Source organism: Eucyclogobius newberryi, unplaced genomic scaffold (assembly GCF_026437365.1).
Source record: "Eucyclogobius newberryi isolate DKJ021-1_F unplaced genomic scaffold, fEucNew1.0.hap1 SCAF_1, whole genome shotgun sequence".
NCBI lineage: Eukaryota > Metazoa > Chordata > Actinopteri > Gobiiformes > Gobiidae > Eucyclogobius > Eucyclogobius newberryi.
In genome coordinates, this window is record NW_027315723.1 from 39,983,772 (window position 1) to 40,127,950 (window position 144,179).

General features: G+C 41.3%; 7 protein-coding genes across 10 annotated transcripts in view; 4 read left to right on the top strand and 3 right to left on the bottom strand.

Moving 5' to 3' along the window:
- Positions 1–13,549: 13,549 nt before the first annotated feature.
- On the bottom strand, positions 13,550–27,800 carry cpsf2 (cleavage and polyadenylation specific factor 2). The gene is made up of 15 exons (XM_072446290.1): positions 27,661–27,800; positions 26,615–26,780; positions 26,374–26,533; positions 25,864–25,969; positions 25,659–25,788; positions 25,472–25,587; positions 25,077–25,264; positions 24,136–24,426; positions 22,849–22,949; positions 21,528–21,731; positions 21,145–21,300; positions 18,520–18,742; positions 17,047–17,370; positions 15,380–15,514; positions 13,550–13,744 (listed from the first exon to the last, which is right to left on the bottom strand). Exons 2-15 carry the CDS (start codon positions 26,761–26,763, stop codon positions 13,652–13,654), a joined length of 2,376 nt encoding a protein of 791 aa, XP_072302391.1. The 5' UTR covers positions 26,764–26,780; positions 27,661–27,800; the 3' UTR covers positions 13,550–13,651.
- A 5,899-nt stretch (positions 27,801–33,699) lies between these two features.
- On the top strand, positions 33,700–35,343 carry LOC140360867 (NADH dehydrogenase [ubiquinone] 1 beta subcomplex subunit 1). The gene is made up of 3 exons (XM_072446317.1): positions 33,700–33,795; positions 34,109–34,253; positions 35,205–35,343. The coding sequence occupies exons 2-3, from the start codon at positions 34,114–34,116 to the stop codon at positions 35,239–35,241; spliced, it is 177 nt and encodes a 58-aa protein (XP_072302418.1). The 5' UTR covers positions 33,700–33,795; positions 34,109–34,113; the 3' UTR covers positions 35,242–35,343.
- A 29-nt stretch (positions 35,344–35,372) lies between these two features.
- On the bottom strand, positions 35,373–43,580 carry riox1 (ribosomal oxygenase 1). Its single transcript, XM_072446303.1, has 15 exons — positions 43,448–43,580; positions 43,154–43,303; positions 41,999–42,135; positions 41,243–41,342; positions 41,056–41,169; positions 40,184–40,290; positions 39,997–40,104; positions 39,490–39,524; positions 38,796–38,974; positions 38,602–38,706; positions 37,821–37,962; positions 37,498–37,618; positions 35,961–36,060; positions 35,809–35,895; positions 35,373–35,719 (listed from the first exon to the last, which is right to left on the bottom strand). Exons 1-15 carry the CDS (start codon positions 43,532–43,534, stop codon positions 35,645–35,647), a joined length of 1,647 nt encoding a protein of 548 aa, XP_072302404.1. The 5' UTR covers positions 43,535–43,580; the 3' UTR covers positions 35,373–35,644.
- A 1,392-nt stretch (positions 43,581–44,972) lies between these two features.
- On the top strand, positions 44,973–82,893 carry extl3 (exostosin-like glycosyltransferase 3). The gene is made up of 7 exons (XM_072446326.1): positions 44,973–45,181; positions 71,123–73,306; positions 73,488–73,830; positions 74,562–74,689; positions 76,912–77,056; positions 77,534–77,662; positions 79,601–82,893. The coding sequence occupies exons 2-7, from the start codon at positions 71,514–71,516 to the stop codon at positions 79,808–79,810; spliced, it is 2,748 nt and encodes a 915-aa protein (XP_072302427.1). The 5' UTR covers positions 44,973–45,181; positions 71,123–71,513; the 3' UTR covers positions 79,811–82,893.
- A 3,276-nt stretch (positions 82,894–86,169) lies between these two features.
- Positions 86,170–108,613, bottom strand: syt14b (synaptotagmin XIVb). 3 transcript variants are annotated; one of them, XM_072446338.1, is made up of 10 exons: positions 108,559–108,613; positions 105,472–105,519; positions 100,380–100,532; positions 97,189–97,326; positions 96,098–96,363; positions 93,288–93,458; positions 92,741–93,007; positions 91,536–91,716; positions 87,349–87,405; positions 86,170–86,508 (listed from the first exon to the last, which is right to left on the bottom strand). In XM_072446338.1, the coding sequence occupies exons 1-10, from the start codon at positions 108,569–108,571 to the stop codon at positions 86,192–86,194; spliced, it is 1,611 nt and encodes a 536-aa protein (XP_072302439.1). In that variant the 5' UTR covers positions 108,572–108,613; the 3' UTR covers positions 86,170–86,191. The 3 variants fall into 3 exon arrangements, with proteins under 3 accessions (XP_072302439.1, XP_072302447.1, XP_072302456.1); XM_072446346.1 differs by lacking the exon at positions 87,349–87,405; XM_072446355.1 differs by lacking the exons at positions 105,472–105,519; positions 108,559–108,613 and adding an exon at positions 98,529–99,415 and having other exon boundaries at positions 97,189–97,317; positions 100,380–100,528.
- Positions 108,614–113,902: 5,289 nt separating this feature from the next.
- Positions 113,903–120,662, top strand: nt5c1bb (5'-nucleotidase, cytosolic IB b). Its single transcript, XM_072446367.1, has 6 exons — positions 113,903–114,039; positions 114,365–114,532; positions 116,520–116,649; positions 117,460–117,582; positions 117,793–117,980; positions 118,391–120,662. Exons 1-6 carry the CDS (start codon positions 113,926–113,928, stop codon positions 118,754–118,756), a joined length of 1,089 nt encoding a protein of 362 aa, XP_072302468.1. The 5' UTR covers positions 113,903–113,925; the 3' UTR covers positions 118,757–120,662.
- Positions 120,663–139,079: 18,417 nt separating this feature from the next.
- The window catches only part of LOC140360910 (brain-enriched guanylate kinase-associated protein), a 56,489-nt gene continuing 51,389 nt past the window's right edge, over positions 139,080–144,179 (top strand). Inside the window, exon 1 of one of the 2 annotated variants that reach the window (XM_072446389.1) lies at positions 139,080–139,347. In XM_072446389.1, the coding sequence (XP_072302490.1) occupies positions 139,325–139,347 (23 nt within the window). In that variant the 5' untranslated portion in view covers positions 139,080–139,324. The remainder of the gene's footprint in view (positions 139,348–144,179) is intronic. The other variant, XM_072446380.1, reaches the window with a different exon arrangement.

The following is a 144,179-nucleotide window of genomic DNA, read 5'->3' on the forward strand; positions in this document are numbered from 1 at the left end:
CCAATGAAAGAGAAGGGATAAAATATACGCAGGATTGTAGCCACGGTCTTTTCCATCCATTGTTCTGCATTCACTCTCACAAACACACTCTCATTCATAGTACGCGTGGACACTGGAGGCCAGGTGTTGATAGTTTGCACTGTCACCACACTGCAGCACCTATTATTCCCAACGGTCTCTCATCCCGGTACAAACCAGGGCCAACTCTGCTTTGCTTCAGAGATTAAACAAGACCAGGCATTTTTTAAGGTGGTATGGCTAGAGAGAGAGAAGAAGAGGGCTGGGGTCCGAAAGGGCTGGGGTAACTCACACAAAAAAAGTACATTTCATCTACAAGAACACATTTACAGTTCCATTATTGCACAATCAATTCAGCCACACAATAAAAGAACATTTGTAGCAAGTGAAGAAAACCATAACAACATTTCAAAGATTGCTAATGTTTTTTTTGGTAACTATTAAATTGCTGACTAATCTCCAACAATACCGACCACTACTTAGTCAAGTAAAACCCTAACCCACCATAAACAGCATCAGATTCAAGCAAGTCTCACAGGACAAACAACTGTTGCATTTAAGAAGCAGACACTCCCAACACATGCTGATTTTAGAACGAACATATGCAATCTACATGACAGCGCGTGTAAAGCCAGACGTTCAGTCAAAGAATTATTAAAATAGCGGCTGCACTTAAAAGAAAGCAGACAGCTGTCTCTACACTCGCCTGGCTCAAGTCATTTAAGCAACGCACATGGCTCTGTTTGTTTTTGCTTCCTTCACAAAGAGCCACAAAATAATTATATACATCCATAATATCCTCGCGTATGCAGCACATTTTCCTGTTTTGGTGTTTGGGTTGTTTTAACACAGTTACACTTATACTTTTTATTGGGGAAAAGAGAGAAATATGTAAGATATCTGTACATAAAATGAAAAAAACTATTGTTTGGAAACATTTGGAATAGAGCTTACCGGTAAGGGCTATTCCAAGGTACTGGAGAGGAGAATCCGACTGATAGTCGAACCTCGGATTCAGGAGGCGCAGAGTGGTTTTCGTCCCGGTCGTGGAACACTGGACCAGCTCTATACCCTCCATCGGGTGCTCGAGGGTTCATGGGAGTTTGCCCAACCAGTCCACATGTGCTTTGTGGATCTGGAGAAGGCTCTCAGCAGGAGCTGTGTTCACATTGCCGGCAGTAAGTCAGACCTGTTCCCAGTGCATGTTGGACTCCGCCAGGGCTGCCCTTTGTCACCGGTTCTGTTCATTGTTTTTATGGACAGAATTTCTAGGCGCAGTCAGAGGTCGGAGGGTGTATCTCTGCTGTTTTCAGACAATGTTGTCCTGATGGCTCCATCAAACCCGGACCTGCAACATGCACTGGGACGGTTTGCACATCTCCAGGTGGGTGGGGAGTCCTTTCCCCAAGTGGAGGAGTTCAAATATCTCAGGCTCCAGGATGGAGCGTGAGATCGACAGGCGGATCGGTGCAGCGGCTGCAGTGATGCGACGCTGCGTTGGACTGTTGTGGTAAAGAAGGAGCTGAGTCGAAAGACAAAGCTCTCTATTTACCGGTCGGTCTACGTTCCTGCCCTCACCTATGGTCATGAGCTTTGGGTAATGACTTAAAGGACAAGATCGCGGATACAAGCGATCGAAATGAGTATCCTCCGTCAGGTGGCTGGGCGCTCCCTTAGAGATAGGGCGAGGAGCTCGGCCACACGGGGGGAGCTCGGAGTAGAGCCACTATCATAATTTTATCTTCATTTACATGTAGCTGAGTAGTTTTCATTGGCCAAACTCACCTTGATTTTTCTCATTTAGAGATTTTCTGTGGTTACTCTATAATTCTCTTTTGAAATCATGAAATTATCCGTCCAATTTAATTTTGGCCTCTGTTCCATTCAAAAGGTCTAAGGGTCTAAGTGGCTCAAAAGAACAAAAGCCAGGCCATAATATTAGTCATTATATATTAATGAAAGACAAGCATTTGTAAAGATATTCTTTGTCACTTTCTCTCACTGTCAGCTCTTGCACTCTGAGGGAATCCAAGCACACATGGGAACCAGCACGGACGCCCATGTCTGTCCTCTTTGACATGTGCCCTGTCAGCAGAACACTCTCTGCTGTTCTCTCTTCCCCCTCCTCTATTTTTGCTTTCCTGTTTCTCTCCGCTTCTCTCTTCTCTTTTCCTCTCCCTCTCTTCTCAGCTCATCACACAGGCCTTCCTTATCAGTAGTGACACATTCAACACCGCCTTGCGAGAGAGAACAGCAATGCTCCAAAGCAGCTGAGTTAAGACCACACGTTCTGCCAAATATATTTTATAAATGTTTTTGCCTTTTAATAAAATAATGTTTCACAAACTGTATGCACCAACTGTATGCAATTCTAATCAGGCTAAAAACAATAGTAGTTGGCCTAAAACTGATTCAGCAATATGAAGTTAATTTCATTAACCTATGAAGTTTATTTCATTAACTTCATAGGCATTAGTTTGATCAAAAATATGAACGGACTTTAAAAACACAAAGGAGCCATCGCAAGGTAGAATCAAGAGTTTTAAGCTGTAGATTCAACATTTTGAAAAATGTTGAATGTTAAATGAAAGTGGTGTCAACATGTGGTAATTCTTGAAGCACAATATTTTCTGTGCTGCTGCTGCTGCAAAAAAAAAAGAAAAGAAAAAAAACATAAATAACTTGTTAGCATGTACTTCTTACTTTCCACTAGAGCTAGCAGAGGGAGCATTGGATACCTAATTCAAGCATTCAATAGCAATGTTTATTTTAGGTTATCAAACATGAAGCGCCAACACAAGCTGTCTAAACTATTTCTGAATAAAGCATTGTTTCCCCTTCAGTTCCACCTCTAAATGTGATCTGTGAAAATGTTTTTGCCTGTAGTTGTTCGTAAAGTGGGACTAAAAACAGAAGTGGTGTGAGAGTGACTGGTATTCAGAGAACAGTGGGCCAGTGTGACTAAGCAGGAAAAGCCTTGTGTAATGCAGTTAGGAGCCACAGGCTGTGGGCTCAGGCATGGGACAACTATGGCCTATTTGTCTTCTAGATAGAGATATACGGTGTATTGCTCCAAAAAATGATTATATTGTGTCATATTTTTCCGTTTACCTAGTTTGTGTTGGATCAATACATTTTAATAGACAAAATATAAATTGAAAAAGAGTGATATAATTTATTTTGTGCTAGCAGCTATCATGATATATATTTCAGCCCTATTTACTCTACTTAGCAACACTTTCCCCCAGGAAAAACCATGAAAGTGCTTTTGCTGCTACCACAGCGTTGTGGATTCAATTCTAGTCCTCGATTGTTTGCTAAACGTCTCTGCCATTTCACACTACAACTGTCGAATAAAGCATTCTAGGTCAGACAATTCCTAAACAAAAAATGTATGAAATGTTCTGAAACACAAATCAATCACAGATCAATCTCAAATCTTAAAGGAATAATAGAAGATTTTTGGCGAGCAATATGAGTCTCTTTTCCTTGTGGCGTGGACAGCCGAGTAGTTCTTCTCCCACATGTCAATCATTCCCTGCGTGCTACTGCTCACCTGCAGCCTCGTTCCCAGCACATCCGCATGTTTCCCTGGCTGCGCATGCGTGGTTGATATGCCGGTGTGTGTTTAACGAATTCCTTCAATGTACAGTAAAAAAATGATGATAGAGAAAGACTGTGTTCGAGCTCAGAAAAGACGAAAATCTGCGGAGACGAAAGATCCGTCGTGCTAATAAACAAACGCACGTGTAGCAGCGGGGCTGTAGCGTGCTTCCGCACGAGGTTTGATGGTCGCCAGCCTCAATGAAACAACAGGAGGATGGGGGGTGAGTGTGGCGAGTGTGGGCATGTGCATGCGCATTTTTAGGGACTGACAGTCGCTTGAGTTCTCAAATCGGCAAAAAATCCTCTATTATTTCTTTAAGATTAAAGATATATTATGTTCAAGCATAATATACTATGCTTTAACATCAGTGGATAATTGTTTTATATTTTACAAATAAGTACAAATATTGCTCAATTTTTATTTAATTTAGATTTTCTACCGCTTGTTCTTGTCAGGGGTCACGGGTGACTTTGGGCCTTAGGCAGGTTCACACTGGACAAGGCCCAGCTCATCGCAGGGTTATGCAGTATTAACAATATTCATCCAAAACAACTTGATAAAAGTATATAGTCATAGTGCATGTCATCATGCGCTTCGGAATCCTGTGTGTATTACTGTTTTAAAAATGAATAAATCTGAATACTTAGTGAGTGCAGATCAGTAAGCGTGTCTGGGAGGTCAAAGAAAACTGGGAAACTCAGAGCATTGATTTGCATAATATGTGCCCTTTAAGTGTGTGCTGCACGTGCTTTGTGGCCCTGTCCTGCACATTCAGTACTTAATATTATAGAACAACAGAGCCAATCTGATATCCATTTGGAAAGTGACAAGGAGCTTCCATTTTTAGCTCTGAATGTGGGGTGAGGGTCAGGGATTTGTGAGCCTTATGCCGCCGCATTGCTGGAATAGAGTTGGATTTCGCGGAATTTTGTCCTCGCTCTCTTTCTCGCATTCTCTCTCTGGGTAATACCTATGTCATTGGCATTAAGTGGTCTGCTTATGAGGAGACCGGGGGAGCCAGGGGGATTATAGTCATTCACCCATCCCCACTCACAATGCAGCACATGAGAATGCATTATGACCTTTGTCATGTTTTCTAGAGTGAGATTTAAGAATTGTGACTTTTTGGGAAAATATGCAAACTTTTACAACAAAGAATTTGAATGGTTTATAAGCTAAACCCCAAAGCAGAGTTACGAGAGCAAGGCAGGTTTAACAGTTTATTTTACAAAAGTTAAAATGGCAGGCAGTGGAGGCAAGGAGCATGCCGACTTAGCTGCAGTACAGAGCAGGAAGGAGATGACACTGGGAGCTGGATGGCACTGGGAGCTGGATGACACTGGGAGCTGGATGACACTGGGAGCTGGATGACACTGGGAGCTGGATGAGCTGGATGACACTGGGAGCTGGATGACACTGGGAGCTGGATGAGCTGGATGACACTGGGAGCTGGATGAGCTGGATGACACTGGGAGCTGGATGACACTGGGAGCTGGATGAGCTGGATGACACTGGGAGCTGGATGAGCTGGATGACACTGGGAGCTGGATGACACTAGGAGCTGGATGAGCTGGATGACACTGGGAGCTGGATGAGCTGGATGACACTGGGAGCTGGATGACACTAGGAGCTGGATGAGCTGGATGACACTGGGAGCTGGATGACACTGGGAGCTGGATGAGCTGGATGACACAGGGAGCTGGATGAGCTGGATGACACTGGGAGTTGGATGACACTGGGAGCTGGACGAGCTGGATGACACTAGGAGCTGGATGAGCTGGATGACACTGGGAGCTGGATGACACTGGGAGCTGGATGAGCTGGATGACACTGGGAGCTGGATGAGCTGGATGACACAGGGAGCTGGATGAGCTGGATGACACTGGGAGCTGGATGAGCTGGATGACACTGGGAGCTGGATGACACTGGGAGCTGGATGAGCTGGATGACACAGGGAGCTGGATGAGCTGGATGACACTGGGAGCTGGATGAGCTGGATGACACTGGGAGCTGGATGAGCTGGATGACACTGGGAGCTGGATGAGCTGGATGACACTGGGAGCTGGATGACACTAGGAGCTGGATGAGCTGGATGACACTGGGAGCTGGAAGAGCTGGATGACACTGGGAGCTGGATGACACTAGGAGCTGGATGAGCTGGATGACACTGGGAGCTGGATGACACTGGGAGCTGGATGAGCTGGATGACACTGGGAGCTGGATGACACTGGGAGCTGGATGAGCTGGATGACACTGGGAGCTGGATGACACTGTGAGCTGGATGAGCTGGATGACACAGGGAGCTGGATGAGCTGGATGACACTGGGAGTTGGATGACACTGGGAGCTGGACGAGCTGGATGACACTAGGAGCTGGATGAGCTGGATGACACTGGGAGCTGGATGACACTGGGAGCTGGATGAGCTGGATGACACTGGGAGCTGGATGAGCTGGATGACACAGGGAGCTGGATGAGCTGGATGACACTGGGAGCTGGAGGGGCTGGATGAGCTGGATGACACTGGGAGCTGGATGAGCTGGATGACACTGGGAGCTGGATGAGCTGGATGACACTGGGAGCTGGATGACACTGGGAGCTGGATGAGCTGGATGACACAGGGAGCTGGATGAGCTGGATGACACTGGGAGCTGGATGAGCTGGATGACACTGGGAGCTGGATGAGCTGGATGACACTGGGAGCTGGATGACACTGGGAGCTGGATGAGCTGAATGACACTGGGAGGTGGATGAGCTGGATGACTCTGGGAGCTGGATGAGCTGGATGACACTGGGAGGTGGATGAGCTGGATGACTCTGGGAGCTGGATGAGCTGGATGACTCTGGGAGCTGGATGAGCTGGATGACTGGGAGCTGGATGAGCTGGATGACTCTGGGAGCTGGATGAGCTGGATGACTCTGGGAGCTGGATGAGCTGGATGACACTGGGAGTTGGATGACACTGGGAGTTGGATGACACTGGGAGTTGGATGACACTGGGAGTTGGATGACACTGGGAGTTGGATGACACTGGGAGCTGGATGACACTGGGAGCTAAGATAAGATAAGATAAGATATTCCTTTATTGTCCCACATGGGGAAATTTCATTGGTGCAACGCAGGTATATACAGAGGTAGATCCAGAAGAACAGATCACTTATAGGAAGTCTGAAAAACACTTTCAGTAGAAGATCTCCTATAAATAAAAACTCCCATAGACAAATAAATAAATACATAAATACCATTGCATGTGATCACGACAGTAATTGCACATGAATATGTGTCACGACGGCACATAGATTGCACATGAATTTCACAGCAATTGCACATGAATTGCACATGAATTCCAACAGCAATTGCACATATGACAGAATTGCACATCAGTATTAGGTTAGGTCAGTATTGCGAGTGTTCAGTACTAACAGTTTTTGTTATAAAGTCTGACAGCAGCAGGAAGGAAAGACCTACGGAATTACTAGAGTGAGACACATAAAGGACCTGGACATACAAAGAGCAGCAAGTAAAGAGATTTCCAAAAATGAGTTAAGTACAAAAATAGAAAAAGCTTCAGTTGTAGTCATCTGGACTCAGTTTGAAAAAATAGACGTTTCGACTCTCATCCAAGAGTCATTGTCAATAACAGAATTTAGGTCGAGAACTCCGATATTAATACTGTTCTGTGGTAAGACCCGCCCATTGGGAGGGGGGCTCCTCCCAATTATTGACAATGACTCTTGGATGAGAGTCGAAACGTCTATTTTTTCAAACTGAGTCCAGATGACTACAACTGAAGCTTTTTCTACTATGGAACACGCCTGGACAAATGAGGGATTACACCGACTTAAGTACAAAAGAGCAAAATTTCAGGCAGCACTACAAAATGTGACGGAATGATCTGGCAAAGTGGTGGTGCTATATACATAGCTTCACGTGACGTCACAACATCCGGGTCACTTGTCCCTCGCCATTTAGCGAGGGGGAAACAACACCTTGACTACCAAGTAAATTAGCTGCGATCTCGGACACTAAAACAGTACTGATGTCAAAAAGTTGCTCAGTTTTTGGATGTTCAAATCATGCTTGGCAAGAAGAAGAGGTTTCCTTCTACAAGATACCAGCAGTAAAAGGTCAAATACAAACTCTGTGTCTAAAAGCGATCAAACATGAAGATGGCAAGACATGGAGCCCAAAATCAAAGTTAGTTCATGTAGGCCTAGTTAGCATAATTATTGTTTATTATCAAACTAGATGTACTTTCTCTGCTGACACTAGCTCATGATGCTACCTCATTTAAAATTTCAACACTCAAGATTGAGAAGAAAACATTTATATAGCTATGTGCCTACCTCGAAAAATATGTGGGCATCAAGACTAATTTCTCATACGCTCTTTGGTGTAGACGCCGGGAGATTTGGCCTGTAGGATCGTTTGGCAACGAACCTTCTGGTATCTTGTAAGGACAACATTTTAGCTCAGCGTGTGATATCTTCAGCTCATAACAATGCTTTTCTGATGGCTCCAAATGCTCTGCATAACCGTATGACACGCGGTAGTCAAGGTGATGTTTCCCCCTCGCAAAATGACGGCGCGTGTTACTAGGTCAAGTGACCCCGATGATGACGTCAGCGTGAAGACATGTATACTGCAGGTGGAGGAATGATGAAGTGCAGCTCGTCTGCAGCCTTCTGAGAAGCTCCCTGCCACACCCCCGCCATGCCCTCTCCCACACACAAGCTCTGCTGAAACATGAGGGGGAGAGAGAATGCACTAAACTAAACCATAAAATAGTATTTGGAAAACAAGTGTCACTGTCACGTCAGCTTGTGGTAACCCATAAAGTCTTATTAAAGTCCACACTTTCACCAACCATTCTGATCATTGCCGTGTTCACTAAATGTCATTAAATCAGTTAAAAGATTTCACCAAGATTTCCCAGTTTGACAAGTATGATCAAGTTTATAATTTTACTCCCTTATGGGCCATCGGGAACGAATCATAGTGTGGAGGGTATGGGAGAAAGCAACTTTTTCCCTTTATTTAGACATTTCCTGCTTAATTATTTGTATTTTTAGCACAAACATGCATAACAGGTACAAATCTTCCAGTTACTCGTGACTAAGTCTTGTTCTCAAGATCTGGAGATGGGAACCTGGCTCTGCACTGCTCTTAACAGGTTACCCCAGTGTCAAATTAAGGGTCAAATGCTGAGGCCAAAAAAACATAAAAGTATACCATAATGTTTGAATAGGGACAGATCAGGCTCATTAATGTCCCCTCCTCTCTGAGCCCAGCCTCCAGGGGACAGTGTGTCAGCGCTGTCACTGGGGGGCGCCTGCCTGCGCACACTCCAGGCTTAGCAGCTCGTTACATTAAAACAGGGGCTTCTGTGACAGACTCTGCATTATGAGCACATAAGAGGATTAGCTGATGGACATTTCTTTCGTCTACTCTCAATTATCAAAATGAAAAGCCGAGAGAGAGAACTGTTCAGAGACTGGCATGGGTAATGTGGAATTTAACCCCCAACCCCTCCTCTACCCTTTTGCTGGTCTGTTACAGGTCAATGAAGTTCACACGGGGGAGAAAATAACATACAAGTTTTGTGTGTGTGCGTGGCACGGATTAAAATGAAGCATTTAAATTTTAATGTTTCTAAAGTGCAAAATGTATGTTACGCAATGGTACAAAACTGGAAGCACGGCAGACAGCTGTTAGCTTGTTCAAGCATAAGGAATGACATCCTTTATATATAGACTTCCGTATATATCACCTAGCATTATTGCCTGTATATTAGTCAATATTTATATTTTTAATCTAGTACACAATGCTATGAGAAAGGTGGCGACTGGAAACAGTTCAGTGATTAACTGACATCAGTGCCTTTGATTTTAAGTCTTTATGACAAAAATAAACAACTGGCAGTGGCCATTCCCAAAGACACACTCATGGCGAGGCATCTAAGCCCACACTGTACTCCTCTGTAGAACAGCTCGCCGGAGGACCTCAGGGCCAGAGAGAACGTTTCGGTTTTAAGAGCATGCTCAAGTCCGCTTTTTTACCCTATGACTTTTGACTAATTATTTGATGTTGTATTAGCTTTTGTCCATCGATTTTAGGATAACTACTTTATATAAATTTATGCTCTAGTTTTGTTGATACTATCCCTACTATCCCTCTGTCAGGGATCTGCAAACTTGTCTTACTATCAATTGCCACATTGCAGTTTTAATATTAGGCTATACTGTATAAACCATTCATTCATATGCAATTCAAAATGTTATCAAATTATCACACAAACGCTCCCAATTAGTTCTGGAAAGGTAAAAAATAAATAAATCTTAATTCAAACATGAAATCAACAAGCTTTTGTTTAGAACATTTGGAACAAACTTAAGTACATTCCTGCATTCTGGTGATTTTTGGTGCTATTTTGCTGATTTATTCCCTATATTGTTTTCCTCATAATGTATTCATAAAACTCATTTATTTCATTCTGTTTTAGTTTAAACTTAACATCAGATGAAAAATAATCTTATTCTGAGGTGAACCCTGCGCTTTAGCTGCTTCTTCTCATGTTGATGAACTTGTATTTAATGCTTTCTCTGGCCTTTTCACAATAAGACTCTATCAGCAGCCACAATACGGACATTTACTTATTTTGAAAGGGCCCCAAGAAGTGTTTGGCTGCTGTTAGCGGAACTTTGACAACCCTCCACGCCGTAACAAGAGCTTGTTTCACCTCGGCTTTGGACTCATCAAAGACATAACTGCACGGCACATATTGAACAAGCAGTTCATGATAAAAGGACAGTGAGAAAGACAATACAATAGGCCAGCCAACAGCGCAATAGAACTCAAGGACCAGGGCGTGCCTCTCCTCCAATCCTAAAGTGCACAGTGCTCCATATTAACACTCCGCTTGGTGCCAGCGTGCACGCAAACAAGGCAGAGACCCCAAAACCTGCAGTGTGCAAAGAGGCTGAATGAACATGTCACAGGAGCCGATGTAAATCATCTGTTCCGAGCAGTAGGAGCAAGAGCACAGCGCAGCTACACATCATATTATTTGTCCGACCATTTTGCTTCACATGCCACTCAAAATTCCTATGCGTGCCTATCGTGGCAATAAACAGTTCATATTAATTTAACATTTTTAAAAGAAACAGCCATGAAACAGTGATATGAGACGCCACTCAAAATAATGTGATGTTTCTTTATTGGCCCCCTCACTCTGTGGGCCCTCGGACGCGGCCTAAGTGAGCCCTTGTGTTAGCACGGCCCTGCCTGCAGTGGCGTGTGTCTGGTGAAGTGTGACTGAAGCTCCAGTAGAAATGGTTTTGTTTTGGTGTTTTATAACCGTGTATCTCTGCTCACAGCTGTCCGTGCTCTGGAAGTCTCTGAGGATTCACACCACGCTTCAGGCATAATGAACCGCGACCAGGATCCACCTCTGCAAACAGACCACAGAACCTTTACCTCCATCTGCGCCCTGCATTCCCACCACCCATCACTGACTAATAGATCTGTTACACTCTGCTGGGGTATGACCGAGTGCCAATGAAAGATAAGCATGTCACATACAATGGTCAAATAGTGAGTGTATTTAAAACAGTAGTGCACTGGTAATGAACAGAGTTCATTACCAGTGCACTACTCAGTCGAGTGCATGGACTATTGTCGTTGTCATACATTTAACCCAATTGTACAACTCAAATGATATGCATCTTCTTGTGATAGGAAGGGCAACTGGTACAGAAAACAAATAAAATAGGAAATCAGAATAATGACAGTTTTCATCATCAAAATATCTGATAAAATAAATTCTAAATTAAAAATGTGCACTGTGTAATTTTTCTATTGAATGGTCTGCCACGTGCTTGTCTGTCCCATGAATAATTTTTTTGCATGGAATGTTCCCCGGTATAGCATTCAGCTGTTAAATCTTGCATTTATTCAATGACGGATGTTTTTGTTGTTGCTGTAAAAAACCTTGGAAAAACATACATTCCTAAGATTATGCTAGTCTCTTAGGAGATGTACAGTATAAGGTTAATACCATACTGTGGAACATGTCAGGCAAGGCAATAACATGCAGTAAAGCATGTTATTGCAGGCGGCAAACCCTCTACCTGAAAAGCTACGGAGTGTACCTTTAATGTCTCTTTATGAAAACTCTATCGTAAACAGTAATTTAAGGTTTATCAAGTAAATTTATGGTGTTTTTTCCCCCAGTTAATGTTCTATTGGTTTCACGTTACAGAGACTAGTTTCACGTTGACAAAATGCATAATATAATAGACATAATTGGAAGATAATTATGATTCCTTGATATTTTGATTAATTGTTCTCTTTAAAGAACATTAAGATAAGATATTCCTTTATTGTCCACACATGGGGAAATTTCGTTGTTGCAACGCAGGAAGATACAGAGGAAAAGGACAGATAACTCTTAAAAGAAGAACTCGTATAAACAAAAACTCCTATAGACAAAACCTCTCATTTCCTAATAAGGAATGGAGAGGGAAAATAAAGATAAAATAAAATAATAAAATAAAAACAACTAGCGTAAGACAAGATAATGCTAATAATAATGGTAAAAAAATTGAGTCCTTAAGCACAAAACGTATCCACACAAAACGTATCAAAGTAACTCTAGTTTTTTTCTCTTTATTAACCTGAGCATTTTTCTACACTTACACCCCAATCCACCGATCCAACAGGGCACTGCCAACTCGACAATATCCTTCAATGTGCCCGTAAAATATAAGAAAACAACGACTCAGGCATTTCAGTTTCAACCCAACAAATGTATATTTTTCCATTCGCTCCCTTAAAACATAGAGGTTAATCCGCATCAGCAGTGGCGTTGTGCATTATCCAGGTTATCATTGCAGGGACATCATCATAAACAGAGCAGTACAGATGTGATCCTGGCGTGGAAGTAGGTCTCCACCTGCTGTTCCTGCAGTAAGAGCTGACCGGCGAGGGCTTTTCCTTTGCTGCATGCAACATTTGAGTGTGCAAAACAGAGTAAGGTTGCACAGTGTATAACTGTGTTTGTAATTGTATTGTTCTCAGTGGGATCTGGAGTGGAGTGTGCTTGTTCTCCCCGTGTCTTCATTCGTAGCTGTCCTACTTAAACCTAAAATATGTAAAATGGCTTCAGATGTAGATGTTTCTGACTATGAAGTTGGCTCAAGAGCAGGAGAATGTGATATGTACATATGTTGACGGGTAATAATTAATCAAACAGATGGAGGGGCTGCTAAAAACATAATTGTTCCTGTTCTAGGGTCTTGCCTCAAGTATACAGCTCAACAGTTGTAACTTTATCTATTTCTTCTGAAAATACCATGCAATAATAGAGAAAAGTGGCCTGTAGTACGGAATGTGAAAACCACCCACTATTTAAAAGTTTGAGTACAAGATTATTGCACTTGGTTCGATAATGTACATTGTAAAAATGCATATGGTGAGACATATAGAAATTGGTTATACTGTTGTGCAGGACATTTTTCATTCATGTTTAGAGGTAAAGTTCCTTATTTACAGAACAATGACCTCATAATGAAGACTAACTCCAAAAGATGACAACGGAACTTACAAATATATACAATTCTATTACCATATAGTTGTTATCCAGTCCAAGAGTCCAGAATTTCTGCAGCATTATTGTGTTCATGCTATACCGAACTTTAATTATTATTTTTTGATTTCAGATTTTTTGTATACAGAGCAGGTCATTTGGTATGTTTCTGCTTGAAAATGGATGTAAATTACAGCCAATTTTGACATAAAATACAATACTATTTAAACAATTCTCACAACTACAGAACAGAGGAAATGGTTATTTTATATGTAATTTAAAAATGCTGTGATTTTCATCTAGTTTATTAGTGAAAAACAAACAATCAAAGCAAGCTACATTTGTGAAAAAGAAATGTATTATTTAATGACAGCAATTGACACTTTTGTCACATGGGGGCAGTGTTAGGGGCCTGTACAGTTCAGTCTGTGGTGAGCCTGATCTATACCACTGCATACTGCTGGTACAAGAGCTCCCGGATCTTATAGTAGTCATCACAGAGGCAGCCCTCCAGCCCGATACGTCCGGCCTCCGTCTGACAAAAGAGGACAAACACAAGAGATGTGAAAAGGTATTTTTAAATACCGTATTTTTCGGACTATAAATTGCACCTTTTTTCATAGTTTTGGCCGGGGTGCGACTTATACTTATATTTATATACTTATACTCCGGAGCGACGTATATGCGATATTATTTGTTATTTTCACACTTGCCAACAGCATTTCATACTCCAGTGCAACTTTTTTTTTTTTCTTCTCCAATATGCATTTTTTGGCTGGTGCAACTTATAGGCCGGAAAATACAGTATATGTTTTTGATGAGGGAACAATGTTTAACAAGCTTAACATCTCAAGAAAGTGCATTTGGCATAATATGTGTCCTATAAATGGTGCAACCTTTCAGATGGAGGTTTCACCACCCGTTTGTCTCCAGTGAAATTTTGCTTTGAAAGGCCGTTCGAGACAACTGCTGTTGTGATTTCGGGTGTTACAAAAACAAATGTAATTGAATGAATTTGAAAAGGAATGTTACAAAGTATTGCATTAAACACATCGATCGAGCTTTTAGTAAATGACATGTTTGCAAAAAAGAATACACAATGGACCTATAATGTGGCAGTTAATATTGGTCTGTCCTCTCAAAGGTTGATGCTCCAGGACATGTTTAAAATCAACTGTGACATAACATTGAATTGACGAGGAAATATTCCAGATCTGATCAACATCAGGAGGAGGGTAACTGATCTCTACTGCTGATAGATGTGTTTGGCCAACATGGCCCCCACCTTTGGCTCACACACAGGGTTGTTTAACTGTTGTGTTTCAAAGCAGTTTCTCAGTTTGCACAAGCACTCTGCCAGCGGCTCCTCTCGTCTTTCTGGGTTAGCTCTATTTTAAGTTCTTCTCAATTATGCAGTTTGTTTGTAGGCAGATTTGGAAATCGTCATATTTAATAAGTGCAGTTGCACTACCTCTGAAAAGAGATTCTAAAAATGCCACTAGGTTAATATCCAACACAGACGATGGAAATTCTTGTGATTTATGTTGTTTTTTGTTAGACTGGACAATATTTACATTTTAGAATACACAAGGGTTATTTCTGTATTAGACCTGAAATCATTATTTGGACAGAAGCTGTACAAAATAAATAAGATCAGGACAAAACTTGGCTCCTACAAGTGTGAACACATCCCAAGATGCCAGCCAAATGGATATCATGCTATGATTAAGCTTTCTACCACCTTCATTACAAAATGGTTTGGATCTTTTTTTTCTTTTTTATCTGCACATATATAATTGTTTCATCTTCTCTGTTCTTCTCAGTGCTCATATCCCACTGGCAAATCATAAAGCTCCAAATCCAGCTTTCATAGTCTTCAAAAGTACACTATGTAAGTTCTACCTCCTGCTTTTCTCCATTCAAATTGTCTTGCTTTGCTTAGAATGTTCCACTGTATGACATTTAACTTGTATAACTTTATGGAGTCAAGAAGGTGAGGCCACCAGCCCAAGCTCAAGGGTCTTATTTATAAAACTTTACATGGAATTCTGACTAAAAGTGGATGGACTGACAAAAAAAAAAAAAACCAGACTGTGGTACATAAAGTCGTATTTTTCACAAATCACAACCGTCCATGAGATTTCACATTTTCGTACAGAACCGCGCTCACCCTGCGGACTGCCACCAGGTTGTTGCACACCAGCACTCCTCCCACAAACTCCGCCTGGATCCCCTCTTTCAGGAGCACCTGTTTGAAGTCGTAGAGGCGCGGCTCGTTGATGAAAACAGACTCGTGCCCTGGGATCTGTTGGGAAAGAAAAACGCTCTGTACTGTTATGAGGGAGAGGGAAGCGACTCACTTTGCAACATGGCCTACTTAGCTCAGAACAGAATCTCATTTATTTCAGTGGCAGAGCGATCAGTGGTGGAGCTTCAAGCCAGAGTTATAAATGGTCAGGAATGTTGTTTGAAGGATGCCTCGGCTGTTGTTGAGCCTGAAGAGCAAACCCATGATCTAAAACTACATTTTACATTCTACATTTTATTTATTCATTTTCGTTTATGGTAATTTATTGTTATGTTTTATACTTTCTGGCGAATTATTTGGAATTTGAACATGATGTATCAGGTTCAGTGAATTGTTTTCGAAAAGTTTTTTTTTAAGGCTTTGCCATAAATCTGGGTTAAAATTCATGCACCAGCATTCAAGTGTTGTATTAGGCATGAATCCAATTGTCTTGTATCCATCTTTTTGCTCCTCCACTGCACCGCTGCACCACAAGTGACACGGAGACAACATATAAACAAAATTAATGTTCTGTCATTTCTTCTTCTGTTTTTGTGCCTTTCTGTGGCAGCATCACAGCGCCACACTCAGGCCTGATACATGTATTACAGTGGATTCAGGCGTTTTGAGTGATCATGTGGACGCACAGAACCAGTGCCATATTTAAAGGTGCCATAACATGCTTTTTTCACGTTTCGTAGTCTATCCTAAGTGTATAATTGATAATAATAAGTGTTGTGCAACACCCATAACATAATAGTTAAGAAATATCACCCAGACCTTGGATCCCCTCACCAACCCGGAAATGCAAACGGCTTGGTTTGATATTCGCCCCCACCCTTGCGAAGAGCGATCTGGCTCCCCCGCCCAACCCGTGACGTAGTCTCAGAGCGCGTGTGTGCCCCGCCCACCCGTGACGTAGCCCCACAGATAATGACGCATGCTTGCCCTTATGACGCGGTCTTGCCCCACCGCCCGTCAGTTTGGAGATTCGAGGAAAGGAGATAGTCTGTAATATAGCTAAACACTGCGGGAATCAATCAAAAAAACACTCTGGGTACATATATGAAGCACAAATAGCAATGTAAGAAGGTTAAAAGCTCTGAAAAGTCGATTTTGCATGTTATGGGACCTTTAAGCAATTTGTTTTTGAAACAATAGCCGTTTGTCTTTCATTTCCATTTTGTACAATGACCGTTAGATGTAGATTATGACCGAATATCAGAGATGGACAATATTTCATCCTCAAGATATCAAAATGCTTGTTTTTAAGTTGAGCAAAAACTGTAAATGGAAAATTGTCTAAAAAATACCAACATCTGATTTTTAAAAATGATAATAAACTGGGTAGCTTGGAAAATGGTGCATGGAGTGATACACCTTACTAGTTTGTGATCTATGAACATTTACTTTTAACAAAACATTACGCAATTATAGTTTAAATTTGTCTATCACTCATCACTATACAATCTAAACACTAAAATACTTGAAGTAAATAGTCCTTTTCAGATAATCAATAGATATTCATGCACATCTCTCCTCCACCTCACCTCATGTGGCGGCAGCGGCTCCAGAGTGGGGATGACGTCGCTCTCCTCTGAAAAGTCCTTCTCCTCCTCTCCAAATAGGTTCATCTTCATGGCGCGTTGGGCTGCGGCCGCTGTGGCGCTCAAATCCACGTCCGGTTCGGAGGTCATCGTGTCCATGGCTTGCTCCGCCTCCTCGGGTGGCTCCTCTCCAGCCCCCTCCTCGTGCAAAACCCCAGTGTCCACCTTGATCACGCGCATGTCCAGTACTCCATCGATCCAGGCCAGCTCTGTGTCCTTGGCCTTACAGAAGTGCAGCGAGCTCACCAGAGAGTCCTTTAGTCGCACCTACAGCGTGGTAAAAGGAGACATACGGTAAGTATTACACATGTAACAGGATTGGAAAGTATGGTCAAATCTATCTGCACAGACCATGTAAATGTCATTTACAATGGTAGATGTGACACAGTTGAAAAAAAAAAGCATGAAAACTAGTGACTGCGCATAAAAAGGTGTGTGGTGTGTCCATTACTCTGAAAACACAGAACAAACTGTTGGAGCTGTTGGTTTCTCTGCTCCACACACAAGTTTAACCCGTGCATGCTGGGTATTAAACTTGTAACATTCAAGAGCCTGTTCTGACCAGGATTTAAACCCTAATCTTCAGTGTGCAGGTCCAAAGCCAAACCCATTACACCACCAGAGCAAGGAGAAGACTTACCTGTGCAGTCTGGTGACACCTGCTGGTTTCTCTGTATATAATCTGCTCACACTATCAGTTTAAGTAGTATCAGCTGTGAAGGACACAGCATGCTGTATAAAAATGTGTTCTGACAATGTTGTAAAAACATTCTAGTTATAAATGTTCTGAAGGAGTGAAACAGCAAAAGCAAAGCGCCATCTGCTGGTTGCATGTATAAACTCAGAACTGCAGAATCGGGGCTCCTCCAGGGGGAGCTAAAAGTAATAGATCCTCCAGTGCAAACGCAAAGAGGTTGAATGGTCATTTTCAGTCAAACGGTTGAGCAACTAGTGACTGTCACTCAATAAGCCGATGAACACAATAGAGGACCAACAAATGTTTTTGGAACACCCTTATTACACTCAATTTAGTGATTGTTCTCCATGGTAATTTTAGAAATGCAAGCAGAAGATGATGTGAATGAACTGAAAAAATATGTAATAAGTGCAACAGTATTAGAAAAATCTTATAGTATATTTGAATAATATACATTTGTATTCAGCTTTTTCAGAGCAGACAGGTGAAAATAACTTTGACTTTCAATGACAGAAACATATTTTTATGGCTATAATAAAAAATCTGCAGTTAACAGCTGGGTCTCAGGGACATTCTGTATCATTCATTGGCTTTGCATTGGTATTTGAACCTTTCTCAAACTAAATGAAATGGATGAAAATGATTTTGTAACCCCAGACAAATTTCAGAATGTGTCATTCTCGAACAGTATTTGCGGGTGAAAGGATTATGTATATGACCTGGTAGATGTGCGTCTCGCTGGTGGCGTCGATGGTCTCCTGCAGCTTGGGCGTGTAGACTTTGAGGTCCTTACTGAAGGCCCTGCAGGACTGAGCCAGGTCCAGACTGGCCTCAGGAGAGCCGTGCACGATCACCAGCTGACGAGGCTTCATCTGGTTTATGATCTTCTTTATGGAGTCACCATCAGAGCGGCCCTCGTAGTCTATGTACGACACTCTCGCCCTGAAGGGGAAGGGACAGAGGAGTGCCTTTTAATGACGTACAATATTACTTCATATTATATGCAGACAGTCATTTTTTATTGATTGGGAAAGTGCACATGGGTTCCTGTGTCAGGCAGTAATAAACCCCCTAAAAGTGTGTCAATCTCCCAACTCCCAAAAGGCACAATCCTCCAACAAATGTTAGTCTTTGGAGCTGTGAAATTAATCAAAATACTAAACATGAATACTCCATCGCTCCATTCAATCAAAACAGTATGTAATAAAAAAAAACTATGGCATTTTGTTGTGAAAGATGTGTTGGATCTGTCCCTCAAAACCTGGAGCAAATCCACGACAGCTTTTAACAAGTCACAAAAAAATATTAGGAGTAAGCTTTTTTTGCTTCAGTTATGTTGCTGTCTTTGTTCTTTAAAGGACACATATTATGAATTCAAAAGAGTTTTTTTTAAGTTATCTGTTCTTTGTTGTTTACTTCTGTACCTACTTTGTATTGCAACACTGGAATTTACCCATTGTAGAGCTGGGTTGAAATAATCGATTTTCCGATTTTTAATCGATTCGCATATTAATGACCGATTATTCGTACGTCCAAAGATCGATCTTTAAAAACAAAAAATTAAATTAAAATTCTTTTATACATTTACCTCAGTGAACTTCAATCTACCTTCAAGAAAGATAATTCAGGACTCCTGGATTATCTTTCTTGAAGGTAGATTGACCCTTAACCTTTTCATCAGTCTTCCAGCCATCAGTAACTACCAATACTTGTAAGATTTGCTGTTTAATATTGATTTAATACTAGTTTTAATATGTTGCTTCTCTACACAGTCATGAAGTGAAGGAAACGGTTCAAATATATTTTTCATTTTTAATAACATTAACCCCCGGATCGAATCGAAATCGGATCGAATCGGAAATCAGATCGAAATCGGAGCGAATCGGATGGGATCTGAGAAATCGGAAAAAATCGATTTTGAAACGTAAAAATCGGAATCGAATCGATTCTTGAAATTTGAATGGAAACCCAGCTCTAACCCATTGTGGGACAAATAAAGGCTTATCTTATCTTAAACATGCTCTTGAGTATCTTAAGTTTAGCATCACATGTTTTCAAACAAACATATATATATCTATCCATAACAACCAATATTACACTTGGATCTCTGCTGTTTCTTCAGGGACTAACTGAGTTTTGATACCATCTACTGGCGAAGGGAATTACACACAGTTTAAGATAAACATCTATGTTTTCAAGCATTTCAAGGTCTCTCACTTCCGAGTCTTAGCACGCAGTTGTACTGATCGTGATTAGAAGGGAGAAATTCACAAACAAGTCTGGCGATTATTTATGGACTTAAAAAACAGGTGGGAATATTCTCAGAGTCATAGATCGAGGAAACAACAGTGTTTTTGACGCTCTGAGGGAAAGGACTTCATGGTCGTTTTGTATGAGTCTGTAAATCCCAAATTATAATTACAATTAACAAAATATGACTATGATTATTTTTTATAGTTGACTAGTTACTGTTAGTAGATTAATTGTTACAAGATTAACTTTTAAAGTACATACAGGCTGCGAAATAGACAGGGGCCCGGGGCCCGCAAGCAGTTGAATCTCCGGCAGGCCAGCGGTTTGAAATAGGAGGGGCCCCGCCATGCCCCTCCTCGAAAAAAATCGAGATTTAACTAGTAATTTGGCTATATTCGGGGCATTTTCATCGCTTAAGTTTCGTTTTGACAGACATGCCCACTTCGCACGTCTTCTCGCTTCTCATTGGCCGAACGGTGCGCGCTGCGTTCGTGTTGCGTTCACGTGTCCTCGGAAATGCTCGGTCTAATTTTCGGGGCAATACATATATGTTAGTAGTTTATTTTGTAGGACGTGATTTCATATATTCCACAAGATCTCCTTGTGTCAAATGCTGTAAACAGTATTAATTTGTATATAAGAAACATGATTATATTGAATCAAACAGTTTTAAAGATCATGATCTCTGGTTTATACGATTCAGTATTTGTGCTCTTCCTTCATATCAAATAACATATAAAAGTACTTTAAATTGTTTTACATGCTAATAACCAGGTTTAAAACAACACATTTATCTTGTTCTTATGACGCCGCGATGCCACGCCCCTGAAATTGCTTGGGGGCCCCTAACTTTGAAAATCTATTTCTCAGCCTGACATTCACAATAATATATATATATATATATATATATATATATATATATATATATATATATATATATCCAAATAATAGGGGCCAGAATCATTGTGATTCTAATGCTTTGTATAATCAGCCCTTTTAGCAATTTTCATGATGTATACATTGTTTTATACAAGAAAAACATACTCAAAAAATAAACTTTGAGCAGCGTATTCCATTCCAGCAGCACTGACCTGATCTCCAGGTTTTCGATGCTGGAGACACATTTGGTGGGAACCACTGACAGGTCTTGGTCCATGGGCTCCTTGTTCCCGTTTGTCAGACCGGATTCCAGTTTGATCTTCTCCTCTTCATTTGTCTGTAGTTCTGGAACAAGGAAGTCTTCTAGTCTGCAACAGGAGCAAGTTTGGAAGAGGAGTTACCTAAATGTCTTTTCATATCAAACTAAACCAGACTTAAATGTGTTTAATTAACATCTGCTGGATCTTTATAGTCTCAGGAAACACAATGTTTTAAAGTAAATGATGAAAATTACAAAAAAATCACACATTTGAACTTAATTTCGATCTGTCCAGTTATTCTAAATCTGTTCCGTATTACGTCGTGTTATTAGTACCTGATGACCTCTCCGTACTCGTCCCACTTGAGCCGGTCCTCGTGCATGGGGAACATGGGGTAGGACTTCTTGGCCTGTTTGAAGAAGCTCCCTTTGCGGCTGCCCTCGCTCTTCATCATCAGGTCGTGGTGTTTGCTCTTCACCACGGCCGGCTGCTCCAGGTCATCGTCCATGTCGCTCTCGTCGCTCGAGTCCATGTCCACTCTGAAAACACATTGAACAGTCACATTGAACGGTTCTAGTGAGTGAAAGAGCAAGTTGCACTTCTTAATAGAGCCATACAACATGACGTAAAACGATTATCTCCCAAAAAGGTTCATGACAAGGAGCAAAGGAACAGACTGATCAAGTACAATTTTTTTTTAACTTTAAGTACCTTCAGAGGCTAAATTAAATGGTTTATGTTTAGTCCTGTGGCCATGGTTTCTTAATCTAGTCTGTAACAATAAACATTTTTCTTACCGTATTTTCCGGACTATAAGTTACATTTTTTTTTCATAGTTTTGGCCGGGGTGCGACTTATACTTATACTATACACTTAAACTCCGGAGCGACTTATCTGTGATATTATTTGTTATTTTCACACTTGCAACCGCATTTCATATTTGTTTTTTCTTCTCTAATATGCATTTTTTGGCTGGTGCGACTTATAGTCCGGTGCGACTTATTAGTCCGTAAAATATGGTAATTTGGTGTGGATTTGTTCTTTGAGTGCTATAATGTGTTCCATTAGTAATTACGTATATTAAAATGATATTGTAAATTTTCTCTCATATCACGTGGTACTAATGTGTTTTTATACATCTATACATTTCTCTCCTAGACAAATGAGGGATCAGACCGATTTATTCCTACAAACATAAAATGAATGACAATAGTAGTTCCTATCCAGATAAAAACTGTTTAACGCAGATGTGAATGTGCTCCCTTGACTTGAATCATTGTTGAATCAGTATTTTTCGCTTTTACTTGAATAACATTTTGTCGTATCTATACTTGGGACTCCAGTACATTTTCGCCCAGCTCAGCCCCTAACACGGCGGGAACACACACTACCTCTGCTGGGGTAGAGGTTTAGCCCCGCAGCTGTATTGTGACGCATCCTTCTTTCCCTTTTAGAATGGCCGTGTCCTGCGTTTCACAATCTGGGGCACGATTTGCATCTAGTTTTACAGTATAAACTGATGACTCCACTAAAACACAATGTGCTGGTTCGGCTTTCGACAAACATGATTCTGCATTTCTTCAACATCAAAGGACAAAAGCGTGAAAATAAAGGGGATTTTGTGTACCTTTAAACATACAAAATTTGGTGACTTACTCTTTCTCTTGCTCCAGTTTTCTCTCTGCTTCTTTTTTAATCTTCTCTTTCTCCAGGTATTCGTCCAACTCTTTTCCTTCGAGCTTCACGCGTTTCTTTACCTGGAGGACAGAAGAACAGACATGAGCAATGTAACAAATCCCACTAGTTTTATTATTTTTCTTAATTCAGACATGGTGTTTGTAATGTGTAGTGTAATGTGTTGAAATTGTTGAAAATCAGCTTTTGTTGTTAAGAATCACTATTAAGGGTTTGAATTCAATATTTTACTATTTTTGAAAAGTAAAAATATGCTAACATGATTGAGAATATTTACAATCAAAATGACAAAATGTGTTGTGTGTTATATAGTGTGTAGAGTCCAGACATAATTTAACCAAAATTAAATGAGTTGGTTATTTCAATCACAGTGAATCCAAAGTTGTTGCCCTATTCAAAATACTTTTTACAATAAATTTTACACCTGCGAAACACACTGCAGGTGAATAGGAAAAAATCTTAAATTTAAATATATCAATTTGAAACTTTTTCCGTAGTTTACTCATATATCAATTTTAGCACAAACTTGTACTACAAGTGTTTCATCATGACATGTTTTCATTCAGAAACGAGTCATTTTATGTGTAGAAATGGCCAAAATTGCACATATATATTAAATTTAAAGCTGAAAAATAAAAAGCCAGCTTTATCTTCAGTTCATTTTGTTGACGTTTTAGATACAACCCATTTTACTGCTGGGATTTTTGAAACATGATTTTGTTTTTGAGTAAACAATCTGGCTGAAAATTGTATTTGGCCTCATTTAGACTTAAAACTCAGGCTCAGAATTAGATATGAACAAATCCTTCTATATGTTCTGACAAAATCTTGTTATGTACAAGATTGGAAAGCTTTTGTGTGTGTAGGTGATCTTTAGGTCTCTATGGGATAAAAATGCATTTTAAGAAAACATCCTATGAAGTTACAGTTTTAATTTAAATATAGAATATGAATGGATTAAATACCAAAAGATTGTATAAGTGTGTTGTTTCCACACGAAAGCCTATGTTGAGAGAGCAAATTGACCAAGAAACATATAAAAACATTTGTTTTGACCGTAGTGTCTTGCCTTAAATTAAATCTTTACGTCTAAAAATCTATAAAATTTTCACAAAAACCAAACGCATTTTCCTCCTATTTTGTGACACTACCAAAAGGTGATAACTAGATGACTCCATCAGTGGTGATTTTATTCTGCTTTATTATTCTCGACTTCCAAGCTTGTGTTAGCGATTCCAAACACAATACCTCCAGGTCCATCATCTTCTCCTCGGGGTGGTCTATGAGGTATCGTGCCAGTGTGCCTGGCGTGGTGCGATAAGTGAGGATGATGGAGTTTCGGGGGTTTTGACACCACTGGATGAAGAGGTCGCGGGAGAAGCCGGACTCCAGGTCGGGCTGGCTGCACAGGACCACCTTAGGACTGGGCACTCGGGCCAGATCTGACAGGCTGTGACACAGGGTCAGGTGGCGGAATTGGAAAGGGTTGTTCCTCTTGTCCTCGAAGCATCGCATGAGTTTATCACTCATCCACTCCACCTGGGCAGAGAGAGAGAGACGGGGTAAGGCTTAAGCAGTAATATCATGATCAGTGCTGTCAATCCATTAAAATAAAATAAAATATTAGATTAATCGCACTTTTGAAATATGATCGTGATTAATTGCACCGTTTTTAATGTCAATATTCAAACAGAAAAAAGGTAATAACAACATAATAACATTTACATTTTAAAACAAATTAATTAACAGGCTATTAATTACTTCACAAATCTTGAATAATAATGACATTAATAAATTATACCTATCAAATTAGTCTGTAGACATTGTATTCCATGTTGAATCTGTCTGGTCACACTTAGAATAATTGTGTAGCCCTTTTGTAGAATAATTACCCCATAATAATTCTGTAACACTTAAATACAACCTATTGGTACTGGTTGAGGAATTGAGCACTCTCTAATGCCTTAACTTTTTATTTTAGAGAGTGACTTTACTGTATATAGTATGTGCAAGAAAACATAATATCAAGCATTTTCCCTTTTCAGATTACGCGATTTAAAACCAAATTGAAAAAAAAACAAAAAAAACATTGGTTAAGAATGTACGCCTAAAATTTAGGCTAATTGGATTTGGATAAACTCTAGTGATACTTTCTTAGGACAAAACTACGCAGCTACGCGAGTTATTACCTGAGACTTGGAGAACTCCACCACATTGTAGCTGACGTTGTTTAGCAGAGCCAGAGGATACACTCCCAGCCCAGCGTCTTTTGTCCTCCAGATCTGGTCCAGGAGCTGAGCCAACTCCAGCACCCGACCAGCAGTGTCCACGGCCAGGAGGACGTTCCCATCCCCACGAAGGGTCTCCATCACATTCGCTTTGGGGGGGAAAAATGAACAATTAAACTTAACTTTGACTCTAACCTGTCATGATTATGTTTTTTTGTATCATAGTTTTAGAGCTGTGATCAAACCATCCTTGATATAATTACATAATCTGTCTAGAAATGCTTACATATTTGTCCTAAATTGTACCGCTCTTCCTAAAACCGTGTCATCCAAGTATTAATAGTAAAATAACTCACTGAGGAGCTGCTCGTCCCTCTGTTTGCGTCGTGGCTGTACATACGCAGCATTGAAGGAGTCTGTGATGAGTAAAGAAGGGCGACTGATGCTTTCCAGAGTGCATCCATTCAAGTGGCTGTAAACACACACAATTGCATCAACATCAACAACAAACAATTTTATACTCAATAGTTAGTCCACACCTACATTTCCCTTTTATGGTTGAAATCCACAGCGTACACAATCTCCTCCTCTCCATCCTTCACTATTTTCCATATTGTGCCTCCGATCATGTGACCAGCGGGGAGAGGAGTTATGGACAGTCCGTGTCCTTTACCTGTTCAAACAGAGAGGAAGGGTGGTAATGCGTCTATGACAAACAGGATACGGATTGTGTCTCGATGCATCTCACCTTTTAGGTTAACAATCTGTGAATATTTCAACTGCTGGATTTTATCAAAGGCACTGTCTACATCGTCCAGGGTGAATAATGTGAAGTCCTCACTGTTGTTTCGAGACTAAGGAGGAGGAAAACATCAAATATTGAATGTGAACATAGCTTTGACTATGTAATACAATTTAAAAAAGAAAACTACAACACAAAGAGATGTAAAACAACTCGATAAGTGGCCGGGTCACTGGATGTTAAAAATATTTATCACATTTTAGTCTCAGAAAGAATACTTTTGAATGGAATACCAAGTTTAGTATCTTATCTTATGTAGCGCCTTCAGCAAACTCTGAAAAACTGTCTATGCGACGTTACAGATTTGACAGTATAATCTTAATAACGTATGTTTTTACGAAGTATTTCAGATTGAAATGTAATCAATATTTACAGATATTTTTAGACAAAAAATGATTATGGTCAGCATGTAGGAAAAGTTTTTTCCAGTCCACAAACTAGGAAGGGTCAGCTTACCTGATATAAATCATACATGAACATCTGTCCCATCTTGTAAACAGGAATGGTGGCGTAGATTGTACAATTTAAGCCCAGTTTGCCAACAGCGTATGGAAGGGCTCCCAAATGTAAGGGGTCTGGATGTGAGAGGAGCACAGCGTCCACCTGGTGAACATATCTGGAAAGAAAACATTACAAACGTTATACTTAAAGTAATTTAATGATCAAGTAGACAGTACATAGTGGATAAACCATGTACCGTTTCATAGCATCAATGATGTCCATGGAGAAGTTCTCATCCCAGCCACAGTCCAAGAGAAAGCGGAACTCGTCCACCTGTAGAAGGTAGCAGAGGGCCGACTCCTCCTGGACCCCGGAGACCGCGGTCAGTTTTATAATAGACGTCATGGTCCTCTGTTTTCACGCTGCAGAACACAAAAAGGAAAGAAAAGGTAGAAACAGGCCGGGCTTGACAACATCACTGCACAACCAGACAAATTAGGAGTGAACAATATGGCATAATCAATCTTAATTTCTGATTTGTTTCTATTCATTTAAAAAAACAAAATAAAAATGGCTTTCAGTATTTATTTCATTAAAATTAACAAGACTATATTCCGTTCCATTAAATAAAATAAATAGTAAAATGTCCCTCTCTAAAGTCTAGGCATTAAATCTCTCTTTAGAACCAAGCTGATCGTTGATAATAAATTCATTTCCCTCAATTAAGACAAATGCAGGACATTGACTATAAGCTACCAACAATATACATTCGCCACTTGAATTATAAGATAAATAAAAACATTTCCTTTCTATGTGATTGACTAGTAGTTTATTTATTGTCTACAATCATTTTGTGAATAATACTATGAATAGTGCCTTACTGGCTAAAGTAATAAAAATAGGGTTACAAAATACACATTTGAATGTAAAAAAAAAATGTTTATAAATTAAACCTTTTCCATTGTCAAATTTTCTAAATCAGCTATTGTCCCAAAACAATATTCATAATTTACGTGGCGCGAACACAACTCAAAGAAAACATCAAGACAAAAAATGTAATCTCAATTTGTTCATTCCTTCAGCAAGTGCAAATTATAACTCATACATGTGGTAATACAATAAATCATCGTATGCATCTCTTATGGAATATAACAGATCAAACTAGGCTAAATTAACAAATAAATGGCAAAAACGCACAAGAAACGTTGAACAAATCCTCTGCAAAATAGGCTTAGCATGTTAGCTAATAAGTAGCATTTCTTTGTTTTAACTGCACCGTAGTTAAATGAGTGGGTCTCATACCATTCAGAATAAGTCAACTTAAAGGTACCACTTGGTGATAATGTTTAGAATTAAGTAAATGCAAGTATTAATTGCCATTTGAGCATTTTAGCGTTGTTCTCGGCACACTTGACGAGCCGACATGATTTGCTGCTTCTTCTTCTTTCACTTTCAGGCAGACAAAGCGCATTGTGGCGGAGTGCGGCCTCTATCGGTGGGAAGGAAATCTTCTTCTTTAAAAAAATAAAATAAAAATCTTCTTTTTTTTCCTTCTTTTTCCATATTTACAGGCTCTGTGGCTCGTAGCTGTGAGAAAAGTCAAGCCTTTAATTACCCTGCCGTGTTCTCAGAAGGTACACATTTTTTTAAATGTGACATTTGTAAATGTGATTCTGTCATATATAATACCACCAGACATATTTTCCCAGGTGGTGTGAATCACTTGACACCACAACATTTTAAAATCCTTGTAGTTTAACATTAGGCCAAAATTCTGTGACAAAATTTTCTTTTTAAGTGTCATTTGTGAATTTGTTGGCCTGGTTTATGGTTCAACTCTGTAATTACTGCCCCCTATCCCCATGAAACAAAAAAAGCACATAAAGAAAAGTTGAATAATTGTTTCACAATAGTTCCAGAAATTGGACACAGTCGTCCTCGGAGCGCAGCTCTTCCAAGTTCGGAGTTCCAATTTGTACATTTGTACTGGAACACCCTCCTAACTCAGAATAAGGGATCATCTCAAAATGGGTTGAAGCTGAAAAGACGTAATATTTTTCGTCTTGTTGCTTTTAAGCTTCAATACATTGTTGTGGCAGTAATTGTTTTGAAATGCTAAAAAACTCTCTCAGCAACGAGCATTGGGCAAACATTAGGCGGCGAGTGCGTGCGCAGAGCACGGCGGGTGAGTACCTTGTACATCTGAGGCCTGTGTATGAACCTATTGTGTGCAGGCAGCCTGTGGTGCCCCGTGTGGTGATGGATGTGGTTTGCTGAGAGCGAGGAGGCTCTGAGGGACTGCTTCAGCACCACTATCTGGACCGAGCTTTGCAACCATGGGGAGGACATCAACACCATCACAGAGTGCATCACGGACTACATCAACTTCTGTTTTGAGAACATTGTTCCCTCCCGGACGGTGCGGTGTTTTCCAAACAACAAGACGTGGATTAACCGTGAACTGAAGGCTCTGCTGAAGGAGAAGAAGAGAGCCTTCAGGTCAGGGAACAAGGAGGAGCTGAGGACTGTGCAGAAGGAGCTGAGGAGGAAGATCAGGCAGGCGGTAGCCGGCTACAAGAAGAGGATGGAGGAGCAGCTGCAGCAAAAGAACATTCAGGGAGTGTGGAGGAGCCTGAAAACCATCTCGGGCTTCAAACCCCCCCCCCCCCCCCCCCCCCCCCCCCCCCCAGCCCAGACAGAGGGGGATCAACAGTGGGTGAACGATTTAAATACTCACTTCTTGAGATTTGATTAATCACCCACCCCTCCCCCTGCACAGCTGCATGCCCTCACTTCCACAGCCGGACAATGACCCACCCCCGTTCCCCTTTACACCTCTGCTCCGGACCATCAGCTCCCCACTTCGCCTGGACTCACCCATCCCCCCAGCAAACAGTCCCCCTGCCAACCACTGACTGTCTCAGCAGCACAGGTGAGGAGAGAGCTGAAGAGGATTAAAGTGAGGAAGGCTGCAGGACCTGACGGCATCAGCCCCAGGCTCCTTAAGTCCTGCGCAGATGAACTGTGTGGAGTTATGGAGCATGTCTTCAACATGAGCCTGAAGCTGAGGGTGGTACCACAGGTCTGGAAGACCTCCTGTCTGGTACCTGTGCCCAAGACACCGCGCGCCAAAGACCTCAACAGCTTCAGGCCTGTTCAGGGATGTTCACTAGAGGTGAGCAGGGTCTATCAAGCTACTATTGTTTTATCAACGCGTAAAATTGTATGTGAAGCCAGACAAAGTCTTTTTGGGGGGGGGGGGGGGAGGGGGTCCAGAGAGAGACAAAAAAAAAAGAAAGACTTTTCAGCTTCAACCCATTTTGAGATGATCCCTTAAGATGCTGTCACATTCTATGATGTCATAATCTCATATGGATAAGGGCCTGTAACTCTATGGAAGATTTACTGATTTTGAAATAAATAACTAAAATAAAAAGCAACAAATGTTGAACCTTCTCATTATTTGTTTGGGATTGTCTCTTCAAACCTGCTATACAAATCTCATGGCACTGGTTCCTAACCTTTTCTCCCAGTGACCCTTATTGTACCCGTGGATATGTTGGCTTGGCAACCCAAACATCCTTCTCATTCCTGAAAAAGTATTGTCTAATGAGGCAAAATGCCATTATTTTGTAGTTACGGTAATAAATATGTTATAGCGCACTAATGATTATAAAAATACATCATAGAAGCAATTAACATGCCATTCCTTCATTCAAATTCACACAATCTAGTTTATTTTCTAAGAACTTGAGGACCCCCTGACACTTTGGGGACCCAAAATTGGGCATGACTGCTTTAGATGACAACAATCACGCCGTGGAGTTAAAAAAAATATATATTTTTAGTTTATTTAAACTGACAGAGAAGGGTTGAACTTTGTGACAGTTTTTGTTTCATGTTCACTTTCTGCACATGTCTGTAAATGTAACTGTACATTTAGTGCTCACTCCGCGAGCAAACTGCAGTCTGCAGTTTAGAACCTGCCGCTTTGAAATCAGACTTTCTTGGCCAGACCTGCCCCACGAGTCCACAGACAATACTGCATCACTTCCGTGGAACATCATTATTTTGGTGTAAATATCTCGTGTTACAACGTGGGCACCTGCGGTTTATACATTTACAATTTCTATCTTCTTCCTAATTTCAGGGTGCACAGCTTTTATTCTGAAGCTCTGTATAGTCCGAAAAGTACAGCATATACTGTACAGCATATATATTTTAATGCATGTCTTAATTGATATATTGCTTTTTATTGTTCATTGTTGTATGTTGCACCAAAGCAAGTTCCTATATTTTGGAATTTTGTTTAAAGACAATTGCAATAAACCTTATTCTGATTCTGATGCATAAAGGCCCACATGAACCATAAACCAGGTCAACAAATTTACAATCTTCGAGACTTCTAGACTTTTGTGATGTCACGTGAAATGCAGAGAACATTTCAGAGCCTGAGATTGGTGAAAAATAAACACGTGATGGGACCGGTTGGTTCCAGTTGCTGTAAAAGTGCAGATCTTCACTTCTCCTTCCATTAATTATCTGTTTTAACAGTAATTTATCTTTTTGACTTATTCATTGTTCTTTGTTTTATGTTGCATCGAATCCAAGACAATCCAACCAAGACAAGGTCCTATGTTTGTGAATTCTGTTCTTTGACAATGGCAATAAACCTTTTCTGATTCTGATTCTGATTCTTGCTCAAATGAATACAAATTAAATTATCTCACAGCAGTAAGCAAGTTACAGATGGATAAGCACTGGCAGCATTTTAAGTCTTTTACATACAATGTAAATATTGTATGTCAAGTGTTTTTGTCTCAAAGCTAAAGGCTAACATGAATCATACAAACTTGATAAAAGTCCAGCTTGACTCAGACGGTCCCTCATCTGCCTGAAGAGTGGGTCCAGCTTGACTCAGACGGTCCCTCATCTGAAGAGTGGGTCCAGCTCGCCTCAGACGGTCCCTCATCTGCCTGAAGAGTGGGTCCAGCTCGCCTCAGTCGGTCCCTCATCTGCCTGAAGAGTGGGTCCAGCTCCAGTCTCCCTCGTGTCCGTCTGTCCGTCTGTGAGAGTCGGATCTCTCCTTCACTGGAACTCCTCCAGGTTTCTACGCTTTTTTCCCAAAGAGGTTTTTTTTTTGTAGTTTTTCCTGGCCGAGAAGGAGAGTCTAAGGACAGAGGACCCTGGGACATCGTCCCTCGCCACCACAGACATTGTCTGACTCCATCGCCACCACAGACATTGTCTGACTCCCTCGCCACCACAGACATTGTCTGACTTCATCGCCACCACAGACATTGTTGATTCATTTCTCCCTGTGGCCCTCAGAGGCAACTGTTGTTGTGATTTTGGGCCTTACAAAAATAAATTGATTTGATTTGATAAAGGTACATAGAATGCAAAGTCAAGTGTTAGAATTAGCTTAGCAACAAAACCACTTACTTTTATAAACATATAGATGTCCCCAGATGAATTACAGTTTTTTACGATTGAATAAACACAATTTTGATGGTTTTGTTTTGTTTAGCAAAACCCTACACACAATTAGCACAACCACAAACCCAATTATCAAAACACCTTAGCTCCTTTGCAAAATGAAACATTCTTGTAAAAACTCTACACTAATTGATCAAAACCATATTTTTTTACCATATGAAACACACACGTTGCATATGACTTAACTATGTTTGCACCAGTTACACACTGCTGTTGAAAACCTTAAACACTTTCGGCTAATCCTGCTTCTAAGTGCACAGAGTTGTATGGGTGAAGTACACCGTGAATTTGCAAAACATCGCTCGGATTTGCTCAACTCTACACACAATGTCTGCTCACACTTTTTGCAAAACAACACACACAGTGAACACTACACACACTTGTATACATGACTGTGGACACCACACAGGACACAAGACTAATGCTGTTAACAATGTAATTTATTTTTTTCCATATACTCAAGCCAACATGGCGGAAAAGAAAAAATGTCCCAGTTTTCATGAACATTACATTTTATCCAGTACAAAAAAGAACCCTCCCAAACTCCTCCCCCTCTTCCTCCTGCTTGAATTCTTCCACTTCCTCTTCCTCTACCTTTACCCCTACCTCGACCTCGACCTCTGGCACGGCCTCTGCCTCCTTCTTCTCCTTCTCCTCTTCCTCCTTCTCATCCTCACTCTTCCTTTTCCTCTTCCTTCCATTTTGGTTCAGTTTGGTGAACTCACCTGCTGCATTTTTATAGTGCTTGAATCTGATTGGTGCGTCTACAATTAAGCGATCTTGTGTTTGGTCACCTGATGGCAGTGTTCAATGGATTGAGACATAGGTGTGGTCATTTGACAGTCAGTGCTTTAGAATTGCAAAGAAGTGACATTTTGATAAACTTCTGTGTCTAAATTCATACAACTGTGTTTAATGTTGCAAATCACTGTGTGTGTTGTTTTGCACAAAGTGTGAACTGACTTATTGTGTTTACAGTGGTGCAGATCTGAGGCCGAGTTTTGCTTCTTGAGTGTAAGGTTTTGATAATTGGGCTAAACTTTAGATTTTAGTGTTTATTCAATCGTAAAAAACTTTATTTTCATGGTACATAAAGGTACTGCCTGTGATTATCTATATTTCTCACTACATGTGTTACTCGCCGCTTTGTGTTAATTCATTATTGATTTATTTTTATTTTTAATACACATTCTATCATCAAAGCATGAATAGGAGAATATTGTAGTGTAAGTTAACGTTAAAAATAACCGAGTAGCTACATGGACTCAATTATAAAACATTTATTCATAGTTTATTTAAAAGCATCCCTTCAAATACAGTGCACTTACAAACATATATGCTAGTAAAGAAGACTGCAGACAATGCCCAATTGTTTTATTTTTTTATTTTTTTAATTAAATGAGTCATTAACATTGTCAAAGATGTAGATAGAAATGTGTATATTGGTTTGATTCATGCAAAAAAAGCGATCAAACTTCACGTCTGGCGTCGTTCAACATAACCGTGGCTGTTGTGTTGTACCATTTTAATCCACTGAACACAATATTGGCGCTGTTCGTGTGTTGTGAACCCGCACCGTGAAAGCGCTGGCTTCAAACTGCTGTCCCTCCGGTCTCCGGTCTGCAGGCTCCTCGTCTCAACTGCTTGGACAGTGTAGCGGTTCGTACCAACTGTACCAGGGGGAGTAAAAAAAATAACATTCATTCATGTAAAATAACTCAACAGTCATCGTCATAAGTAGTAATATGACATGTGATCAATCAAATTCAAAAAGAGGTTTAATGGTAAGATTGTGTCATGTTTTGTTTAAATTATACATATTTTGAAAGTAGTATTTCCCAAATCCCGCACTAGTAGGTGGTTCGGTCCGATGTCCTCTGCCTGCAAAACGAGGAGCTGGAGGCCACGGCTTTTTCGAAAATATTGGATAAAAATAAGGTATATTTCAAAGTTTTACCAATTCAGAGTGTGTAATTATTTAATGGCCCGTTACCTTTAATCACTAACTCATTAGCTAAAGAAAGATTTATCTCTAGTACTTGAAAGATGTGACTGATGCTAACTGACAAGCTAGCCTGATTAGCAACACAAATGTATGTAATTTGAACTGCATTGTTGAAAGCTTACTCTTTGTAACGTATTGTTGCATATAGTGGATTGATTTAACTATTTTAATGTGTTTTAAGTGCCGGTGGGGTGTAATATATGAATCTAAATGATGCAATGCTATTAAATGTTACTGTTTGTGTAGGAAAGATGACAAACCTTGCAGCACTTGTCAGAAATCACTGGATGCACATCCTAGTGCCCATGGGCTTTGTGATTGGCATGTACCTGGACAGAAAACAGGACGAGAAGCTGACCTCCTTCAGAAACAAAAGTCTGCTCTTCAGAAGGTGAGGGCAAAAAGGGCTGCAGAGTGAAGAGTTGATGGCACAGTCATTTATGTATACAATCTTGCATTAATCCCAGTGTTTCCCCATTACAATTGTTAATACAAAAAAAGTTAGTTTAAATGTCACGTTTTCAATCTGTAAACTGTACCTTGCTGAACGGTATAATTTCATGTTTAGTTTTTAAGATGACAATACTAGACCTGTCACAATAACACATTTTCAAGACTGATATATTGCTGATGAAAATGTAGATTTAATGTAGGTCACTGACACAATAACTGTAAAGCAGCCTTGTCCCCAACATTTTAAATGTGCATCGTTAAACAGCCAAAAAAAAATGGAACACTTTAGAAGTCAGTCATAGGTTTTTATTCAACTGTCTACAGCTCAGAGCTTATCGTAATACAGAAAAATAACAAAAAGTCCTTCACAAAACAACAAAACAAAATACCCAGGAACAAATATTTACCCCCCCCTTTTTGAAACTATGGCAGGATCAGTTGGACTGTATAGTGGTCTACAATAGTCTTATTAATGGGAAATGAATTGAAATAATTGGATGGCAGGCAATAGCGTTTGTTTTGAGCTGAGATGATTCACGTTGACTGCATGAATGTGGTATTGGTACAGAAAGGCAGCCACATAGTGTAAATCTGCCCCGGGGCGGCAGTGGCTACAGAAGTTGCTTACCAAGGATAATAGAAAGTAGAGATGTATTACAGACTAATGTAAAGGGCATTTAGTGCAATGTAAACACAAACTATGTGAATATTTTTTAGAAGTGGGAAAAGTCAATCTCATTCTTGAAGTTTTAGGACTTGGCTTTCTAAATTAATTAATGGCTTGATGAAAAAAAGTAAAGCAGTCAAATGATAAAACCTGAAGACTATTTGTGAATGCCACTGTATAAAACATTTCTCCTCTTCTTCTTCTTCTTCTTCTTCTTCTTAGGGACTTGAAGCCTGGGGAGGAGGTGACATGGAAGTAGTCGAGCCCAGAACACGTGACCTCAAATCAGAATATTTATGTGTTGTAAAAATTCAGAAATATGATTAACTGTATCTAATAAAAAATGATCTTTCACAATAAAGGCACAAATCGTCTGAAAATATTTATTTAAAACATGCTGCAATGGTTGGATCTTGTAAATCGTTTTTTTAATACTGCAAACTATTAATAGACGCAATGTCGAGCAACTATTACTCTCCCACTAAATATATCATTTTAAAGTGAGGACACAGAAGTAAAATGTTACCTTTTCACAATTTTAGTTTTGAAATGTCCAAAAGTTGTCGTGTTCCAAGTTCTGACTTGTTGCATGATTGAACACAATGCAGGGTAATAAGTGTTATGCGTATGGGTCAAAGGGGTGACATTCATTTGTTAATGCCCTAAATAGAAGTTTCTTTCAGAAGTTGTTCAGTGTGGATGATCCCCCTCTCAAAAAGTGATTCAACCAACACAATCTGTTGAGATAAAAGAAAAATGAATTTGATTAAAGTAGTGCAAGGAGTACACAAATGAAGAATACTCTGAAATAATTCGATCTATATACCCGGTCATCTGCAGAGTCACACGGGACACTTCCAACAGTCACAAACTTGGGATACGAGTGGATGAGAAACTCTATAGCATCTGTATTCTGTGACGAGACATAACGTTAACCCTTTTATTTGTGCACATTATTTGCAATCTAATGTTACAAACCTCTACTTTTACTTGGAAACTTTTGATTTCTTCCTTGTGGTAAACTCTGGAGTTGTTTGTTGTGTAGTACAGATTAACAACATCTCCGTCACTGCACAACCTGAGACGCATTCAAACAGAACAGTTATTCACAGAAGAAACTTAGACATACACAATGACAGTCTTTCCCTTGAGAATTTAGTATTAAACTATTAAACGTAAATCTTGATTTTACATTTTATTCGTTGTAAACCACAATATTGATCTGAAATGGCTTTGTAATAGAAATGGGACCGTTGACTTATATATGAGGACATTACTTTTCTCTGAACAAAAATATAAATGCAACACTTTTGTTTTTGCCTTCATTTTTCATGAGCTTCATGGTAACTATAAGCGTATTATAATTTGTTGTGAAACGGTCACGTGCCGCTGCGTGGTGGAGTGGATTGTACGTATCCCAGGCTCTGTGTGCTGCCAGCGTTGGGAGTTCTGGATCCCACAATTTCCATTTCACACTACACTGTCCTGTCAAGCCTACGGCCCAAAGGTTATAACAATAAATAAAATAGCTACTATATTGAACCCTGCACATGTGATCTGAAGTGCAGAGCAGTGTGCATAGATTGTGAACATGAAAGAATCTATCAAAATACAACTTTGAGTGAGCTAATGATTTTCTAACAATATGAAAAAAAAAATTGACTTATGAGGTTTTAAGCTTATGCTCCCTTTTAAATACATTTCCAGAGACAAGCAGCTCAGTGTCAGAATCTTACAACATTATATATGTTATATGAGGACATTACTTTTCTCTGAACAAAAATATAAATGCAACACTTTTGTTTTTGCCTTAATTTTTCATGAGCTGGCCTCCAAGCTATGAAACCGTTTCTATGTACACAAAAGACCCATATCTCGCAAATATTGTTCACAAATTTGTCAAATTCCGTCTTATTATTATTCCAATCAATAATGGCCCATGAAACAAACGTTGCGTTTTTATTTTTATTCTGTGTACAACTGCAGTTTTTTAGTTTATCGCACTGCAATAAATCCTGCAGCCCGCGACCTACAAGATTTAAACAACCTGCCTCAGCTTATTATCGTTTCAGACAGCCACATTAAAATTAATTCCAAAAAAGGCTTGGTTTCATCTCATTTATATGCTCAACTTGTCCTTAATTACCTCAAGGATCTGAATTGAAAGCAATCTAACGCAAGGACACGACGACACCCAGATGGAGCTTATTCTAACGTACAGTCACAGACCAAGGACAGGCAAGTACATGTCTTGAAAACAAAAAAAAAAATTGGAAAAATAAATAATTTCAAGACAAGGGCATACGTGCATTTTTTCCTGCCAAGATAAATAGGGTCGTAAAATGTTATGAGAAACAGCTTACGGTAATGGAAATGGGCTAAATATAATCAATCATTTTCAGGGGTATTATGTGACCTTGTCTGTTCCTGGCTAAGTGCTCGTGGGTGTCCGTTACGCCTGATGCCGTGTCGTGAGCGTGAGGAGAAATGCATGAGTAAAAACAGCGGTCCGCACCTCGCACAGGCGGCGCGGACCAGGCGGATTTTGGTCTGAGTTGTGATCGGCGAGCCCACGTCCACGGTCTGCCCGCAGTGCCACCTCGCCGGCACCCCCTGCACGCTGCTGGCCAATTCGTCTGTTGAAATGAAAGATACAATAGTGTGAAAAATGAACTGTATTTCCTTTTTTGAAACATAACATGCAGCCCTACGTGCGATTGCATAGTATTATGAGCCTTCAAGGACTTTTTTTTAATGATTACAGCGTTATTATCATGAATATTCGTAATCCACGTACACTTGAAACATGTTTTCTTGAAGCTGTTTACATATATATACCTGGTGTGAGCTTGGGAGGGAGGCAGTCGTGCATGAAGTCTCTGGCCTTCAGATCCACGGCAGCATCGACAGGCGCATACTGGGTCAACTTCTTTACCAACTGTTCGATGCGAGAGAGGAATTTCCCCCTGCGTGGGTCGTCCTGGACGGGGGGGAAATGGCAAGGTCAGCTGGTGCTTTTCATGTGCAACAACTGATGCTGAGGGCCAATCTATTCTATAGTAGAGGCAGAAACACCCACGCTGAAGATACACAAATGTTGAACGCTGATCATCTGGCAACAAACGCGCCGCTAATGTTATGGCCTTATTGGCAATCATGGAAAATGTATGATTTATGAATAACATTATTTTTCAAGATTAAAATCGATCAAATAAAAATGTACAAGTTAATAAGGACGGACAGGGAAAACGTTCATCAGAATAATTTACCTCATCACCAATACAGTCTTCAACAATTGTAGACTTAACGTATTTTCCGGACTATAAGTTTCTCCTTTTTTGATAGTTTTGGCCGAGGTGCAACTTATACTTATATTTATACTTATATACTTATACTCCGGAGCGACTTATATGTGATATTATTTGTTATTTTCACACTTGCAACCACATTTCATACTCCAGTGTAACTTATGTTTTTTTCTTCTCTATTATGCTTTTTTTGGCTGGTGCGACTCATACTTTGGTGCGATTTATAGTGCGGAAAATACAGTGGACTTTCTAACGAGAAAGATGTCGAATATCCCAGCTTTGGCATAAACAGTGGATGTGAAAATAATGACCTTGTCTGAATTCTGCACTCCCATATAGGTCAGATAGTCGAGCGGTAAGCCCTGCCTGTACTCCACATCCTCCTCCATCGCGATCTCCAAAGCAGCCGGCATCATCTGAAAAACATACGATTATGGGATATGACATAACCAGTGTTGATGGTCCCACACTGGTGCCATCAGTGTCGTGTGTGTGTGGGAAACACCTTGAGGAGCAGGTCGCCCCAGTTGTTCTTCTGGTAGGAGGAGATGGTGATGTGCATGGAGTGTGCGTCAGGCAGGCAGTCGCCCTGGTGGATGAACCCCCGGGGGAAGTACAGGAGGTCCCCAGCCTCGAGCACCACCTCCAGGATGGGCTCCCCAATCTCAGACTGGTCAAAGTTTGCTGGAGTGAGAAATGAGAAATTGAATGCGTAAAAACAATAAAGATGCATATTTTAAAAGCTATAGTAAAAGAATGTTACAAAATTACATGTATAGTCAAAAGTATTAGACACAAAAAGCTTCATGCACATATCCATGAATATAAGATTCTTCAATCACTTTCACGTTCTGCTTGTATTATTGTGATTGGCCCTCAGACTACTGCAAATGTGCCTGCATCAATGTCTAATAGTGAGGCATGAGTTTTATAGTATTAAAACAAACAGAAAGGAAAAACGCACATTAGAAATCTAATTAGAAATTAAGATTTTGAAAAAAACAATATAGTCATACATTAAATTGAAGACATTCTATAAAATATTGTTTATTTATTTGGACACAAACTGTCTTTTTCTTCCCAGATTTGTGTTTTTAAAATATAGACAAATTTCCTAAGAATTGCCAGCACATAGTGAGAGGGTCCTCGGACTATGATGGAAGTGGCAGAAGTGCACGACATCTTTGGGAAATACTTACAACTTGAAAGCACTGGTAACACCTCATTTTCTGACCTGCAATGAAAAAAAAAAACATTATTTCAAATGCACAAATTTAACTACTCTCAGAGAAACATTAGCTTACACAAGTGCCTTTCAGGGGCCGAGGCACCCCGTGTTTTACGTTTAAAAAGGGCCTTTTGAGGTCAGTAGCTATTTTAAGTTCTGGTTTTAAAACTTTGTGTTGGCCAGCTGCATGGTCATTAAGTAACCCAGTTTTTATTAAACTCTTTATTAGCTTCCTCCTCCTCCACCCCGCTCTCCCCCCCGCTCCGCCCCGCTCTCCCTCCTCCTCCCTCCTCCGCCCCGCTCGCTCCTCCGCCCCGCTCTTCAACTATTTATTTTAACCAATCATTACCTGTATTCATTTGTCCTCATTAAAAACATTCCATCAACAGCAACAATTTCCCGCACCCCCCGCCCAAAGTCACAACTGCACAGTCTGCACTGAGTGAGACTCAAATGCTTAACAAGTGTTTTGTGTTACCTTGGACTGTACACACGCCAATGTTTCTTTCCCTCCAGCTGAACGATGAAGGCTTCAATGTCATCGTAATGTGGGGCAAACCCCTGTGTGCCAGGAGGAGTCAGGTATCTTGACATATGACACACATTAGAACAGACAGTTCAAAACCAGAAATAGTTCAGAGCATACAAAAAATAAAAAAGCTTACACATTGGCTCCGGCCATGCTGCCAAAATGCTCCTGCAGGATGGACAGCACGCTCCAGACGGAGGAGGAGAAGGCCTGAGGGTTCAGCAAGCGCAGAGAGCAGCCACTCTGACGGGAAGAAACACTTTGTTGTGATGGATTAAAATCAAAATAATTATATACTTTAATTATACTGCCAGAATGTTTTTTCATGGCACAAATTAACATCTTAACAAACACACAATCTGCTGACTAAAGATTTACTGTTAGATAATATGCAAGAATAAATTGTTTTTCTTCTTATCAAAGAACTGCAAAGTATTTGTAATTTTAACCTCTTTTCAGCACAAAGTGGGCATTTTTGAGTCTGTGAAGTCTAGACAATGATTCTTTAAAGAGGTATCTGAGGTATTTGAATAGTCAAGTCATTGTTGCAGACTGACCATGCTTGTAGAGAATCCCCTAATATCCTAAATAATTGCATCCTTTGATTATTTGGTATGTTTGACATTGCATTTTTTATTTCAATTACCGCAATCGTTCTTTCTTACTGCCCACAGTGGTTATTTAACATAGTCCAACCCAGGGTAAATTATAACTAGACCAAGTCTAGACATGGTCTCATTCTTAACTAAAACGAGGACTAAACAAAAGGTCTAGAACTCAAACTAAAACTGGACCAAAACAAGAAGAAAGTCCTTGAACTCCAAATCACCGCACTCATCCTCCTCCAAACAAGTTATATAACATTATGAATATCCAAGACAGTTTTATTTGTTTATTTTCTAAAGATAGTCCAGGAGTTTTAATGAACCCCACAGAGGAAAACAATCAACACAGATCTAATACACTGGTTACTGTATGATCATTTGAGATATGCAGCTTTAGCCTTACATCATAGAAGTCCCACACAGTGTACGGCAGAGCTCTCCCAGGGGGATTATGGGTCTCTCTTTTACCCTCTGTGTAGCTGGTCACATCCAGGTTCACTCCATACTGAACGTCCTCCTAAACGTACAGTACAATATTGTTCAAATCTGTCAAGTAGTTCATTAATTCACAGTGTAGAGAGTTGACCTACTTGTCTTAATATTCGGTCAAGCTCAGCAGTGGAGAAAAGACCCTTGTAGTAATTAGGATTTCTGCGTTGAACAATGATGGGCTTCTTTTCCCAAGTTTCTCTGTAAGAAGAAAATATCCCCTTTTCTGTATGAAAATTCATGCATTATATTGTTATTACGCCTTTATGTCAACCCAAAGTGCCTTGTACACAAAATGCAAGATGAAATGGTCGTGCTTTGGAACAGTGGAGGTGCTCAGCTCCATGAAGATGTTATCACTTTGCCTCGAATGTTCCACACACAGTATGACACCCATCTACATGAGAACAAACATTGCGGCTACCAGGCCAAGTTACAGGACAGATCTATGGCACGGTGAGGCCATTGACCACAAGAATACATATTTTTGAGCGGTTGTAATTTAAATGCAAGCTAGATAGCGTTAATGCCATACTTTTGAACATTCTAGTCTAAAACAATAACTATACTATAAACAATATCTCCAGAGACAAGCAGGTGACACTTCATCAGAAAAGTTACATAGCACACCACCTATTAAAAATATATATACAAAAAATGAAAGCGCTGACGCAGGGTGGTTTACTGCAAGACGGTGTGTGCCAGTAAACGAGGGCCTCAAGTACTGCAATTTTGAGACAGTGCTGTTCTACTGTTGTACTTATCTAAAGTATGGTTTGAGTACTTTGAAAGGTGTTAAGATCTCCAAAAGGCTACAGTTGGATTCAAAAGCAATGTAAATGTAAGTTTGAAAGTACCTGAAGAAGGCTTTGGCTGGGATGGGGTTGATGAGCCATTGGAATAACCTGCTGGCTCTCTCTCGGCTGTTGTTTACTCCTGATAACTCCTTCAATAAAGTGTCTAAGCACTCTTCACCAGCTCCAAACTGCTCCTCCTGCAGCCAAAAGAGTGGAATAAGTGACATCTTGTAACTTAACAGGACAGGCCAAAACTTTATGAGGCGTTTAGTGTTGAATAAGTAACTTTTATAGCCAATTTAATTCTGCTATTTCTTTTGTGTAAATCATGCCTCTGATGGTTGTCATATTTAAATTCTCCACCCTTTCCTAATCTGTGCGCTCCTTCAGAAGAACTCCCTCTCACCAGTCCTTGCTCTGAAACAGCATTCACAGTGATCGGGGCGTTACTCTGCTCTCCTTTTGAATTGATTACTCTCTTGCATGTAAACTCGAGCGGAAATTATCTGACTGAGTTGGGGGAAGACGATTTGAGCCTATTTTTTAAGCACAGTCAAATGTCTTTGTGCTTGGAAATGTAGTGACTGAGGAGTATCTGTTAGTTAAGTCCACTGAGCTACTCTGAGGTGTGAACCGTCACCCGAGTCTCCCAAATTAGCATCTTAGCATCTGATTAGCCTTATTGCCTTTTCTTGGTTTTAGTTTCTTGAGGATGGGTATGCCGATTGAAGACAGATTTGTACATTTCTGTTCAAAAAAAGGATCCTTTTTCCTGGCAGAAGGATCGATCGACCAATGATCATTTAATCAGCAATGTTGTGATTCATATTTTAAAAACTTGAGGTGTGACAAACATGAACCTCTGTGTATTTTATTTACATATGCTGAAACAATTATTTAAAATTGTTAGATGAGGTTTAAGTGTCAGACAAATGTGAATGGGCTGTAAAATTACTCACAAAAGTGAAGAGATATCACTTTATATTCTTGTTTAAACTTTTGTATTTCATTTTTAACATTTCTGCAGTTTTTTCAGCATTTTACTAAAAACAATATGCAAAATATTCAACATTTGCAAATCTCCAAAACTGTTTCTACAATATGACACATTTTTCTGTCTATAGCCCACATCTAGTTGGAGCAATCATTTAAAATACAATCTAAATTTAACACAAAAATGCACAAGCAAATAATTATATTCAAAAATATTCTTACCTCTGAATGGAGCTCAGGTTTTGCTGGAGACTCTGCAACTGTATTTTGGATTTTCCTCTTTTTTGCCCTGATTGGCTGCTTCACTTGGCTGTTGTTGTTGTTATTTTTTACAATCCCATTTGACTTTTTCTTTTTCTTCTTAGCTGGCGCCTTAAGGGAACACATAAAAAGGTTTGTAAGGTTTGCTTTGTATTGCAGGTAGGTAGCACTAGCACATGGGTTTAGGTAAAGTTGGTCCCAGAAATAAAGTCAGCAGATCATTGACAATATAATTGTTATTTTGTTTAATATTACCTGCAGAGAAGGTCTTTTGGCAGGTGGAGGCTGGTCTGCAGACATATTTTTATACAAAGCAAAAGCAGACATGTGTTTTCTCTCCATTTTGCTTTGGCTCTGTTGTTGTAAACGTCATCAAGCTGCGACCGTCATTTTCTTCTACTTTTAAATATGTTCGCACAGCTTTGGAGCAAACAGCGCCTCTGAATGGACAGTGTTTGCATGGAGTGTCTACTGCAGCACGATGTTTGTAACAAACTAGTTGAAATTGTTTCTAATAATAACTATAAGAATAAGACACTCTTATTGTTACTATATTAACCAAAAATATACTTTTGTAGACAAGACAGTCTTGTATACAGACATGAATCCCAGAATCTATCCCATTAGAAAAGTTTTATTGCCAACAAAAAAAGGTAAAAACTAACTTTCTTCGCCGATATGGAGCAACATAAAACAATGAATAATAATAGTCAAATAGAAATTATTTTCAAAAAAGGCATCCATAAAATAAGGTGTTCGGATAACTAGCCTAGTTAGTAAAATGTTGCGACTGCAGATGAAAATCATACACTAATGACAGAACAACTGTAAAAAGAGTGTTTTTGACATGAGTCATTAATGTAACTAAACTGATAAAAAGTGTCCATACGTCCAACAGCCAAGGGAATCAAAGAAACTGTCCTCAAATAGTCTAGAGTGAGAAGGGTCGGCTGTGATCTGATCTGCTCGTCCCAGAGTCCTGGAGACGTACAGGTCCTGCAGAGATGGAAGTCTGCAGCTGATCACCTTCTCAGCAAAGCGCACAATGTGCTGTAGTCTCTCTTTGTCCCTGGCTGTGGCTCCAGCGTACCACACAGTGATGGAGGAGGTGAGGATGTCTCAATGATGGCCGTGTAGAACTGCACCATCATCTGCGCTAGCAAGGTGGCTTTCTTCAGCAGATGGGTCCCCTGAGCGACCAAGGCTCCTGAGGAGATGCCCCAGGGGTATTGAAGGATGCGTTAAATGCAGAGGACAAATTTCCCTATGGGGATAATAAAGTGTACCTTATCTTTTGATGCCGAAACGAAGTACCTCCTCTGTGGTACCTTCTTGATGAGGCAGCTGATGTGGGCTCCCGCTGCAGGCCCTGGGTGATAGTGGTGCCAAGGTAGAAGTCCACTGTAATGTGTCTGTCAGCACAAAGGGGGGCAGAGGGGCAGTGTATTTCATTAAGTCAGTCTCTCATTGCTGTCCGGGAACCCGACAAGGGTGGCGTCGTTCAAGAGCAATCATAACAAATGTTGTAAAGATGAATCTACAACAACCATATTTTTTTTAATTTAAGCTATCTATATCCAGCATCTGCCCATTTCTCAGTAAAATGTATCAATCCATGATGTAATTTTCTTTTATGAACTATTGTAAATTAACAAAGAAACACACGTTTACACAACAACAATCGTCCCTTAAGTTGTAGTTTTATATTTGTCCCCCAGATAGCGCCATCGCAACACTTTCCCCGCAAACCCGCCGCGCTCTTCGCCGTTTCCCACAATGCCTTGCAGCGTGCTGTCGGTGCCGTTTGTCCGTGTCCAGCCGTCGCTCCAACAATGAAGCTTTTAATGGAGCCGTGAGCGCCGCTGGCACCACCTCGGGTTTGCCAGGGGACTTTCCACCACCAGCCCCTAAGATCTGCGCCTTTTCCCCGGTCTGACGAATCCACTGCGCGTCGTGGAGTTGGATTTAAGCCCCGGACTCTTCTCCCGGGTGAGTAGCAAGAGCAGCTAGCCTGGGTCGGTGCGCCAGCGGAGTAAGAAATGCGTTTTGTTGTGACCATTACCGGGGGGGCTAGCTGCTGTGCTAATTGGCCAGATCAGACCTATGGCCCCGTGTGTCTTTGCACCGCGACCACTTGCGTTCTCTGACCCGTGAGCAGACGCACGTTGCCCCGGCACCAGCATCAGTACCATCGCCGTGTCTTCTTTTTATGCATTTTTATTGTATTTTTATTTTACGCGCAGTTGGTTGGATTGTGCACATGCTCTGGGATAGTTCAAGATCTGCCTGCTTGCACTATCCAGAGGCACACGTCAACCTAAACCGGTGCAGTTTGTGTCTACTTACAAACAAAAGGATAAACCCGGCATTCATTTTGTATATATGTCATGCATTTAAAAAAAATCGTTCTTCTGAGTTGTGTGCAAATGCGATTTTACTACAGGATTAAAAAAATATATATACTTCTTGTCGTTGTGGTGAGCTCGTGCAGCCAGATGCACGCAGGATATGTTAATTATTAAGAAGTTACTTGTCCCATTGTATTTTGCTCATTCTTCAATGCAATGTTAAGTCTAAGTTTTGAGACTTTAATTGGGGCTGCGCGTCTTTCAATTGCGACTACTAGATTTGCGAGATTTGTTTTTAAAAAAGTAGTATTCTGTTCAGAGTGCACGTTGTAAACAACACGAGGAGCACATGACATGGGAGCGACCACAAACACAGTAAAAGAAGATCACCACATGCATTTCAGAATCTGTTTATATATGGCTGTTCCCAGTGGACATTCTTCTAAATTATTGCAGCCTTTGCGGTTTGAGTGGCAGAGGATAGATTGCGCAGGCCTGATCGATGGGGGAAACTCACTCAGACACAGGGAGAACATGCAACCAACGCTTTCCACTGGGTTTTGAGCCCGGCACCTTCTCGTTGTAGAATTTGACAGTGTCGGAAATGCAAAAAAACAAAAATAATCCCTATTCTAGTGACTTGTTCTGTAGCCAACCATTAAATATGTCATCTGCAGGTGATTGGCCGGATGCTTGGCTCCACCCTTTGGCTCCACCCTTTGGGGCCGTGTTGTTATTGGGGCCATATAACGTTATCAAGTGTACACTGGACCCCCCACAGCATTGCAAGATCAAATATAGTGTCTGTATGTTTGTTATCTCTTGAAATCATATCACAACTTTGGAGGAAATTGTATAATATTGCGACGGCTGTTTGGGAGTATAACTGGAATATCGAGTGTTTAATCTTTAATAAGAAACTGTTATAAAAGGCAGCACAAAGAGCAGATATAATATGTGTGCGGTGTCGTTTCTGCACTTTAGTGGTGATTTGGCCGTCCATTGATCTTTGGTGTGATCTAAGTTTGTGCTCGTGTTACGGCACATTTCTGTTGTGTTTAGCTAATGACGTCTGAATATCCATACTGTGTTTTCCGGATTGTAAGTCGCACCAGCCAAAAAATGCATATTAGAGAAGGAAAAAAAACATATTTAAGTTGCACTGGAATATGAAATGCGGTTGCAAGTGTTAAAATAACAAATAATATCGCATATAAGTCGCTCTAGAGTATAAGTATATGCGTATAAATATAAGTATAAGTCGCACCCCGGCCAAAACTATGAAAAAAAGTGCGACTTATTGTCCGGAAAATACAGTAAATGTCCAAAAATTCTGTTTACTCGTTATTAGATCTCCACAGGGCTGTGTACTTTCTCCTCTGCTCTTCTCCCTGTACACAAACTGCTGCACCTCCAGCCACGACTCCGTGAAACAAATTAAAGGTTGAATGGACGATTTTTTTTGGCACAAATCTAAGTTTTATTTCCTCGTGGCGTGGACTGCCGATTAGTCCTGCCACGTATCAATCATAAAACGCACCTACCGCTCACCTGCAGCCGCGTGTGGCTTGTCCCCACGTTTCCGCGTGCCTAAGCGCATGGATCTATCATAATATAGTTCCCTCAGTGTACGGGACAAAATGAAGACGGAGAAAGACAGTTCGAGCTGACGCAGAAGTGGACGGAAATCTACGAGGGACGAGAGATTCAATGCGATCCGTCGCGCTAATAAACAAACGCACGTGTGTGTTGTATCAGTCCGCACGGGGGAGTGCGCATGCGCACTTCCATCTGCGTTCTCAAATTGCAGAAAAATCGTCCATTGCGCCTTTAAGTTTGTGGACGACACCACCCTCATCGAGCTCAACTCGGACAGGGATGAGTCTGTCTACAGGAGGGAGGTGGACCGGCTGGTGTCCTGGTGCAGCGGTAACAACCTGGAGCTCAACACCCAGAAGACAGTGGAGATGATCGATCGTAGACTTCAGGAAAGTCAAAGCCCCCCCTCACCATCTCAGACTCCCCCATCTCCACCGTGGACTCCGTTCGCTTTCTCGGCACCACCATCACCCGGGACCTCAAATGGGAGCTCACCATCAGCATCCTCATCGGGAAGGCCCAGCAGAGGATGTACTTCCTGCGGCAGCTGAGAAAAGCCAAGCTGCCAGTGCAGATGATGGTGCAGTTCTACACGGTCATCATTGAGTCCATCCTCACCTCCTCCATCACCGTGTGGTACGCTGAGCCACAGCCGGACAAACAGAGACTACAGCGCATTGTGCGCTCTGCTGAGAAGGTGATCAGCTGCAGACTTCCATCTCTACAGGACCTGTATGTTTCCAGGGCTCTGGGACGAGCAGGTCGGATCACATCTGACCCTTCTCACCCGGGACACGGACTATTTGAGCCACTCCTCTCAGGCAGGAGGCCACTCCTCTCAGGCAGGAGGCCACTCCTCTCAGGCAGGAGGCCACTCCCCTCAGGCAGGAGGCCACTCCTCTCAGGCAGGAGGCCACTCCTCTCAGGCAGGAGGCCACTCCCCTCAGGCAGGAGGCCACTCCCCTCAGGCAGGAGGCCACTCCCCTCAGGCAGGAGGCCACTCCCCTCAGGCAGGAGGCTACGGTCCATCCGGACCAGAACCTCCCGTCACGAGAACAGTTTCTTTCCCTCTACCGTTGGACTCATGAACACTGCCTAAGCACCTTGCACTCACTGCACTGTTCACTTCCTATTGCACTACAAAACCTTATATTTTATTATGCACATATCGTGCCATTCAGTGTTCAATGTTTTGTTGTTTGTGCTGCACCAAATAACCAGGACAAGTTCCTATGTCTGTGAATTTTGTTCATGACAAATGGCAATAAACCCTATTCTGATTCTGTGTGCGCCCAACATTTGTCTCCAGCTTTGATCTCGATAAACACAACTTTTAATGGCAGCCGGCTGAGTGCATTTACGTCACCTACTGTAGTTGTACGTCTTCAAGTATGTGTTTTACGCTATACCGTAAACAAGAAAAAAAAGAAGGTAGAGAGCCTCTGGAGCCTCCCATAACTGATTGTCCATCCATCCATCCATCCATCTTCTGCCGCTTTATCCGGGGCCGGGTCGCGGGGGCAGCAGTCTGAGCAGGGACTCCCAGACTTCCTTCTCCCCAGACACTTCCTCTAACTCCTCTGGGGGGATCCCGAGGCGTTCCCAGGCCAGCCTAGAGACATAGTCTCTCCAGCGTGTACTGGGTTTTCCCCGGGGCCTCTTCCCGGTGGGACATGCCTGAAAACACCTCCCGAGTGAGGCGCCCAGGAGGCATCCGGAACAGATGCCCGAGCCACCTCAGCTGGCTCCTCTCGACGTGGAGGAGCAGCGGCTCTACTCCGAGCTCCCCCCGTGTGGCCGAGCTCCTCACCTTATCTCTAAGGGAGCGCCCAGCCACACGGCGGAGGAAACTCATTTCGACCGCTTGTATCCGCGATCTTGTTCTTTCGGTCACTACCCAAAGCTCATGACCATAGGTGAGGGTAGGAACGTAGACCGACCGGTAAATAGAGAACTTTGCCTTTCGGCTCAGCTACCTCTTTACCACAACGGTCCGATGCAGCGACTGCATCACTGCAGCCGCTGCACCGATCCGCCTGTCGATCTCACGCTCCATCCTTCCCTCACTCGTGAACAAGACCCTGAGATACTTGAACTCCTCCACTTGGGGCAAGGACACCCCACCCACCTGGAGAGGGCAAGCCACCTTTTTCCGGTCGAGAACCATGGCCTCGGATTTGGAGGTGCTGATTCTCATCCCAGCCGCTTCACACTCGGCTGCAAACCGTCCCAGTGCATGTTGCAGGTCAGGGTTTGATGGAGCCATCAGGACAACATCGTCTGCAAACCGCAGAGATGAGATCCTGTGGTCCCCAAACCGGACACCCTCTGACCCCTGACTGCGCCTAGAAATTCTGTCCATAAAAACAATGAACAGAACCGGTGACAAAGGGCAGCCCTGGCGGAGTCCAACATGCACTGGGAACAGGTCTGACTTACTGCCGGCAATGCGAACACAACTCCTGCTCCGGTCATACAGGGACCGGACAGCCCTGAGCAAAGGGCCCCGGACCCCTTACTCCCGGAGCACCCCCCAAAGGTCACCCCGAGGGACACGGTCGAAAGCCTTCTCCAGATCCACAAAGCACATGTGGACTGGTTGGGCAAACTCCCATGAACCCTCGAGCACCCGATGGAGGGTATAGAGCTGGTCCAGTGTTCCACGACCGGGACGAAAACCACTCTGCTCCTCCTGAATCCGAGGTTCGACTATCGGTCGGATTCTCCTCTCCAGTACCTTGGAATAGACCTTACCCGGGAGGCTGAGGAGTGTGATCCCTCTGTAGTTGGAACACACCCTCCGGTCCCCCTTCTTGAACAGAGGGACCACCACCCCGGTCTGCCAGTCCAGAGGCACGGTCCCCGAACGCCACGCGATGTTGCAGAGACGTGTCAACCAAGACAGTCCTACAACATCCAGATACTTTAGGTACTCAGGGCGGATCTCATCCATCCCCGGAGCCCTGCCACCGAGGAGTTTGCGAACAACCTCAGTGACTTCAGCTTGGGTGATGGATGAGCCAGCCTCCGAGTCCCCGGTCTCTACTTCCTCTTCGGAAGACGTGACTGAGGGATTAAGGAGATCCTCAAAGTATTCCTTCCACCGTCCGACGACATCCCCAGTCGAGGTCAGCAGGCCTCCATCCGCACCATAAACGATGTTGGTGAGAGGCGCCGGACGGTTTGCCAGAATTTCTTTGGTGCCGACCGATAGTCCTCCTCCATGGCCTCCCCGAACTCCTCCCAGGCCCGGGTTTTTGCCTCTGCGACAGCACGAGCCGCGGCTCGCTTGGCCTGCCGATACCCGTCGATGACCTCCGGAGACCTACAAGCCAGAGTGGCCTGATAGGCCTCCTTCTTCAGTCTGACGGCATCCCTTACTTCCGGTGTCCACCACCGGATTCGGGGGTTGCTGCTATGACAGGCACCGGAGACCTTGCGACCACAACTCCGAGCAGCCGCATCAACAATGCCACAATTGTGACATATAAAATATCCCACCTGCACAGACCCACACGTCATAATCATTTTTGGCACCTGTAATAATATTACAAGTGCCAAAAATGATTATGACAAAAATGATTATGACGTGTGGTACTATCGATTGTCCAGTAGAACTAATGCTCACCACTGAAGTCCACAGCGCAGTACTTAAAGTGCTTGTGGTAACGAGTTCAAAGCCCCAGGGCAAAGCTGTGGAACACTTCTCACTCACAGTAAATGATCCTCTTGTAAGTACTGCTGCAGGACCAGAACTGCTGTCCGGTTTTGAAAGGGCCCAAAGAGTCCCTTCAAACTTACTTGACTAGTCTGTGATTTGGTTTTGCTTGATGTCATGTGCTGCTTTTGTTTAGTATTTTATTTAGTATTTTGCTCTCTTGCTCTTAAAAGTTGGCAAATTGCAGAGACTCATTATAATTCCTCTGCAAACAAGTAAATACCTTGTCTTATTCTGTATAAAAGCTGGTCAGCAGCTTTTATACAGAATAAGACAAATGTGCTTTAGACTTTCACAAACATGTTCTAAACACATGAGATACTTGTATTAGTTTAATAGTTCATCTTTCACTCTTTTATCAAATGTTTACACCTTGGCACATTATTTTGTGCTGGTTTGAACAGAATCATATGCTTAAAATATTGTCAATCTAATCACAATACTACACAAAAATGGCTAATAGATATTTTGGATGTTTTAGTTTAATTTTGATCTGACTAGCCTCGAGCATTCTGGGAATCGCCTCACAGTTCAGTACAGTATGTCACACTTGAGTAGTGACGGCTTCACAATAAAACAATATGAATACTGCACGTTGAAGGACCTGTGCAATGTCACATGTACTTTGACTGTGAGGCAGCAAATACTTTTAAAGATCCTTATGTTGTAGCTGTATGACTTGGACCGACACGTGTGTTGTGCGTTCGTTGTGTGTTGTGCGTTGTGTGCGTCTGTCTCTCTCCAGTCGAGCACATGTGAGAGCAGTGAACCTGGTGTTATGACTTATTATGACACCAGACAGACTGTGTTGTTCGTTGTGTGTTGTTCGTTGTGTGTTGTTCGTTGTGCGTTATTATGACACCAGACAGACTGTGTTGTGCGTTGTGTGCTCCTGTCTCTCTCTCTCCAGTTGAGCACATGTGTGAGCAGTGAACCTGGTGTTATGACATATTATGACACCAGACAGACTTTGAGTTATGTGTTGTGCGTCCGTTGTGTGTTGTGCGTTCGTTGTGTGTTGTGCATTGTTTGTTGTGTGTTGTGCGTTGTGTGTTTTGTGCGTTTGTTGTGTCTTGTGCGTTTGTGAGCAGTGAACCTGGTGTTATGACTTATTATGACACCAGACAGACTGTGTTGTTCGTTGTGTTTTGTTGTGCGTTTGTTGTGTGTTGTGCGCTCCTCTCTCTCTCCAGTCGAGCACATGTGTGAGCAGTGAACCTGGTGTTATGACTTATCATGACACCAGACAGACTGTTGTGTGTTGTGCGTTCGTTGTGTGTTGTGCATTGTTCGTTGTGTGTTGTGCATTGTTTGTTGTGTGTTGTTTGTGTGTGGTTTTGTGCGTTTGTTGTGTGTTGTGCGTTTGTTGTGAGCAGTGAACCTGATGTTATGACTTATTATGACACCAGACAGACTGTGTGTTGTTCGTTGTGTGTTGTTCGTTGTGTTTTGTTGTGTGTTGTGCAAATGTTATGTGTTGTGCGTTGTATGCGCCTCTCTCTCTCTCTCTCTCTCTCTCTCCAGTCGAGCACATGTGTGAGCAGTGAACCTGGTGTTATGACATCAGACAGACTCGGACTCGCTGCTGTGGAACTCCTGCTCAATCATGTCCAAGCAAAGCCCAGTTAATGTCATATATTTTCCTCAAAGAATCCAGCTGCCACAGGTGGTACCGATGTAATGTTGTTTACACTGATATACATTTCATGGTGGCGCCGTACAACAACAAACAAAATAGATACTTTTAAAATGTATCTGAACATATTAAAAGTCTAAAACCAGTAACATTTGAAAGAAGACTGAAATATTAGCTGCTCGCCGGTGACAAATATTTAGCTTGTTTTTCTTTGTATTCATTGATCAAAAAGGAGATGTCGTCATGTTTATTGAAAAAGCAAATTATAAATGAAAAGTTTGTAATTGACAAGAAGTGTATCTCCATTATTACACTCTGAATGAAATGAGATACTAATCAATAGTAAAAGGGTTGTTCGTATCATGACAACACACAGTCTTAGCTTTTCACTAATGCCTGTTCCCGCAGTGAATAGTGGGATTAGGAAATTATCTATCGTTATCTGGTTTTCAGCCACTCAAAAGGTAAATCTTACACAGTGACCAAACAGCCTTTATTTGTACTGCCTTGTGATCCTCCAAACCCAGCAGAGTATTTGTATGTGTCACGTGTTATTGTCCACCCTGTCTGTTCAGGAAGCTTTGAACAAGTGAAACCAAAGTTCAGTTCTATGTCGCTGAGTGAACTCTGATGTTTAGCTGGTAATGCCACTGACCTCCAGAGGAAAACACCAGGAGGAGACGGACACTTAGACTCTGCACAAATCGCTTTTTTCAGTCTTCAGTATTTATTTCTTTGTGTCAGATATTCTAATTGATTATTATATCAGGCCTAACATTTAACAGCTGAATTTTACCGCGATCATGTTCAATATTATCTCTGTTTTCACGCCATGCAGTGCCATATATGAAGTTGTGGGTTTTCAAATGGTTTTCTCTATAAATACACTGATCATTGCTGTCCTTTTCAATATTTTGGTACAATAATAATAATAGAAATAATACAATTTAATAATAAAAGACAGTTCTAACACTCTTCACAGTTCAAGACATGGAGCTTGGGACCATCGTCTACTCTGTTTCCATTGCTTTTTAAGGCATAATGTAAAGTATATTTTACCCCAAACTGTGGGACACAATAAGGATTATTTAGGATATATTTTTATATTAAAGATATAGAGCTTGAGATGGAACATCAAAAAATGACTGTTGCCATGGGAATCTGCCATGTTTGCTGCTATTGTGCTAAACCTGCAAAGAGCAACATTATCCAAAACATTGTGAAGAATAAAAGTCGGCAAAAAAGCCATGGAACAACCTGATAAACTGCTGGGTCACGTCTGATGAAAACATCGCTCAATAGAGTCAGAATGACCGCTGAGTTCAGTATTTAGCATCTTAAATCTCCATTGGTTTAACATTAGGCTAACTGAAAACTGTACTGAAGGGTGTGTCACAATCCCGATGAAAATATACATATTACACACATTTCACGACTTAATGTAGATACTTAAGCTAAAACAAGATAGAAAAAGAACCAAGGATCTACAAGAGTCTTCAAACACAACCGATAATAAAGACTTAACATGTTTACGTCTGGATGCCCCACCATGCCCATTTTATATATGTTGAAATTTGGATACTTTCTAACGTATCTCTGCTCCGTTTGTCATTTCTCATAGTGAACGCGGTGCTTGATTAAAATCAGGTCAGCTCCTTTGTGAGATATGCAGCACATCACTTTGTCGGGCTGCTGCCTCGCTAGCATCGTCACTATGCACTCTTTAACGCGCTCATAGTTGTGTAATAAAATGCAGCGAGTCAGCCAGTGGTTTATGGACATCTGCTACAGGACCGCTTTTGTTTATGGTCAGTATCTCATTGACATGCAAATAATGAGTAACATCCCGTTTCCTTCTGCAGAACTTTGTAACGTGTTTATATCTCTCTATACTTTCCAGTAATTGAACCCGGTACCTTGTTGTGAGGTGTGAATGCGAGCGACTGAGCTACAGTGCCGCCATTTGCATATCCTTAATTATAAAGCTATGCATCAAAAATCCCATATTCACATTTCTCATGAACATAAACTTAATATGACCCTGAGTATTTGAAGTATTTCCATCCACAGTAATGTAGTACATGTGGAAATGAGGCTTTTGAAGTCCAGGACAAGACCCCGTGGACTCGCATCATTCTGATACGCAGACAGACGAGCTATTTTTATTCCACCAATAATGCCAGTGCTCAGAGTTGAGTCTCTCTCTGAACCCAAAATATTGATGCTGCAAAACAGACGCGGAGTAGTCATGAATACAACTGAACGCGGCAATTAGCTTCAGTTGTCAAAGCAAATATTTGGGGCAGCACTCTATTGTTTGGACTTTTCATGCATGGGGATTTGCTAATTTGCTGTGGCGTTTGTGGAGAACTCTGCAACAAATGCTCAAATTGAAATGAAAACTGGTTTAGTTAATGATAAGAGTTTCAAATAAGCAGTTTTAAAGCTGTGCATTCCTCCTATTCCATGTGCAAAAAGATGAATACTAGGCATAATGGAAGTAGGTTAAGTTAAAAAAAAAACGACCAAGATAAGATAATCCTTTATTGTCCACACATGGGGAAATTCCATTGTTGCAACACAGTTAGATACAGAGGAAAAGAACAGATAACTTATAGGAAGTTTGAAAAACACTTTCAATAGAAGAACTCTTATAAACAAAAACTCCTATAGACAAAACCTCCATTTCCCAACAAGGGATGGAGAGGAAAAATAAAGATTAAAATAAAAAAATAATAAAGAAATAATAAAATATAATATATAAAATAAACAGCTAGCGTAAGACAACATAATACTAATACTAATACTAATAATTATAATAATGGAAAAAGAAACACTATTCTCATCAGTTATATGCACATGAATGTGACACCATTGCATGTGATCACGACAGTAATTGCACATGAATAATTGCACATGAATATGACGGAATTGCACATGGTTAAGTCAATGTCAATAATAATATATTTATATATAAAGAAATCTCTATACATACAAACAAAAAAATGTTTTTTTTATAACATTCGGTTTTGAGGTCTTGGACAAGCTCTGTCCTTGTCCAAGTATACATGCAGAGGAGAAAGTCTAATTCCTGACCAGAACGTGTCGTCCTCCTAACACTAGGTGGCGATATGCATCGTTTCAGCGGACTAATTCTGGTTGACCTTTTGCGTCACATATAAACAACTGTCATGCGCATTTTCGAACAACAGCAGTCGTACAGCTTTGTTCATCTCGTATGTAATGTCCGCATTAGTTATTGTGTAGATAAAGTGCACGCTAACCCTGGTAACGGCTCTTGTGAGTGAATGCGGTTGTGTTCTTCCTTGTAAGCGACCGGCTTCTTTCTATAGTTTTGTTCCGGAACGTGGGCCGCATGCTTATAGATAGAGGGCCGTCTTCCCGTATTTTGGACGGGGTATTTTGAAATGTGGAGGGGTAATTTCGATTAATAAATCTTTGAAAAAAGGGAATATTATCATTAAATCGGGGCGGAAAGCATTTAACGATAGTCCGCCATGGTCCGTGCCATGACAGTTTACGGTTTACAAGTGAAAATTTGCATGCTGCGCGCTGATTGGTTGACGAAATTTGTGTACTTGGCTCTGATTGGCTGCCGAGCCCTGGTCCGGAGAATTCCGAAGCTACGCGTTTCCTGAAGCTTCACGTTTTTTTGCCATTGACAGAATTTCATCAAAACCTCATTAAATTGCAGAAGATTGCCGAAACTAGGTAAGGCACGCTGGATTTCCCCATTGTTATTTTTATCTGTCACTTGACAATAACGTAGACGACTTCCATTCAAGTCCCAAATGATTATTTGGCACCGTTCACCAGATCACCGTCCGTGCGAGCACCGTAGTGGAACTTTTCTGCTCGCGCCGCCCACAGCTATAGACCATATGATCACACTCCGCCACAATAGGAGCGGCGTATGGCGTAAATTAAGAGAACGCAGAGCGCCGTCTGGCGTAGATTACGGCACTCGTTTACGGTGCACGGCATAACGCCAGACGGCGCTAAAAGTGCCGCTTTATTTAGTAAAAGCGTCCGAAAATATGGCGCGATACGCCGCTCCTAAGTGGCGGAGTGTGGTCATAATTTTGGTCTTCCGTATTTGGCGCGTGCGCCATAAGTACTTTTTGCGGACAAAATTATTTGGACGGGTTGTTTTCAAATCCTATCTTACAAGCCTGGTGGGCGGTGGAGCATGCGCACAAGCCTAGTCTAGTTTCAGGTTGATTACGTAATCTCATAATCTGGTTGTCTCAATCGGTGATTATGAACGTCGATTTCTATCGAAGTAAGGTGTTTACATGCACACGAAGATGTCTGATTGTATCGGATTAAAGCAACTATTCGTTTTTTTTCGTTTTCATTTAAATGTACTGACTATATAAATGAGAAAACAAAACCCAATTGATAAAACAATTAATTAAAGTGCAGTATTTGTACGCCACCTGCTTGTCTCAATGCAGATGTTATCGCTTTGCTTGGAATGTTTCAGAAAATGACAAGTTACAAGTCAGGTGGACATGGTTTTGAAAGTTTTGATGCTGCCACATGGCTTAATCATTGTCATTTTGAGTCACTTTGCTGATAGAAACGTGTGTACTGGCTTTTATCTGTCATGTAGAGGCACAAATGCAATTGTAGCTTCATTCATATTTATTTGTGTGTTGAACAGAATGAATCCATGAGATGTTTCTGCAGCTGGCGGTCTCATCTCTGTTACATAAGTGTTTTGTTTTTCATTGGAGCTGTTAAATAAATAAAATCTTATTTTTCCATCACAAACAGTCTTATTCTCTCTTTGCCCATTGATTAAACAGCAGTTCAGTAACATGCACACAGCTGCTGCAGTGACACTGGGCTCTGACCACTGTGGTTTTTCAGTCTTTGGGTCATAATGTGGACCCCAGGAAGAGTATTTATAGTAATAACTAAAACATCATGATTTTATTCTTTTTTCCTTCAACAATTGTTTTATTTGTGTCATTAGTTACAGGTGCACTGTGTAACTTCCCTTGTAGGGGCTTGCCCCACCTGCTGGTCTCCATGGAGATGTTAATGCTTTGCCTAGAATGTTCCAGAGCATTTCAGTAAACATATCTATCCCACAGTAATTCTATTCCTGGTGTTTTATTACTAAAAGCATTGTTACTGTGAGGGCACTCGCTTTTTCCACAGATATGACTCAACTGGTAACGTCGCCAGCCTGTCTCCATACCTTTTAATCTGTGGAGAAAGAATAGATTTATCTTGTATTTATTTTGTGAATATTAAAATATATTATTTTTGTGATATTCTTGTGATTTTTGTGATGTTTTATATGTTGTACATTACAAAAAAACTCCCAGAACTCACTGCAACTGAGAAAAATAACACCATTCATTCATTTTTATAACTCATTGATTAGAGTAATTTGATTTTATTGTGTAGTTGATCTCAGTTCTCTTGATCAGTCTAAATGACTTTGATGGCTGCTAATCTGGTGGAAATGATCTTCAATGTTCTTTGTTATAGAGTCAAACCACCCACTGTGACGCCTAGAATTATCTGTATTTATATGACTAATTAAAAACTCTTGATTGAATATTGATCTGGTCTTAATTCCATTCTACCTCTGGGGAACTCAAAAGGACAAACTACAAAGTCAATATTAATGTTCCCCTCAAAGATCTAAGTCATAATTTGTGGTGAGACTAAAGTGCTTGTGTTTTTACAAGTCACCAGAATATAAGTATAATGGTAAAGTGGTATAATTACTGCAGACCATAACTATTTCAACAAAAGTATGAAAATAATATAGAGATCTTCTACCTGTGATGCTAACCACAGAGTAGCCACAACACACTCCAAGTGAACATGAAGGGAGACATTTTGTGCTTTATTATGCCGCTCTTTATAACGTCCCATCTGCATTGATATTTATCTTACAGAAATTGAAATAAATGTAAATATGTTTTTGCTGCAGCTCTCCATTTGAACAGTTTGGTTAGTTGTCAGGCTCCCTCTGCAGACAACAGCGGGGAGTGGAGCATTTTGAAATGACATTTTGCCTTAGTTTGCAAACCTGATTTATTGGTGCGTTTCCTCAGCCTTTCAGTCACTGCAGATGCTTGAGCTTACATGAGCGCCACGTGGGGCCTGTAATTAGATTGGTGTAAATGAATGGGCCAAAAACCAAAAGAGGGACTGACATTCTTGTGTCTGAGGTTCTTACAGTTACTTTCATAGGTCCGGGGCATGCGTTCATTAAATGAAAAAAACGTTTTAAAATATTTTCCGGAATAGATTTACAGATAGTACAGAGCACATATTACAGACAGAGGTCCTGCACAAAGTGAACAAATCTAGAACCACAGTTCTTAAGTGAAAAACAACACAAAATCCAGTGTGTTGCACTGAATCAATACTAGATGCAGTTAATATTTCTCATTAGTACAAAAACGCATTTCTTTTTTTATTCAAAAAGAGAAAAAAATATCATAGTGTTGCCTTAAAAGGCACACAAGAACCTTTCTGGTGGAGGCCCCTGCACTGCCACTGGCCTGTCTCCATGGAGATGTGATTGCTTTGCAAGGAATATTCCACAATATTTATGGGTCGTCTCACACTTGTTGCTACTGCCATCTTCAGGACGAGAGTTTGCGCTGCTTTCGTATTTTTGCCTTCGGATCTTCTCTTGACACATTTTACTTTCAAACTTGAACAGTTTCCTCTGAACGGTTTGATTCCTGCGTTTACACTTCAGCACTTGCTGCCATAATTACCAGAGGTGATAAAACTCCAGTTGGCAGCGTTTTACAGGGGCGTCCTTCACAAATAGTCCTTTACACCGCTGCAATTACACAAAATGTCACCCACACAATTATAGTTTTGTCCTTGTTTTTGCCAGAGGAGGAGCTACTGAAGTGAACCTGAAAGACAGTGAAGAGCTCCATTGTGCTGGCTCTAATTGGCTGCTGCCCTCCATGTTTTACGCTCTGGGCCACACTTTTTACACGGGCAGTGTCCATGACGAGATTGCTACAAGCTGAACTGAGAAGTGTCATGTATTTAGTGTGTCACTCATTAAAGGCTGAGTAAACAGACTGGACACATTCAACGCCAAGTCGAGGCTAATGAGTCAAGTTGGCTTATCATGAACTTGAAATACTGTGTGAAAAGACTGCTTACACTGCCAGCATATACAAATCAACATGTACCATAATTAACAAACTGTAAAGGCTGCAATAAACGTAATATAATTTCTTTGATTTCTTTTGTTCCTGGATTTGCCATGTTTTAAAAGAAAGTTGTAATGGCTATTTTAACAGAAATTAACTGTTCATGAGATGCCTCAGCACGTTGTGATGTGAGTAATGTTTTTCCACCCCGGCCACAAAACCACATTAAAGTGGTGCGGCTGTAACAACAAGCTAGCGACATATTTGTTTTGCTTTTGTCCAAGTTTGTGTCTCTGTGTTAACCCGGTGACGAGCTGGCCCCTGTCTAGGGTGAACCCCGCCTAAGGCCCAAAGTCACTGGGACAGGCTCCAGTCACCCACGACCCCTAACGAAATCGAGAATGATTTATTTAGATTTATGGCGTCTCACTCAGATTCCGAGAATTCCTCCTGAACGTTTCATGTGAATCAAGTCTTTATTGGTTTTTAGTTACGTAGTTTGATGAGCTGGAAATGTGGTAAAGGAAAACAGAATGTGGATACCCTTTTAGTTTTTTGTTTTTGTTTCAAGTTTAAGTGTCAGCATATTCCTCAAATGTTGTGTTAATTTGTCTGACCAAATGCAGGAGCTATAAAAAAAAATGCATTCTACTACTAGCCACAAATCTAGTAATTAATGCGCCCTAGACCAAAAAAGCAGCAACATCAATATGTAACAAATGATGATGCTGAGTTTAATTCACAATTGTTCCGTTAGTCGGATTTGTGCTTGGCAGAGCCACGGTCCAGCTGTCATTACTGAATAATTCCTCCCTCTCTCATTTGTCGTGTGTATTTCCATCATTGAACAACCTTCAACACCTTCAATGTAAAGCAATAATTCATTTAGATGTAAAAGTGTTTTATCATAGATTAAAAAGCCTTTCATTCTATAGATGTATTTTGATGCTTGCTGAGAAAAGAAGGATGTTGTAATGTCTTAAATTATGGCGTTTTTCTAATTTTCACCTTGTTTTTGTGGGATAAGACCTGTGGTATTCTGATTTTTCTACTGTGCAGTTTTGCTTTGGCCCTTGCTTACAGTTTGGTTCAGTATTTTTTCTGATGCAGTCACTGAATCCTGAATTCCGCCTCGGAATAATGCCCCCTAAAGTTCACTTGCCTCTGTGGTGTTTACGCGCGTTTCACATTAGGTATGGGCATTTATAAGCGAGAGAGAGAGAATTGACCAATATTTGGCGGCAATATTTTTTTGATAGTTCTCCAGTCCGCGAGTCCTCAGATTAATGATTAAAAACTGCAATTAAGCGAAAAAAATATGGACATGCGTTTACACGATCATGCCGCAAATACATTCTGATATTTGAATATTGCCTTCCACATTGTCAGTAAACTTGGAATATAGTGTGACAAAGAGAGGAGCAGCACTGCCGAAAGACGACGTTTTAGCGCAAACCTTATCAAACTTTTAATGACTAGAGGAAAATCGTGCTTAGTACATGTCCTGTTAGAGTTTGGAGGTTCTGGTTCAAAAAAGGGCTCTGGATGACCACTTTCTGTTTCAGTGTGGTGAGTGGTGCCGAGGAAAAAAGCCAATAGAGCCATCATTATATTGCAGTAATGGGCAAATTTGAAACTGCAGTACATCACCTAACTTGAAATTGATTTGTTCTTTTTCAGTCTTAACACCTTCCATTTTTAGAACGTCTCAAAAAGTATGTAATATTTGTTTTCCAAGGAGCCCAGAAGATGTGTAATCCCAGTATCCCAGTTTCAAATTTGATCCTTTTTCTCCAAATGAATCGGCGATTTCTGTTGTTGATTGTTGGTCGAATCTGAACCTTCTATTACAAGGTTATTCAGCTATTCCAAGACAACCTCCAATTGCTTTGCTAATATCATATAATTCCTCTTTAGTCTTGATACGTCTCTTCCCTGTCCCTGGTCTCACCCTGTCGGCCGTCTCCTTGAATGAATGCAGCGAGGCGTCTGCAGACAGGCTGTGATCCAGCGCTCCGACAGCTGCTCCCCCTTGGCTCCCCCCGGCTCCCCCTTTCTCCTCACCTCCTTCGGCCCCCTCAGTCTCCACAGGGACAGGGCCCACCTCCATCTGCGCAATCACATCACTTTTAATCACCGCATCCGTGGACTGCACGCACAATCGGCCTCGCTTTCATAATTCAACCGTGTTTCAAGGGCATTGAGGACTCGCTGCTGGTTAGGGTTTTACTATAGATGTAACTTTCCTGAAGGAGGGTCCGCCGTGTGTTTGCCTCCATGGAGATGTGATTGCTTTGTCTGGAATGTTCTCAAGTAGGGCATTAAATGTATCTATGGCCATATGTCAGGCAGATCAAGTGACGGACTCCCACCAGAGTAACATTGTGCATCTTTAAAACATTTTTTTAACGAATTTAACGTGCATTTTTACCCAATTCTGCCCTAGTTCTATTTATTGTTACAACCTCTTAAAATAAAAGTAAAGTATTACCCGTGAGAAAAGAAAAAAAAACTGCTTTTGACTGTGCCCGGGGACTCTTCTTCAAATGTTGTGGAGGGAGTAAGTAAAAGACAACCGCTAGACACAGAAACAACATGCAAACCTGTGAACATGTAGCTTTCAGTACGAGTTCTAACCACTATGCCACGCTTAAGGTTTATACTGTTTTACACCCTGAACATATTCACTTGAAGCTTTCTTTTGTCTCACCGCGACTGAAAACACAGATTTATAAATTAGAGTGAAAGTTCCGTCTGCACAGTGCAACCTTGTAAATCTATAGACACGTGTAGAAATAGGAAAAAATACGTCTATGCCTTAACCGCCCTCATAACAGATGCTGGATGGTTATTTAAGGCGGTACAATGATGTTCTATTGATTTGGATGTGCTCTGGGGAACATAAAGCATTAAGCGTAAAAATCCTATTCTATTCACAAGGCTCCAATCTACTGGACTATCTGTGGTGGGTTAAACGATGTGCATTCAATCGAATATGATTATTATGTCCGACAATTACAAGGATGACATTGTGAACGATTCATTAATGGCAGCAATAATGCAGCATTAATGTATCTACTGTGTGGCACTCAGTTTTATCACGCAGGGGGTGGAAAGGCAGGCAGTGTCATCAGATTGTGCTCGATACCAGTTTCCTGAACACGCACTCGTCGATGTGGCGGTGCTTTGTGAAGTAGTGATGACAAATTGTTCATGCTTAGCAACTAGCAACCGAATAGTGCAGAATCAGGGCTTTTAAAAGATGTGTAACATGTTCACGGTGGACAGAGGCTTGTCAAAGCACTATATCGACTTATCGTTCAATATGATCGATGGAACAATATTTTTGGGAGCTCAGTATTGTGTGTACTTTTACTTGAACAAGGGGTGAACTTTTGTCTTTCTAGTATGCGATCACCTTTGAGCTGTAGATGGTCTAAAAAGTCACTACTTCTCATTATTGCAACTTTTTACAATATTGTGTATTTTCATGCTTAAGGCTTATTGTACTTTGGACATGAATCAGACTCAGAATCAGAAAAGATTTATTGCCATTGTCGATGAACGAAACTCCCAAACATTGGAACTTGGTGATTCGGTGCAACATGAAACAATGAAGTCAAAATAGAAACAATTTAAATCTGCTATGGGATCAAAAAGGCTTATGAAGTGTCATTATTAATATTGTTCATTGTGATATTTTCCATAGCAATATATTGTACTTCAAAATCATTTATCATGACAGGCCTAAGACATAGAGTGGCCTTGTTTAGAGTTAAAACACTGCATAAAAGTTGCTCCATAGTATTTAGCATTTAACTCTACTACAACGGATTATTTTTCTACATTTAGCATTTAAGTTACTACTCAAGAGCCAAAAAGTATTGTAGTGGCATTTACTGCAGTGCAGTATTATACAGTATCCAAGGATTTCAGACATTTTGCCGATGCATTTATGTACAAGGCATCACCATAATCCAACAGAGACATAAAAGTTGCCAATACCAGACGTTTGCAGGCTTCAAGGGTAAAACAGGCTTTATTACGATAATAAAAAAGTTTTATCTTTCAATTTTTTGCATTGTCAACAACTCGGGACATCCCGGGCATTGACCCTCAAACGAAGGTTGCCCGTTTGATACTTGCGTTTGGGACACTCCACCCCCATTTCACCTCATGGAATATTTCACTCATATTTCACTCATATTTCACCCGTATTTCACCTCATCTCATCAGCCAATGTGCAACTAGAAGAATATAGTATATTGCATACAAAAGTAAAATTGAATTGAAACTAATTGGCCAAGCAAAATGACCATGAAAAGACATACCGGTAAGTGTTTTGCCCATGGAGACAATGACAACATGTTATTCAAGGCTCAAATTGGGAACCTTCAAGATGAACCCTAACCCATGAACTGAGCAAAGCTGGTCATACAACATTTGCACACAGTTTTATACCACAATAATACTAATACTAATACTAATACTAATACTAATAATATATGTTTCATTATTATTGTTCAAAATGATGTGGGGTTACTTTAGAAATGATGAATTGCTCTGCATCAAAACATTTCTCGTCCACATATTCTGTCAAATCACCAAATCCCTCATGATCCTCCCTGTGGTGTCAGGGGCCTTATTAAAACCCGGGCCCTGCTCTCGTCCTGCTCCAGGCCTGCTCCAGGCCTACAATCTTGTCTCATCGCTCTGTCACTGCTCGTCACACTGAAAACCACACCTCACTCCAGCTGTTACGAGGCATTATCACAACTGCTGATGATATTTTTCCCACATACGTCTGCTGGTCATTGTCCAGTTAAATTAAGCTTTGAATAAAAGCACTGCATGTTTCTCGAGCTGTGATAGTACTTACTGTAGGATCTTTATGCATTATCCTTTTTATCATAGTTTATATTTAAGTTATATTTAAAGGCGCAATGGACGATTTTTCGGTGATTTGAGAACTCGCATGCGTACTCCCTCGTGCGGACTGATACAACAGTGCGTTTGTTTATTAGCGCGACGGATCGTACCGCATCTCTCGTCTCCCGTAGATTTCCGTCTTATGAGTCAGCTCGAACTCTCTTTCTCAGTCTTCATTTTGTCCTGTACACTGAGGTAGAGCTGGGTTTCGATTCAAATTTCAAGAATCGATTCGATTCCGATTTTTACATTTCAAAATTGTTTTTTTCCGATTTTCTCAGATTCCATCCGTTTCGATCCGATTTCGATCTGATTTCCGATTCGACCCGATTTCGATTCGATCCGGGGGTTAATGTTATTAAAAATTAAAAATGTATTTGAACCGTTTCCTTCACTTCATGACTGTGTAGAGAAGCAACATATTAAAACTAGTATTATATCAATATTAAACAGCAAATCTTACAAGTATTGTTAGTTACTGATGGCTGGAAGACTGATGAAAAGGTTAAGGGTCAATCTACCTTCAAGAAAGATAATTCAGGACAATAAATGGAGAACATCATTGAGGTGACTACATCTGCAACAGTGGATTCTACTGGGACACTAACCAGTGCATTATTATGCTTAAGCATTTTTATTTTAAAACTGCTCACACACTGCCAGTACTGAAACTGGAAGTATAAAATGTAAACGTTGAGCATTTTTCAATTATTATTATTTTTTTTAAATTGTAATTATTTATTTTTAATTAGATTTTTTATTTTTTATTATTATTAAAAAAAAAAAATTGATCTGTGGACGTACGAATCGATAATCGGTCATTAATATGCGAATCGATTAAAAATCGGAAAATCAATTTTTTTCAACCCAGCTCCACACTATATTATGATAGATAAATGCGCTTAGACACGCGGAACCGTGCTGCTCATGGGGACGAGCCGCACGCGGCTGCAGGTGAGCGGTAGGTGCGTTTTATGATTGATACGTGGCAGGACTAATCGGCAGTCCACGCCACGAGGAAATAAGACTCGTCCATTCAACCTTTAAGGTTGTTTGTGGATTTTGTTCACTGACAATGGCACTAAAACCTTTCTTGTGCTGATTCTGACTTCTGAATTCTGAGTTATTGTTGATGAATAAACTTGTTTCTTGCTTGATTGATACATTTTATATATATTACGTACATCTTTATAGGGAAGTCACGCTTTTTCCATTGCTTAATAATTATGGTTATTCTGACAACAATATCTTTGTTAGAACCAAAAAGTAATAATCAATTTGTTATTATATCAAACATTGTATTGCAGATTGTATGTTGACAACCAGTAATTTTTGTCCATTAATCTTTATCCTTATGTTTTATTTTATGTTGCGTGTTTTGTCCAGATTCAGTTCTATCATTAATAATTGTCTATAGGCGGAGCTCCTCCTTGGATTTGCTGAAGTTTAGTTTGTCCTGGCTAAGTTTTTGGTTCTAGTTCAGTCCCGATTTAGACTTGGTTTAGTCCTGTGTTCTACTGAATTGTATCCAACTTTAGACTCCTTTTCATCTTTTTTATTTAGTCTTATTCTCATTTAGTCTTACATTCTAGTCCTGGTTCAGTCCAAATCAAGATTGTTTTGTCTTGATTTATATGGGTTTAAGCCTGTCAAATTTTAGTTTGGACTTGTCCTGAGTAACCTTGATTTAGGTTTATTTAACCCTGGTTTACAAGTTTAAAGGGGCTTCACTGAATCACTTTCATGTGACGTGCTTATGGCTGCAATGTTCCACACTATGGCATTAAATCAATCTGCGGCGGGAGGTTCACATCCACTGTACATTCTTTATAGCATCCATCCAACAATTATTTCATTACAAGTGTCAAAAATACCCTTTAAATCATGTATAGTACTGTGAGTTGTGTCGCCTCTCCACAGAGCTGAACTGTGACTTGGCCTGGAAGCTTCACCTGCTTGTCTTTCACTGGAATATTCTTGGCAAAGCAAAAATAACCTCTCCATCCGGACAAGCGGGTGATGCATCCACACCAGAAAAGTCACACACTGCACCTTTAAGTCTCAAATATGTCTCGGTTCACTACTAGATTCATCCTTCTTTAGTCCTTAGACACGCCCCCAGTTTTCCCTCGTCCATCAGGGTAAGTCCTGGTTTGTCCTGGCTCATATGTAGTACTCTGAAACATAAATATTTCCCTATGAGGTACTTGGGGTGAACAGTTTCTGAATCACTTCCTCTGTCAACAGTGCACTTGGCCCCGGGGGGCTCTACAGCGTGCACAGCCTGTTCAAACATTGACACGGTCAGGCCCAGAATGCGTTCCCCTCTTCACACCTGCTGCTGTCCCGAGCTCGTCTGGCTCTGTTCCATCCGGACCTCTTTGTCCAAACCTGTGTGGGATTAATGTCTGACACACGGGTCCAAACCAACGGCAGATTCCTCCAAGTTCAACTATAAAAAGGGTTTACTACTGCATAATTCCAACGCACGGAATGGTATGATTTCTATAATGCTTAAAGTGGATCTGCCAATATTTTAGTAAATCAATTGTACATTTGTCAGTTTTTCAGTTGGAAAACCTCTGTATTTTCATATTTACATGAATGTTGCATTTAACTTGTAGGATAGACAAGTATTTTTTAGGGAGTATGTCGATTACAATAGTCAGGGGATATGACCATATGTCAATCCAACAGAAATTTGTTAAAACATATCGTTAAACGTATTAGTTGGGGTTATTTATCAAACAAATGTTAACTGTCAGGGGGAAAAAGAAAATATTCTCATTTGAAAGTTTATGACATACATTTGTTCAGCTCTTTTTGAGGCATGTTTGCTATAATTCTATACTCTATATTCACAGTTTTTAATCCTACCCTGTGTCCTTGTGCTACATAACCTGTTTCTGGTGAAACATTCCATGGAGTCGAGCTGGTGGCCAGAAGTTACATTGTGCATCTTAAAATAAAAAAAACATTTTACTCCCTAAATGTGCATCCACTGGAGGCAAAACTGACACTTTGTGCATTTTGACCATAATCCATTTTCATAACTCCATCTGATATTTCTATACTCACACTTTTAGACATGATCAGAACCTGTGTAAAAACATCTAAAAATGATCAATAGCTCATCTTCTGTGCCAGCTGCTGTAAAGCCCTGAGTTGGTCTGTTAGTCATACATTGCACTAGTTTATTTTTTATCTGGGTCGTCAGGTTGGAACCGCTTAAGCATTCAGCCCCCCTGTGCACGCTGCGGACCTCGTGATTAAAAGCACTGCAGCGTCTGCCCCTAAACTGTCATTATTTGTAACGTGAGAGAGTTGACTGTTGGGCTTTTTAGGTTACCATCACCTTTTATAGCTTTAGGGGAAATCTTTTTGAAAATGTAACTTTTTAGTTGTAAGTAAGGAAGTCACAATATCAAATTTGAATCATTCAACTATTGTAAGTTTCATCGTGATGTAACAATTATTCACAATTATCGACACCATGGCATTATGAAATCTCCACTTCTCTCGTATATGATGAGCTTTATGAAATTAAACTTTCCATATGACATAAAAGGCCAGAAGTTTCCTTTTTGGAGCATTAGATGGAATTTAAATGACTTAATTTTGCCTCTAAAATTGCTGCGATGATTCTTATCCCTTTCTTTTTTTTTAGATATTGTTATCAGGATACTCCAAAAAAGATTGAGATATATACGCTTTTGTCGATATTTGCCATCTCTTTGTTAGACAACAACACAGACATTAGACAAATAGATGGACAACAGTCTATAAACTTCAGAGCGGGGCGATTGTGTGTTCTTTTCTAGTTCTTATGAATTTATTGTGATCTGAATCGGCACGATTATACCCTAATCTCACATCTCTTGTTTTAGTTAAGTTTTATTAAATCATATTTGAATCAGAATGTTTCGGAAAATAAATGAATGGGAACATAATGTAAGTAAATATGTGGGAGAATTATCATTTGACTGAAAGCTGAACTGCTAAACGTTCCTTGCAGAGAACATCAGGCTATATTATCTGAATACTTGCAGCCTTTACCATAGCTGTGATCATTTCAACTTTGAATTCTCACTGTATTGTTACTATGCACCTGTTATCTTATTACATAACTCATCCATTAGTTTCTCCGAGGAAGAAATGGCTGTCAATGGCTTCGATAATCTTTTTGGGGCTAGCTGTTTTCCCCTCTGCAGTAGTTGAGGATTGCCATCGATTCTCTCCAAAATGACGGTCCAAACTGGTCAATACAAAGTCTCGGGGCGTTTTTGAGCTGCCACCGTTCAGATGAAAGAAGACATTGTGCTTTTTAGTGGCTTTATTATTTATTTATCATTTTTAATCATTAATTTTGGGATGATGTGATACATTTTAGAAAATCAGAATTACTGTTTGCCATTGTGAAAGAACATATTTTACAAACATAGGAACTTGCTTTGGTGATCCAGTGCAACATAAAATCATGAACAATGATAAAACAACCTATATGAAATCAAAAAGGGTATGCATTAGAGAAAGGCGTGTGTGTGTGCGACAAACACGACAAGATCTCCAGTTCAGACATTTTGACTCTCCTTTTCCCACACACACGGATTATAAACAGCATGTTTTAGGAGGAGATTAGGACTAAGAGCAGCAGTAACATCTGTCTGCTATTACCACAAGCACCAGCAACAGACCAACACTGTGAGCATTTTTCATTTTTATACTTATTATTCATACACTACTTTGACCAAGCCAAAACTGGACTAAATCAGAACCAGATCTTGGCCTGGTTTAAGACACAAATAAACCAGGACTAATCTTGTGGTGTATGAATGACTCCAGCAGTACATTTTTAGTTCCACCAATATCAATCTAGGTATTCAGTGTTTGCTTTCTAGAAATGTATTTTCAAATTTGACTTACTTTCTCACCCGAATGACAGCCATTAATCACTATTGTCCTTGATCAGTCTGCACCTCAGACCAGATACCTGCAGCAGGAAAAGGTCAGAAATCACACAGAGTTTCACCCGTACTCACTTTTCCTTCCAAACAATTAGTCTTGGGTTGAACCAGACTGCTGCTTTTAAACATCAGTCTTTTCATTGTTGGAAAGTGGGCAATGGGAAATAATGTTTCCCTGATCCTTATAATCAAGGCAGTCACGTTCAGGAGGAAATCAGCCTCACGTATGGAAAAGTACATATTGGAACATTAGCAGGGGAGATGGCAATGGCTGAAGGCAGTAAAAATAGTTTATTATATTTATTATAGAGCCATTGTTCGTATTTTTATTCAGCAAAAATATGTAAAATATAAAGTGTGCCCTTTGTTAGTCCTGGTTTAGTCTCTTTAGATTTGAGTTGACATTACTTGGCCACAATGGAAGATTAGATGCCCTCCTTCATGTGGACTCTAATCTAATCTTCGTTCATCTAAAACACTGGTCCCATGGAGGAGAAGGAATAAAAGATGGCTTTATTTCTGTTTGTTTGTGAGATGTTATCTGTCTCCGGTGCGGCGTACTGTAATTAAATGCGTTTAAATTCAGCAGTAAGCCTGGGGGAGCATATTCTTATCGAAGTCAATCTCGTCTAACAAGAACAGCATTTATGTCAGCAAAAATGTAAGCCTGCACCTGCAATCCCGTTCCTCTGTTTAAAATTCACTCGCTCACCATAAATATTCGTACCTTTTTACCAATCGAAAAGGACCACAGGCATGAATGGTGGATCATTTACATAAGCTCCCGGTGAATTGTTCACTGCAGTGAAATCAAACATGAGTAATTTGAGTGTGAAAGCTGAGCCGGGTGCTGCGCTGGGTGCTGCGCCTGTCTGATGCAGATGATTGGTTGTTTGATGGAGCCGGTCTGTGATGCTGTGAGTAATCCGAGTCAGGGATGAGGGCAGGATGCTGAAGACTTTAGGAGGAGGTTTGCTGCAGGTATGTCTGGTGTAGATGACTGGATTTCACTTCAACAGGCAACCTGAAAAGTGAGAAAAAAGACGAAAGGGAAATAACGAAAGCGGTTCCATTCTTCTGGAATTTTACTGGCCTAAAGCCAGATGACACAACAGGAACTGCCGTGTTTGTGTGTGTGTGTCTGTCTCTGTGTGTGTGTCTGTGTGTGTGTCTGTGTGTGTGTCTGTCTAAAAATTATATTATATTCGAATCAAGAAATTGTCTTTAAAATATAGACTGATGTAATCTATTATTTAATTCTTAAATTTTATTTAATCTTTATTAATGAGACAACTAAGACAATAAAATGGAGAAAGAGAAATTATGAGTTATCATACTTATTATTATCCATAAACTTGTGAGGGCCGTATTAAAACCGCATGTGGCAGTCGGGCCGGATAATGCCCAAGGGTGTATTTGGCTGTATGCCACGCCCTGGACTATATCGGCTCTTTGTGTAATATTGTACATTCTCTTTGTCCCCAAAGGAGATGGCTGTGGGAAGTCTTTGCTAAAAATGAGTTGTTTTCGATATGTGACTGATCCGATTTTTCTTTTTCTGCAGGCTTCTGGTGTGAAGAACAGAATTCACTGATACAGCCATGCTCTGCTGGGATAGACTTTCACACAGCCCCCTCTGTCACTGAACACCATGCCCATCCTGCTTCACCCTCCGAGGGGCACAACTCCCCACATGCAGTCCTCTGTTGTCACATAGACCTTAATAACATTTCTCCCCTAAAATGGCTTCGCTGCCCATTGACTTGGACCCCTCTGAGAGTAATGTGAGGTGAAACTTGCGCTTTTGCCCTTTGAAAAATTCAGTGGAGACGTCACAGCAGGAGAGGCCTGCATTTTGCTTCAGATTAGTGTCCGTCCGCTGCCACTGACAAGGTCGTATTATGGCTGCTGCTGACGCCCGCCGAAGTCTGCCAGGGCGAGGAGCGGACTGAAACATGCTGCGTACCGGTGGAGGGGGCGGCTCGACGGGGGGCCAGCCATGGGTGCTGCGCCGCGTCCGTCTCACCTGGCTCAGCTTCATGCTCTTCTTCATCTTGGTCTTTTTTCCACTCATCGCTCACTACTACCTCACTACTATCGACGAAGCCGGTGGTCCGGACAAGCGCATCTTTGGCCCACGCCCCGGTGGAGAGTTGTGTGAGGCCAAGCATGTGCAAGACTTATGCCGGATCCGCGAGTCGGTCAGTGAAGAGCTGCTGCAACTGGAGGCAAAGAGGCAGGAGCTAAACAGCGAGATTGCACGATTGAATCTGCGAATTGAGGCTTGTAAGAGGAGCATTGACAGCGCAAAACAGGATCTACTCCAGCTTAAGAATGTCATCAGCCAGACCGAGCATTCATACAAAGAACTGATGGCACAAAATCAGCCCAAATTGTCACTACCAGTAAGATTGTTCCCAGATAAGGAGGATCCAGGGATGCCTCCACCAAAATCATCACGTTTGTGTCGCCTGCACTCCTGCTTCGACTATGCCCGCTGTCCCATCACCTCTGGGTTTCCTGTGTATGTGTATGACCCAGCCTCTTACCCATGGGGGGAGCTTCTAGATCCTCTTGTTAAGCAGGCTTTTGCTGCTGCAGCGAAAAGCAACATCTATGTGACGGACAACCCTAGCATCGCCTGTCTTTATCTTGTTCTTGTAGGCGAGCTCCAAGAAACCTCCAAGCTACCTCCTCCTACAGAGCTGGAGAATCAGCTCAAAGCTCTTCCGTACTGGAGGAATGACGGACACAACCACATCTTGGTCCATTTCTCAAGAACGTCCACCATCCAAAATTTCTTGTACAACGTGAGCACGGGAAGGGCAGCAGTGGCGCAGTCTACCTTCCTTGAGCAGCAGTACCGCGAGGGTTTTGACCTGGTTGTATCGCCGCTAGTCCATGCCCTTTCAGAGCCAAACTTTTTAGAAATCCCTCCGCAGGTTCCTGTCAAGAGGAAGTACTTGTTCACTTTTCAGGGGGAAAGGGTGGAGTCGCTAAGGACAAGTTTACAAGAGGCGCCTCCCCAGTCGTTTGAAGAGGAGATCGAAGGAGACCCACCAGCGGACTACGACGATCGTATCATTGGCACCTTAAAAGCCGTTCAGGATAGCCACTTGGATCAGGTTTTGGTTGAATTTACTTGCAAGAGTCCTCAACCGAGCTTGCCAACAGAGTGGTCTCTTTGCGGGATCAGGGAAGACCGATTAGAGGTTCTTAAAGTTTCTACCTTTGCTTTGGTCATTGCTCCAGGAGATGGACAGGTAATAGCTTCGGCTGGCTGTGGCATGAGACTATTTGAAGCCTTAGAAGTTGGTGCGATTCCGGTCATTTTGGGTGACCATTTAAGACTTCCCTACCATCACTTAATTCGCTGGAGTGAAGCAACCATTATTGTTCCAAAACCCCGCGTCACGGAGCTACATTTTCTGTTGCGTAGCTTATCGGATAACGACCTTCTTGCAATGCGACGGCAGGGGAGGTTCTTGTGGGAAGCGTACTTTTCAACATCCGAAAATGTCTTAAATACCATTCTAGCTGGCATCAGAACTAGCATACAAATCCCAGCGGCTCCAATCAAAGAGGAGCCTGTGCAAGAGATCCCGCACAAGGCTGGGAAGATTGCTGGGACCGACGCCAACCTAGCTGACAACGCTGACCTGGATTTGGGGCCAGTGGAGACCGAGCCCCCTTACGCCTCGCCACGGTTCCTCCGAAACTTCACCTACACAGCGTCAGACATCTACAGGTAAGATGGTTTGGATTGATTATTAGTCGAGAACAATTGATACAGCCGGTTTAGAAAAAGTATATTTTATGTACTGTTATAGATTATAGAAAATTACAATTATTTCATGTGACTAGGTTTTTGTGTATAATTTTACTGTTACATCAACAATCAACACTTAGTTATATTCCTGTTTGTACAGGACGTGGAATCGTGCTCCAGGACCCTTCCACCTCTTCCCCCACACCCCTCTAGATCCCGTACTGCCCTCGGAGGCCAAGTTTCTGGGTTCAGGCACCGGGTTTAGACCTATTGGCGGTGGGACTGGGGGGTCCGGTAAGGAGTTCCAGGCTGCATTAGGTGGGAACATGCCTCGAGAACAGTTCACCGTGGTAATGTTGACCTATGAGAGGGAGGAAGTGCTCATGAACTCTCTGGAGAGGCTGAACGGACTGCCTTATCTGAATAAAGTGGTGGTGGTGTGGAACTCACCCAAGCCCCCTTCAGAAGATCTGCTGTGGCCTGACATCGGTCTGCCCATTGTGGTGAGTGACAGAAAACTTAGTTAAAACACATTCAGTTCTAAGGGCTGGGTATCGTTATTCACATCTCAAAACTTGGCCCACATCCCTTATACAGAGCATTATTAGGAAAAAAACATCCATCGTTAATGCCATTTTATTAAAATGACCACATGCATTTACTTTTGTACTAAATCTTATTTTTCATATAATATGACATATTTCATACTAAAATGAGATGAATGAAAAACAAAATCCACTAATTTATTCTGATTGTGAATGGACCCAAATTAATAGGCTACACTTTCTAGACAGTTTGTACGGTTACCATTATCATTATTGTCATTATATTTATTAAATTGGTAAACAAATGACAAAAGGGTGATAGGCTACAGTAAATGAGGTGAAACGGACAACTGTCCTTTTTCTCCACACAGCCATTGACTAGTTTTTACCTTCAGGGCAAAACACCTCATTTAAACTCCTTATTGTCGCTGTAGAAACGATCCACTGATGTGCATCGACTTTAGGGGCTGTTTTTTAGCTCAGCGTGCAGCTGAACTGGTAGAGTTTATGCAGTGTTTTGGAGACTTTAAACTAGACACTTTAGTCCATGTGTTCAAGAGAGATCTCTCGGCAGAAATCTGTGGACGAGAGTGAATAGCTGTCACGGCATTTTTAAAATACTTTCTCCACTTTTAAAAACGCCACAAAAAAGGCGTGCCTATTGTTTACAGCTCTGTGTCTGATCACAGGTTGTCCACACGGATAAAAACAGCCTGAACAACCGCTTCCTGCCCTGGGATGCCGTGGAGACAGAGGCCATCCTATCCATAGACGATGATGCACACCTCCGGCACGATGAAATCATGTTTGGATTCAGGTTGGTCACACATACAAAGTAGTAAAGTTTATCTTATCTATATTTTTAGATTCTCGGTCTCTATGTATAACAAAGAGAATGCCAGTGGACAAAGTAACATGTTATGCCGCAATTCCAAATTAAAATCAAAGGAGAAACCATCATTTTGTGCAGCGACTCATTAAGATTGTCACAGAAGATTACAAATTGCATGCTTTCAAAAAAAAAATAATTGCACATTCCTAACATTTCTAAACCAGGCAGTAACCGCTTGACTTCTTGTATTAATTGGCTTGTTTTCAGATTTAAAACAAGCCAACTGCAATACTTTTAGTGCCGTCCCCTCTGTGCTGTGTTGTGCCCGTGCAGCATGTTCAGACAGGCTCACGCTCACACCGTTTGCATGTGTGTGTGGGGTTTATGCACAGGGCATTTGTCATGAATTCTACCTGAATCTGTCAGGAATTTAACCGTCTGCAGCCCCGCCCTTGTGACTTGGCCTCTAATGAACTCATGTCTCGTTTTATTCTTGGTTTGTCTCGTTTGTATTTTTATTGTGACAGTTTAACTAGTATTTTTGGCCTTTTAACTAAACATGCCACATATTTGTTTATGTTAAATATCACACATTTTTCATCCCAATATTAAACATGGTTATTCATATTTTTTCATATATTGCAGCCCTAGTTTGGACCTGTTGCTATGTTGTATACTGTCAGTGTAGGGGGCAAGACGGGATCTGCAGCCTCTTCATATCAAGCTAAACATCATGGCAGCTAGTGTCAAAGTGTCTTATCTGTGGCAGTCTGCTCTGTGCACGACAGCACCGAGCTAGCATTAAAACTACCACAAACAAATTATTTACATACATTTTTATGTTTCAATTTAAGTTGCCATTTGAGAGACAAAACCACCTTCATAAATACAGTCCCTTGGTGTAGGAGTCACTTCTTTTGTAAATGTTTAACATTATAGTTTTTAGTCAATGATTATTATCTGTCACTTGCAGTTATCCTTAATTTGTTTTAACATGATTTGGTGAAAACCTCCGTAAGGATAATTTTCTGAAACGTTAAATAAATTAAGCAAACTAAATTAAGACTTGGAACCGTTTTCAAAAAGCAAAACCATTTCTGGTTTCTTAGTAAAATATTGTAACAGCATGTGGAGTTAATTATCCCTGAGGGAAAAGACATTTGACAGACTGAGTCATCTTTAACCAGATGGAGGTAGAATAGTGGCATATGTGAGGGTCCTCACAGACACTGCACTGTAAAATATGTATGCACCAAGAAGTCACATGTATGTCCCGACTGTAGTGTGGATATGATATCCTTTTTTATGATCTGTTCATTTCCTATGTACCGGTAGTATTAATTCTTGGTTATCCATCAGTAAGCTGTAAATCTCATTCAAGCAAAGACATAATTTGATTTGAATACATTTTCCAGCCCTAACTAAGATATTCGTGCTTACATTTGGCATATTTGTCCAGTTTTTGTTCAGTGTGAACTCGCAAGGCCATTTAAACAGTAGTAGAGTAGACCTTTGCCTCCACCTCCAGAAAACTGAAAGATAATTTGCGATCAGACCAGGGGTACGCAAGCTCTTACCCCGGGGGTACTTTGCATTTTTTAGACTTTGAATTTTGGAACGAAAAAGGTGCGTTGCAGTACATTTTACAAGGTTTTGGTGGTTTTTGGGTCTCATTTAAAACGGACAATATAGAAAGATTAATACATTTAATACATTTCTGAGCACACAAGCTCTCCATACAATAAGTACATTCATTAATTTTTTATCGCTTGTTCCCATTAGGGGTCACGGGTGACTGGGGCCTATCCCAGTAACTTTGGGCCTTAGGCAGGGTACAGCCTGGACAGTGGCCAACTCGTCGCAGGGCTATAGTCACAAAAATGGGACTAATATTTTTTAACATTTTTACTCTAAATTTAACTCCTACTTTAATCTGCAACTACAATGCTGGTCAAAAATACTGTTCAATACACCTCAAGGCTTTCTATTATTTGCTGTGTAGTTCATATTTATTTTGTCTTAAGTTGAGGAGTTGTCTAAGTGAACATGAACATTCAGCTTGAGCACTTTGCCTTATTGTTTTTGTCCTCCTGTCCAACGAGACGTGATGTCTAACTCAGAACAGGCTGAGGTCATATTGGGGCATGTCCAGTGTGCGGTGAGAGTGATAATGTGTGAGGTTTGGCCTAATGCTCACACTGTTCCAGGGTGTGGAGGGAGGCCAGGGATCGCATTGTGGGCTTCCCAGGACGGTACCACGCCTGGGACCTCAACCACCAGTCCTGGCTCTACAACTCCAACTACTCCTGCGAGCTCTCCATGGTGCTGACTGGAGCCGCCTTCTTTCACAAGGTAAACAATAGACAACCTCAACCCCTAGTTTATAGTTTAGATTGTAAAATACTCCTTTGGTACCGTGTATTGATGATTTTGATGTCTATATCTACTAATCAGAATTGTGAAAGTTATCTCATAAAAATGTAGGGCCTTGTATGTTCAGAGGAGGAGGTTTTGTAGGTTTTTTCTTCATTTCTTTGGTAATAGATGAATTGTACTGAGTCTGTGTCCCCTTGTCCTTTTTGAATGTTATCTCATAAAAGCATAGAGCCTTGTATGTTCAGAGGCGTGTATGTTTTGCCATCGGTGTGGTATCTGTGTGCCCCTTGCTGTTATGTGTAGTGTATAATTTGACTAATTATGAACATAGTACATGGAAATAGTGGAGTTAAAATCGTTTCAAAGCAACAATCTTCTCGAGTTGTTGGCTGCTCTTCGTTTCTTTGGTAATAGACTAATTATAGTGAGTCCGTGTCCCCTTGCCGTCCACAGTACTACGCCTACCTGTACTCGTATGTGATGCCCCAGGCCATCAGGGACATGGTGGACGAATACATCAACTGTGAAGACATAGCCATGAACTTCCTGGTGTCGCACATCACCCGCAAGCCGCCCATCAAGGTCAGTGACGGACAGAGCACCCAGAGTATCCGAGCGCCATGTTTTGTACCCTCTGAGGGACGCATTTCGAATTGAGCCCGCACACCTTTTCTCGCAGTGACAACTTGAATAGTCCGCAGCAATGATGAATGGAAATCAAAGCATGAACTAAATATTCAGAATCTACAACTTTTTTAATCTAGTTTTTGTGTAATTGTCTTTAAAACGTAAAACAGAAAAACTGAATAATGTACTTTTCAGATTGTTCAGCTATAGTAATGGTAGCATACATAGCAGTAGCAAAAGTATTTGTATCAGCTGTATAAACTTAAAAGCTTATTCTCACTCCATCTTCTGATTTAGTTCCACTGCTGTTGGTACGTCATTGTTCACTTCCTGTTTTACTGAAAGGACATTCATTGCCGGAATGCATTTTTACTGCGTTACAAATATGGTTCCACTCACGTCTGGGATAACAATGTCAGATGTCCGGCTCAAGTTATTGTTGATTGAATGGCTCTGTTGTGGAGGTAAAGTAAGGACATCCGTGACGCAGCGTGGCAGTATTTCCTGTCTGATACGAAGTTTTATGATTATGACTCTAGCACAAATGGGCGTTTATAAATGCTGGACCAATTCATACATCTTTCATGCACCTTAACCCTAACCCTTTTTTTCTTAGTTTGTGGACATTATTTCCATCAGAAGTGTACAAGACATAAGATGAGTGTATCTGGTCACGTCTGTTTGTAATGTCCTGAGTGAATTTATTGTTGAGAGTATCATCTGTGAGGAGGTGATTGAAATCTAATGCCTGCTGAAAAGTCTGGCACATTATTGAGTGTGGGTGTTTCACATATTAAATTGCCTAGTTTTATTTAAATATATTTAAATATATATATTTCATATTATGTAACACTTTTATATTGGTTCTGGATTAGGGGTGGGTGATATTAACAAATGAATATCTCTTATTGTGCTATAATGTGTCTTTTGAATATATTTTGGGAGGTTTAAAGGTCCACTGCTTGTCTTGTCTCCATGGAGATGTTATTGCTTTGTCTGAAATATTCCACACTTAATAAGAAGTGTAAAAGTAAAAATAAAAATGGCATTCTTACTGTGAGCTGGGTTTCCTCCACACAGATCTGACCTGTAACTTTGCAGGGTGGCGCCACATGTTAGTTTCCATGGAGATGGTTGTGACTTATGTCATACAGTCATACATCTCCTCATTTCAGCTTATTACATTACAGCTGTCCTGTCCAGTGAAGGCTCCAGGCTGTGTTTCTTCTTCTGGTATTATACTCTGGTTATATGACTCATGGATACTTCTATAGAAGTACTCCATCCTGGTGGTGCACAGCATGCAGCGCTATTATGTCCATTTATATTTGTCGCCTGCAGCAAGAAAGTCTATACACATTTTCCATTGGCTTCAACTTTCCTAGAATCGTGACGTGAACGGTTGAAATACGGAGGTCTTTAAGTCCTCAAATCATCACCAGACTCGCTCTGAGCATTTCTGTCTCAAATCACATTCATTACAACTGCGTGCTGACATTAGCATGTCGCTTTTGTTTTTTCCTTTTTGTAATTTCCTCTGCTGCCAGTAGATGGAGTCCTAACACTAATCCTGATGAGGGAACGCCTGACTGAAAGTCATGTGTGCTTTTTTACATACATTATATCAAGTTCTAAACCATGGGTAGCAGTCAGCAACTAAATGATTATTGGATGGCTAGAAAAAGGGTTTGTCTGCACTTTAAAAAACACAGAGGAGCTCTTCCTGGTTTATCACCCAATCAGCATGGGGTAAAATATATTTTGAGGTTTTGAGCTACAAATGTAAAATGCAAGATTACTTTAGCGTGTGAATTGAACCAAACTAAAGGCGCCATATGGAGCCTTTGACCCCGCCTCCTGTAAACCTCCCTGTCTTGTCTCCTCTCACGTCAGGTGACCTCCCGCTGGACCTTCCGCTGCCCCGGCTGCCCCCAGGCCCTCTCCCACGACGACTCGCACTTCCACGAGAGACACAAGTGCATCAACTTCTTTGTCAAGGTCTACGGCTACATGCCCCTGCTCTACACACAGTTCAGGGTGGACTCGGTGCTGTTCAAGACTCGTCTACCGCACGACAAAACCAAATGCTTCAAGTTCATCTAGGGCCCGGAAAAGGTGGTCCAACGCAGAGCCAAAAGTGAGGTTGAAAGACCACCAAGCGCCAATCTTTACGGCTCAAAGTGGCAAAGGAGATGGCCGCTGTTTTGCCCTCAGATTGGATTTATTCGTGGGTAAAATCATGTCAAAATAGGTTGTGTTCAGGAATTGGAATGATGGTGAAAAATGTAAGACAGGGGTAAATATTGTTATTACAAATTATTTTTAAGAGAAATATCCAAAACAAATCCTTTACATGCTCATTTTGCTAAAAGTGTAACACCAGTGTGTCCTCAGGAAAAGTTGATGTCATTGCTTTGCCTCGTCTACTTCCGTATGGCATTACGCAGCTAATGCCACATTACAGGTTGGATCTGTGGAGAGGCAACATATAAGCATGCATATTTTAATTGGCCAAGTTTTCTTCGAGCAATAAAAGCACCAAATGAATAAACGCAAATCATCACCAGACTCGTGGTAGGAAAGTAAAATGCCATAGTGTCTAATATTCTGGGCAAATGCAATGACATCGCCATGGAGACAAGGCCCCCCCCACCAGAAAAGGGATTTCAACTTTGTGCCAGTTTTTATTCCTAACCTTAAAGGACACATATTATGCAAATCGACTTTCTTTAAACCATGTTCTAACATTGTTCCGAAAAACATACTTTTTCGACATATATCTTAATCAATGAATCCTGTTTACGAGCTCGACTTCTCTGCTTCTTCTGAGCCTCACAGATATGGAGGCGTTTTTTTTATCACATTTTCTGACCATTTCTCAAGTGAAATCATGTTTATTACAGCTGTGCGACTATATTAACATGTCTGGACAAGCTAGCTTTTGTTGCTTTCCCCATGGTAATTGCCAGTAGATGGAGTGCTAGCACCCACACCTTGCCTTACTGGTAGAAAATAATGTGTGGCTTTCAGTGCTTACTTTATTTTTTGTTCTAAAACCTCATATATACAAACTATGCATAATGTGTCCTTTAAACCAGGTCAAAACCATCTGTATTTCGACACACAAATGTTCTCATAGAATTCCGACCTGTCTTCAGAACGCAACCTATTCTTCGACCACAGCAGAGATCACATTTGCACCTGAAGACAAACGGACCAAGTGTACAGAAGATTTACTGGAGACGTTTTCGACTAAGGAGCCGACAAAACGTGAACAGAAACCAGGCGGTGACGGTAACGGCCCTGTTCAAACTGTGCAGACTGTGGAGCCACCGCGCGGACATTTTACAAACTGAAAATCTTGTACAGCGAAAGCACTGACGTGAAGTATTTTATTGAGCAATCGTGTTTTTTTTAATTATTATGCTGTGTAAATGTGTACTGCCCAATGGGAGATGGTGCGCACAGTCGGACACGTAGACGAGGGTAGAGCGCATTTCCACGTGTTCATATAGGAGAAGGAATTCATTACAACGTCACCATAATGCCTCATGACTGACGGAGAACCAGCGACCATCTTGTTACTTCAGCGCAGGGGTCTCAAACAGGCGGCACGTGGGCCAGTAGTGGTCAATTTTCCTCATTTTGCTGTCCAAATCTAGTCCCAATATCCATTTTATAATCATCACCTAAAAACATTTACTATAAACATTTAATACTGACCAAATTCACTTTTTTTATTACACAATAGGATAAACCATAAAACGGTTAAAGCATAATCCCAATTTCAATTTACATACAAAAACATTTAAAATGCAATTATGGCCCGCCTCGGTAATGCAAGAATTTGAGACCTCTGTGCCGTAAAAAATTGTAAAATATCTCAAATGTTTTCAAATCATGAGCTGCCAAAATTGTTTGTCACATAAACAAGAGCGGTTTTGAAAATGGTCCGTAAATATTACAGATTATCAATCATGGTTTTAGGAGGTAATGACTGAAAAGCACAATAACAGAAGCTGGATGGTGTCTTTTATTTAAAGTTTCTCAAACAGGAAAGCTGCTTTGTATTGACAGCATTTTATTTTCTTGACATATTTCATGAATGTTTTCTTTGCCAAATGGTACGATGTCTTACAGGGAGCTGCTCGGTACTTGACCCAACACCAAACTGAAAAAAAATGTAAATTCTCTATTCCTTCTCAATTTGTCAGATTTTGTTTGTGTTTTGACAAAGCTTTAAGTCCCTTTAAAAAAAAATAATTCAAAAGGCTCTTTTTGAACGAGGCCCTAGTTGTAATTTTTATTTTGAACAATGTTGCAGTCCCTGTATATTTATTGAATATATTATGGAAAGGGTTTTTATAAAATGTTATAATGCAATAACAGAACAGTAGATCGTGCGCAGGGCCGTGGAAAAACAGCTGTGCCAATGAAAAGAAAACGTCACAAATCACTTTTATTACACTTGAAATGAATAACACCGTTGAGTGTGAAATTGTATGTTGTCGGTAGTTTCAGCCTGGACTGGGAGACAAAAGCCAAGACTTAAAAATAAAATCCAGGTGTGACAGACGTTTGTGACCAACTGGGCAAGATGTTGACAAGAACCATAAGAAAGCAACTGTCTCGGACCAGCAGGCGCTCGTTTCTGTCATGGTGCAACATTAAAGCAGGAGCAGGGACTAAGTGGGCGGGGCAAACATTTAGAACTGAATTTCATTGCATTTTCCCTATTTATTTTCTTTACTGAAATCCACAAAACTGTGAGGAAAGACGCTCGTGAACGATTTTGCCCCAAATAAATGTACTAGCAGCTGTAATTATGTTCTAAAATATTTCATGAGTTAAGCCCAGGCTGAGCCGTCTTTGACCTGCTGTCTTTATTTCAAAGTTATAGGATCTTTTGTGCTCTATAACACACACCGTTCAGCTGTAACCTGCCTCCTTGCCCCTCTTTTTAACTCCAGCTTCATGAACCTTCTAATCCCTTGTCAGTTTGTTGCCGGGGGCAGGTAATGGCTCTTTCCACTGCTCGCGCTCTCCTCAGTGTCACAGCTGCTTTTCCACAGCTCGAAAACGGTTAAACGTGGGTCTGGTTTTGTCGACCATCGGCAGTGCTGCTGTTCTACACTGAGTGAAGGCCAAATGAATGGAAATAAATGTTACAATGGTTCAACTACAAATGAGTCGTTATTTATACAACACAACACATTTTTAATATAATTTAACCTGAAAAAGCTCTCTTTTATTTCATTTTTACCCCTAATTTTACTCTGTTTTACTATCTAACATCAAAAACATGGATTTATTATTATGGGGAAATATAAAATAATACAAACTGTTGACTTTAAATAATGTCACCTTTTTACATAGTTAATATAGTTTATGATTGATTAATTACCCAAAACCAATACCGCTGCTTTGAATTGAAGTAAAATATCTATTTCAATTTAATATTTCCTTTTGAGTGATCAGTTTCATTTGTTTCAGCTTCCCGTTTAGAGGCATTTTGAGTACTTTTTTCGATTTTTTATAATCGCTATGGCAACAGTACCACACTTTCATCGCTTTGAAACCCATGGACACTTTCAATAATAGGCTAAATAAACAAAATCAAGTGAACAAAAAGTGAAATGTGATCTTTGCTTTGCTTGAACTTTATTCTTCTTGATTTTGAGACATGGTAAATTTATTTTATTTATGAATATATAATTGATCCAACTTGAGGACATTAATGGTGTGATGCTGACTGTTATTGCTTAAACCAAAGGGTCAGTTTCGATGCATATCTGGAGCGTTGGTTGTGCTCAGCTGTTGTGACCCCAGCAGCACAGACAAGAATATAGACTCCTCCCTCACTGTAAAACATGGGTGTGACTTCAACAAATGCTTTTCATAACACGTCATAACATTCAAAGGGCCAGTGGTCGTGGTTCACACACTGAGGCACGGGGCCTTTTAAGTGCAGTCCATCTTTGCACTGTGAAAAGTCACATCTACTTGAGCTAAAGGGTTGCAAAGGGGCAGAAAATTCCCTGTAAATTGTCCATGGTGATGGATCCGGCAATGACCATTTTATTTCCACTTTACTTTATAAAACATAAGCATTCTGATAAGTGAAAGCACAAATTCAGCTTGTTGCACTTCTATGTGTCACTTAAGAGAGATATTTTGCATTTCTATTCAATGCAATAATTGTTTTGGGGATTTTCACTAGTTTACACTCACTAATAACACCTATAATATCAAATTTGTCGAATGGCATTGTTCCTCATCTGAGATAAGAATATACTTTGATCAGTGGAGGGCATTTCAAGTGCCATTTTCTCACCACGTTGGCAGATGATTTAGCTTGACATCACACTGACATTAGGATATACACCAGTCCTTTACTCCACCGTCTGACTGCAGCTCCTCAGGCGCTGTCAGATTTATAGAGTGAGCAGGCTCCAGCACATTGGTCCTCAGCAGGAGCACCTTGTTTCTACATGAATGAACCTGGCTGAGCTGTCAGAGGAGAGGACCAAAAATCTGCTCATTCTAAACCAGCGTAAAAGGTACAGATGGTGCTCAAGGTGACCGTAAACATGTTTCCCCCACCAAACGTAGCTGGAGGAGTATTTTAGGTGAAGCTTTCTCCCTCTGAAGATGTTCAACTTTCAATGTAAGTAATAGAAAGCCAACACTAAATTATAGTCATGTTGATAGTTTTCACACCCCATTGGTGCCAGCAGAGGGCGCCAGACTCTTGAAGCTGAAAACCAAGTGCCAAAACATAGCAGCGTTTTATGCATACACTATTTTAAATTTTAAAATAAGATATACAAATACCGAAATGTCCAAAAAAAAAAAGGCGAATCAAAGCATATGAAGAATATAAAGGAACAGCTTGACAAACAGTATTAAAGGCGCATTATGTAACACCTGCTTCTTTCATAGAGAACGTCTTGTTTTGCCTGGGATTTTATCTTGCATTCATCCAATAAGACATGTTTTATTAGGCTGTATTCTCACTGTGAATGGGGTCGCCTCTCCACAGATCTGACCTGATGGTGTCATGTACTTTAGTCTCCATGACGACTGTGTAACATCCCAGGCAAAACAAGAACAACTCCAATATGACAAGGTTATTTTTAACATGACCTTAATCAAAAATATTTTTCCGACAAACTTTATTTAAAAAATCTGTATGATGGCAGTAAAGCAATACGAGTAGTAGTAGTTGGTCTAACAGTATTTGAACAGAAATCCTTAATTTAGATTTTTCTTTCTTTCTCTATTTACCACATCAAAGAAATTGAAAGAGTAATTTAAAATGTTGCCAGTACCAGTATTTAAAACAGTTACAATTCTAAAATCCAAAATTCCAAAAGTAAACTACGTAAGCCAAACTTATCATTATAATATAATATCTTTGCTTTGTAAGAGTTTGCTCACAGCGGATTGGTCCCGTAATGAAACCAAGACATTGCATTGTTGGTCGTGTGCATGTAAACAAAGTGTGGAAGCATAGATAGCGTTGCAGCATGTCGCAGTCGGCTTCTTAACAGTCTGCTCAATACACCGTGGCCTTTGTCAATGGAAACGACACAGAGACAAGTCCGGAGTGCTGGTGGTCGGTAGCTGCGGAAGATTTAGGGGATAAAGCCCAGAAACATGGACCAACATTTTTGCTCCCCAGTTGAAAAGAAATCTGTAAACATTTTCAGTACATGCATGATTCCTTTTGTTCAGCCCATATTGACCTTCTAGCGTACGTTTGTCCATGTGTAAAATGTCCACACTGCATTACAAAGGCTCGTCTTATTACTATCTTTTTAGAAAGTCATTATATCTACAACAATTTGTCCATTATTATTATTATTATCTTCCTCATCTTGACCACTAGAGGGCACCTTGTCACTGCGAGTCTTTCAGGAAGGCAATCATTTGTTTTGTGTCCACAGTTGCAGAGTGGTTAACTGCAATATTTTCACACAATCCTGGGGCAAGACAAGTCCAACCACAGTTTAAAGTGGATAGTCGAGACAGGACGGGCACCCGGAAAAGAAGAATCCAATGTCCTTGTGCACTGGTTCAGCAGGTTCACATGTTAAAGGGCGTTCCATGCAACACAAACCACACTATTTGACAATGAATCTCTTACAATGCCGTGCGTGTGGTCTGCACTCAGGAGCAGTGGGCGACTATACTGTACAAAGTGCAGCGCCCGGGGACACATGTACAGTATGTATTAGTCCTTAAACCCTTTTGTGCAACCAAGATTACAAGCAATCCGTTTACTTTTGATTTCCAGTTGCATAGTCCATGTTATAAATCATCTTCCTATTACTTTTCCAACATGTGTTCTGTCCTTCTTTCACCTTTAGTCTTCATGATGCATATTTATCCAAGTATCTTCATGTTGCACTTGTAAAATCTGTGTCTTTCCACAACGTGAGGACTTTTTGAAGAATCAAAATACTTCTGTCGCCCTCGTCTCTATGTGTCGGTGAGCGTGTGCCAGTGACACACCTGCTGGCCCTCCGCCTCTCGCATCTCCGTCCAGTGGCTGAGCTGCTCGTCGCTGGTGCTGTTCATGCCCAGGGACACCCAGCCCAGCCTCTCGCGGGGCTTCAGGGTGCTCCGGCGGCAGAACACCGTCAGCACCAGGGACACCTCGGACAGCTGGAACAGGGCCACCTGGAACACGAAGGTCTCCTTGTAGGTGGGGTTGGGCTGGCCGCGGCACACACCTGTCTTACACTTGGACATCTCTTTGCCCTTGGAGTCCAGCATGACCAGCTTCACATAAGTGTCTGTGTGGGAACAGGGGGGAGAAAACAGGGCAAGAGTGACACCAAGTGGTTGGACTGAAAAGTGCAGGCTTGTGTTAAAATTACTCTCCAGATGTTTTTTGTATACATTGTCCTGCAGCTAAGGGTGACCGCCTCAAAGTGGATAAAACAAGCTGTTGAATGTGGTGGGACACATCCATGACAACTGCGATAGCGCCATGTGATTTTTAGATTGTATCAATAACGCACAGAGATTGGAACGGGAATAGGTGCCAACATTTTGCAACCCTGAAATTCAGATTTCTATATAAATCTCACTTTTTATAGAATTTCTGTGACACCATTGAAAAGGTGGGACATTTTGGAAAGACATGGGATGAGGAATAAATACATCAAATCTAGGTGGTCACCCTAACTGCAAAGTAACATCTATTGAAACAACGCTAACTGGTTTAAGTCTAATAGTGCTTGAAATAAAATAAAAATTAAATGGTGGTTGACATATTTTTTTTAACATTTTTCTTTTGGCAGTCACAGCAACTCTTAACACTGAATATTGCTTAACGTTGCTAAACTTTATTTTGCTTTTTTAAATCTACTAATAATACTAATATAACAATACTTACACATATATATTTCAGATAAGTCTGAACAAAAATGTCTAAATGCAGCTTTTTCCCCCCTGACATAATTCCAATATTGATGGAGCAATATCTGATCGAACACTAAGATATGAACTGCTAAACTAATACAAGAATCTAATGCAACACAAGTAATCTAAACCAACATAAGAGCAATATTAAAACGGATGTTCCCTGTGCGTGGTTATATGGAGAGTTAGATAATTCCATATAGCCTTACCTCTCATGATATACAGCTGTCCACCAACAAAATGTTTGACACAACAAAACAGACCGTCTGCAACAGCACACACACGACACAGAGGAGAAGCAGAGAGAGGTTTAGAGGAAAACGGGAAAAGGAAATATTAAAAACTAAACTGCACATGCAATTGTTTTTGAGGCATTTGACACATTTAGCATAAATGCCTTTACAAAAATAAAGAAGGGCCAGACACAGAAGGTGAGATCACAAGAGCAGCAGAGCTTTGGGTTCGTCCAGAATCATTTTTAAACATAGAACTACGTCTTATAGACCCTTGAAACTATTGTTAAGGAATACATTCTATATTTAAGAATGTAGGCAAAAGAATGGTGATTTCAAAGGAGAAACCGGGCTAAACCACGGAATATCACAAAATATGAAAAATCAAGGTGGTTTTGACAAATGAAAACCACTCAGATACATACGTGAGTGATATCAGAGACAGCTTTTCACTTTATCCATAGATATATTACATACTTTACCAAAAATGTTGCTTTTAAAAAATGTGCATACAATTCTGATGCTAGAAAATAGCATTATTCCATCCCTTGTAATAGAAAAACAAACTAATTGACTTGTGAACCCTGGAAAATACAAAATCTTTGTTTATTTTTTTTTTGTAATTTTGAAAACTCCTCCTTGAACCGACACCTTAACGTGGTGGAGGGGTTTGAGTGCCCGAATGATCCCGGGAGCTATGTTGTCGGGGGCTTCATGCCCCTGGTAGGGTCTCCCAAGGCAAACAGGTCCTAGGTGACGGGTCAGACAAAGATCGGTTCAGAAGCCTCTTATGACGACGACACAATCAAGGCAGTTCACGTCGCCCGGATCGGCGTCACCGGGGCCCCATCCTGGAGCCAGGCCTGGGATGGGTGCTCCATGGCGAGCGCCTGGTGGCCGGGTCTTACCCCACGGGGCCCGGCCGGGCACAGCCCGAAAGAGCGACGTGGGGCCGCCCTCCCGTGGGCCCACCACCCGCAGGAGGATCCATAAGGGGCCGGTGCAGAGAGATCTGGGCGGCAGTCGATGGCAGGGGCCTCGGCGACCAGATCTCCAGACACAGAGACTAACTCTGGGGACATGGAATGTCACCTCGCTGGGGGGGAAAGAGCCTGAGCTTGTGCGGGAGGTTGAGCGATACCGACTAGATATAGTCGGCCTCACCTCCACGCACAGTTTGGGCTCTGGAACCCATCTCCTCGAGAGGGGCTGGACGCTCCACTTCTCTGGTGTTGCCCGCGGGGAGAGGCGGCGGGCTGGTGTGGGCTTGCTGATAGCCCCTCAGCTCAGCCGCCACGTGTTGGAGTTTACCCCGGTGAACGAGAGGGTCGCGTCCCTCCGCCTTCGGGTGGGGGACAGGTCTCTCACTGTTGTGGCGGCCTACGGGCCGAACAGCAGTGCAGAGTACCCGGCCTTCTTGGAGTCCTTGGGAGGGGTACTGGACAGTGCACCGACCGGGGACTCCGTTGTTCTACTGGGGGACTTCAACGCCCACGTGGGCAATGACAGTGACACCTGGAGAGGGGTGATCGGGAAGAACGGCTTCCCCGATCTGAACCCGAGCGGTGTTCAGTTATTGGACTTCTGTGCTAGCCACGGATTGTCCATAACGAACACCATGTTCAAGCACAAGGGTGTCCATCAGTGCACGTGGCACCAGGACACCCTAGGCCGGAGGTCAATGATCGACTTTGTTGTCGTGTCATCAGACCTCCGGCCGCGTGTCTTGGACACTCGGGTGAAGAGAGGGGCAGAGTTGTCAACCGATCACCACCTGGTGGTGAGTTGGATCCGCTGGCGGAGGAGGAAGCCGGACAGACTTGGCAGACCCAAGCGCATTGTGAGGGTCTGTTGGGAACGTCTTGTGGAGCCCTCTGTCAGTAGGGTATTCAACTCGCACCTCCGGGAGAGCTTCTCCCATGTCCCGGGGGAGGCTGGGGACATTGAGTCCGAGTGGACCATGTTCTCCGCCTCCATTGTTGATGCGGCTGCTCGGAGCTGTGGTCGCAAGGTCTCCGGTGCCTGTCGTGGCGGCAACCCCCGAACCTGGTGGTGGACACCGGAAGTAAGGGATGCCGTCAGACTGAAGAAGGAGGCCTATCAGGCCACTCTGGCTTGTAGGTCTCCGGAGGTCATCGACGGGTATCGGCAGGCCAAGCGAGCCGCGGCTCGTGCTGTCGCAGAGGCAAAAACCCGGGCCTGGGAGGAGTTCGGGGAGGCCATGGAGGAGGACTATCGGTCGGCACCAAAGAAATTCTGGCAAACCGTCCAGCGCCTCAGGAAGGGGAAGCAGTGTCTCACAAACACCGTTTACGGTGCGGGTGGAGGCCTGCTGACCTCGACTGGGGATGTCGTCGGACGGTGGAAGGAATACTTTGAGGATCTCCTTAATCCCTCAGTCACGTCTTCCGAAGAGGAAGTAGAGACCGGGGACTCGGAGGCTGGCTCATCCATCACCCAAGCTGAAGTCACTGAGGTTGTTCGCAAACTCCTCGGTGGCAGGGCTCCGGGGGTGGATGAGATCCGCCCTGAGTACCTAAAGTATCTGGATGTTGTAGGACTGTCTTGGTTGACACGTCTCTGCAACATCGCGTGGCGTTCGGGGACCGTGCCTCTGGACTGGCAGACCGGGGTGGTGGTCCCTCTATTTAAGAAGGGGGACCGGAGGGTGTGTTCCAACTACAGAGGGATCACACTCCTCAGCCTCCCGGGTAAGGTCTATTCCAAGGTACTGGAGAGGAGAATCCGACCGATAGTCGAACCTCGGATTCAGGAGGAGCAGAGTGGTTTTCGTCCCGGTCGTGGAACACTGGACCAGCTCTATACCCTCCATCGGGTGCTCGAGGGTTCATGGGAGTTTGCCCAACCAGTCCACATGTGCTTTGTGGATCTGGAGAAGGCTTTCGACCGTGTCCCTCGGGGTGTCCTTTGGGGGGTGCTCCGGGAGTACGGGGTCCGGGGCCCTTTGCTCAGGGCTGTCCGGTCCCTGTATGACCGGAGCAGGAGCTGTGTTCGCATTGCCGGCAGTAAGTCAGACCTGTTCCCAGTGCATGTTGGACTCCGCCAGGGCTGCCCTTTGTCACCGGTTCTGTTCATAATTTTTATGGACAGAATTTCTAGGCGCAGTCAGGGGTTGGAGGGGGTCCGGTTTGGGGACCACAGGATCTCATCTCTGCTGTTTGCAGATGATGTTGTCCTGATGGCTCCATCAAACCCGGACCTGCAACATGCACTGGGACGGTTTGCAGCCGAGTGTGAAGCGGCTGGGATGAGAATCAGCACCTCCAAATCCGAGGCCATGGTTCTCGACCGGAAAAAGGTGGCTTGCCCTCTCCAGGTGGGTGGGGTGTCCTTGCCCCAAGTGGAGGAGTTCAAGTATCTCGGGGTCTTGTTCACGAGTGAGGGAAGGATGGAGCGTGAGATCGACAGGCGGATCGGTGCAGCGGCTGCAGTGATGCAGTCGCTGCATCGGACCGTTGTGGTAAAGAGGGAGCTGAGCCGAAAGGCAAAGCTCTCTATTTACCGGTCGGTCTACGTTCCTACCCTCACCTATGGTCATGAGCTTTGGGTAGTGACCGAAAGAACAAGATCGCGGATACAAGCGGTCGAAATGAGTTTCCTCCGCCGTGTGGCTGGGCGCTCCCTTAGAGATAAGGTGAGGAGCTCGGCCACACGGGGGGAGCTCGGAGTAGAGCCGCTGCTCCTCCACGTTGAGAGGAGCCAGCTGAGGTGGCTCGGGCATCTGTTCCGGATGCCTCCTGGGCGCCTCCCTCGGGAGGTGTTTCAGGCATGTCCCACCGGGAAGAGGCCCCGGGGAAGACCCAGGACACGCTGGAGAGACTATGTCTCTCGGCTGGCCTGGGAACGCCTCGGGATCCCCCCGGAGGAGTTAGAGGAAGTGTCTGGGGAGAAGGAAGTCTGGGAGTCCCTGCTCAGACTGCTGCCCCCGCGACCCGGCCCCGGATAAAGCGGCAGAAGATGGATGGATGGATGGATGAAAACCATGTGCATTTAGCTCTGATGCCACTTAAACATGTGTTCTGATCTACTTGTTGAACGCATTTTAAAGGGTCCGTGTGATTCTGGACAGCAACTCAACCTGTACCACTTGACACATAAGTAAAGTGTGCATATAGTTCAGGCGGTGCCGGGGCAGCCCTCACCGATGGGCTTCTCGGTGGCGGAGGTCTTGAAGTGGCTGCCCTGGATGACCTCTGCAGACAGCCGTCCTGTGGTGGCGTTATAGATGAGGCCCAGGAGGAGCTCAGGGAGGCAGCTGTCCTCAGTGGAGCGGTAGGACAGAGCACCACCGCTGCGGGACACGCTCACCACAGAACCACAGCCCTGAGGGGAGTAACAGCACGGACATTACCACTGAGCAGCAAATATTACCGCTAAAGAACCTTGGATGGAAATACATTCAAACAGAAAAGATGTTTGTTACAACTGAACCAATACCAATGTTTTATGATGTTGCTTTTATAAACTTGTCCTGTGCAGTGTCCTTGGGTGTTTGGAAAGGAGTTTACAAATAATAATAATAATAATAGTAATGTTATTATAATTGTATTAAAACATCTAAAAAGAAGCAGAAACTAATGTACTACAGCTCTGAACCCCAGTGAGAGTGTTTGGAGCTGGAGAAGGTTTTGTGCAGTGGTCACTCTCTCACATCATCAATACAAGATCAATTGATGGAAAATAATGCAACATTGGGTTGAAATACATTTTTGAATATTGCAGAAGCTTATTTGAAGCTACAGTGAATGTGTGCTGTAATCAAAGCTAAAAGTCGCTCGACCAAATATTAGAGCGTGTGATCCCTTTTTTCTGTGGCGACTCTGAGGCTGCACTGCACTAAACACTGTATGCAAAATTAAATTAATGGCCATTCAACCTTCTCATTTCCTGTAGGTTTGAGTAATCCTGTATTGTCCTGCAACTGAGGCTACCTTACCCCTATCCCCGCCAGTATCCAATATACAATTATTAGAAAAATGAATGTAAGAATATAGGGTTCTAAAATGTCACACAGCCACTTTTAAAATATCTGCTGTAGGTTATAGTGTCACTATGAAGGGGCGGGGCTTGTTTGTTTTGCTGTACAATGAACAAAATGTAAAATGATGATTTACCTACGTTATAGTTACTAAATACCTGAATAAAGCATTATATTTATCCTCCACCAAATACCAAATACAATACTTCTAATAGTGTTTGTCTAGAACATTGTAGGAGAAAGTCAATGGATTTTTTGTGCTATAGAATTGTTACTTCATTGTCTGTTGACAGTGGAATTGCATTTCTCTGACACTTAAACATGTCGGTGTGGCAGGAGTAAAATAGAGTTTGATAATATCAAACTCACCGTGGCCTCGGAGCCTGGCTCCAGAGTGACGGGCAGAGCCATCTTGCCCTGCAGGTTGCGCTTGGTCAGATGGAACACCTTCTCCCCCAGGACCTTCTCCTTCTTCATCCTCCTGATGCTGTAGAGCCTGAACCTCACAGAGTAGTCCTCCAGCGCGTCCTGCTCCACCCGGCAGAACTTAAACGTCTCTGTGAAGACCGGGCAGGGGCCCTTCTGCACCCCGGTTTTGGCACGCTGCTTCTTGGTGGGCAGTAGGACCAGGTGGACCTGTATGTAGGATTGCTATTATACAATACTGTAAATACTTCATGTTTGGAGAGGTAATGCCTTTTTTCTGTCCTGTGTTGTGGTACGTCTTTGTAAAAATATAAAACATATTTTCAAACACACAGTTTTTTTACATGTGACACTACAGCACATTCTCAACAACTTTGCTCTTTTAAAAATATATTGTAAATTATTATGTAACTGTCCCATCCTAAAGGATATATTTTTAAACAACAACCTACCCGAGCAACACGTGAAAGTGCGTAAAGAGTTCATTAACCTGCCAGGAGATGTTTCCGGTCTGTTTGAGGGCGGGGATGTCGGTTGCTGCGGTGACAGTGACGGCCAGCCACTTCTCGCCGGAGTCGTACTCAAAGGCCACGTCCAGGGTGCCATATTTGGCCATGGGCTCCGGCTCGTAGGCGGCAGGAAGCGGGGGCACCGAGCCGTCCTGGGGCAAAACGAGCGGAGGAGAGGGTCAATCTGGACCGCAATGATCTCAATATGTAGATTGAATTAGGGCTGCACAATACATCGCGATCTAGTCAAAATGTATATTTCAGTTGGTATAATTATCAAATGTCAAAAGCTGCAATAATTTTAAAATAATACAATAAACATAATACAATAAACCTCTGCAACTATGTACTTGGGCCTCAAAACTCCTGCCATGGACACAGTAATGGATATCGTTGGCACGTTCAGCAAGAAAAAAGGCCATCACAAAAAAAATTCTCTGAAATTGTGACAGACATATGGAAGATGGAAACAATGTACTAGATTTTGGACTGGCTTGGACTGTTTTTTGTGTGTCGTGATTTTGTTTTCTGTGATTGTTTTGTGCCACTTGTGTTTCCTTTTGTATTGTTTTCTGTTCTGTGCTCAAGCTTTATGTTTTGTGTTCTTTATATTTTCTAAATAATAATAATAATAATAATAATAATAATAATAATAATAATAATAATAATAATGAAACATAAAATCTAAACTTAAAAAATAATGTCTTTTTCAAATAAAATATCTTGTCTTTACAGAAAAACTTCCTCTTTTTATGGGATTTCAATATCTTCACAGACCTGGAGTTGTTTACAATGAGCACAATGAACAGAATCCTACTTTTTAAACATATTGTAAATCTAATCACAAGTGTAGTACTTGATTACCGTATTTTCCGGACTATAAGTCGCACTAGCCAAAAAATGCATAATAGAGAAGAAAAAAACATATAAGTCGCACTTGAGTATAAGTCGCATTTTTGGGGGAAATTCATTTGATAAAATCCAAGACCAAGAACAGACATTTCATCTTGAAATGCAATTTAAAATAATAACAGATTAGAGAACATGGTGAATAGGTGTACGTATGCTAACGCTAACACCTTCAGCTACATGAGGCACAGACAGAACTGTGGTAAGTGTCTGGTATGTTAACGTAACATATTAACAATTATTCAGATAACTATAGCATAAAGAACATGCTAACAAGTTTACCAAAGCATCAGTTTTACCCCAAATCACTAAATCCATTGAATTCTTCTTCCTCTGTGTCACTTCTAAACAACTCCACAAACTCCAGAGGTAGAGGAAGTGCAGATTCTTCTTCTGCGTCGCTTAGAGCCTAGAGCGCCCTCTTGTGGTTGCCAGTGTGAAAATAATCAACATGTTAAATGTGGTTACCAGTGTGAAAATAACAAATAATATCACATATAAGTCACTCTGGAGCATAAGTCGCACCACGGCCAAAACTGTGAAAAAAGGTGCGACTTATAGTCCAGAAAATACGGTATTTCCAAACTCTCTCTTAAACAGGCCATGGTTAGAACACATACAAGCCTCTGTATCACTCGGCAGCTCAATAAACTACAGCTCCTCACTCAGTTGTTTGTCGGTTAAACTCCTATGGTTGAAATACATCTTGTTCTTAAAGCTGGATTCTGTTACACGCTTATACCTGACATGAGCTGACAGTGAAACAGACCCTGTAACTTTAGCTGTGTTTTTACAGTAAACATCTGTCAGCGGAGCCCAAACTCACACATCTCATTCATTAGTAAAAGCCTAATGCTGCTGTCACGTGTGCCTGCCGTTACCGCATGTACCGTGATATACCGGCAATTCAGTCACAAGTTTCACTGTTTACTGAATGTGTACAGTATTTCAGTATTTGTGGTGCTTTGGGTTCCCCACATCTAGAATTCACCAGGACTCCCGGGTGTAAGTGATAGGGATGACAAGATTGTTAGGTTAATCGGTAATTGTGATGATTCAGGAGATAATATAATTGTAATAACTAAGACATTATATCATGGCTAGTACGGAAAGTGTTTTTAATTCAATCTATAGTTCAAATACAAATACGTCTGAATGTAAAGTACTTCTTAATCTGCCAGTTTTTGTAACATTTACTGTATTTTTTTTTTCATTCAGAATATTAGATGAGGAATGGTTTCAGTAATAGTGAATAATCATAAAATTGTTACATTTTTGATTGTATTGGATTAAAATATGATGATATAGGATGAGCAATTCAAAAGCTGATCCTGATGATGACCACAAAACCTGCCCTTTTGTCATTTGTGAATCACTATGTTCATACAAACTCTGTGCTCAAGAACGTTTTGTTTTGTTGTTGTTGTTTTTGTTAATTATTACATATTTTGCACGGATCAACGCACAAAATTCCATTGAAAAATACAGTGCGCCGTGTATTTTATTTTTATTAGTTTGGCTCTTGTTTACAATACAGTTGCTAGACAACAATAATGGAATCACCTCTACGTTTGAAGTAAAATAAGAAACTTCACCAAAATCCTAAAAATAAGATCAGTTTTGGTGAAATGAGTAGTCTTCATTTTCACGTACATTTCTATGCCAATGAAGCACCGTCAAATGAATTCTCATCCTGTTCAACACTCAACACATTACATTCTATAAACCCATCATTTATCAGTTTGATTGAGTTAAAACACAGGGTGAATGTGCTGTGGGTCACTAAATCACATTTTTTCCTGTTCCAAATGAATAATACACATAATACACATCCATAATTGAGCCTGTAGTTTGCTGAGGTGCTGGTTCCTGGTGCTCTCACCTCTTGCCCCAGGACGGCGGTGCTGTCACTGGGTATGTCCTCGTCACAGCCCTTGTTGAGGTAGCTCTCGGTGTCTGGCTCCTCCTCCTCTTCCTCCTCGCTAGCCTGGCTGGAGCCCTGTGGACTGGAGCCATGCTGGGCCGGTGAGGGTCTCTTGCCCCCCTTGTGGGTGCGGGAGGATGACGAGGAGGTCTTTCTCTGCTCGGGGTAAGGCGGAGGCTGCAACTCGTTCAGGGAGGCATCTTTGTGGATTCTCTGGATGGTGGCTGCCCTCGGCCCATGAGCAGAGAAATATGTGAGATGGACAGGCAGTGTTGGGTTACCATGGATACAAGATGTAAGTTGCACCTGCCACACTCAGTGCCCTTAGAATGATGAGCAGTTGTGCTATTTAGGTTAGTTCTGACCACTACGATAAGCAAAGGCTCAGATTGTGCTGCTCGGTGGTGAAGTGGATAACACATATGCTGCCATGTCCCTGTCCTGTCCATTAAAGCCAAGGAGCCAAAAAATCATTCAAAATCAACATCTAAAACGCAAACTCTGTAATTTAGTGTAAGGAAAAAGATTATGAGGAATATGAAATACATTTTGACAGAAATGTCACATAGTACCATGCAATGTAATATCACTACATTCTATAAAATCTTTTTTTTTGTGCTCAAGTCACCGACATGTTTCAAGTCCCTGAAGTTCATTTGAAAACAGAGATTTTATTTTAAATGGCACTTACAAACGCGAAATCTATTGAGCGCAAAAAAATGTATTCCATCCTTTTTTGAGCATTTTGAACATTTTACTGTTAAGAGTAATATGTGTCAAAAACTTTATGGGAAAAAAAAAAATTGGACCTTTTACAGGAAGAATAGCCCTTAGGCCATCCTTTCCTAATATGCAAATAATATTGTATTTTTATATAATTTAATGTACTAGTCTGTTGTTTAATTTACCCTAATCACAATGTTTTTTTGTGTTGGCTCCTGGAAGTAAAAAGCATTGTTTTGTTGTAGAATGCTTTGCTCTTTTAGGTCAGCCAACATATAAATTTCACTAAGCCAGGTTTATCAGCCTAAATTGTGGTGGTGTCTCACCGCGCTCACTGCAGGCCTCACTGCTGTAGCCCTCCTGCTCCTGTTTGCTCCCCCAGGACGACGCTCTCTGCTGGGCCATGGGCTCTGGACTCCTCTCCTCCCCCTCCTCTCCCTCCTCGCTGTCCGACGCTGCCCCCTCTGGATGGGATACACAAGTACAGCTCAAAGCACACAAATCTACAACATTTACGATCAAGACCGGCACACTGCAACACACACAGATGAAGCAAGAGAAAAGAAGTTGATCGAGTGCTAAGAATGTATTTTTTCAATACCAGATGCCCTTCCTGCCTCAGAGTGAAGTGGCAACAGGGCGGAGTGTCTGGCCCAGGAACACAATATGCACCAAGGTTAGGTTTGTACCAGCTGGTCGCCTCCACCAATGTCTTTCTCAAATCATTCTGTGCATTTTTTTATTCCAGCAGGGGATGTGAATGGCATCTAGAAGAGTTTTTAAAATATGTTTTAATCATGCACCAATGCAGTGATGTAGTAAAAAGGCGTAAATGTTCTGGTGCAATTGTGCACTGCGGACCCTCCACCAAAAAAACTGTTAAGATGATATAAAATGTAATTCCAATCTATTCAAAACTAATTTCTACCCGAGAGCTAATCACTGCACCACTGTGCAATAAACCGCCATTCAAAACTCTGCACACGGCACCACAGGGAAACACAGAGGAAAAGCCCATCACCGAGAAGAAGAAGCGTTCACAGAAGACTCTACCCACTCCGGTGAACTGTAGTCATCTGGACACTGTTTTTTATTTTGATAAGACGTTTCGACTCTTTTCGACTCTCTTTTAAGAGTCATTCTCAATCGCAGCCCGGAGTAGGATAAATATCAGAGTTCTCGGTCGAAATGTCTTGTTGAAAAAAAAAAGTCCAGACGACTACAAGTGAATCTTTTTCTACAATGGAACACTCCCGGAGAAATGAGGGATTACATACACCACTCCAGTGCATATTCACCGTATTCCACCCTGCCCACGCTTACTTCTTACTACTACTAACCTGCACGTCCATTATGATTTGCATTTCCAGTTAAGTTCCAGCTATATTCATTTCAATGGCGAACTAGAGAAAAGGCTTGCCACTAAAATATAATGTCATTAGGTTGATTTGTGCAAAACGTTCAATGTTTATGTGCACCAATATAAGTCAACAACCTTTCTCTGGATGTCATGAAAATGACTTTTAGTTTGTATATATATATTATTTGCTGTAAAGCCTCATGTTAAACCTGTGAATAAGGTGAATATGCCCATTCCAAACTCTGCACACGGCACCACAGGGAAGCACAAGGACGGCCCCTGATCAACGCTCCACACGTCTCTAACCTTTGCCTTTCTTCTTTTTCTTTTTCTTTTTCTTGCTCTTCTCTTGCTCTTTCTCTTTCTCTTTTTTTGCTTCCTCTTTTTTTGCTTCCTCTTTTGCCTTCTTTTTCATGTCGGCCTTTTTCTTCTTTTTCTTTGTTTTGGACTCCTCTACCTCCTCTTCATCCAGACTTTCTTTCACCTCATCCTCCTCTCCTTTGGACATCTTTACCTCGCGCTCCTCTTCACACTCTTGCTCGCCCTCTTTCTCGCTTTCCTGCTGTTGGGACACTTTATCCTCTTGTTGCACACTTTCCGTCTCCCACACATCTCCCTCTTCTTGTGTTTTCTGCTTTTGGGCTTCCATCCGTTTGGCCTGGCGTTCCTTCTTCCTCTGCTCCCTCTTTTCCTCCAGCTCTCTTTGCTCTTTTTTCTTACGCTCCTCTTCCACTATTTCGGCTTCCGTTCTTTTCACCCGCCAGCATCCGTCTCTCCATTCCCAATCCAGCTGAGATTGAGCATGGTCGTTGTCCGCGCCCTCGTTGGCTTGGCTTTCCGGTTCCGAATCCTTGGTGATTTGCCAAATGCTTTTGCTCCTTGCTTTCCCATCTGTGTTTGAACTCCCCTCCTGTCCGGTGCTGCCTCCGCTGTTGTCTCCTTCGTCAACGTCTTGGACCTTTTTCACGATGGTGGTCACGCCCTCGGTTAGCTGGTCGCTGACGGCGTAGGTGGCGTCGCTAACGCTGTTGGCGAGGTCGTCCACGCGGCTGCTGACCGAATCCAGGATGGAGGAGATGTTGACGGACGGGAGGTTGTTTTGGAAGTTCTTGAAGAAGGCCATGGCTCTTTCTCTCTCTCAGAAATGTAAATTACCGGTAGATTAGCTCATCACAGCTCTGGCATGTGGGGAACTATGTGTAGATGAAGCTAGTTAGTGTGTATCATTGAAAACAAACAAACATATTATAATACTTTTCATATAGTTACTAAACGTGTCAATCATTAGGGCTGCACACATAGCAATAAAAGGTGCACTAATAACTTTTCTGCTGAAGGTCCTGTCATGATTTTGACTACATGTTGTTGCTTTTCCTGGAATGTTACACAATATGGCATTAAAGCCTTTATATAGAGACAAGCAAGTGACGGCAAATTACCAAGTATGTTTGGTAACACTTTATTTTTGAGTACACTCACGTTAATAGCTAACTACGGTAGCAGCTAATTTGCATACAGTAGTTAATAGAATGTTAATTGGTCTTTATCCCTTATTAGTATCACCGTTTAGTTTAGACTTTCTGGTTTCAAACTTTCAATTGCGTAAGTAGAAAGTTCAAAGCAAGCAATTAATTGAAAAAGTGCAGGAATGATTGATACATTTCATAACTGTTTATTTTTGTGATATTGCAACTTTTCAACTCATAGCGAGTTTAGCATATGGTCAGTCAAATTAACATTTTTAAATGTAACAAATTGAAATAATATGTTTTAATATATAAATAATTATTTCATTTAGCCAAGTCAAGTTTTGTTCAAATAAAAACTGTAACTTTTAAACCAAAAAATAAAGTTTGTTTAATTTATTTGTATATTTTGCACTGAAAAACATGTTTCCTCACTGTGAGCGGGCTCGCCTCTCCACAAACCTGATTCTTACTTGGCCTGGATGAGCCTCCACCTGCTTATCTCATGGGAAATGTTGTTCCGTAAAATATCATATTCCATATTATGACATAAATCTCATTTATCTGAATGGAGAATGTTCGGAAGTATGGTACAATATAGTGATAGATATTTTTGCAAAGTATTGTGCAGCCCTGGTATAAATGAAGCATATATTTGATGAAGGAACATAGCCCAAAATGTGTTTCATACCCGGTGGCTGGAGGCTCTCACAGTCGTGGAGCTGGGGCGTCAGGCTCCTGGGGCTCTCCATGCACAGTTTGTTGCTGAGGTAAAGAAAGAAGAGAGCCATGAGGGCCATGAAGGCAGCGATGGAGGACAGGACGCCCAGCAGCTCGGGGGACACTGGAGACACAGAGGGACAGGAGAGAGAGGGAAAGGGGGACAGGAAAGAGAGAGAAAGAGAGCATGAGTGACACACATGTACGATGGACACGACTATGGGACAGTAATAATACATAGAAAATAGTGGACTTTGTTTTCAGGAGTAGATAGTGTACAATCTCTCAAGTAAACACAAAATCAAGCAATTATTAAAGTGGAACACTATGAGTTTTGAAATGTAGCATGGAAGGATGATGGAGTAGAGGTCAGCACTTTTGCTTCACAACAAGTTCAATTCTGAGGCTGTAGAGGGCTTTTTGTGTATGCATGTTCTTCCTGTAACTGACTAAAAATTTCACTCAATTCATATTTTGTCCTACTTGAGTGTAATTAGTTTGAGTACCACTTGGGTTCATTATGTTTTGGATAATGGCGCATATAAAGTAGGGCCAGATAGAGTAATGAAAATCAACATATTAAGATTATAATAAATCATGTAAAGGGAAAACTGCAAAGATCAAAATATCCTGCATAATTTATTTAGGTGATGTAGTGTCCTTTTGGATATACAGTACCTAACCTGAATACTGGATAGCCCTATATTTCTCCACGGACTTAACTTAACTTAATAACTTAAAGGTGCACAATATAACTTTTTGCTCTGTCGTTTGAATCCAGGCTCAAAATGATTGTTTGGCTGTGCTTATGATTTATGTGTACTTTTTATGTATTTTGTATTTGTACAATACATTTTTGAATTATTATTTATGCTTTTATTTGTTTCCATTATTGTCTGTAAAGCACGTTTGTAGGCATTTTGTAGGAATTGTGCTGTACAAATACATTTTGATTGATTGATTGATTGATTGATTGATGGAAGGTCTGCCCCCTGCTTGTCACCATGGAGACAAGGTGGCCATTTGATGTTGGAGACAAGCTATATAGTGCACCTTTAAAATGGTCTTGAATGGGCAACAAACGACTTTACAAACTTAACTTCCAACAAAACTTTGCTGAATATAATGACATCCATTTCTTCCCAGCTTAAATCCCTGTTTAGTGGAGGAGATCTAAGCTATTGTAGTTTCCACTTCAAAGGGCTGCTTGAGCCGTGTATATAGGCCACTCGTACGCTGAAATGTCTCCGCTGATGTGATGCTGCTATTTTTAACAAGAGCCTCATAGGAAAAATGCATCTATGCTCACTAACTGGTCACTCTGAACAGCAAAGCACACTACAGGCCTGCTCACTGTATGGAACATAAATGAAGGCACGAATAGAGACAAGGAGAGGGGGAGGTTGAAGCAAAGATAACATTTTAATAAACCATTTGAAAGCGTAAATGTGCAGAAAGGCTTTATTTTACCACTAAACATAGCCCTTAAAGAAACAGTTGGCCATGAATCACATTGAATCACCAGGGATGGAAAAAAACTTACAAATATTCACCTTACTGTAATTGAGCACCATTATTATGTATTTTGTACTTTTTTCTGGTATTTAAATTAGTTTAATTTGTTTGAAATACTGATCTATAGTGCTACTGTGTTTAAAAAACCAAAAAGGTAACTAACTAGTATTTTGAATAGTATATTTTTATGTGAATACTGGAAGGAATATTCTGGCCCACATCATCAGGCATAATAGTATAGTATAGAGGCATAATACTCCCTATGTCAGAGGCATTAGAAATCCAGCTATTTAAATGTATTCATACATCACATACGTTACACGCCCTGGTCCAGATCAAACTGACTGCAGGTGAAAGTTTAAAAGGGGTGCAAAGACCTCTTCCATTAAGAGTCATAATTTTAATAAGGGGTTAAGCACTTTTAAATGAGGTTTCACCCTTTTGTAGAGCCGGGCTGAAAGCGACCGTTTTGGATTATATTTGGACAGGGATGCATTACACGGCTGGTGCAACTTTTTCCGTGGATATCCTGATTTTGCCCTGGCTGTTACAAAGCCCCTGAATGAAGTAGCTGAACAAGCTAAAACTCTTTTCAAAGTATGAAGATCCAAAATTCAGGGCCAGCAAACTCAATCTTTAACTGTTTTGAAGATTAACTGTTTTGATTAGTTGTTATGTAAAACTTGCGTGGCGGGAGACAAAGCAGACTTTTACCCCTTTGATTTAATGTAACTTCAAGGCCTTATAACCAAAAACACAAGCTGTATTTGTGCTTGATAGTTGTGGGAAAGCTTGAAGTCTCTAGTTTCCAGTTAAAAGTGTGACTATGTGACTTGCATGTAGTTGAACCAATCTGGTATCTTGTGATTGAGTACATTTTAGCCATGTAACTGTACATTGACTTTAGTACAACGTCCTTTGTCCGAGATGGTGTTAAAAACGTTGTTTTTTTTTCATTTTATAGTAAAGCATGATTACAAGAAAGCATAAGACTCAATGTCACATAGATGGATCACTGAATGTTTGGAGACTTCAACATCAAGGGCCTTGATAGCAAACTCAATGCGGCTGCGGAAAACCACCCTTGAGGCCAATGGAAAACCACTTGCACAAGTGTCCATCAGATGTGGCAAATACCAAGGTACCTCGAAGAGGTAACAAGGAAAACGGTAACAGACAAATACCTACAACGAGTAAGGCAAGTCCTAAAGAAGCCAGCTCAATGGCAAGAACAAGTCCCGGGCAATAAAGAGCTACGCCCTGCCAGTGATCAGATACTCTGCAGGAATATTAAGGTGGCTAACACGAAAGGTCCTCACCATGCATGGAGGGTTCCATCTCATATTCAGACTGTACACTAGTTGTAAGAAAAGAAGCCGTGGAATAGTGTGTGTGAGAGCCCCCATCCACATGAAAGCTCCAAGATCCGCAAGTACAAGGACAAGGCTCCTACAGATGATGTGCTCATTGAATGTCTCAGGAAAAGGGGAACAGAGGACAATCATGGGAGGATAATCCCCTACATGGGATGTAGTGGAGTGGCTGATATCAAGAAATCCTACCAATGGCTAAAGCGGGTCGGTCTGAAGGACAGCACAGAGGCCCTGATCATGGCAGCACAGGAGCAGGCCCTGGACACCAGATCAATAGAGGCCCAGATCTACCACACCAGACTAGACCCAAGGTGTAGGCTGTGCAAAGGGGGTCCTGAGACCATCTTGCACTTAACTGCAGGGTGCAAGATGCTGGCAGGGACAGCATACATGGAGCGCCATAACTGGGGTGGCTGGCATAGTGTACAGGAACAGGACACAGGAGATCAAAGTGGGAAACAAACAAATCTGTGAAACTTCCAGATACAGACTGGCAGAATGGTAACAACCAGACATTGTGATGGTGGATAAACAGCAGAGAAAAGCTGTTGTAGTTGACGTGGTAATACCAAGAGATACCACGGGTTCAGAGAGGAGCTGGAGAAGGCGTGGAAGGTGAAGGCGAATGTGGTGCCTGTGGTCATCGGAGCACTAGGGGCAGTGACCCCCAAACTGGAGGAATGGCTTCAGCAGATCCCAGGAAAAAACATTAGACATCTCAGTCCAGTGCAGTGCAGGAACAGCAAAAAATATGTTTTATTTGTTTGTTAATGCCATTCTGTAGAATATTTAGGTAAAGAAATAACTCTGCGGAGCAGACCCTCCACCAGAAACGTCCAATAGTCCAACTTTAAAGTCTAAAGCTTCACAAAGATGATGAACAACCAGTGAAACACTACCTTCACCATGGTAACAGGACTAATGCAGAGCAAACTGTCAGAAAAATAAGACTGGAGCCTAGAGCTTACCTCCACTATATGTCCAAGCTTAAGAAGTGTTGAAAGTCTTTCTGCAAAATGATCCAGTACGATGAGACAGTTAATCCACAGAGACCAAAAGTGTCATGGTTTATACTGAAAGAGTTGTGCCAAAGTGACCTCTACACGCTGAAGTCTTGGCCTATTCTGTGGGGTATGGGACGGTTCACACACAGCCCTGTCCTGTAACTGTCAATGGGACATGAATAATGGAGGAACTGTGGGGTAAACGGATCTGTCTCACCTGATCCGACTCGTTAGCTTAGCCTGGAGAGGAGTGATGATGGGCTCAGTGCAGGTGAAGGATCACCACTTGAATCTAAATTATAGTGAGCAATGGAATGAAAGTAAAATTGATCGGTTTCATACAAGATCTCCATGACATCATTATAGTAATTTTAACCCAAATGTTTTCTGAGGCTCAGAGGGAGAGGAGCCTCAAAAGGCTGCATATATTGTACATAACCAAGAAAATAATAGCCAGGTTATCAGACAAGAGAAAATAAGGACATTGCATTTTAAGGACATTTCTGGGGGAGATAATTAACTTTCAATCAACCAAAAGGGGTAATAACACTGAATCTCAATCTTTTTACCTCATAATTTCACCTAGAGCATTTTTTGGGCTCGCTTGTTCAAATACTGTCGGAACAATCCTGGGATGTTGCTTACACTTTGGCGCGTTGGAAGAAACAAAACCTACTGGATCAATGAATAATGAGTGCACAGCTGTTTCAAGAGGGAGCGAGAGAGAGAGAATGAGAGGGAGATAGAGAGAGACGGAGAGACAGAGAGAGACAACCTGATCTGGACATACATAATGCACAAACAGACATAATGCTTTTCAACTCACTACACAACCATTTGTGTACCGCAAACCAACACTGAATCACACTGAAAGTTTTAGAGAAAAACGTAGAGGTGGAGAGGACTGAAGTGCAATATTCAAGACATAAAACCATTTCACAACTGATTTAGTCAGTTTGCTCTGAATGATATATGATTTTGGAGATGTGTTCTGCATTTGAGAAACATATTACAAATAATTGACTGTGATTGGTTTGTCACCAAACCTGGGAGAGAAAATGATTTGCTGTGAGCACAGATATACAGAAGATGTTAAAGGAGCAGCATTGTACAGGGCAGACATGATAAAGAGTCATGATGTAACATTCAGAGATGCACAAGTGAATATTACCTCTCCGTGCACAGATCAGCTCATGGGCACCACAGCTCCGCCCCCCTCCTGGAAAAGACACAATACAAATTTGTTAGACATTTACTGGAAATATTCAAATTGATTTTAATGTTTTCTATTAGACATTTGAATTGAGGAATATGATCAGCACAAGAGCTTTATTAACCCTTGGGATAGTATCTCAGCCTCTGCTGACAATCACGGTGAAGCATTTTGAAATGAAACATTTGCAACACAGCTAAAGCTGAATGTGTTCAATCAGACTTCTTGTATGACTGAAACATCTCTTTTTTGACACATAAACAAAACTAATGATTCAAAACTCACAAAACAGACAATTTGGGGGCGACAGTGGCTCAGTGGTCAGAGGATGCTACAGTCCACAAGCCTCTTAAGCGCATTATTATTATAATTTTTAATTTGATCATGCTATGTTTCTAAAACATTTGTGCAGTTTAATGGCATATGGCGTATCCATCTTAGACGAGATGACAGATGTTTGTGAGCTCAAATGAACAAGAAGCAGCTGCTCAGCATTAAATTAATGTGCAATATCAAAGTGACATCTTTCCAGCAGGGGGATCAGCGCTGGGACACATGTCATTTTTTCTTCAACAACAAAGTTAGTTTATTACTGTTTAAAAAGACACTTGGAGATATGTTTTGGTTCATTCACGCACCCTGCATATTTGGTCAGACCCCTTCATTATCAGGTGGTAATCCAAAAATGCTCCTCTGTGTTTTTAAAGCCTATATACTGTCGCCAGGCTAGTTTTAATAATTTCAGCACCATGACGCAGATCTTTTTTAACCTAAATCATACTACTTCCCCCAGTGTTCCAACAGATGACGCTCATTTGATCTTTGCTTGATTTTTTTCTAAACTTCAACTAGACTGAGTTTGTTAATACTTGTTTCCTACAGGAATAAGCAATTAAGCAGCAGATACTTTATTCTGGAATTAAAGTTACGTTGTATTTTTTTAAATAATGTCTGAATCAATCGAAATACAACCTTGAGAAAGTAAAGGTGAGAAAACACAGTTATAATAAGGTTATAACATGCAAAAGATTGTTTGAAAAGCATAAATATACAGCTAGTAGTCTCAGTGTTTTTCTTCTATGGCGCTGCATTATAGGGTTGTCAAAAAAAAAAATCAAGGCCGACATAAACTAGTATAGAAACTAGATACATTCTGTATCTGTACTGATTATCAAGTGTTTTCATTTCATTTTAGTAGCGTTAAACTATTCCCTCGCAATGTAGGTCAGTCCTCCCAGTGCAAGGACAAGGACTTAATATATATTTTATATATTTAAGTATAAGTTACTTTCACACTAGTTATTCCATCTTGTTTTATTCAACATCATAGCAGCTACAAAAGCAGCAGAAGAGACAAAGACACCCATTAAATTGAAAAAGCAATTAAAGTACTTATTAAGCTTGTGCGGTACAATAGGGATTAGAGCCCGCGGCTGTGATTTATATGGCTCTGGAACAGTTCACTTTACACTCAGGAGCATGCACACTGAACACTGGTGTCATGTCAGCCAATCATTTGATACTCAGGACATCTAAGTCAATGGTTATACAACCTTAGTGTGAGATGAAATTTTGATGTAGGCATCTTCAACTAGTCCTTTGATTATAGTGGTTAAGAACTGGTTTAGTCCATGTTTAGACCTCAGTTTCACCCCAATTTAGTAGATGCTTTACCTGCTTAAATCCACTGTTAGTCCTTGACCCAAGTTGACCGCCTTGAGTCCTGGTTTAGTTTTGTTCTCCCCTTATAGAACAAGGAAAGACATGGCTCAGAAAACCATTGGATAAGTGGGCCACTAACTGTCATTACTGTGTGAATCTATCATGGGTGTATTATATTATCGGAACCTATACAGAACGTTTTAAGGAGGGGCAATGCATATAGACTTTGCCTGTACTTTGGCAAGACATTGAAGTCAGAGTGGACACCATCCCTGAGGTCTTCAGAGGCTGAGATATGTTCATAGATGATCTTTTTTTCGTCATACTTTTAGAGAATGTATTAAAGTTTAATACATTTTACTCTACAGTGTTTAATAATTAAACACTGTAGAGTAAAATGGGGATTAGAGCAGGGAGGACATTCATCAAATTGTGCAGAGCCTGGCACTGTTCTATTGCCCAGAGCGCTCACCCTCGACCACCAATCAACACTCACAATTGCTTTCAACATAAACTAAATATAGACAAGATTTGTAATTGTCATTTAACACAAACAATTGTTACATTTCTACCTCCAAAATCTGAATCACGTGGCTTTTACATGTCTGGCTGTGGACCTTTCGATTAAAAATGAATACAACTCGGATCTCAATTTAATTTCGATTAATCGCACAGCCTTACATCACATCACACCACATCTGATTCAAGAATGTCACTTTGCTCTCTTTATTTGCATTTCATTGAACCATTCCTCGTTTTGCCCGTATCTCTGAACGACGCAGGCTTTACGCACGCACGGCACACACGGGCGCACGTGACAGCGGAGAGTACAGCGTGCGCGGGACGAGGGGACACGGCACGCGCCCGCTCCACTGCACCCCCTGTCACCGACACTGTCACAACAACAGGACGGGGCTCCATCCCGGTGCACGGACATCAGAGGAGCTCAACCGTGTGCAGCCCGAGCGAAAACGTGCGCACACTGTGAATGAAACGGCACTAAATAAAAGAGAAGGTGCTCGTGGAAAGCGCTCGATCATCTTTTAAAATATTCTATAAAGCAGACAACACGTGACCGCTTATAGATGTCCTGTAAACAAGCATGCGCTGCCCCAAAACGCTGCAGTTTAGGCTGTAATTTGTCGCACCTGCTCGGTCTGTATTGCAACGGTAAAGAGTCCTGCACCAGTCCCGAGTCCTTATAAACCCGCTGCTGTCCCACGGAGGACTGCAGTGGCATGTCCCCGTCAGGTCACTGCCTAAATAGTCCCTAAGCAAACCGCAGGTACGGAGTGAGCTCAAACAATACATCTCTCAGGTCATGTCACGTCCCGAGAAAGTTTGTCCCGCGGTCCACCTGAGCGCAGGAGCTGGAGGACTCACCGTCTACCGCCATGATGCTCCGTCCCGGACGCTACCATCCTCCGCGTGAGGGGGGTGACGGGGTAAGGGAGGGAGAGGGGAGGGCAAGCCGGACTGTGAGTGCAGCGTCCCGGGCAGCAGGTTGTGTAAGAGCCGGGCTTTAGGTGGTATTAAGTTGGAGAAAGTGCTGGAGACAGACAGGTGACACCATTAGTTTGACCTCATGCGGGCGCTCTGATTTTAGCCCGGAGTAAGGCTGTTTTTAGGCTTTATTTTTAGGCTTTTTATTTCATTTTTGGTAAATATTCTGCTGTTAAGTTTTGTTAAGTTTGTTTGTGCAAATATAAATAAAGGGACTATTTGAAAACGCATCCAATTGCAAGGACAGGATTATGATTATGTTTATTATGATAAGTGTGAGCATTAAAGGAAGGTCACATTAAAAAAAAAAGTGTCTACAATGTCATGCTCATGCGCATCGCTCCTTAGATCTGACTCCCCAGACCATCACTGCTCCACTTTCCAAACCGCTCATGAATAATGTTATTGCAGCAGATTTACATTTTAAATTAATATTATTATTGAAAAATTATACTGACTGAAAGCTTAATATGGATTTTAATTGAATAGGCCTATTAAATAAATTGACTGATTACTAAATTCAAGTTTATTCAACTATAAAAAAATGCTAATTAAAATAATGTATAGATTCAAATAAATTATCTTTAAAATCTTTGAAATTAAATAAGACAAAACAATGTTGTTTGGTAATTTAGAATTCATAGTGACAATGTCAAAGGGCAGCCCTGGCGGAGTCCAACATGCATTGGGAACAGGTCTGACACTGCCACAATGCGAACACAGCTCCTGCTCCGGTCATACAGGGACCGGACAGCCCTGAGCAAAGGGTCCTGGACCCTGTACTCCCAGAGCACCCCTAGAAGGACACCCCGAGGGAGATGGCTCATCTAGAGCCACAAAGCACATGTTGACTGATTGGGTAAACTCCCATGAACCATGGAGCACCTCCTGGTTCAACTATTCTCCTCTTCAGTATGCTGGAATAGACCTTACCAGGGAGGCTGAGTGTGATCCCCCATGTAAATGGAACACACCCTTGGACCACCACCCCAGTCTTCCAGTCCAGGGGTACTGTCCCAAACCGCCGCACGATGTTGCGGAGGCCAAGACAGTCCTACAACATCCAGAGTACTGTAAACAGTGCTGTCGAAGCAGGGCTTTCCCCTCCTGAGGCGTCGGACGGTTTGCCTCAAAGCAATTCTGCAATTCCTCCATGGCCTTCCCAAACTCCTCGCAGCCTAGAGTTTTTGCCTCTGCACGAGCAGCGATGTGCTTGGCCTGCTGATACTTGTCAACTGCCTCAGGAGTCCCACAAGCTAACAAGGCCTGATATGACTCCTTCTTTAGCGTGACAGCAGTTTTCACCTCATATTAGCAATATAAATAAAGGGAGTGTCTACAGAGCCGCGGCGCGCGGCCAAAACTGATAGGCTTTTTTGTGCTGCGGCTCCTGAAACTGCTGGGCTATTTGACCGCGCCGGGTTAGGGTCAGGTTTAGGGTTAGGGTTAAGGTTAGGGTTAGGGGTAAGCTATATGGCCGTGCCGCAAATAAATGCCACAACTGACAATTGAACGGAATTATTCTACCCTTATTTAGAATTATTCTTTCTAAATAAGGGTAAAAATGTGGTTTGGGAAAATTAAAAGCACTAGATGTAAGTGATATAAAAGCATAATAAGAACATATCTACATAGTTTGTTTATGTTATAGCTGAGAAGTAGTGTACATATACCTTCTATTTTAGCTTTCAATGGACCAATACTTACAGAAATGTTGACCCAATAATGCTTTTTCATTTATCTACAAATGTAATACATACTTATACCACATATTTGGAGATATCTTACTTTTTACTCCTTTTTGAATAAAGACGCAAACTAACTGACATTTTTACCCTGGACAAAATTGTAGCTCATATGTAAAAAAATAAAAATAAAAAATAAATATATATAAAAACGACTTAAATGTTGAAAATGTGGTGTGGTCCACTTGACTTGAATATTCTGAAATCATAGCATTTAAATATGAGTAAAATGTGTAGGATTAATTTATTTTATTTTTATTGACCATTAAGTCGATGTAATCCCTCATTCGTCCAGGCGTGTTCCATAGTAGAAAAAGCTTCAGTTGTAGTCATCTGGACTCAGTTTGAAAAAATAGACGTTTCGACTCTCATCCAAGAGTCATTGTCAATAACAGAATTTAGGTCGAGAACTCCGATATTAATACTGTTCTGTGGTAAGACCCGCCCATTGGGAGGAGCCTTCGTGAAGTAGAAAGAGTTGTTTGTTTCAACAGAAACTCCCCCCTTGTATCTACCGAGCTAGCCTATTCAGAATCTTAATGGGCTATTAGAAACCTCTTTGTCTTTGTGAGACCCTGGCTCAACCACCCTGAGTACCTGATTAGCATCTGAATGTCCTCTACCTTTCCAGGGGTTCAGAATCCCATTATAAATAACAGGAAGATTAAACCTTAGCCCTCCATTTCTGTTTAAAGAAGGTCTTTCTTTTTTAACAAAAATAGCTTCCTTGACTCCTCTTTCAAACCATCTTTTCTCCCTGCTTAAAACCTTCACCTCACCGTCTTCAAACGAGTGATTAGAGGCTTCAAGATGGAGATGCACGGCGCTCTGAGGTCCTGAACTTGTATTTCTTCTGTGCTGATAAAGCCTCTTGTGTAGAGGCTGTTTCGTCTCACCTATGTAACGTTCTTTACAACTTTCTTCACTGCATTGGATCGAATAAACTACATTGCTCTGTTTTTGCCGACTCAAAAACAGAGTAGTTTATTCTACTAAGTAGTTTATTCGATCCAATGCAGTGAAGAAAGTTGTAAAGAACGTTACATAGGTGAGACGAAACAGCCTCTACACAAGAGGCTTTATCAGCACAGAAGAAATACAAGTTCAGGACCACAGAGCGCCGTGCATCTCCACCTTGAAGCCTCTAATCACTCGTTTGAAGACGGTGAGGTGAAGGTTTTAAGCAGGGAGAAAAGATGGTTTGAAAGAGGAGTCAAGGAAGCTATTTTTGTTAAAAAAGAAAGACCTTCTTTAAACAGAAATGGAGGGCTAAGGTTTAATCTTCCTGTTATTTATAATGGGTTACTGAACCCCTGGAAAGGTAGAGGACATTCAGATGCTAATCAGGTACTCAGGGTGGTTGAGCCAGGGTCTCACAAAGACAAAGAGGTTTCTAATAGCCCATTAAGATTCTGAATAGGCTAGCTCGGTAGATACAAGGGGGAGTTTCTGTTGAAACAAACAACTCTTTCTACTTCAGGAAGGCTCCTCCCAATGGGCGGGTCTTACCACAGAACAGTTTTAATATCGGAGTTCTCGACCTAAATTCTGTTATTGACAATGACTCTTGGATGAGAGTCGAAACGTCTATTTTTTCAAACTGAGTCCAGATGACTACAACTGAAGCTTTTTCTACTATTGACCATTAATTAACCAGGAAAGTCCCACTGAGTTCTGGCCCCAGAACGTTTTACAGAAGAGGAGCTATTGTACATGTTTTTAGTTTTTTAATATGTACAAAGGACAATGAAGCGCAATAACTTCTCAAGTAAGAGTCTTGTTGCTTCAGAAGAACAGCTACACAAGCAGAAGTGTAAAGTAGTATAGTCCAAAAAACTCATTAAAATATGTTGTCTAATCTAATTGTCTGGACATACAGTAACATTGTTACTGTATGTCCAGACAATTAGATTAGATGCAATATTAATCTGATGTTACTGTAACATCAAATTCATGTCGGCAAATGTAGCCTTGTTTTTTGAAGAGAAAAAAGTTAAATAATGTACAGAATCTGGTCATTTTGAAGGATAGACATCAAAAATAGAAACAGATAAACAGAACAGGCTATCATCAGGAGGTCCCTTTATTAGGACAGGTATCTGAATTCTCAGACGAGATCCACAGATTGAGAATGACTCTTGGATGAAAGTCAAAACATCTTGTTTTTAAAATTGTATACTATTTATAATTTATTTACATTTTTTAACAATTCTACAAATTGTTTCTATGCTTCGTCCTGGCCCACACACCTCATATAAAGCAACCTTGAATAATAACATCACACAGTGATGCTGAAACAATGCTCAACAATAATATCCAGTGTGAATATTATCATTATTATAATATATATTATTATTGATACGGGCTCAGCTATTTTTGGTCCTTCATTCCAACTTTCTTTCTTGTACACAGCCAGAGTTATAAGAGTTCAAACATGGGGTTGAGGGGTTGTCATTTTGATAAATAATTAAAACAAATTAAAATGTATTTATGAAGATAGTATTTTGTAATTTCAAGATACACAAAATTGTTTGCAAAACATGTTTTTATAGAAGTAAAGACTGTACAATGAAATGGGTACATCTAAAGTTCTTACTGCTCACACAATTATACATTTTACTCAGTGTCACTCAGAAAATCAACTTATTAATATGTGAACATTATGAAATGAATTGGCTGATGTTTTGTTTTATATGGTGGAGTTTGTAGTAGTCATGACAGCAGTGCAGACCCTTACAACACACACATCTACAATTTCACTTTTCTTTTTTTAAAGGAGGTATAGAACGCAGGCGGAAGTGCGCATGTGCACTCCCCCGTGTGGACCGATACGACACACACGTGCGTTTGTTTATTAGCGCAACGGAGCGCATCGCTCGTCTCCCGTAGATTTCTGTCCACTTCTGCGTCAGCTCGAACTGTCTTTCTCAGTCTTCATTTTGCCCCGTACACTGAAGGAACTATATTATGATAGATCCATGCGCTTAGGCACGCGGAAACGTGGGGACGAACCGCACGCGGCTGCAGGTGAGCGGTAGGTGCGTTTTGTGATTGATACGTGGCAGGACAAATGATTTATCCACGCCACGAGGAAATGTGATAAAAAATTTGCTGAAAAAAATCGTCCATACCACCTTTAAGTTTTTGCTCTTGTAAAAATGCGGCGTGATAACTTCCCCAGTGTGACAAGGTGCTCCGGTGTCCCCTCAGAGTGCTATTACTCTCACACATACTGATGAGTACTAATCATCATTAGTGTCCCGGGCCTCTCTGAATAACTTACACAGCATTAGAAAAGTGCGCTCGTGCCATGAAAGCGTCTTGGTGTAACAGCCAATCAGCGCCACGGAACCACCACCACCGCTGCCTACGTCACCGCCGAGCCGCGCCCCTTCGCTCCGAGACTCAACACACTTCCGCAAAGTTTCGCCGGACTTGTCGCTGCTTCGCCCCGCCACAACTGCGTCTGTTCCTCCGCAAGGTTCGGTTAAAGTAGTTCAAAATGAGTGACATGAAGCTGACCGAAGTCCCCGAGAAAGAGGAGGAGGAGGAGGAGAAGGACTGGGCCGCTGCCAAGGCTTTCTTTGACAACCTCAAAACAAAGAAGCCCAGACCTGTACGTAACGATCACATTTAGTGACTATTGTATGACTTTATTATTGCTGAGGATGGTCTTTCCCACTTTACGTATGATGTTACTCTTCATCCACAAGTTGGCATAACGTCTTTATTTTTTCAGTTTAATTGCATCATGTTTAACTGGCGCACCTCTTTTTACGCGTTGCCCCACATTTGCATAATTAAGTTGCTATTTCGTCCCTTTTTGGCCGCATGAATCCACATTGTCGTTTGTTGAGCAAACTTTTTACGTTTTACAGTCATGTGCGTCATTTTACGCATTACGCAGGGACGCACTGTCTGATTTTGACTCATGTTTGCAGCCCAAACCTCGTAACGCCGTGACTATCGCCGTTTCTTCCCGGACACTTTTCAACCTGGTGGAGGAGCGGAAGATCTTCACTGAACAAGGCGTGGAGAAGTATGTGGCGCATCAGGTGGAGCACGAGAACGAGCCTCTCAAGCCCGGACCTGCGTTCCCCTTCGTAAAGGTACCGTGAACCCCCTGTACCCCCTGTACCTCCTGTACCTCCTGTACTCTCTGTACTCTCTGTACTCTCTGTACTCTCTGTACTCTCTGTACTCCCTGTACTCCCTGTACCTTCTGTACTCTCTGTACCTCCTGTACCCCCTGTACCTCCTGTACCTCCTGTACCTCCTGTACTCTCTGTACTCTCTGTACTCTCTGTACTCTCTGTACTCTCTGTACTCCCTGTACCTCCTGTACCTCCTGTACTCCCTGTACTCCCTGTACCTCCTATAACCCCTGTACCTCCTGTACCTCCTGTACCTCCTGTACTCTCTGTACTCTCTGTACTCTCTGTACTCTCTGTACTCTCTGTACCTCCTGTACCTCCTGTACTCTCTGTACTCTCTGTACCTCCTGTACCTCCTGTACTCCCTGTACCTCCTATAACCCCTGTACCTCCTATAACCCCTGTACCTCCTATAACCCCTGTACCCCCTGTACCTCCTATAACCCCTGTACCTCCTATAACCCCTGTACCTCCTATAACCCCTGTACCTCCTGTACCTCCTGTACCCCCTGTACCTCCTATAACCCCTGTACCTCCTGTACCTCCTGTACTCCCTGTACCCCCTGTACCCCCTGTACCTCCTCATCGCTGATACGGTTGAGAAAACTGATCAGATCTGCCAGTATTTTTGGGCTGATGTGAGTCATTTCCCCCCAAATTATATAATTGGACAATAAAACGGTCACATTTTTTGCAGTGTCCTCTTTGCACTAAAATGTTCAAATAAAGATTTATGTGAATTATTTAGTCGGCCTCTGCTGGAGATTTGATCTGAATGGTCTTTTCTAATTCTATTAGCCATATTCTATTCCTGGTAGTAACAATAGTGTAGTGTTTGTAATATACTGTATACAGTAGAAAACCTAATCACATTTATTTCTGATGAGTATTGCAATTAGATTAGGGATATTTGTAATAGGATTTTATTTCAAAGATTAAGTTTTAAACATCTCCAGGAGCATTTTAGAGAAGCCTCTGAACTGATAAACTTCAATCACATGCATTTCAGAACATTTAGTAGAGGTCTAAACTACAAGCAAGTTTTATAATGCACAATGATTTTCAGATCTATTTGACAGTTTGTAATAACTGCCTCTGATTTGATAATTGTGCTAAGCACATTACAAAATATAGTGAGTGGTTTACTATGTTTAAGGGATAAACAAGAATTCCTGTTACAATGGCCACACCCTCGTGCTTTGGCACAGGTTCAGCACTAATGTGTTGAAAATCCACTGTTGGTGTTACTCAATAACTTCCTCTCATCTTCACACCAGAAGGTTTGATTACAAGCAAGAAATGTGGAGAGGCAACTTCACTCACCACCTTCAGTGTTTTAGCGATAAACACCTTTAGTTGAACAAAGGAAGATTGATACATTGAATCCAATGCAGTGGATAATTCCAGGCAAAGCTAAATCTTGATGGAGATGTACAAGTGCCGGACCCTCCAGAAAAAAGAACAAAATGCGACTTTAACCACTTGAACCGAGTTTAAAATGCTGTGATTTGAGGTGCATCTACATTTGCACCGCTAACTCAGTTCTCTTGAGTAACTGAAAGACATTGTGACTATATTTAGTCTTCTTTTGATATATCCACAAAACATAGGTTATTTTTAAAGACATTAAGATGTAATTTCCTTTTTGACCAGTGGCGGCAGTTACATTAAGGGCGACGCCCCTCCTGTCAATCAGCCAATTATGTCATGGTATTCAACAATTTTTTTGTCTGAAAATAATAGTTATGATACAGAATTATGTTATGTCATTATTAGTTCAAATATATACAAGAATTATATAAATTCTCTAAAATATTCTTCTCTAAAAACGGCAATAATGAAACTTGATTTCTACAACAGTGTCAAACGCATAGTTAACGAATCACAGATGAACTAAAGTACTAAGGACTGGTGGTTATAACAAATGTCTTCTTCAATCCAGGCTTTGATGAAGGTGAATGACCGCCTGAGACAACTGTACCCCGAAGAGGAAGAGCTGTTTGACATCGTCCTAATGACCAACAACCACGCCCAGGTCGGAGTGCGCCTCATCAACTCCATCAACCACTACGGTGCGCCACACTTTACCAATCCCAACACTTTAACCACGATTTCACCTTGTTTCCTCATTGTACTTGAAAATGTGTTTTGTTTAAATAGTATGAGTTAGTACTAATACATACTAATCGAAACTAAAGCTGAGATCGATGCTCAACCTAAATAGGATGGGATTTGACCTTTCCTGGATTTTGACCTTTCCTGGATACTTTTAGAATGGTCTGGATCTTTATTATAACTAGAATAAGACCACATAACAGTTTGTGTCATTTTTTATTGTTTGTATATATAAAATAGGTTTTGACTATCAAGACTGTCCTTGTTTGTAATGTTAGTACCGTAAGTTTATTCTGAGTAATTGTGCATATTTATACATTTAGTTATTATTTAGTTGTAAACACTTTCGCTTGACATCTTATGGTGGCGATTCCAGAAATGAATAGTTTTTGATTTTCCTTGACAAAACCTGCACAGGTGTGAAGGAACAATCACAAAGAAATTGGATTACAGTACTCCCATAACTGACTATCTCAATAATCCGATAACTTCCGTCTGCATGGAAACATAGCCACATTTTGTTTTCCTCACATATACAGCATTTCAAGTACATTAAATATCACTGGTAACACAACATTGCTCTCCACCATATTCAATAATATGATGAGGTCATAATTTCAGATGGAGAGCAGGGTAAAACTCTGTTCGGTGCAGAAATATCCTGATTCCACAGAATTCTGATCTGCCTCCAGCTGTTAAACCATAGAGATCATACTTAAATAAAGCCTGAAGTGGACCATAAAACCTGTCTCTTTTCCTTGCTCCAGACTTGACCATAGAGAGGTTCTGCATGACCGGTGGTGAGAGCCCCATTGGTTATCTGAAAGCCTACCTGACCAACCTGTACCTGTCCAAAGACGCAGAGAAGGTCACAGAGGCCATTGAAGAAGGTGAGTGCAGATCCAACACAACCACCTTAGTGTGAGTGTGCCAGTTGTGATCGTTCAATCCCAAAGACGTGATTGTAGTCAAACAGTCAAGATGAATGTAATGTGAACAGGCTCAACATTTGTGGACTTTCTGATCATTCTATTCTGTCGACGAAAACAATCTATGACAAATGAAAGCATATTCAAGCGGCCTTGCGTGGTCCCTCTCAGGTATAGCCGCAGCCACCATGTTCATGCCGGAGAAGATGCAGTCCCAGCTGAGTGACACCCAGCTCAGGGTGGCCTTCGACGGAGACGCCGTGCTTTTCTCCGATGAGTCTGAGATCATCGTCAAGCAGCAGGGCCTGGACCAGTTCTTTGAGCATGAGAAGACCTTCGAGAATCTACCACTGGCACAGGTAAAGACATCGATAGTCTGCGCTCCACCCAATGCCCTCATTCATTATTATTTTCCTCTTTGCTCCAGCGCAGTGTCACATTACCCGACGGGCCATATGTGGATGTTTAGTGGGCATTTCTTTGCAAACATATATTTATTTTGATGTAATAGAACATGTAAATGAGGCGTTCATAGCTGGATTTTGGTTTCATTTAGGAAGGAATTTTGCTGCTCAAAACCGTATCCATATGTATTGAGAGAATATATTGCAATCATTCTTAGGTCTTCTATTTCATATATAATCTTTCTCAGTTAGTCCAGTTTTAGTTATTTATTTTTATTCTTGACGATGTCTTGGTGTTTAAGTCTTTGTTAGTTTTTATTCCTTTAACCTGAATTAAACCCCGCCTCCTGAATCTGTGCTCACAGGGCCCTCTCAAGTGTTTCCTGGAAGCTTTGGGAAAACTCCAGCGCAAATTCTACGCCAAGGACGAGCGCCTGGAGTGCCCCATCCGCACCTTCCTCGTCACGGCCCGCAGCGCCGCCAGCTCGGGGGCCCGCGTCCTCAAGACCCTGCGCTCCTGGGGCCTGGAGATAGACGAGGCCCTCTTCCTGGCCGGGGCACCCAAAGGACCCCTCCTGCAGAAAATCAAACCACACATCTACTTCGATGACCAGATGTTCCACATAGAGGGCGCCCAAGAGCTGGGCACCATCTCGGCTCATGTCCCCTACGGTATCGGACAGAAGTACCACAAGGGTAAAAAGATAGAGCAGCCGCCGAAGAAGGAGTAGAAACATAAAGACACGCACAGAGCAAAAGGCTGTCAAACGTTTACACAGTGAGGGCCATGTGACTTTAGGAAAAGGTTGGAAAATTATTTAGGTCAAAAAGCATAGGATTTTGCCCTTCCAGTTTGACCCCAGAAGGCTCAACACTAGAAGGCCTGCACATTAAAGGCTAGTGCCTTTAATGTGCATTTTGTGTATTTATTGGTACTAGTGCATGAAACAAAAAAACTATGCAACAAAAAACAGGGCTGTTTTGGCAACACCAAATGGCTGTTAATACTTGGTAGATGTAACAAACTCATAAACAACAACTGTTTGTCTGCACAGCCTACAAACTTCAAAATTAACGTTTTTATATTGCTGTCCTTTCAAAAAGATTGGGATGTAATGTTTAAATCAGTCCTGGCTGTGTTCACGGCTGTTCTAAACACATCACTTCTGGAAGGGTCTAAAGTACAAACAGAGAATCTAAAACTTTATTTAAATTGTGAGATGGTGTGTTTGGGATGTCAGTAACTGCAGTGGTGGACATTAAGTTGTTTGTATTTGTTGTTACTTAAAGCTGTGGTACCATCTGAAGTCATGTAAAATAGTACATACTATATACCGGTAGTAAAAGCAGCACTTTGTTACTACATCAGAGCTCTGAGATCTGCCTGCATCTGATTGTAAAATATTTGAAGGATCACGTGCAGAAAGTCAAGGATTAAAAAATGTCTGATGAAGCTTCTATTTTACTATTTGTGACGATCGCTGTCCTAAAGCCCTCCAGATACATTCAGACATGTCAATACTAGTGATGTGACCAAGGCTTTGTGAGAGTTTAGAGCCACAAATGGTTTAAACTCTTTTAGTTTAAAAATCAGGTCCTCCAGCTTTGTAGTAACTTTAACAAGAGCTTAATGTTCATTCATTTGATCTCACTATGTGTCAAAACAAGCAAATCTGTACTTTCAACTTCACTTTTGGTACATATTTGGTATAACGCAGTGTTGTGTGTACACAAGGGGAACACCCTACAGTCTGGAAAGTCTAGTTTTATAGTGAAGAAATTGCATTGAATTGTAATTATAGCAATATTTCAAATACTATTGTTATACTATTGTTATGAAACTATTTAAGTACTGAAATTTTACTGGTGTTCTGTATTTGCCTGTAGTATATTTAAATATAGTTTTACAGATAGTCATTTGTGCTGTGACTTTGCATGACCCTTCCTGTGTACGTACCACCGTGTGAAATTCAACATATTTGTTTTGGAAATGTGTTATATTATTGTGGTGAAAGATATTTTAGCAATGTTTTTATGTTAACATATTTTGGATAAAACCTTTTTATTGTTATGGGAATGCCTCTTGCACCTGTTTGTATCTTAAAATGTTACGTGCCGACACCTTTCTCGCACAATTTGCTTGTTTCCTGCTGTTAAGACAAACTGCAGTAATAGAAAGACAACATCTGAATATATAACACTATTTACAGGAGAATACCCTTCAACTTACTCCAGATCAAGGTTTAGAATCTCAAGGCTGACAATTTGGACAAAATTTAGTTCAATCAATTTACAGTATTTCAACCCACATATTTTAACAGAAATATTCAGTCAAAATTATACATATTTTTCACCATCAATTGTTTGAAAATTCAAAAGGGAATATTAAGAATAAACAAATATGTATACTTTGGTTTCTAAGCTGCCTTGCTATCGGACCTATGCATTTTAGATATGAATGTATAAATTGACTAAAAATATACACATGGTAATAGGAAAATTGTGTTTTAAAATAGTTTTCATGTGCACATTGGTGGTGGTGGGTTTTGGTGCTGGCGATGGATCACTGATGCTTGGCTGTAAGACGCACACTTCTTGTTTTTCAAGTTTACGTTTTTGGACCCCAGAAAATATGTATCAGCATATACTGTGCTCAAATAAAATGTACAATGCCATATTCCACAACCTGTTTTATTTTTCATTGGCTCAATCACATGGATATACATTCATTGTGCCAGATGATTTTACAAACACTTTACTGTTTCACAAAATGTACAAATATAGCATGTGTTGGCACTATCAGTGTGGGTAACAGAGGCAGCCTGAAGAGGGCGCTCCAAATTAAGTTAACACTATTGAAGCGGAGCCAAGACACACTTTCAATTAGAAAAAGCACAAAACGTTTAAAATAACCACAACTTACTGTTTACACATTTATTATTACATATTATTTCGACACCTCTGACAAATATTGCTCAGTTAGGCCTTAAATAAGTCAGCACTGTACAAGACTCAAGCAGCTTATGCTAATGATGCAAACAGCTCATAATGACAGAACATGGGGCTTGATTAGAAGTTAATGGAAAAAGGCTTGTTCTTCAATAAAGGCTCAGTCAGTGCATGCATTTAGTTTAGAATAAGCTTCTCAAATTAAATGACTTCATGATTATGAAATTACCTCAATATGTCATGACATGTTGTATTGTCCAGTGGTATTTTCATGTTTAGGTCTGTTTGGATCCACTTAAAACTGGTTTCAGACTGGTTGTGACTGAAATTAGCCCTAGTGGTTTTGAGCAGCCAAATATTTAAAGAGGCAGCACTTGGTGTGCAAAGCTTGAGAGCCATTGTGGTTGACTGAGGATGGTAGATGCACTGGTCAGTGTTATTCCAATCATATGCAATGAAAATGAAAATATTACATACCAAAATAATATCTAGATTTAGCCAACTTATAGCTTCATAACTTCCTTACTTTATGCCACATAGTGACATAGAATAGATCCTTTAAAAGTACGTAAACAAAAACATTAAAAATTCTGGACTGGAAACAAAAGTTAAATAAATGAAGACCCAGGACAAGCTGGAAGGACTATGTCTCTCGGCTGGCCTGGGAACACCTCGGGATCCAGCCGGAGGAGCTGGAGGAAGTGTCTGGGGTGAGTGAAGTCTGGGGGTCCCTGCTTAGACTGCTGCCCCCGCGACCCGGCCCCAGATAAGTGGAAGAAGATGAATGGATGGATTATTTGTTTATTTAATTGGATGTTGAATAGTTTTGATTTTATCTACAGATTGCATACTTAAAGGTTGAACGGACAATTTTTTTGGCCCAAATTTGAGTCTTATTTCGTCGTAGTGTGGACTGCCGATTAGTCCTGCCACGTATCAATCATAAAACGCACCTACCGCTCACCTGCAGCCGCGTGCAGCTCGTCCTCACGTTTCCGCGTATCTAAGCGCATTGATCTATCATAATATAGTTCCATCAGTGTACGGGACAAAATGAAGACGGAGAAAGACTGTTCGAGCTGACGCAGAAGAAGACGAAAATCTACGGGAGATGAGAGATGCGATGTGATCCGTTGCGCTAATAAACAAACGCACGTGAGTGTTGTATCAGTCTGCACGGGGGAGTGCGCATGCGCACTTCCACCTGCGTTCCCAAATCGCCGAAAAATCGTCCATTGCACCTTTAACTTTTATAAAGCTCAAATACAATTTTGACAAAACAGATTCAGCAGATAAACATAAAAACAGGGCAGTTTTAGGTTGAACTCCTCCCTGAGGGCGGGGCCAATTCAGCTGAGCAGTATAAAGTCGAGCTTCTCAGACCAACTCCTTCAGATTGAAAATGCAAAAACTTTTTTGTAAAAAAACCCCAAATGTCCAGATGACGACCTTTGAAACTTTTCCTACAAATGATCACTCCTGGACAATGAGGAATTACTCAGACTTGTTTCTAAGAATTCTGGGGAGAAAACCTTGGAACTGAGAACTGGAGACAAGGTTTAATCTTAAATACAGACTGGGCAACTTTATTCCTAAAAGCCTATGTGGTTGTGAACATCAAGCTTACCTCTTTTTTAAATTCAGTTTCAGACATCTTTATTGATATTTGATATTGATATAGGTGCTGTTACTTCTTAATTACTTGCTGTTGCTGTTGTCACTATCACAAAGGGTAATTACAAAGCGGAAAAAAAGAGAGGCCGCCTGCCATTTCAGACCACAGCGAACAGGCTCACTAGAAACTATTCACCAGTTCAGTGTTACAACAGGAAGTAGTATTTAATGACACGCACACGGCCTTTTACCTTTCCGTTACCTCCAATTAATTTATATACATCTTGTCAGCTTATGTTATGCTCATGTAGCATCCGTCTTTGCAGTATGTCAACCCGCTTTTCGTCGCGCCGCGCGCACGCACATGCCTTGCATAGAGCCTGGTCCAAGATGCTGTTGCCATGGATACGGCGGGGCACTGACACCGGGAGAACTGTGTAGGCTTGTCGTGTCGGAAGATATAATTAATAACAAAGGATTAGAGGAGGCATAGGTAGCAAGGGGCTAGCGCGCGAGGAAGCTAATCACAGTGCTGCTATAATTGGCACCTTTCCCCATGGCTAGTGTGTGAGTTTGTGGAGGAATACGTGGCGCTGTGAGGACATGCTGAGGTGAAACACAACGCAATAATGTAGGTTTACATCAGCGGTCCTCAAAGTGTGGTCCACGCACTGCTGGGAGTCCATTATGTAGTTGAAGGATTTTGCAGTTCACAGTGGCTGTACCCAGTTTTTGTAATTCGCTTTGTCCCAGTCCAGCTTTATTGTAAAAGCAGCTCTTGGTGTGAAAATGGGACTGCTGTGTGCTGCCTGCATCTAAATATAAAGCGGTTTTGTATTTTTTAATTGCATTTACTCTTTGCATTTAAGCAGTTATAGCAGTAAATACTCAAAGCTCAAAGTCGATTCTTTGACTATACAGCAAAAAATAAGATGATCCATTAATCTAAAAATAGCCTATGTTTTTCTCTATGTTGCATCTTTGTCTCTTTTTCCCAGATGCAGCTGATTGCACTGTCTCTTGTTTCTATAATTGGCATCTCCTCCTCCCATGGCGAGTGTGTGTGCCTATAAATACACCCTGCTGAGGACATTGTGTCTCCCGTGGTGAATGTGTGTGCCTATAAATACACCCTGCTGAGGACAGAGAGATGCGCCACGTTTACCTTACAATATATTAGACCATGGCCGCTGCATTCATCTTCTTGACAAGTCATTTGCTCAAAATACGTTTTCTTGGCTTCCCCCCAAAGTAATACATTCAGCTTTAACATGCATTGCTTGCCACTTTGGCGTTTTATTAATTGCATGAATTCAATATGACTTAAAGCAGCCAAATTATATCTGTGTTGTGTGTTTGTACCTGTTTGTAAACCTGTTCAAGTGATCAAGAAACTTTCATATTTATGTGTGTGTAACTATAGGAACTAGGCAAATACAGATACATACTGCTACCAAAACCAGAACTCATTTCAAAACTAATTTTAAAATATAATACATCCTGCACAAAAGAAGCAGCATACATAAGAGAAAGTGGCGACTGTCTGAAAGTTACACAATCTCCTCAGTCCAAACCCAACGTGTGAGATTGTGCTCCACTTGAGAAACACCCCCGCATTAGGAGCAGACTTCGGGAGCAGACTTCTGACCTGACTCCAGCCCTGACTCCCCATGTGCAGTGTGAGTACAACCTTAGTCCAAGCTTTATTTATGGAGCAAATTTAAACTACAGTTTACACTGCCCAAAGTGCTGTGCACATTCAAGGGTGCAAGTACAACGTTATAACATTTGCACAAAAAAATCCATAACAACAATAGATGAATGCTCAACTTCACCCTGAAGAGAAATGTTTTTAGTAGATATTTAAAACTCTGAATGGAAGAGACGGCTCTAATATTTAGAGGAAGACCAGAGTTCCAGAGTTTCGATCCTGCAACAGCAAATACCCTGTCGCCTCGGGTCTTTAGCCTCGTTCTGGGGTACTCTAAATGCAATTGGTCACATGACCTCAAGGCTGTACAAGAGTATAAAAAGACAACAAGTCTGAGTAGGGGGTGTAATCATAATCACATGTATCGGGGTCAAAATTTCTCCCTACAAGCTTTCTTATAGCTGCTATTGTTCATATAATCTGTCATAGAGTGAGCTGATACATGGAATCATCCTTTTAACTTCATTTTTTAAGTTGTGTTAAATGTATTTAATATATTGTTTTTATTTAGTGAAATTAAGCAAATCAACACAAAGTAAAAAAACACAATACACTAATCAAACCTGTTTTGAAATGTCATGCAACATATTATGCAATTTTAATTAGCAGTTGATCCAGATCGTTTGTTTTTGGGGTCCCGGCCTGAAAAGTTTGGGAACGCCTGGTCTGGCATATGTGTCCAGTTTGTCCCGATATCTGTTAAATTGTAGCAACAATTTTGTCCATTTGATGTCCTACTTATTTAGTCAATCGGCTCTGTCAATGTCATTCATCTCCTGTTATTGTCTTTTTTTAACCTTTTATTATCCAGACCTCAATTCTCCGATCGGTCCTGTTTGGTGTAAAACCTTGATCTGCCCTAGGGCTGTGTCTCAAACAGTCCATGTGCAGGTCCTGCAGAGAGGGGAGGCTGCAAATTGTAATTTAAGATTTTAAAATGTTTGTTTAGTTTGTATGTTTCATTACGTCCCTCCAGATAGTAAGCACATATTTATCCAAGGATTCTCTATTCCTTCTACGCGACTCAACAGTTTGGTTACCATACTTGCTACAGTGCTTTAAAACTCTTCTATCATGTTGAGATCAATAGTAATATTTTGTGTGAGACAGATAATTTATTAGGACTTGTCTGAATGGTTCACTGTGCTGATAACCAGTCTATGTTCTATAAAGTGGCCCTTGATGAAAAAGAATGAGACCCTTTTATAGTTTTTTGTTAAGGTTGGCCATGATTGTTCCATCCATCCATCCATTTTCTGCCGCTTTATCCGGGGCCGGGTCGCGGGGGCAGCAGTCTGAGCAGGGACTCCCAGACTTCCTCTCCCCAGACACTTCCTCCAACTCCTCCGGGGGCATCCCGAGGCATTCCCAGGCCAGCCGAGAGACATAGTCTCTCCAGCGTGTCCTGGGTCTTCCCCGGGGCCTCTTCCCGGTGGGACATGCCTGAAACACCTCCCGAGGGAGGCGCCCAGGAGGCATCCGGAACAGATGCCCGAGCCACCTCAGCTGGCTCCTCTCGACGTGGAGGAGCAGCGGCTCTACCCCGAGCTCCCCCTGTGTGGAGGAAACTCATTTCGACTGCTTGTATCCGCGATCTTGTTCTTTCGGTTATTACCCAAAGCTCATGACCATAGGTGAGGGTAGGAACGTAGACCGACCGGTAAATAGAGAACTTTGCCTTTCGGCTCAGCTCCCTCTTTACCACAACGGTCCGATGCAGCGACTGCATCACTGCAGCCGCTGCACCGATCCGCCTGTCGATCTCACGCTCCATCCTTCCCTCACTCGTGAACAAGACCCCGAGATACTTGAACTCCTCCACTTGGGGCAAGGACACCCCACCCACCTGGAGAGGGCAAGCCACCTTTTTCCGGTCGAGAACCATGGCCTCGGATTTGGAGGTACTGATTCTCATCCCAGCCGCTTCACACTCGGCTGCAAACCGTCCCAGTGCATGTTGCAGGTCAGGGTTTGATGGAGCCATCAGGACAACATCGTCTGCAAACAGCAGAGATGGAATCCTGTGGTCGCCAAACCGGACACCCTCCGACCCCTGACTGCGCCAAGGAATTCTGTCCATAAAAATTATGAACAGAACCGGTGACAAAGGGCAGCCCTGGCGGAGTCCAACATGCACTGGGAACAGGTCTGACTTACTGCCGGCAATGCGAACACAGCTCCTGCTCCGGTCATACAGGGACCGGACAGCCCTGAGCAAAGGGCCCCGGACCCCGTACTCCCGGAGCACCCCCCAAAGGACACCCCGAGGGACACGGTCGAAAGCCTTCTCCAGATCCACAAAGCACATGTGGACTGGTTGGGCTTTGCAGTCGCTAGTTTGAGTGTAGGAAAGTCCAGCGCTGAATGCCTGTTTAAAAATGCCTGTTTAAAAATGCCTAAAACAAAGCAATACCTCATAACATTTATAAAAACTTGACTGCTTTTCTATGCCCTTTTTTCAGTATGAGCCCTTGCCCCCCTGATGCACATCCCTACTACAGGGCAGCCAACGTTTACCAAACTAAAGTTTATTGTGGAGGTAAACTAGCAGAAAGCATTTTAGCACAATTTTCCTCTGGCATGTCTGGGACTGTGTCATGTCCCAGCAGACCCATAGCTCTAAATTGGCTTCCGCACTCTGCTCCTCCTGAGATGAAGTGCAGATTATTGAGGACATTCATCATGCCAAAGGCTGTTGTACGAGAATGGTGAGAAATGGTGTGCATGACAGAGCAGGATGAAAAGAGAAGGAAGTGAAAAGATATTGAGATGTGTCTAAATGACATATGACACACTCAGATCTATGTTTCACTGTCGGCAGGTGAATATGGACCAGTGGATTCACTCTGTCACTGCATCCAACAGATCAGTGTGTGGATGCAAAACAACTTTCTCCAGCTGAACTCATAATTTTTGGCCCACAGAAACAAAGAGAAAGTGTTAGCGGTCACCTCCAGAGTCTCGCTCTAAAAACTACAAACCAAGTTAGAAATCTGGAGGTAATAATGGACTCAGACTTTAATTTTAACAGCCTCGTCAAATCAATAACATCAGCAGCTTTTTACCATCTAAAAAACATTGCCAAAATCAAAAATATAGTGTCTGAATCAGATTTGAAGAGACTTATCCACGCGTTTGTAAATTAGACTACTGTAACGGCCTGCTCACTGGCCTCTCCAAACGAGCTGTAAAACAGCTGCAGTACATCCAGAACGCTGCTGCTCGGGTCCTGACTAGAACCAGGAAGTATGATCACATTAGTCCTGTTCTCAGGTCTCTGCACTGGCTCCTGTGGCTCAGAGAAGAGACTTTAAAGCAGCTCTGCTTGTGTACAAGTCTCTCCATGGCCTAGCACCAAAGTACATCTCAGATATATATGAACCATCTCAGACTCTGAGGACCTCAGGGACCGGCTTCCTGCTGGTGCCCAGAGTCAGAACTAAACATGGACCGGCCTCCTGCTGGTGCCAGAGTCAGGACTAAACATGGACCGGCCTCCAGCTGGTGCCAGAGTCAGGACTAAACATGGACCGGCCTCCAGCTGGTGCCAGAGTCAGGACTAAACATGGGGAATCTGCGTTTCAGTTTGATGCAGCTAAAATCTGGAACAGTCTTCCGGGAGTGGTGAGACGGATCTCAACTCTGACAATGTTCAAATCTAAGATAAAAACAGTTATTTAGCTGTGCATATGACTGAAATGATTTTCTCTACTCTCTCCTCTTTTATGTCATAAACTGTTTTGTGATTTCTGTCATGTCTTTGTGATTTTAAAGCATTTTTTCCTGTTGTGTGAAATACTTTCAATTGCCCTGTGTATGAATTGTAATCTACAAATAAACTGGACTTGCCTTGCCTAAATGTCCCAGAAGGGGAGTAAAGGACTGGGCAAATATATTCATAATAAAGAAACAAATGTGAGCATTTTTCAGGTGGCAAAAACTGGCAAAAAAGTAGAACTAGAACATACATTATATTTTGACACTTTTTAGCCAATCATAGTGTAACGTAGGCTGGCCTTTAGCGGTTGGAGTTAAGGGAGACGAGACATTGACGTGCTCCACATCTTTTTAATTTTCAATCAAATTAAGGATCTGAGTCTCCTCCAGCAGCAGAACAAGGAAGGATGTTCCAGGTTCCTTTTATCCTGTTCACACAATTGGGTAAAACTACAGACAATTGACAGGGATTTTAGGGATCATGATTAGGTCATAAAACTTACTAAAACCTCCATAAAAACAAATAAACTCATGCCCATTTAACAATACACAAATATATACATTAAACTATACATAAAACCCTTAAACCAAGCTCCCCTCCACCTTTTCTGCCTTGGTCCAACCAGGAACCCTTTATAAGGGAGCTCGTTTCCTTGACACAAGAACAGAGGAAGTGAGTAAGCATTCTTAACAATTCACCAAAAACTCTAGAAACTACATCAACACACAAACACCTAAACATCCGGAAACACAAATATTGCACTGTATATCGCACATATTCAATTGACCTAATAATTTCAGCCGTCTCCCTTTTCCCTCCAAGACAGACAGCTTCAAATAAAGTTCCCCTTTGCGCCAGATCTAAAAATGGGATAAAAAGTACAGATATTACTTAAAATCAATTTGTGCAATTGTCGTTTTGAAAGTACAAATTGATGCTTAAAGTGCTGTGTGCAATTAAAGTGCCAAATAATTTAAAGTGCAAATGGTGAAACGTGTTGAGTGCGAGTGGTAACGGACAGACTCTTTCTTACACATAGAATTATTCTTTTGCCTCTCAAACAATCACATCTCTAGCCTGTCATATACATGCACTCCACCATAACCCTGCTTGTCCTCGGCCTCATCCCCACCACAGCAGTGCAGGTTGCCTCTCCATCTCCTCCTCTTCTCCACCAGTAGTGACTAAGCCCATACTCATCATCCTCACATGGCCTCTCCCACCAGCACCCATCACTCATTCATTGTTTCTCACAATCATACAGTAACATTTTGAACGCACAAACCTCTGGTAACCATGCAAGCACTCCTACCAGCCATCCATTACTCAGACCAGCTCAGACCCGAGTCATGTCCAAAAGTGCTCCATACAGATTTCAGATGCAGGGCTAATGATGTCCCCTGAGACCCGAGAGCACCGGGCTGTCTGCATGACGAGCCTGCACGGGAGAAGGGCTGTCCGAGCTGGGACACGGAGGAGGACAGTGAGGCTTTATTCATACTGAGACAGAATAATGGAACTGAATGTTAAAGGCTTTTCGTTATAGGACGTGTAAAGATGTATAATAGATACATGACACGCTTATGGGAATGTCACAGGACACGCTTCGTATTCCACTGGTGCCTCAGTGTGGGGATGTGGAATTAATAGTGATGATCGTGAAAAGAGCTTCATGTTGTTGCTGTTACTTTTAATGGTGGATAGCAGCCAACTGAAAAGGTGTATTTACTGTACTACTACTACTATAGTTGTATGGCTTCTGTAGGTGAACGTCTTCAAAGTATGTGTTTTACGATATACTGTAAAAAAGAGAGAGAGAAAGAGAGATCATGGAAGTCTTAAAATCAGAGGTGGAAGGAATTCAAAAGAGTAAAGGTATTTAGGCTTGTATTGTCATTTGCAAATCAATGTGTAAATGCTACTATAGTTCTTTTTTAGAGAGAAAACACCACTTTATCTTCAAAGTCTGTACTCTTCATTACTTTTCTAGTGCATGTACACCGCCTCCATTGAGAAGTTTTCCTTTTCTGCAACATGGCATTAAAATGATCTCTCACTATCGAGACCAACAGGTGATGGCCAAGTTACAGGTCAGCAGTCTCATTTATAAAGCGTATGGACAAAGTGTGGTCCAAAAGTATCACATGATTTTCCACAACAGAAGCTGGAGATAAAGTTTATCTAAAGCAAGTGTCTAGCCGACAAAATGTTGCTGTCATAGGCGCGAACGTGTAGCGAAGCTCTGCCCCTGGTCTGTGACTGGGCAATTTTGACAGAAAATCTGAGTTTTCACTCTCTGCTGCAACGACTCGCTTCCTCCACCTCTGTGTCTCCCTGTGTCAACCAAACCTGCACATTATCGGCTCATGTTTAGGTAAATCTCATGCACGTCTCACTTTATGTATCATGTGTGCAGATTTCAGCTCCAGGTGTGATCTGTGAGGAGGAAATTACCTGCTGAAGTGTGCATTTTTCTATGTACAAGAAGTTTGGGTTTTGTCCCCACGTACTCTTTTAGTTCCATGTACTGTTTTGTAAATGAGACCCCAGGTTTGTACCTTAGTGTGAGGCGACTGTGCTCACGATAAGAATGCATTGTAAATATTCTTAGCAAACACCTGCAATGAAATAATAGATAGCTATGTTTCAAGCCCTATGGAAAAGCAGTAACATATGTAGACAAAAATTACTCTTTAGTGCACCTTTAGGTAAGCTGTAAATCAGCTTAAACTAAGTGATCATCATGTCATAATTATTTATTTATACTCTCACACATGAATGCCATGCGCTGTTCCTCTTCACAATGTGTGCCCGTCTAACAAGTCCATTAGCGCCGTGTTTGTCCGAGTGCAGGCCGATCAATGCCTTTCTACTGCTGCAGACCCACATAGAGCTGAGAGAGCCAGGCTTCTATACTTGAATACACAATCTAATTAAGAACAAAACGCCGGCGTAAGCTGCTGTGTGGGGGATAATAAAGACATGTTCTCATTAAAACGCTACCTGAAGCTGCACAACATTATTACAACCAGGAGTGAGGGCAGTGTGTGTGGAATAAGCGGGTGTCGAGATGAGCAGATGAGATGGAGAGTGACAGGCTACTCAGAATGAGAATCAAGGCGTTTTGAGATGTACAAGTTGCAATATAAGACTGTTTGTGAGAGAATAGTTTAGTGGCCCTGTTGTAGAGTCAGTCATTTGTGATAGCACTTTTAAAACAATGGTAAAAATAAAACAAACAGCAAAGTTAAAGGTGCACTGTATAGGGTCTGCCCACTGTGGGTATGATCTATTTTGCTTTTATTCAATGAATAAATACTTGATCCCGTGCGGTCACCTATACAAACACCATTTAAGGAACATTTCCACCTACCGAAGATATTTTTAATATACTATTGACAATACAAATCAATATCTCAGAAAGTAGCCTGAACAACAATAGGCATATTATAGTAAGTGCTTCCTAAACTTGTTAGGTCACATGCCTCCTGAGACTCTTGAGGACGACCCCCGGCTTCGCTGCTCTTTAAGAAAATGTGTGTGAACTCTGAACACGTCATAAAATATCTAATAGTTTGAATGTTTTTGATTATATTAAAGACAATTTATTACCTCCCCGGCCTTTGATTGATTTGTACCAATTAATTTTATACTTATTTAATTTAGAATATTCCGCAGAAACTTCAAGCAATATTTGAATAGTGCTGGTTAGGTCCTGAGTCAAAATCAAAATTGTCGTTTGCAGTTTGTCATCTCTACCTCTTTTGTGCACACCTTAGATTTTTATTATATTTTTTTAATTTGAATAGGCAAAGATGTAATTGTGAGTCAATTTGAGTTAAAAAAAAAACCTAACCCTATGTATTATTACTTGTAGTTGAGTATTTCTAGACATCTAATTGTTCTTAGCTACATTTAAAGTCATAGTAGTTACAGCGTACAGTCCTCCAGCAGGTTAGCTTCTCACAGCGCCACACTAAATGGTTAACTCTCTCTTTTTTTTGAAGGGTTGAAGAGTTTAAGGCCTAATCCAATCATTTGTTTACCCTGTAAATGTCTTCATTTCAATTCTGCAGTCCTTGAAGCAAATAAATAAATCTTTCATTAATTTATTTTTTCATATGTTATTGACATTCAGCTTTAGTTTTATCTTTCTTTATTCCCTAATTGTCATTGGCTGACAAAGTAAGAAAGCCCATCTGTGAAGCCCACAGTCAAATGTATTGGATTTTAACTAGGTCAGGCTTGCACCCTAATCAGACAGGATTGGACTGAATGGACAAAAAAAAGGGAAAACACTTTAAATCAGAGCTGTCTGTTCAACCACGAATCATCCAGTAAAAGGCACAATTAGGACAACAGCCCCAGCTCTCGAAAGACAAGCTGACACACAGGGCTAGCATCGCCTTCTTACTGTAACAAAAATAATCCTAGATCTTCTGGACCTGTCATGCATTGCGACTACAACTATTCTTCATCTAAAGAAAGCAGCGATGGCACCAACAGCAGCTGGAGCTCCGGGGTGACCACTTTTTTGCACCATTCCATCAAAAAGCAAAGCCAAGAAGTGTTCGAAAGTCGGATGAGACGTACAATGAGGAGACTGGACGGGTGTCAGTTGGCGCGGAGCAATAGTCGGCTGAGCGGCGGTGACCCGAGCAGGCGGAAAGAAAGTCCACCCTGGGTCAGTGCATGGTCAATGGGGGAAGGGTCCGACCAGACGAGTTGTTGTGGTAAAAATGTTCATGCAAACTCGAAACATGCTAAAGTGCGAGACACTATCAAAGCCAAAGTCAAGTTTTCACAATTTTTAGATGACGTGACGACCAATATTTTTGACCAAAATAGTCTGCAAGCATTTGGAAAGCAAGTTTCACCTTCAAGCTCGATGACGACGATTCCTGAAGAAGAAGGAGTCGGAGGAGAGAGGGTGAGAATGAGGTCACCTGAGATTGCAACAGGTCCTCCTAAAGTAGCAAAAAAGTTGTCTGAGAAAAATTCTTATTCAGAAATGTCAGATATGGATGACAAACTCGTGATACCTCCACCTCCGCAGTTTTGTCAAGGTTTTATGGACATTCAGAAGATGAGTGGTCATTTTTTTGAAATAGACCAGGGATTTTACTCAGGACCCCCAATCAGAGCTGCCTCTTTGCCCCGGGGCATCAACACGGTGAGTGATGAAATTCTCTGGACAATTACAATAAAACAAACCGACTATGAACTATGATTGAAGTGAAAATGTATCAGAAATATCAAAGCAGATTTTTTTTTGTATGTATTATACTGCATTTTGGTTTCACTGTATACCGTATTTTCCGGACTATAAGTCGCACCGGAGTATAAGTCGTACCAGCCAAAAAATGCACAATAGAGAAGAAAGAAACATATATAAGTTGCACTGGAGTATGAAATAAGGTTGCAAGTGTGAAAATAACAAATAATATCACATATAAGTAGCTCCAGAGTATAGATATAAGTATAAGTCATACCCCGGCCAAAACGATGAAAAAAGGTGCAATTTATAGTCCGGAAAATACGGTAGTGGTGTCAAGAAACTGGCAAAATTGGATATTATTTTCTTAATCTTGAATTTGGTAAGTTTGTTTAATTATTATGGCTCAATTTGGAGACAAAGCACATTTTACCATCAAATAAATTAAAAATAATACTACATTTGCAATAAGAGTAATACGGTATATTTAGTGTCTCTAAATCCATTCACCTTTACTCAACTCTAACCATAATCCCACAAAAACAAATGCAAATGTGTCCAAAAGTATTTTTTATATATTTTTAAAATCCAAAACAACTACAAATAAAAGGGAAAAATGTATTTAGTGTATAAAGTATTTTTGTTGAAGTGTTCAGTCTTTCCAGTGATTCTGTTCCTTGGAAAGAGGCGTCAGTGGTTTCCCTCAAACTCAATTACCTGTGTGGAAGTGTATCCCTGTGTCATACCCTCGAGCAAGACATGTTATCTGTTAATGCCATTTCAGATACACAACTAGAGGAAACAGCAACTGGCAAGAGAAAATGTCCTTCAAAAAATCAAAAGAAAATATAACCACTTTTTATAGCATCGTGGATTAGTTTGACGTAGACGGAGGTGTTCCTGACTCCCCCTAGTGGCACTGGTGATATGACATGTTTCACCAGCATTTAGTCATTTGTGACTGTGGTGAAGTGGCAATGGCATTTTTAGGTTTACAGCCATCATGGTGAATTTAGATTTCTGTATTTATTATTATAATTTAAAACACATTGTTATAATTTAGGATATTTTATCATTTATATTTCACATTAAATACCTTAATGTATAGTATGGAAAACCACTCAATATGTTCTGACCCTTTAAAATGAATAAACACAATGGAATCGCCCCCTGAAACTGCACTGAGTAGTGAAACAGCTCAAATAAAAACTCATGGAATTTGAGTGCAGAAGAGTATAAGGAGCACTTTCTGGATTACCATCTGAGTCTTACCAAAGTTCCATGTGTGAACAACTTGTTTCAGAATAAACTGTTATCGCTGCCTGTTTAGTCGCTTCTTTCACTCAGATGATGCACCATGACAGAGAAACAGCTGTCAAACACTACATTTTTACTATATAAATGGTGTTATCGTAATCCAGAAGAAAGAAGTGTCAAGTACAGACCATTTAAGTTTAACTGGATTTGTCTTGAATCAGCCAAACAAAAGTTCTGCCAACATTTCCTCCAACAACACTCCAGACTTTTGATCGAACATGTTTGCCAACTTGTAAACTTGCAATCTGCATTCATCCCGTGCTCCTCCCCTGGAATCCTATAAACGCACCTGACAGGAGCTCTCCATTGGCGCTACAGCTGCCGTTTAATAATAAAAGAGCCCATCGTATTGCCTTAATTTATTGTCTGATTAAAATTCAGCCTTTGCCGTCACCTTAGCAACTGCTTGAAAAAAGGTGGGTGGTAGTGGTGTGGGGGCTATGTGTGTGCGTCTGGCAGTGAAGTTTCTGCTTGTACTTGAGTGAGAGAGAAAAAAAACTTTGGCCTTCTGTGGTGAAAAATCTTTGGACAGAAAGCGCTTTAGAGTTCACTCACCAGGAGACACCATTTGGAAGAATAACTACATCATTTATAATACTTGTTTGAATAAAAGGAAAATACAAGTTAACCAAGGGTTGTCATTTACTTTCTGACAACCCATTTAGTTTCTGCGATGAAAATGTTCTTGTTTTGATGTTTTTATTACCCTAGCCTCTTGGCACAATGGATGGAAATCAGCTTTTGGCTAATCCGGTGTGTTTACATTAACATGCACTGTCCCGATCAAATAAGTTGTTGTGGTTTTTCAAAGTCTCTTCAGGCTATAGTTTTGTTTGCATAATATGTTCCAGCCACTAGAGACTTCAAAAAAAGATTAATCTGCTGCATTTTATATTCTCATCAATAATTAATCTCTGTATCTGATTAAAGTCATAGAGGAAGAATATTCAATGGACACTAAAGGCGCACAGCTTGCACGGCTTAATTTCTCCCTTACTTATTGAACAATTTTGCAATTCAGCAAACGAAGATCATTTTGAAAAGCATTTTATTTATTTTTGTCTTGGTTAAAAAATATCAGATTGATTAAAAGTAAGGCAAAAAGATATTACTCCTCAAAATGTACATGTCAAAATATACTATATATACTTACTCACACTTATATTGTTTATTTCAAAACACATTACTCAGTGCTACACCTCAGTGGCTAAATTATGAGTTATGTTTTGACAACTGTTGGGACAGTCTAGCTTTGTAATTGTGATTGTCATAATTAGTTGCTATTATGTTTGGCCTGAATTTGAAGAACCTGTCTGTTACGTATCTGACTGATTTTCAAAGCTTTTGACATAACTGCTGCTGGAGGATAGAACATTAAAAGGGAAGAAGTATTTTGTATTCTTTAAAATACACCTATGGACTATTAAGTACATAACTGGCCTAAAAAGTGTACATTAGTTATATTATGGTCAACGTGTCCTCTGCATTTGACCCGTCTTTCAATGCTGCTGGGGTAACCTTTCAGGAGCTGCACCATATGGAGACCAATCTGAAGATCTTGGTGCAGGATATTGGTCACCAGTCCCTGGAAGATTTGCCTTACATGCGCATGTTCTTTTATTCTTGAGCACCCCATTTTTGTGAGTGTGTGTCTGTTTTGAGTCACACTCCGAGTATTTCATCCTCTGGCACTAGGCAAATTACTATGGTAGTGCATTATAAAAAAATGCTATGAAGTATATTGCCCAAAAACATTATTAGGCCCGAGCGCCACAAGCTGGCGAGAGGCCTATTAATCTCGTAAGGCCGTGCGAAGCACGGCTGCGAAAGTGCGCACGTAGTGCGCACGAAATCGAGCGCGACTTCCAAACACTCACTAACGCACTCCTTCACTCACGCACGCCCCGTGCATACTAATTAGTAGTAGGAAAATGGAACATTACCGTTGTAAACGGGCGAAGCCCGTGCAAAAGTGCGCACTAAACGAGCATTTTACATTGAGATCCCCATATAAAGCACTCATTTGCGCTAAGTACCTCACGAATACGTTCCCCATCTCTTGCATGTTCCGTGCATATAAGCATGTAATGCAAAAATTGAACATTATTACTGTATAGAGGGCCAAAAACACAAAGTGGGCGGAGCCCACTCAAAATTAACGAAAGTACCCGTCAGTGACCAGGGACCCACACCATGAGGTAGGAAAGCGCGAGCGCTTTCCGAAAATGTATAGTTTATGATATTTGAAAAATGGGAAACATTGTTTTCGCATCGGAATATTATTCTTTCTTTCTTTCTTTCTTTCTTCTCGGGACCAACCCCCCTATTTTTCACCCATTGAACATTGACGAAAAGTCACAAAAATTTGCACACCTCTAAAAATCGTGCCTCTCTACATTCTGGCTATTTCCCTTTTCTAAAATAAAAAAATTGGCGCGTCAGCGCCCCCAAATGTACCAAAAATGCATTGAGAGATGGGAAATGACCCAAAAAAAATCTGATCGTAGAATCATGAAATTTGGCGCAGAGGTAGATGGTGACAAGAGAAGTAAAAAATATTATTGCGGCAACGCCGTCCGCCCAACCAAATGTCGGCCATATTGCTTCAAAAATGGCTAAACATGACTTTGGAGTTTTTCCAAACGTCGTACTTTTACGAACTCCTCCCAGGGCGTTGGCCCTAAAAAGCTGAAATTTGGTGAAAATGCTACTGAGGAGTGGGACATCAAAAGTTATCCAAATTACATTGATACCTGTCACGGCTAGAATTTCAGAAATCTCCCAAATTTAACATTTCTGCCGTTTGCGCAGATAAAGTCCGAATTGCGTCAAATTAGAATCAGTTGTTAAACTCTTTGCCCTAAACCTACTTGAAGTGAAATAAATTAATTTGGAGCCACAGCGCCCCCTACAGATTTTATATGGAGGTTAAATATTTAGTTTTGCGAAATTATATGAAATTTGACACACAACTCAATTTTGGCATACCCATCAAAAAAGTAAATGAGACCCATGTCATAATTGTTATGGCTTTGCCGTAACGATGACCGAAACCTTCCATGTTATTCCAATGGGGAAATCGCCAGAACATGTTTACACTTTAGACTTACACAAACTCCTCTTAGGGCGTCAGCCCTATTAACCTGAAATTTGGTGAGACTCATCTTCAGGGGTGGACCATCAAAAGTTACATTTTGCCAAGAATTCAAAATAAAATTGCTTTTTGATGGTAAAACAAAGGGGAGAAGATGTGACAGCGTCACAGATTCAGCAGTAGGCGTAATAAAAGGACCATTGGGGCGCGTTAGCACCCCCTCCTCTTGCGGCGTGGCAGCGGCGGCATGGCGAGGGCTGATCATTGCCGCTTGCGGCTATATTTATTGTTATTTTCTTATGGACTTTTTGGCCCACAGGCTTTATTTGACAATACAGTGCCGTATGAAATTGGGAAAAGACTGATATTGCAGCAAATTGTCGAGAGCTGGATTCAAACTTGAACAAAAATTCACTACAAAGAACTTTTCAATCAAATTCGATTCCCATGCAAACCTGGGAAATGAATAGGGAGCCTTTGGTCTACTTTTACCCTTTATCCTCCTGTTTGTCTGCTTAAACAACATCATCGTCTCCTTATCTTTCCTTTCCTGGTTGGCTACTTTTCTCCCCCTCTAATTAAAATGGATGTGTATTTGCTTAGTGACAGCAAGTTTTAACATTCTTGCACATTGGGTAAACACTGTGGCTGGATCTAGTTTCCTTTTTTCCCCATTGGCACTATTAAAACGCATTAAAAACCCATTATCAAATCCATTGACTAAATAATGGAACATGAAAACAGAGCAGCTTGCACGTCCCAACTGATAAGCCTCCACAGTAACCATCCATCAGTATTATGCATATTTCACGACAACTGTACCTACATAAATGCATATTTTAATTGTATAAATTGGCGCATTCAACAGATTGTGCGACCTGTTCGCTGAAATCGTTCTCAAATGCATTATATTTCTATCGCCTCTGTCTCTCTCTCGCTCCGTTCCCTTGTTGGTTGTTTGACTTGCTGCCAGTATTTCTTCTTGGGGGGGGGCCTCACCATGTATCTGCTGCAGCAACTAGAGACTTCAGTATCCCCCACCCACCTACTCATAACCTCCTTCCTCGTTCCATATTTTTTTGTTTCAATCTCGGTTGGTTACAAGTCCTCAGGGGCCAAATTAGCATGGCTTAGTTTATTAGACTTCTAATTGTTAAACATTTGGCGAGCTACAACGTGCAACTTCAATATATTTCGCAATCTTTTGTTTGTTTCTTCCAGGTTCCCGACTCGAACCAATCCGACACCATCTGGTAAGCCTCATTTCTCAACTGCACCTATGAAATCTTTTTTGCAAAAATCTTCACGCCCCCTCGCCTTTTTTTTTTTTCCCTTTCCTTCCCTATAAGCTGCTTCCACCCACTCGTCCTCTCCTCCGCGTCTCTCGCTCTTCCCTCACTTACTCGACTGCTTGCACACACAGTCTCTTTCTCTCTCTTTCTCTCTCTCTCTCTCTCATCTCCTGTTCCTTCGCTCTGGTTGTTTCCGTACTGGCTGTGTTAGCGGCAGCAGCAGCAGCAGTGATTGCAGGGCTGGTGGTGGATGGGTTTAGCGTGTGTCGCGTGCTAATATTATGGGGTATTTCCGAGCGGCATAGGCAGAGGTGGGTAATCCTGCTGGTGATCAGATAGGGGGGGTTTCTCTTCTCATTTCCCCCGGTTTTGGGCTTTGTACTTCCAGGATGCGGTGCTGCGTGATTGGAAGGTACGGATACACTCTTGTATTTGAATCACAATACTGTCTTTTTTTTTCCTTTTCTTTTTTCAATATGTGATGCTGCACTTTCTAGTTTCCAGTTCTTTACAGCTGGCAATGCTTTTTGACTAGAAAATGTATTTATATCTATTCTGCTACGAAAGGTGATGCAGTGGTTTATGTGTAATTTGTTTTTCTTGTGGTGAGAGACAGAGATTTTTAATGGGAGTCGAATGGTCACCTGTCGGAATGTGTCTCAGGAACTGTTAGGTCCCAGTGCTTGCCGGAATGGTCCTCTGAAACCGTAATTAAAGTATTTGAAAATTGTCTGAATGTGCTTGTATTTTTTTGTGTTAATATTGCGTTTTGAGATTAGCCTGTCGGATTGTATTTCTGATTGATTACCCTGCAATGCATTGTTGCTATGGCCTGAGCACCGTAATGACACTTCCTTGCTTTCAATTGTAAAGCTCACCAGTTATTTGGCAGTGTTTGAGAAATAAACATATTTCCTTTAGAAAGAAAGAAAATACATTTTGACTAGTTCAGATTAAATGCTTATTAAACATTATGTTTCATATTTAAATGTAGTTTTTTTGATGAAGTTTTGCAGGAAGTAAGGTATTGATAAGAAATTACAAAAACATACCAAACTTTTCTAAATTAATATGTAAAGACATCAAATTGATTCAACTTTACACATCATTTTAGTGCTTTCAATTCAAGTGACCTTTTTGCAGTGCGCACCTGTGGGGATGCACCACTATATCTGAATCCTTACACTGCAATAGTGATTATTCCACTTCACAAAAACAGTTAGTCTTTTCTCTTTCCATACACGTATCAGGTGAACCTCATGATGCACTCCGCCTAAAGCCCGTAGTTGACAGGAAATGCCTATAGACACACATAAATGGAAGAGGAAGAATACATACATTTAAAGGTAAAAGTGCTTACTTACTGCAACTGCATTGTCTTTATGTCACTATTACAGTATTGTTGACGATCCTTGCAGCTTGAAAACAGGGTCAGGGTCTCTCAATGCGCTTCCTTGTCATTTTTTCTTTTATAAATAGTTATTTTTTTTCACGATGCAATGATGCAATTAAATTTGAGTGGACGTCTTATGTGGAAATGTGTCGTCTGCATTTGACCCAACCTCCTGTGACCTGTGCAGAGACATGGACAACCCATGAGCTAGAAGGTAGAAGGTTCCAGGTTTGATTCCCACGTTGGATGCGGTCTGGTCTTCTCACGCATCTGAAAACATGCGCTGTTGGCCAGCCATCCAGCGAGATACTCCTGATCAAGTCTAGCTCAAGATCTGCACTCACGCCTCACAGTAAGAAGGTTGCGGGTTTGATGCTGGGGTAGGGATGTCATGATGTCTCCCTATGTCGGGCGGCAGTAGCTCAGTGGTAGAGTGCTCGTCTTCTGATCCAAAGGTCGGCGGTTCGACTCCCCGCTCAGTCAGAGCGGTCAGATCCACTGGCCCGCAGGTTGGCGGTGCGATCGCAGCTGCCTCATGTGAATACTGCCGTTGTGTCCTTGGGCAAGACACTTAACCCAACTTGCCCCCCAGTGTCTGCGTATATCTGGGGTGTGAATGTGTGTGTGAATGGGTGACTGGTTCCTTGATGTAAAGCGCTTTGAGTACCTTGACGGTAGAAAAGCGCTATATAAATGTGACCATTTATGTCATGGAATCAGACAAACACCGATGCTATTCCGTAACACATCGAGAACACAATTCAACTTAGAATATGAAATATCAGACATTTGTATGGCAAGCTTGGGAGAAAATGCCGGGCTGTGTCAGCCAAGCCGTTGTAAGGAGCCTGGCTGACCCTCCTGCGTCTCACACGTTTTTTCCCATGCTGGTTGGTTTTATTAGATATTCTGGAATAGGCGGGTCACATTTCTCATTGGTCAGCCTCACATCAAGGCACTTGGTATTTTTCCGTAGAGATCAAGCCTTGGGTAAACATTACCCAAACTCCTCTGGGCTGTCACCCCCCCTAGGGTAAACATCCTTTGGCCCATCTTTACGACCCCTTCACAAATGCAGTTTGTCACACACCCGTTCTTCTCTTAGACTAATGATGCAGATAAAATATCACTATTATGCAGATAAAATACATCACAGAAACATACTCATATAATCACATTTTATCACATTTCCCTCCTGTTTATCAAAGCATTAGTCACTGTCTCATATGCCAAACACATTACTCTTTTCAGTTTTCAACATGTCTTTCATATATGTGTTAAAATGATGCTTTTACACTCAAAAAGTAATGCACATTTCTCAACATTGAACACACTCCTTTTCTCTCGGCCCACAACATTTCTACTGCATTACTGTCCTAAATTTTGAGTCAGATTGGTCAATCTCTGTAATTTGACAAACAGACAATTTATACTGTCCATAATTTTGTGTGGTGTGATGGGAAATATAGAAGTACAAGCAGTCAGTTTGACTCGTCAGGGACCTCTCTGGACACCCCAATAGAATCAAATACGTAGTATCAGGTGCTACTGGGACCAGATTGTCCACTAACGTCTCGACCTCGACCCTGCAGTATGGTTCTGGGTGATGCTGGTCTTTGTTATGACCATGGCTGGCCACAAAAGGGATACATAGGCACATCGTCCTAGTCCTTCCAAGTGCCCTCTCAGCACTGTGTCTCCACACCACCATACGTCCTCGCTTGGTTTCTTAAGAGACCTTCTTCCGCTGCTCGCTTCGGTCACACCTATGACACATATGAACTGGTACATTTCCCATCTCAATTCATAATCTCATTAACATTCCATGTAGTTATGTTGTAGCAGATAAAAAAGCTCTCTTAGTTAGTGCAAACAACAGTGGCTGTATAATATGCCATTGTGTTTCTTCAGCTACTGTCATGTCAATTGTACATTGTACATTATACATTTCATAACCTTCCATCAAATTGATCACTTATTTTCTTCCCTCTATTCCAGGTCTGTGTATGTTTCATTTACGGGTATACACAGTTGTGACACGCCATTGTATGTTGATCGATTGTCCCGATTGTCCCGTTTATAATACAGGTGTTCAGCACCCATATTACCGTCATCACTTGTGATGATGATAACTGTTGATTCTTTTTGCACAGAGTATGGTACTCTGCGCACCGTAGCCTCTGGCTCTCGTTCATCGTAGCAGAGTATAGCACTTTGCGTACTGTAGAATCTGTCTCCCGTCCATTGTTGCAGAGTATCGTATTCTACCGTAGACTCTGGACAAAACTCATACAAACGAAGTCCTGCGTCTGCGATGTTATGGATCTGGTGCTGTGTTGTCCAGACATTTCTCTCACTTTCCCATGAGAGCACCCATGTTCTTGTCCCTCCAATGGTCGGTATGAGGACGACACGGTGTGGCTCCGTCCACTTGGCTCGTCCACTTGGCTCGTCCCTGTAAACACCACATCTCCAACTTGCTGCGGTGATAAACAAAGTCTTTTCGACAATTCAATGTTCAAACAGTTTTCGTGTTTACAATTTTTTTTTTTTTTTAGTAATTATTGATTCGGAATATTTGTTTACACGTACATATCCCTCCATTTTGAGATATGGCCTTGCCCATTTCTCAAACTTCTACACATTTAAACAAAATTCAATAATCCAGATAGTTTACAACATTCACTAATCCAGGATGTAATCAATGAAGTGCGTCTGTCACTCCAACTCTGCAATGTCACCTCTTGACCTTTCACAGTTCAGTGGTCACATCCCTGGCTGAGCCCCCCCTTCCACGGCACTGGGCCCCCACCCTGTGTGTCTGTAATCCGACACTGCCAAACCTATCTGTTTTACCACCATTTGTTTCAAACTCTAAATGTTTCAAACTCTAAAAGTTTCACACTCTAAAAGTTTGGTCTCCACGTGTGCGCGCGTATCAAGCCCCCGGAAGCCAAGATGGCCGCCATTGAAACCTATGGAGCTGCTCATTGGCGCATGGTTCCAAAAAAGTTTTTTAGTTCCGCATTACTTCCTGAATACTGTCTCATTTACGCCCACTTTTGTGACGTCATCGCCATAAGGCTTTGGCGTCGGGAGCGCGCACGTCACAGCAGAGTGAAAGACTGAACAGTCAACACGGACTTTTGGAATACTTCGGCTTGAAATAGTCTGTTTACGTAACGTATAATGATGGATTGTTATATCCATCTATAAATATACATGTATCATGTTGTAAAGCTCTGATATTTAAGAGAATTATAAAGAAGTGTTAAGATAAAAAGTCCGGTTTAATGACAATTTAGAGGTGTAATAACGTCCTCATTATTTTCTGTAGTTTTTGGTTTGGGTATTAATTTTGTTATTAACTTTTCAGTTATTAATTTACATAACATAATTTGGCCAATATGCATTTTTTTTTAATCAGATGAGAAGAAATATAAAATATAATCATCGATTCTGTTACATAATTGAGTTAAGCAGTATTTAATTATATTCAGTTTCCTTTTGTCATTTTTGTATCATGTCAATCTTTAATAAATACAAAACACATTTGTTTATTAATGTATTTAATAAGAATAATGAACATGAATGAACTTGTTCAATAAATGCAAATCTGATTATAACTACAAATGATAAATTGATTTTAGCCAGTTTTAGTTGAGTTTTAAAGCTACAATGAGTTTTAAAGCTACAATGTGGGAGTCCCTTATTAAGGAGTTTGAGTCTGTGTACTGTTCATTATTATTATCATCATTAATAGAATCAGAAAAGGTTTATTGCAATTGTCAAAGAACAGAATTCACAAACAGTGGAACTTGCTTTAGTGATTCAGTGCAACATAAAAATAT

Bases quoted from the DNA above. Each gene is read 5' to 3' on its own strand.
- nt5c1bb (XM_072446367.1), top strand. From the start codon at position 113,926: ATGAGTGACATGAAGCTGACCGAAGTCCCCGAGAAAGAGGAGGAGGAG. The intron at 114,533-116,519 runs GTACCGTGAACC...TCTTCAATCCAG, and splicing joins CTGCGTTCCCCTTCGTAAAG to GCTTTGATGAAGGTGAATGA. The intron at 116,650-117,459 runs GTGCGCCACACT...TCCTTGCTCCAG, and splicing joins CAACTCCATCAACCACTACG to ACTTGACCATAGAGAGGTTC.
- LOC140360867 (XM_072446317.1), top strand. From the start codon at position 34,114: ATGACAAACCTTGCAGCACTTGTCAGAAATCACTGGATGCACATCCTA. The intron at 34,254-35,204 runs GTGAGGGCAAAA...TCTTCTTCTTAG, and splicing joins AAAAGTCTGCTCTTCAGAAG to GGACTTGAAGCCTGGGGAGG.
- syt14b (XM_072446355.1), bottom strand. From the start codon at position 99,345: ATGGCCTTCTTCAAGAACTTCCAAAACAACCTCCCGTCCGTCAACATC. The intron at 91,717-92,740 runs GTGAGTTTGATA...TACTCCCCTCAG, and splicing joins AGCCAGGCTCCGAGGCCACG to GGCTGTGGTTCTGTGGTGAG. The intron at 87,406-91,535 runs GTGAGGGCTGCC...GTGCTGTTGCAG, and splicing joins CGCCACCGAGAAGCCCATCG to ACGGTCTGTTTTGTTGTGTC.
- riox1 (XM_072446303.1), bottom strand. From the start codon at position 43,534: ATGGAGAGAAAACACATGTCTGCTTTTGCTTTGTATAAAAATATGTCT. The intron at 43,304-43,447 runs GTAATATTAAAC...TGTTCCCTTAAG, and splicing joins CCAAAAGACCTTCTCTGCAG to GCGCCAGCTAAGAAGAAAAA. The intron at 37,963-38,601 runs GTCATTATTTTC...CCCCCCGTCCAG, and splicing joins GAGTGCAGAATTCAGACAAG to GACGACCCACGCAGGGGGAA.
- cpsf2 (XM_072446290.1), bottom strand. From the start codon at position 26,763: ATGACGTCTATTATAAAACTGACCGCGGTCTCCGGGGTCCAGGAGGAG. The intron at 18,743-21,144 runs GTCAGTGCTGCT...CTTCCCCTTCAG, and splicing joins ATCGAAAACCTGGAGATCAG to GGCGAGAGTGTCGTACATAG. The intron at 13,745-15,379 runs GTGAGCGCGGTT...CTCTTTTGTCAG, and splicing joins ACCTGGTGGCAGTCCGCAGG to ACGGAGGCCGGACGTATCGG.
- extl3 (XM_072446326.1), top strand. From the start codon at position 71,514: ATGCTGCGTACCGGTGGAGGGGGCGGCTCGACGGGGGGCCAGCCATGG. The intron at 73,831-74,561 runs GTGAGTGACAGA...GTCTGATCACAG, and splicing joins ACATCGGTCTGCCCATTGTG to GTTGTCCACACGGATAAAAA. The intron at 77,663-79,600 runs GTCAGTGACGGA...CTCTCACGTCAG, and splicing joins CCCGCAAGCCGCCCATCAAG to GTGACCTCCCGCTGGACCTT.